The following is a 118,761-nucleotide window of genomic DNA, read 5'->3' on the forward strand; positions in this document are numbered from 1 at the left end:
TACAGTAGTAGTGATGAGCAGTGAGATACGGGTATAGTACAGTAGTAGTGATGAGAGTGAGATACGGGTACAGTACAGTAGTAGTGATGGAGTTGAGATACGGCAACAGTACAGTAGTTAGTGATGAGAGTGAGATACGGGTACTGTACAGTAGTAGCGATGAGAGTGAGATACGGGTACAGTACAGTAGTAGCGATGAGAGTGAGATACGGGTATAGTACAGTAGTAGTGATGAGAGTGAGATACGGGGTACAGTACAGTAGTAGTGATGAGAGTGAGATACGGAACAGTACAGTAGTAGTGATGAGAGTGAGATACGGGTACAGCTAGTAGTAGTGATGAGAGTTGAGATACGGGTATAGTACAGTAGTAGTGATGAGAGTGAGATACGGGTACAGTACAGTAGTAGTGATGAGAGTGAGATACGGGTACAGTACAGTAGTAGCGATGAGAGTGAGATACGGGTACTAGTACAGTAGTAGCGATGAGAGTGAGATACGGGTAAGTACAGTAGTAGATGAGAGTGAGATACGGGTACAGTACAGTAGTACGGATGAGAGTGAGATACGGGTACAGTACAGTAGTAGCGATGAGAGTGAGATACGGGTACAGTACAGTAGTAGTGATGAGAGTGAGATAGCGGTACAGTACAGTAGTAGTGATGAGAGTGAGATACGGGTACAGTACAGTAGTAGTGATGAGAGTGAGATACGGGTACAGTACAGTAGTAAGTGATGAGAGTGAGATACGGGTACTGTACAGTAGTAGCGATGAGAGTGAGATACGGGTACAGTACAGTAGTAGCGATGAGAGTGAGATACGGGTTACAGTACAGTAGTAGTGATGAGAGTGAGATACGGGTATAGTACAGTAGTAGTGATGAGAGTGAGATACGGGTACAGTACAGTAGTAGTGATGAGAGTGAGATACGGGCAACAGTACAGTAGTAGTGATGAGAGTGAGATACGGGTACTGTACAGTAGTAGCGATGAGAGTGAGATACGGGTACAGTACAGTAGTAGCGATGAGAGTGAGATACGGGTAAGTACAGTAGTAGTGATGAGAGTGAGATACGGGTACAGTACAGTAGTAGTGATGAGAGTGAGATACGGGAACAGTACAGTAGTAGTGATGAGAGTGAGATACGGGTACAGTACAAGTAGTAGTGATGAGAGTGAGATACGGGTATAGTACAGTAGTAGTGATGAGAGTGAGATACGGGTACAGTACAGTAGTAGTGATGAGAGTGAGATACGGGCAACAGTACAGTAGTAGTGATGAGAGTGAGATACGGGTACTGTACAGTAGTAGCGATGAGAGTGAGATACGGGTACAGTACAGTAGTAGCGATGAGAGTGAGATACGGTATAGTACAGTAGTAGTGATGAGAGTGAGATACGGGTACAGTACAGTAGTAGTGATGAGAGTGAGATACGGGAACAGTACAGTAGTAGTGATGAGAGTGAGATACGGGTACAGTACAGTAGTAGTGATGAGAGTGAGATACGGGTATAGTACAGTAGTAGTGATGAGAGTGAGATACGGGTACAGTACAGTAGTAGTGATGAGAGTGAGATACGGCAACAGTACAGTAGTAGTGATGAGAGTGAGATACGGGTACTGTACAGTAGTAGCGATGAGGAGTGAGATACGGGTACAGTACAGTAGTAGCTGATGAGAGTGAGATACGGGTATAGTACAGTAGTAGTGATGAGAGTGAGATACGGGTACAGTACAGTAGTAGTGATGAGAGTGAGATACGGGAACAGTACAGTAGTAGTGATGAGAGTGAGATACGGGTACAGTACAGTAGTAGTGATGAGAGTGAGATACGGGTATAGTACAGTAGTAGTGATGAGAGTGAGATACGGGTACAGTACAGTAGTAGTGATGAGAGTGAGATACGGGTACAGTACAGTAGTAGCGATGAGAGTGAGATACGGGTATAGTACAGTAGTAGCGATGAGAGTGAGATACGGGTATAGTACAGTAGTAGATGAGAGTGAGATACGGGTACAGTACAGTAGTAGCGATGAGAGTGAGATACGGGTACAGTACAGTAGTAGCGATGAGAGTGAGATACGGGTACAGTACAGTAGTAGTGATGAGAGTGAGATACGGGTACAGTACAGTAGTAGCTGATGAGAGTGAGATACGGGTACAGTACAGTAGTAGCGATGAGAGTGAGATACGGGTACAGTACAGTAGTAGCGATGAGAGTGAGATACGGGTATAGTACAGTAGTAGTGATGAGAGTGAGATACGGGTACAGTACAGTAGTAGTGATGAGAGTGAGATACGGGTACAGTACAGTAGTAGTGATGAGAGTGAGATACGGGTACAGTACAGTAGTAGTGATGAGAGTGAGATACGGGTACAGTACAGTAGTAGTGATGAGAGTGAGATACGGGTACAGTACAGTAGTAGTGATGAGAGTGAGATACGGGTATAGTACAGTTAGTAGTCGATGAGAGTGAGATACGGGTAATAGTACAGTAGTAGTCGATGAGAGTGAGATACGGGTACAGTACAGTAGTAGCGATGAGAGTGAGATACGGGTACAGTACAGTAGTAGCGATGAGAGTGAGATACGGGTACAGTACAGTAGTAGCTGATGAGAGTGAGATACGGGTACAGTACAGTAGTAGCGATGAGAGTGAGATACGGGTACAGTACAGTAGTAGTGATGAGAGTGAGATACGGGTACAGTACAGTAGTAGTGATGAGAGTTGAGATACGGGTATAGTACAGTAGTAGTGATGAGAGTGAGATACGGGTACAGTACAGTAGTAGTGATGAGAGTGAGATACGGGTACAGTACAGTAGTAGCGATGAGAGTGAGATACGGTATAGTACAGTAGTAGCGATGAGAGTGAGATACGGGTATAGTACAGTAGTAGTGATGAGAGTGAGATACGGGTATAGTAACAGTAGTAGTGATGAGAGTGAGATACGGGTACAGTACAGTAGTAGTGATGAGAGTGAGACTGGGTACAGTACAGTAGTAGCGATGAGAGTGAGATACGGGTATAGTACAGTAGTAGCTGATGAGAGTGAGATACGGGTATAGTACAGTAGTAGTGATGAGAGTGAGATACGGGTACAGTACAGTAGTAGTGATGAGAGTGAGATACGGGTACAGTACAGTAGTAGCGATGAGAGTGAGATACGGGTACAGTACAGTAGTAGTGATGAGAGTGAGATACGGGTACAGTACAGTAGTAGTGATGAGAGTGAGATACGGGTACAGTACAGTAGTAGCGATGAGAGTGAGCATACGGGTACAGTACAGTAGTAGTGATGAGAGTGAGATACGGGTACAGTACAGATAGTAGTGATGAGAGTGAGATACGGGTATAGTACAGTAGTAGTGATGAGAGTGAGATACGGGTACAGTACAGTAGTAGCGATGAGAGTGAGATACGGTACAGTACAGTAGTAGTGATGAGAGTGAGATACGGGTACAGTACAGTAGTAGCGATGAGAGTGACATACGGGTACAGTACAGTAGTAGTGATGAGAGTGAGATACGGGTACAGTACAATAGTAGTGATGAGAGTGAGATACGGGTATAGTACAGTAGTAGTTGATGAGAGTGAGATACGGGTACAGTACAGTAGTAGTGATGAGAGTGAGATACGGCAACAGTACAGTAGTAGTGATGAGAGTGAGATACGGGGTACAGTACAGTAGTAGTGATGAGAGTGAGATACGGTACAGTACAGTAGTAGTGATGAGAGTGAGATACGGGTACAGTACAGTAGTAGTGATGAGAGTGAGATACGGGTACAGTACAGTAGTAGCGATGAGAGTGACGATACGGGTACAGTACAGTAGTAGTGATGAGAGTGAGATACGGGTACAGTACAGATAGTAGTGATGAGAGTGAGATACGGGTATAGTACAGTAGTAGTGATGAGAGTGAGATACGGGTACAGTACAGTAGTAGTGATGAGAGTGAGATCGGGTACAGTACAGTAGTAGTGATGAGAGTGAGATACGGGTACAGTACAGTAGTAGTGATGAGAGTTGAGATACGGGTACAGTACAGTAGTAGTGATGAGAGTGAGATACGGCAACAGTACAGTAGTAGTGATGAGAGTGAGATAACGGGTATAGTACAGTAGTAGTGATGAGAGTGACATACGGGTACAGTACAGTAGTAGTGATGAGAGTGACATACGGGTACAGTACAGTAGTAGTGATGAGAGTGAGATACGGGTACAGTACAGTAGTAGTGATGAGAGTGAGATACGGGTACAGTACAGTAGTAGTGATGAGAGTGAGATACGGGTACAGTACAGTAGTAGTGATGAGAGTGAGATACGGGTATAGTACAGTAGTAGTGATGAGAGTGAGATACGGGTATAGTACAGTAGTAGTGATGAGAGTGAGATACGGGTACAGTAGTAGTGATGAGAGTGAGATACGGGTACAGTACAGTAGTAGTGATGAGAGTGAGATACGGGTACAGTAGTAGTGATGAGAGTGACATACGGGTACAGTACAGTAGTAGTGATGAGAGTGAGATACGGGTACAGTACAGTAGTAGTGATGAGAGTGAGATACGGGTACAGTACAGTAGTAGTGATGAGAGTGAGATACGGGTACAGTACAGTAGTAGTGATGAGAGTGAGATACGGGTATAGTACAGTAGTAGTGATGAGAGTGAGATACGGGTACAGTACAGTAGTAGTGATGAGAGTGAGATACGGGTACAGTAGTAGTGATGAGAGTGAGATACGGGTACAGTACAGTAGTAGTGATGAGAGTGAGATACGGGTACAGTAGTAGTGATGAGAGTGACATACGGGTACAGTACAGTAGTAGTGATGAGAGTGAGATACGGGTACAGTACAGTAGTAGTGATGAGAGTGAGATACGGGTACAGTACAGTAGTAGTGATGAGAGTGAGATACGGGTACAGTACAGTAGTAGTGATGAGAGTGAGATACGGGTACTGTACAGTAGTAGTGATGAGAGTGAGATACGGGTACAGTACAGTAGTAGTGATGAGAGTGAGATACGGGTACAGTACAGTAGTAGTGATGAGAGTGAGATACGGGTACAGTACAGTAGTAGTGATGAGAGTGAGATACGGGTACAGTAGTAGTGATGAGAGTGAGATACGGGTACAGTACAGTAGTAGTGATGAGAGTGAGATACGGGTACAGTAGTAGTGATGAGAGTGACATACGGGTACAGTACAGTAGTAGTGATGAGAGTGAGATACGGGTACAGTACAGTAGTAGTGATGAGAGTGAGATACGGGTACAGTACAGTAGTAGTGATGAGAGTGAGATACGGGTACAGTACAGTAGTAGTGATGAGAGTGAGATACGGCAACAGTACAGTAGTAGTGATGAGAGTGAGATACGGGTACTGTACAGTAGTAGCGATGAGAGTGAGATACGGGTACAGTACAGTAGTAGCGATGAGAGTGAGATACGGGTATAGTACAGTAGTAGTGATGAGAGTGAGATACGGGTACAGTACAGTAGTAGTGATGAGAGTGAGATACGGGAACAGTACAGTAGTAGTGATGAGAGTGAGATACGGGTACAGTACAGTAGTAGTGATGAGAGTGAGATACGGGTATAGTACAGTAGTAGTGATGAGAGTGAGATACGGGTACAGTACAGTAGTAGTGATGAGAGTGAGATACGGCAACAGTACAGTAGTAGTGATGAGAGTGAGATACGGGTACTGTACAGTAGTAGCGATGAGAGTGAGATACGGGTACAGTACAGTAGTAGCGATGAGAGTGAGATACGGGTATAGTACAGTAGTAGCGATGAGAGTGAGATACGGGTACAGTACAGTAGTAGTGATGAGAGTGAGATACGGGAACAGTACAGTAGTAGTGATGAGAGTGAGATACGGGTACAGTACAGTAGTAGTGATGAGAGTGAGATACGGGTACAGTACAGTAGTAGTGATGAGAGTGAGATACGGGTACAGTACAGTAGTAGTGATGAGAGTGAGATACGGCAACAGTACAGTAGTAGTGATGAGAGTGAGATACGGGTACTGTACAGTAGTAGCGATGAGAGTGAGATACGGGTACAGTACAGTAGTAGCGATGAGAGTGAGATACGGGTATAGTACAGTAGTAGTGATGAGAGTGAGATACGGGTACAGTACAGTAGTAGTGATGAGAGTGAGATACGGGAACAGTACAGTAGTAGTGATGAGAGTGAGATACGGGTACAGTACAGTAGTAGTGATGAGAGTGAGATACGGGTATAGTACAGTAGTAGTGATGAGAGTGAGATACGGGTACAGTACAGTAGTAGTGATGAGAGTGAGATACGGGTACAGTACAGTAGTAGCGATGAGAGTGAGATACGGGTATAGTACAGTAGTAGCGATGAGAGTGAGATACGGGTATAGTACAGTAGTAGTGATGAGAGTGAGATACGGGTACAGTACAGTAGTAGCGATGAGAGTGAGATACGGGTACAGTACAGTAGTAGCGATGAGAGTGAGATACGGGTACAGTACAGTAGTAGTGATGAGAGTGAGATACGGGTACAGTACAGTAGTAGCGATGAGAGTGAGATACGGGTACAGTACAGTAGTAGCGATGAGAGTGAGATACGGGTACAGTACAGTAGTAGCGATGAGAGTGAGATACGGGTATAGTACAGTAGTAGTGATGAGAGTGAGATACGGGTACAGTACAATAGTAGTGATGAGAGTGAGATACGGGTATAGTACAGTAGTAGTGATGAGAGTGAGATACGGGTACAGTACAGTAGTAGTGATGAGAGTGAGATACGGGTACAGTACAGTAGTAGTGATGAGAGTGAGATACGGGTACAGTACAGTAGTAGTGATGAGAGTGAGATACGGGTATAGTACAGTAGTAGCGATGAGAGTGAGATACGGGTATAGTACAGTAGTAGCGATGAGAGTGAGATACGGGTACAGTACAGTAGTAGCGATGAGAGTGAGATATGGGTACAGTACAGTAGTAGCGATGAGAGTGAGATACGGGTACAGTACAGTAGTAGCGATGAGAGTGAGATACGGGTACAGTACAGTAGTAGCGATGAGAGTGAGATACGGGTACAGTACAGTAGTAGTGATGAGAGTGAGATACGGGTACAGTACAGTAGTAGTGATGAGAGTGAGATACGGGTATAGTACAGTAGTAGTGATGAGAGTGAGATACGGGTACAGTACAGTAGTAGTGATGAGAGTGAGATACGGGTACAGTACAGTAGTAGCGATGAGAGTGAGATACGGGTATAGTACAGTAGTAGCGATGAGAGTGAGATACGGGTATAGTACAGTAGTAGTGATGAGAGTGAGATACGGGTATAGTACAGTAGTAGTGATGAGAGTGAGATACGGGTACAGTACAGTAGTAGTGATGAGAGTGAGATACGGGTACAGTACAGTAGTAGCGATGAGAGTGAGATACGGGTATAGTACAGTAGTAGCGATGAGAGTGAGATACGGGTATAGTACAGTAGTAGTGATGAGAGTGAGATACGGGTACAGTACAGTAGTAGTGATGAGAGTGAGATACGGGTACAGTACAGTAGTAGCGATGAGAGTGAGATACGGGTACAGTACAGTAGTAGTGATGAGAGTGAGATACGGGTACAGTACAGTAGTAGTGATGAGAGTGAGATACGGGTACAGTACAGTAGTAGCGATGAGAGTGACATACGGGTACAGTACAGTAGTAGTGATGAGAGTGAGATACGGGTACAGTACAATAGTAGTGATGAGAGTGAGATACGGGTATAGTACAGTAGTAGTGATGAGAGTGAGATACGGGTACAGTACAGTAGTAGCGATGAGAGTGAGATACGGGTACAGTACAGTAGTAGTGATGAGAGTGAGATACGGGTACAGTACAGTAGTAGCGATGAGAGTGACATACGGGTACAGTACAGTAGTAGTGATGAGAGTGAGATACGGGTACAGTACAATAGTAGTGATGAGAGTGAGATACGGGTATAGTACAGTAGTAGTGATGAGAGTGAGATACGGGTACAGTACAGTAGTAGTGATGAGAGTGAGATACGGCAACAGTACAGTAGTAGTGATGAGAGTGAGATACGGGTACAGTACAGTAGTAGTGATGAGAGTGAGATACGGGTACAGTACAGTAGTAGTGATGAGAGTGAGATACGGGTACAGTACAGTAGTAGTGATGAGAGTGAGATACGGGTACAGTACAGTAGTAGCGATGAGAGTGACATACGGGTACAGTACAGTAGTAGTGATGAGAGTGAGATACGGGTACAGTACAATAGTAGTGATGAGAGTGAGATACGGGTATAGTACAGTAGTAGTGATGAGAGTGAGATACGGGTACAGTACAGTAGTAGTGATGAGAGTGAGATACGGGTACAGTACAGTAGTAGTGATGAGAGTGAGATACGGGTACAGTACAGTAGTAGTGATGAGAGTGAGATACGGGTACAGTACAGTAGTAGTGATGAGAGTGAGATACGGCAACAGTACAGTAGTAGTGATGAGAGTGAGATACGGGTATAGTACAGTAGTAGTGATGAGAGTGAGATACGGGTACAGTAGTAGTGATGAGAGTGAGATACGGGTACAGTACAGTAGTAGTGATGAGAGTGAGATACGGGTACAGTAGTAGTGATGAGAGTGACATACGGGTACAGTACAGTAGTAGTGATGAGAGTGAGATACGGGTACAGTACAGTAGTAGTGATGAGAGTGAGATACGGGTACAGTACAGTAGTAGTGATGAGAGTGAGATACGGGTACAGTACAGTAGTAGTGATGAGAGTGAGATACGGGTATAGTACAGTAGTAGTGATGAGAGTGAGATACGGGTACAGTACAGTAGTAGTGATGAGAGTGAGATACGGGTACAGTAGTAGTGATGAGAGTGAGATACGGGTACAGTACAGTAGTAGTGATGAGAGTGAGATACGGGTACAGTAGTAGTGATGAGAGTGACATACGGGTACAGTACAGTAGTAGTGATGAGAGTGAGATACGGGTACAGTACAGTAGTAGTGATGAGAGTGAGATACGGGTACAGTACAGTAGTAGTGATGAGAGTGAGATACGGGTACAGTACAGTAGTAGTGATGAGAGTGAGATACGGGTACTGTACAGTAGTAGTGATGAGAGTGAGATACGGGTACAGTACAGTAGTAGTGATGAGAGTGAGATACGGGTACAGTACAGTAGTAGTGATGAGAGTGAGATACGGGTACAGTACAGTAGTAGTGATGAGAGTGAGATACGGGTACAGTAGTAGTGATGAGAGTGAGATACGGGTACAGTACAGTAGTAGTGATGAGAGTGAGATACGGGTACAGTAGTAGTGATGAGAGTGACATACGGGTACAGTACAGTAGTAGTGATGAGAGTGAGATACGGGTACAGTACAGTAGTAGTGATGAGAGTGAGATACGGGTACAGTACAGTAGTAGTGATGAGAGTGAGATACGGGTACAGTACAGTAGTAGTGATGAGAGTGAGATACGGGTACAGTACAGTAGTAGTGATGAGAGTGAGATACGGGTACAGTACAGTAGTAGCGATGAGAGTGAGATACAGGATTAGTACAGTTCAAATGTCAAAATCAGATAAAGGGAAGAACAGTGCTGGTAGATGTAAAGGCACAACTACAAGAGTATCTAATAAAATTAGTTTGGAACTGCTGAAGTTGCAGGACTTTAAATTTAGGATAAAGTATTCTTAAAGTTGTATAGGTGTTAAACAATGGTAGATACTACAGTGGTGTAGAGATAAATTGACAATGGTACAGGGATGATATAAACAGTGTAGAGTCGAAAAACATTCATACAAAAATTAAAGTGCAGCAGACTAAGGGCGGTATTCAATTAGTTTTGCACCCGCGGAACAGTTTTGGTCACTAAAACTTTTTGTGCGCGCCCCACTACTCACCGTATTGAATTCCAAAAGATGCGAAAACGCAACCTGGCGAATGTGAACTAGGCGAAAAGTGCTGTCAGAATTGGGTAAATCAGCCTGACACCCCCAAAACGATGCACTAACATTGGGAATAAATCTAGATGCCCCCGAATAGCCCTAATAAAGCATTTGGGGTACTTAAGTTGTGTCAATAGGTACTAATTAGCGTCTTTACACAAGTGGTGAAGAATGGCATTTGGCAGTATATTTTGGTGAAAATAAGTACTCCTGTCAAATTTGGGGTACATGAAAATGGGTGCTAGCATATTTTAAAGTCGCTACACTGAAGTTTTTAAAAACGCACCTGAAGCAAGCACCTGCAATCCTAAAAACACCTCCCCCATACTTGCAGACCCTCCAAAAGTCTTTAGCTAGTTTTTGTTTGTCCCCCCACTTTGTACTTTTTTGGCCTCAAAGTACTTTTTTGGGGTGTTCCTCACTTTTTTTTTTTTTTTTTTTAAGGATTTTTGCTTTTTTTTTCTCCACCTATTCAGAGGCGAATCTTTTTTGCGCATTGCATTGAGTTTCTGCGTACGCAAAAACTATTTGGAATTGAATACGGAGATACGTTTCCGACTGGCCGAAAGTCGCAAACTGCGATACTTTTCCGCTGATCTCGGCTTTTCGTGGCTATTTGAATACGGGCCTATTTGGTAGTTGCTTGCAATGCTTAAGCAGGGTGTTGACAATAGGTGTGTCCAGGTTATAATGACAGCAGGTGGCTGAGTTGCAGGGTGGCCAGGTTATAATGACAGCAGGTGGCTGAGTTGCAGGATGTCCAGGTTACAATGACAGCAGGTGGCTGAGTTGCAGGGTGTCCAGGTTATAATGACAGCAGGTGGCTGAGTTGCAGGGTGGCCAGGTTATAATGACAGCAGGTGGCTGAGTTGCAGGATGTCCAGGTTACAATGACAGCAGGTGGCTGAGTTGCAGGGTGTCCAGGTTACAATGACAGCAGGTGGCTGAGTTGCAGGGTGTCCAGGTTATAATGACAGCAGGTGGCTGAGTTGCAGGGTGGCCAGGTTATAATGACAGCAGGTGGCTGAGTTGCAGGATGTCCAGGTTACAATGACAGCAGGTGGCTGAGTTGCAGGGTGGCCAGGTTACAATGACAGCAGGTGGCTGAGTTGCAGGGTGGCCAGGTTATAATGACAGCAGGTGGCTGAGTTGCAGGGTGGCCAGGTTATAATGACAGCAGGTGGCTGAGTTGCAGGGTGGCCAGGTTACAATGACAGCAGGTGGCTGAGTTGCAGGGTGGCCAGGTTATAATGACAGCAGGTGGCTGAGTTGCAGGGTGGCCAGGTTATAATGACAGCAGGTGGCTGAGTTGCAGGGTGGCCAGGTTATAATGACAGCAGGTGGCTGAGTTGCAGGGTGGCCAGGTTATAATGACAGCAGGCGGCTGAGTTGCAGGGTGTCCAGGTTACAATGACAGAAGGTGGCTGAGTTGCAGGGTGGCCAGGTTACAATGACAGCAGGTGGCTGAGTTGCAGGGTGGCCAGGTTATAATGACAGCAGGTGGCTGAGTTGCAGGGTGGCCAGGTTACAATGACAGCAGGTGGCTGAGTTGCAGGGTGGCCAGGTTATAATGACAGCAGGTGGCTGAGTTGCAGGGTGGCCAGGTTACAATGACAGCAGGTGGCTGAGTTGCAGGGTGGCCAGGTTATAATGACAGCAGGTGGCTCAGTTGCAGGGTGGCCAGGTTATAATGACAGCAGGTGGCTGAGTTGCAGGGTGTCCAGGTTATAATGACAGCAGGTGGCTGAGTTGCAGGGTGGCCAGGTTATAATGACAGCAGGTGGCTGAGTTGCAGGGTGGCCAGGTTATAATGACAGCAGGCGGCTGAGTTGCAGGGTGGCCAGGTTACAATGACAGCAGGTGGCTGAGTTGCAGGGTGTCCAGGTTATAATGACAGCAGGTGGCTGAGTTGCAGGGTGGCCAGGTTACAATGACAGCAGGTGGCTGAGTTGCAGGGTGTCCAGGTTACAATGACAGCAGGTGCCTGAGTTGCAGGGTGGCCAGGTTATAATGACAGCAGGTGGCTGAGTTGCAGGGTGGCCAGGTTATAATGACAGCAGGTGGCTGAGTTGCAGGGTGGCCAGGTTATAATGACAGCAGGTGGCTGAGTTGCAGGGTGGCCAGGTTATAATGACAGCAGGTGGCTGAGTTGCAGGGTGGCCAGGTTACAATGACAGCAGGTGGCTGAGTTGCAGGGTGGCCAGGTTATAATGACAGCAGGTGGCTGAGTTGCAGGGTGGCCAGGTTACAATGACAGCAGGTGGCTGAGTTGCAGGGTGTCCAGGTTATAATGACAGCAGGTGGCTGAGTTGCAGGGTGGCCAGGTTATAATGACAGCAGGTGCCTGAGTTGCAGGGTGGCCAGGTTATAATGACAGCAGGTGGCTGAGTTGCAGGGCGGCCAGGTTATAATGACAGCAGGTGGCTGAGTTGCAGGGTGGCCAGGTTATAATGACAGCAGGTGGCTGAGTTGCAGGGTGGCCAGGTTATAATGACAGCAGGTGGCTGAGTTGCAGGGTGGCCAGGTTACAATGACAGCAGGTGGCTGAGTTGCAGGGTGGCCAGGTTATAATGACAGCAGGTGGCTGAGTTGCAGGGTGGCCAGGTTATAATGACAGCAGGTGGCTGAGTTGCAGGGTGGCCAGGTTATAATGACAGCAGGTGGCTGAGTTGCAGGGTGGCCAGGTTATAATGACAGCAGGCGGCTGAGTTGCAGGGTGTCCAGGTTACAATGACAGAAGGTGGCTGAGTTGCAGGGTGGCCAGGTTACAATGACAGCAGGTGGCTGAGTTGCAGGGTGGCCAGGTTATAATGACAGCAGGTGGCTGAGTTGCAGGGTGGCCAGGTTACAATGACAGCAGGTGGCTGAGTTGCAGGGTGGCCAGGTTATAATGACAGCAGGTGGCTGAGTTGCAGGGTGGCCAGGTTACAATGACAGCAGGTGGCTGAGTTGCAGGGTGGCCAGGTTATAATGACAGCAGGTGGCTCAGTTGCAGGGTGGCCAGGTTATAATGACAGCAGGTGGCTGAGTTGCAGGGTGTCCAGGTTATAATGACAGCAGGTGGCTGAGTTGCAGGGTGGCCAGGTTATAATGACAGCAGGTGGCTGAGTTGCAGGGTGGCCAGGTTATAATGACAGCAGGCGGCTGAGTTGCAGGGTGGCCAGGTTACAATGACAGCAAGTGGCTGAGTTGCAGGGTGGCCAGGTTATAATGACAGCAGGTGGCTGAGTTGCAGGATGTCCAGGTTACAATGACAGCAGGTGGCTGAGTTGCAGGGTGGCCAGGTTACAATGACAGCAGGTGGCTGAGTTGCAGGGTGTCCAGGTTACAATGACAGCAGGTGCCTGAGTTGCAGGGTGGCCAGGTTATAATGACAGCAGGTGGCTGAGTTGCAGGGTGGCCAGGTTATAATGACAGCAGGTGGCTGAGTTGCAGGGTGGCCAGGTTATAATGACAGCAGGTGGCTGAGTTGCAGGGTGGCCAGGTTATAATGACAGCAGGTGGCTGAGTTGCAGGGTGGCCAGGTTACAATGACAGCAGGTGGCTGAGTTGCAGGGTGGCCAGGTTATAATGACAGCAGGTGGCTGAGTTGCAGGGTGGCCAGGTTACAATGACAGCAGGTGGCTGAGTTGCAGGGTGTCCAGGTTATAATGACAGCAGGTGGCTGAGTTGCAGGGTGGCCAGGTTATAATGACAGCAGGTGCCTGAGTTGCAGGGTGGCCAGGTTATAATGACAGCAGGTGGCTGAGTTGCAGGGCGGCCAGGTTATAATGACAGCAGGTGGCTGAGTTGCAGGGTGGCCAGGTTATAATGACAGCAGGTGGCTGAGTTGCAGGGTGGCCAGGTTATAATGACAGCAGGTGGCTGAGTTGCAGGGTGGCCAGGTTACAATGACAGCAGGTGGCTGAGTTGCAGGGTGGCCAGGTTATAATGACAGCAGGTGGCTGAGTTGCAGGGTGGCCAGGTTATAATGACAGCAGGTGGCTGAGTTGCAGGGTGGCCAGGTTATAATGACAGCAGGTGGCTGAGTTGCAGGGTGGCCAGGTTATAATGACAGCAGGTGGCTGAGTTGCAGGGTGGCCAGGTTATAATGACAGCAGGTGGCTGAGTTGCAGGGTGGCCAGGTTATAATGACAGCAGGTGGCTGAGTTGCAGGGTGGCCAGGTTATAATGACAGCAGGTGGCTGAGTTGCAGGGTGGCCAGGTTATAATGACAGCAGGTGGCTGAGTTGCAGGGTGGCCAGGTTATAATGACAGCAGGTGGCTGAGTTGCAGGGTGGCCAGGTTACAATGACAGCAGGTGGCTGAGTTGCAGGGTGTCCAGGTTATAATGACAGCAGGTGGCTGAGTTGCAGGGTGGCCAGGTTATAATGACAGCAGGTGGCTGAGTTGCAGGGTGGCCAGGTTATAATGACAGCAGGTGGCTGAGTTGCAGGGTGGCCAGGTTATAATGACAGCAGGTGGCTGAGTTGCAGGGTGGCCAGGTTATAATGACAGCAGGTGGCTGAGTTGCAGGGTGGCCAGGTTATAATGACAGCAGGTGGCTGAGTTGCAGGGTGGCCAGGTTATAATGACAGCAGGTGTCCAGAAGCTCAGAAGATCCTTTTTCAATTGTTTCCAAGTTGTAAAGATTCTTTTTAACTGTTGTCCTCCTGTTTATCTCCTGTCTAACTCTTTAAATTATACTGTGCATGTATTACCACTTACAAAAAAAACCTATGCAGCCTGTACCCTACTAAATATATAGTGAAGCATACATGCGTAATAACTGATTGCACCCCACACCTAGTAACCTCCCCCACACCAAATGCAATTCATAAAATTCTAAAAACATACAGACCCTAAACAGCGTCCCATGTATCTGAGTTGATATACAGTTATATAACCAGACCTGTATGTAGTCAGGAAGCTGGTGGCCGACGGCCGGCTTACCGCCAGTGAAATCCCGGCATGGGACTAATGATAGGCGTCTGTATTTAGACACCTATCACCAGCCCCATACCGAAATCCCGACGCCTGGCATACCGATTGTGGGTAAGCCGGGCATTGGAAGCAGCGGGAGGGAGGTGAGAGGGTTGGGTTTAGGGTCTCCCGGGGGCACCCCCCCCCTCTCCCTCCCGGGAGGCTTAGGCTAGGGAAAGGGGGGGTTAGGGTTAGGCACCCCTAAGGGAGGGTTAGAGAGAGCCTTCATACTTACGCTGTCGGGATCTCCATCTGCCAGCCTTTCGGCGTCGGTATTTCATCCGCCGGGCTGACTTCCATCGGTATAACATACCGATTCCGCCAGACCTTAAATCACTCTGGTTTTTGCAGATATTAATTAGTGACAATATACCTAGAAAATCTGTATATTCAAACAGCGCTGGTATTTCTGTATCAGATGACTGGTGCCAATAGATTACCTGCAAAGTGAGGAAAATCAGTGAGATCATCATCCCTCACTGATCGCAGAGGATAAAGCTAGTTAGATCTCCTGTCTAACTCTGTAAGTAATGCTGTACATGTAATACCACATAGAAAAAAAATACTTTGAAATAAACACCTATGCAGCCTTGTAACAGGCCTGCAACCATATCACGCAACCATATTTATTAGCCTGTTATTGCATTAGTAAAATAAAAATCAATTGACTCTCCCAGTGGCCAATTACAGTCTGCAAACTAAGGGCAAAATTTACTAAGCGGCGGTTTGACGGCGGGTTCTATTCTTCTATTCTATTCTAAACCCCGGAGGTTTGGTGGCGGTTTTGCAGCGGTTTCTAAATGACAGCCCTGTTCTATTCTATTCTGTGTTTTGACTGTGGTTTGGCAGCGGCTTTGCCATCTACAGATTTCTTCTTCAGGGTCCTTAGGGATCCACAGGGATACCAGGATGCACCGGGCCGCCTCCTGTACCCCGCCCACACTAGACCACCAGGGATGCGGGGCTGGAGCGTTACGGAAGCGCTCTAGTATCCCAGGGGTTAACAGCCTGCCAGGGGAGGACACCTTCCCTGTTCAGCACAGGAGGCCCCTCCCCACGCTGCTCTCAGTGCCTTCCACTGAGGTTTTAGCGGGCTGAGGCAGCGATCCTCTCCAGGGCCCGCCTCCCTTGATTCCTCTGGCGGCCATCTTAGATGAGCAGACACTGGTGCAGGGTGCGGAGCCTGGGTGCCCCTTATATACCTCTCCTCCATAATACAAGGTCAGCGTATGTAGCACTATCACTAACGGGCTACTGCTCTGTGTAGGTGATGTAAAGCAGGCGTGGGGGAGGGGGCGATACTTCAGAATGGTGTATGTACGATATGCTTAGCCATTCCTGGTACCTGCTCTACCCAGCACCTCCCAGGAACCACCTTGGGCTTGTTTTGCAAGGGATGCAATCGAGAAGCCGGCTGACGTAAGCCCGGCTTCCCGACTGCTTTATCCCGGCGAGGGTTAAATGACAGGCATCTAAATCTAGACGCCTGTCATTTTTCCGAGACCGGCGCCCGGCATCATGATTGATGGGATGCCGGGCGCCGCGAGCGGACAGCCGCGGGGGGGAGGGTTAGGTTTAGAGCTCCCGGGGGGACTTAGGGTTAGGCACCCACGGGGGGAGGTTAGGGTTAGGCACCACCCCGGGGGACTTAAATTTAGGCAGCGGGGAAGGGGGGGCGTAGGTTTAGGCACAGGTGGGGAGGTTAGGGTTAGGCACCCCTAAGGAGGGTTAGGGGGGTTAGGTTAGTAAGTACTCTCACCTACGGACGATCGGGATTTCCAGCGCAGTCGGGCTGTCGGGATCTCTTCATTTGTCTGCCTGCCACTGCCGGGATTCGAACTACGTTTTGCACAGGCTTTGAATGTCCTTGTGAATAGGTTGACAGTCCTCCCTGCGGTAGTCCCTTCTCCTGTACTAGGGGTTCGGGACAGATGGTGATGGCGCAGTGCCCCCCTCAACAGGTTCTTACTCACGCATACCCTATTTGGGCTAATTCTGTGTCCGCTACGGTGCAGAATACTACAGAGCAGGATCCACCTACACCTGCTAAAAGACCATTATTGTCATATCCATCCACACAATGTGATGAGGATGATGGGTCGTCTGATGAGGGCGAGATTCTAGAATTGTCTGACACTGACACCCCTCAATTAGGGGCGGAGGTTAAATCTAGAATATATATTCCAGGTCTCGTACGGGCGGTCCGTGCGGCCATGGTGATTACGAACGACAACCTACCTGCAACACCTACCCATGCTTATTTTAAGGAGGTTAGTATTACTGCAGTAGTTTTTCCTCTATCTGGCAGTCTGCTGGGTGGCTCAGGCTATGGAAAGATGGGCAGATGCATTGGAAGCATCGTGTGCTTCGGAGGACAGGACCAGTGAACAGGTTGTGTTAGTGAGTAATCTCCGGGATTCCGCTACGTACATTAACGAAGCGGCCCTTCTTGCATCTAGGATTTCCGTGGCGGCCGTGGCCGCTCCTTGTGTTTACGTTCTTGGAGGGCGGACGCTGCATCCAAAAAGGGCTTGGAATGCTTACCTTATAATGGGCAGGTCCTGTTCGGGCCCGCCTTGGACAAGATAGTGGACACGCTGGTGGCTGCCAAATCTGCATGGCTACCTTCAGCTCCGACTCCGTCTGGGTCTAAAAACCCGTCCTTTTCGGCTCAGTCGCCCACAGGGCAAACCTAAGGTGCAGTCCTTTCCGAGACCTTCAAGTCCCAAAAAGACCACAAAGCCCAAGAAACAAGCTTGGAGTACCAGACGTCCGGCCGCCAAGCCGGACGATAAACCCTCAGCCTGACGGGCTGGACCTCCCCTTGGGGGACCCCAATGTGGGAGGCCGACTTCTGCGATATGCCCAGTGTTGGTACCAGACCACCACAGACACTTGGGTTAGGGAAGCGGTATCTCAGGGATATGCCCTCTCTTTCCGCAGAAGGCCTCCTCATCAGTTCTTTGCAGCAGGCCTTCCTTCAGATCCAATGAAAGCTCTAGCGATCCAGGAGGTGGTGCGCTCTATGCTCCAGATGGGAGTCATAGTGCCTGTTCCGTTACCCCTAAGGGGGACGGGATATTACTCCAACCTCTTTCTGGTCCAAAAAAACCAAATGGATCATTCAGACCTATCCTCAACCTCAAGTACCTGAACAAGTTTTTAAGGGTCCCTCGGTTCCGAATGGACACTCTGCATTGTTGCTCTAAGGGAGGTAATCCGCATTCTGACTTGGGCGGAAGGCAATCTCCCAGCCATTTCGGCTGTGTTCATTCCGGGAGTGCTCAACTGGGAAGCGGACTTCCTCAGCCTCCATGATGTACACCCAGGGGGAATGGTCTCTTCGCCAGGAGGTGTTTCAACTCCTGGTGGACAAGTGGGGCCTTCCCGAAATAGACCTAATGGCCTCCAGACACAACCGCAAGCTGTGGGCGTACGGATCCTGAACAAGAGACGCAGGGGCTCTCCTGGTGGACGCTCTGTCGGTACGGTGGAACTTCCAATTCGCGTACCTGTTTCCTCCGTTCTCCCTTCTGCCTCGAGTACTTCGAAAGATCAAACAGGAAGGAGGCAAGATCCTGCTGGTGGCTCCTGCGTGGCCCAGACGGAATTGGTACTCGGATCTTCAGTGTCTGTCCATCGACACTCCATTGCTGTTGCCTCTACCAGGACCTGAGTCGTCTGTCTTTGACGGCATGGCTCTTGAGACTTCCCTCTTGAGGTCTAAGGGTTTCTCCAGAGCGGTGGTGAATACCATGCTACGAGCTCGGAAACATGCTTCAGCTAGAATTTACCACAGGATGTGGCATACTTATTTTGAGTGGTGTCGCCCTAGAGGGTATGATCCTCCAGGAGTTTCGGATATCCAGAGTGCTGGCTTTCCTACAGGCTGGCTTGGATCTAGGTCTACGCCTCGTCTCACTGAAGGTGCATGTTTCTGCCCTGTTGGTTTGGTTTCAGCGTAGGATTGCTATGCTGTCTGATATCCGCACCTTAATGCAGGGTGTCCTTCGCATCCAGCCTCCCTTTGTCCCTCTGGTGGCTCCTTGGGATTTGGCTGTGGTCCTGAGGGCGCTACGAGGTCCTCCATTTGAACTTTTTGGGTTCCGTGGATTTGAAATGGCTTACGACAAAGACAGTGTTCCTTCTGGCTATTGCTTCGGCCAGAAGGGTGTCGGATTTGGGGGCTCTATCCTGTCGTCTCCCCTTTCTGATTTATCATTCGGACAGTGCTTCGTACCCGCCCTGATTTCCTTCCTAAGGTGGTGTGTAGTTTCCACATTTTAACGAAGAAATTGTGGTCCCAGCCTTTAATTCATTGGATCTCTCAGCTGGTGAGGCCTCTTTGGATGTGGTATGGGTTCTGCGGATTTATGTGGACTGTACCAGTTCTTTAAAAAAATCGGACTCTTTGTTTGTCCTGTATGGATTTCATAAGAGGGGTTGGCCTGCCAATAATCAGACTTTGGCACAGTAATTTGCATGGCGATCTCTGAGGCTTACGCTCATGAGGGTCTTCCAGTGCCACCCTCTGTGAAGGCTCATTCTACGAGGTCTGTGGGTCCTTCGTGAGCAGTTCGCCATGGCGACTCGGCTGTTCAGCTTTGCAAGGCGGCCACGTGGTCCTCTGTCCATACCTTTTGTCAGGCATTACGCATTTGACACTTTTGCTTCTCAGGATCTCCTTTCTGCACAGTAGCGTCCCCTCCCTTGAAGGATACTGCTTTGGGACATCCCCAAGGTATCCCTGTGGATCCTTAAGAACCCTGGAGTAGAAAACAAGAGATATGGTAAGAAATTACCTTTGTTATCTCTGTTTCTACGAAGTCCTTAGGGTCCACAGGTTGCCCGCCCTGACGCCCTGTGCTTCCGTAGGGTGTTCTGGTCACCAGTTTCTGTCTCCTTTTCTGTGAGAATAATGTGAATCTTGTGTGTTCCAGACTTTCTTCTTCCTTCTTTTTTCTCCTCCTCCTCTGGCCTATGGCTTGATCTAAGACTGAGGTGCCTGGGCGCGGCGTATAGGAGGAGGCCCGGTGCATCCTGGGATGACAGATTTAACTGTGTGGTGCCCATGGACGAAGCCTATACCCCAAGGTATCCCTGTGGACCCTAAGGACTACGTAGAAACAGAGATAACAAAGTTCAGTTCTTACCATATCTCTTGTTTTACTAAGGCCAAAACCGCTGCAAAACTGCCATCAAAACACATTTTAGAATAGAACAGAACAGGGCTGTCATTTAGAAACCGCTGCAAAACCGCCACCAAACCCCCAGGGTTTAGAATAGAATAGAACCCGCCGCCAAACCGCCGGGGTTTAGAATAGAATAGAACCCGCCGTCAAAACGCCGCTTAGTAAATTTGCCCTAAATCTACAAGGGGACAGGTGCTCCAGTCTTGCCTCAGTGATTAGATTGTGGCGGTCGGGGGGGGGCGCTCTCTGTGGCAGTCAGGGGGGGGGACTCTCTGTGGCAGGTTAGGAGGCTGTGGTAATGATCTCACCTGTAATCCTAATTGGATTTCCCTGATTGGTGTAGATAATGTTACTCCATTACATGTACATTCCTTGGAGGTTACCGGCAGCTTCATTAGATCCTCTATAGGTGCAGTAAGTGAGAGACAATAGAAATGCAGTGGTGTGCAGACTGACGCTACTTGACCGATCTATTGTATCCACTGACCTGTCACCGCGTCCCTTCCCAAAGACCACAAATTGCAAGATGTGCAGTCACCGTGGTCAGATGAACAGTCTGCATAGCCTGTTAGTCCCTCAGCACGCTCTCACCCCATTACCACGTGTCTGCATTGCCCATAGATGTGTGTGCTCGGCTACAGAGCTTACACCGTGCACAACTGCTCCAGATCCCTGCACAAACAGACTTGTGTACAACTACGCATGAGCCCCATGTTTACAGCATGTTGAGAGGTCGGTGACCTATGAGTAGTCTACATTATCCTAACATGGACAGGTGACGTGTAGTCATACACTGATAGGTGACGTCATACACAGACAGATGACAGGTGACCTATAGTAATACACAGTTTTATCTGCCATCTTAATCCTGTCTGTTCTTTCCCAACCCCATCAGGTTCTCCGAGCCCTAAAATGCTCCTTACAGCCCACCGTGAAGGACGTCTCTCTGACATGGACTCTGCCTTCCGGAGTGGAATCCGTTCTCCTGTCCCTAATCCCCACCGCCATCTTTCAGGGTCAGAGGTCTATTGTCTACGCCCAGCTGAAGGGAAAGGTGCGTTACGTCTGTATCCGTGAGTCTGTAACCTGTGTACTATGTATCACTGCTCCTTGTACAGAGGGAGGAGTGTTAGAGAAATGGCGCAATGCAACGCTAGGCGCTCAGACCATGATGACTATGGCGCCTATGGTATAAGCATCGGAACGTGATATTTATATTGTTCCTATTATATAGGAGGAGAATGAAGCGGAGGGAGAAGTCTGTCTGCAGTACAAGTTTAAAGATGACATTTTAAAGAACAATCTTCGTTTCCCGCTTACAGTGGAGAAAGCTGACAGGTACATAGATATTATTGTGCCCAGAAGATATAATATATGAGATCAGGGAAATACAATGGAGTAAAGGTCCCCAGTGATCACTCTGGTCACACATATAATACAAACTATTAGGACCATATTCATTATGTTAATTATCACGGTCCGGGCAGACCCTGATTAACATTCTAACTCGCGAAAAGCATCAGAGAAATTCATCATTGCTCCGGCGCGGGGACAGCTGATCCGAAAATCCGTTGTCTCTCCAAAGTGTTTCACTGGAGCAGTGATACTTAGCACTGCCGAGTCTGACTAGTATGCACGCAGGCACACACAGGGCCGGCCGAAGGAGCCGGACAGGGGCGGAGGGATCTGAAAGGCAATCCAAGGATCTTTCCCATAGGGGATGGGAAGGGAGCAAACGCTATCAGAAGATGGAGAATGCTCCCATAGTTAGTAAAGAAAATATTGTATTTTCGAAGCTTGATGAATTTAGGTCCTAATACTAGTGTATGAGGACATCGGCCATTCCGGGAGAGGAAGGTAAGCAGGAGATATATGTGATACTAGTGTATGGGGACAGCGGGCCATATCGGGAGAGAAAGGTAAGCAGGAGATATCTGTGATACTAGTGTATGGGGACAGCGAGCCATTCCGGGAGAGAAAGGTAAGTAGGAGATATCTGTGATACTAGTGTATGGGGACAGCGAGCCATTCCGGGAGAGAAAGGTAAGTAGGAGATATCTGTGATACTAGTGTATGAGGACAGCGGGACATTCCGGGAGAGGAAGGTAAGCAGGAGATATCTGTGATACTAGTGTATGGGGACAGCGGCCATTCCGGGAGAGGAAGGTAAGCAGGAGATATCTGTGATACTAGTGTATGGGGACAGCGGGCCATTCCGGGAGAGAAAAGTAAGCAGGAGATATCTGTGATATTAGTGTATGGGGATAGCGGGCCATTCCGGGAGAGGAAGGTAAGCAGGAGATATCTGTGATACAGTACTTGTGTATGGGGATAGCAGGCCATTCCGGGAGAGGAAGGTAAGCAGGAGATATCTGTGATATTTGTGTATGGGGACAGCAGGCCATTCCGGGAGAGGAAGGTAAGCAGGAGATACCTATGATACTAGTGTATGGGGACAGCGGGTCATTCCGGGAGAGGATGGTAAGTAGGAGATATCTATGATACTAGTGTATGGGGACAGCGGGTCATTCCGGGAGAGGAAGGTAAGCAGGAGATACCTATGATACTAGTGTATGGGGACAGCGGGTCATTCCGGGAGAGGATGGTAAGTAGGAGATATCTCTGATACTAGTGTATGGGGACAGCGGGCCATTCCGGGAGAGGAAGGTAAGCAGGAGATACCTGTGGTACTAGTGTATGGGACAGCGGGCCATTCCGGGAGAGAAAGGTAAGCAGGAGATATCTGTGATACTAGTGTATGGGGACAGCGGCCATTCCGGGAGAGGAAGGTAAGCAGGAGATATCTGTGATACTAGTGTATGGGGACAGCGGGCCATTCCGGGAGAGGAAGGTAAGTAGGAGATATCTGTGATACTAGTGTATGGGGACAGCGGGCCATTCTGGGAGATTATAATTATAAGGCGAAATATAATTGACAAAAATTACAAAAAGTGTACATAAATTATAATAAAGTGAATATCCTAATATATAAGTGAAATTAAATTCTGACTGTTTAATGTTTGTATTATTTTAATGAATTATTTGGTTATCTTCAATAAATAAACTCTTTAATGTTAATTAGTTTTCTTTCTGACCGCCTGGTTAGGTAGACGGCACTTTTTTTTTAAAATATATAAGGAAAATGTATTCAAATTTATTTACTATTATTCTCAGATATTTAAATTACAAATTTGTATCTATCTTGAGTCCATATATAGTATAATGACCTTAGGCTATTCCTCAATTCAGAGGGAGGAGTAAATGTATACTGACTATATAAATTGTATTCAACTCTACTGCATTATACCACCAACCTTTATATTATGCTGATTATAAATATATTATGGTTATATCTGTGGGAGTCAATATTACATATATCTCCTTATTATTCAGAATTAGGTAGGGGCAGCGCTGGAGAAACAACCTGTTTTTCCATGCGGTATCCTTTCTATTGAATAGCTGGAAGCAGAGAATTGCCCTGTTTACCGCAAATCAGGGCGTTTCTCTGCTTTATGAATAGACCTTTAAGAAGGAAAGTTGAAGGGGCCTCCTGTTCGGAGGGCAATGGCTCCTCTGCAGCATTACTAACTGGTCTTATTCTCTCAGACCCACCATCCACAGACTGGCAGCCAAAGCCCTGATTCTCCATGTAATAACTGGTCTTATTCTCTCAGACCCACCATCCACAGACTGGCAGCCAAAGCCCTGATTACCCCCATGTAATAACTGGTCTTATTCTCTCAGACGCACCATCCACAGACTGGCAGCCAAAGCCCTGATTCCCCCATGTAATAACTGGTCTTATTCTCTCAGACCCACCATCCACAGACTGGCAGCCAAAGCCCTGATTCCCCCATGTAATAGCTGGCATTATTCTCTCAGACCCACCATCCACAGACTGGCAGCCAAAGCCCTGATCCCACATGTAATAACTGGTCTTATTCTCTCAGTTCCACCATCCACAGACTGGCAGCCAAAGCCCTGATTCTCCATGTAATAACTGGTCTTATTCTCTCAGTCCCACCATCCACAGACTGGCAGCCAAAGCCCTGATTACCCCTATGTAATAACTGGTCTTATTCTCTCAGACCCACCATCCACAGACTGGCAGCCAAAGCCCTGATTCCCCCATGTAATAACTGGCATTATTCTCTCAGACCCACCATCCACAGACTGGCAGCCAAAGCCCTGATCCCACATGTAATAACTGGTCTTATTCTCTCAGTTCCACCATCCACAGACTGGCAGCCAAAGCCCTGATTCTCCATGTAATAACTGGTCTTATTCTCTCAGACCCACCATCCACAGACTGGCAGCCAAAGCCCTGATTCTCCATGTAATAACTGGCCTTATTCTCTCAGACCCACCATCCACAGACTGGCAGCCAAAGCCCTGATTCTCCATGTAATAACTGGTCTTATTCTCTCAGACCCACCATCCACAGACTGGCAGCCAAAGCCCTGATTCCCCCATGTAATAACTGGCATTATTCTCTCAGACCCACCATCCACAGACTGGCAGCCAAAGCCCTGATCCCACATGTAATAACTGGTCTTATTCTCTCAGTTCCACCATCCACAGACTGGCAGCCAAAGCCCTGATTCCCCCATGTAATAACTGGTCTTATTCTCTCAGTTCCACCATCCACAGACTGGCAGCCAAAGCCCTGATTCCCCCATGTAATAACTGGCCTTATTCTCTCAGACCCACCATCCACAGACTGGCAGCCAAAGCCCTGATTCTCCATGTAATAACTGGTCTTATTCTCTCAGACCCACCATCCACAGACTGGCAGCCAAAGCCCTGATTACCCCCATGTAATAGCTGGTCTTATTCTCTCAGACCCACCATCCACAGACTGGCAGCCAAAGCCCTGATTCCCCCATGTAATAACTGGCATTATTCTCTCAGACCCACCATCCACAGGCTGGCAGCCAAAGCTCTGATTCTCCATGTAATAACTGGTCTTATTCTCTCAGTCCCACCATCCACAGACTGGCAGCCAAAGCCCTGATTACCCCCATGTAATAACTGGTCTTATTCTCTCAGACCCACCATTCACAGACTGGCAGCCAAAGCTCTGATTACCCCCATGTAATAACTGGTCTTATTCTCTCAGACCCACCATCCACAGACTGGCAGCCAAAGCTCTGATCCCCCATGTAATAACTGGTCTTATTCTCTCAGACCCACCATACACAGACTGGCAGCCAAAGCCCTGATTGTCCATGTAATAACTGGTCTTATTCTCTCAGACCCACCATACACAGACTGGCAGCCAAAGCTCTGATCTCGCAGCTGCAGCACGGAACTGACTCTGACTCGGAGGAGGTAAAGAAGAGAATCTTGGAGACCAGTCTACAGTCCGGAGTCATCTCCTCTCTTACAGCCTTTGTAGCTGTCAACAAGGACTCTAAGACACTGGTGGAGGGTACTGCGGTGCGCAGGGACATCCCGGCTTCAGGTACGTAACCCCCATCCTACAGAGCATTGCGCTGTAATAGAACATAAAGGTACAATTATGCCCCATGTAGGGCACAGCAAGGGCAGGTTGATTCTTTCTGCCACACTCCGCGACACCCATCACTGTAACACAACTTTCTTCTTCAGGGTCCATAGGGATCCACAGGAATACCATGGGGACAATGTGGTTGGAGTGATCCAGCCACCAAACTGTTAAGCTTTCAGCTCCCAGGATGCCTCTGGTCCTCCTCCACGTATACACTGCCCCTGGCCACAGGTATTCAGTTATTCATTTGGTGCTGCAGGATTCAGATGCATCTTTGTAACAGGGGACTTCTCAGGCAGTCCTAAGCTTTTATTATGTTTTGTGTTAGCAGTTCTCAGTGTCTGAATTAAGACACCTGCACTGTAACTCGGTTTTGGCGGGTCACAGCAGACTCTTCTGCTGCCATGAGGCCAGTATACCCGGCTGGTTGACGCAACTTAGGGAAGGTAAGCGTAAGCGCTAACCCAGCAGCTTCTCCCCCCAACCCAGACGCGGATTTGTCAAAAGTTTTTGCGGGCCTGGGTCGCTCCTCCTACCATCCTTGTGTATATGAGACGCTCACAGTCCACTATTTGTGCACTGCTGAAGCGACTTGGGCTTAGGAGGATTTGAGTCAGACTCCCTGTATACCTCTCCCTCGGGTCCGGTATATGATGCTCTATATCCTACCAAGCCTCATATTTGAGTAGTTGATTCAGAGTCTATTGCAACTTAATTACATATGCATTGTATGTGACTGTTTGTTAGCTGCTGTATTAATACTGTGGCCCTGATTCAGAGCTGGACGCTCTGACAGAGCGCTCGCTCTGAATCAGGGCCGTCCTTCTGTTTTTTTAGAGCGGCCTCCTGGCCGCTCGCATAGCTGTGGGTGACCACCCACAGCTATAGCGAGCGGCCATGATGATGGTCGCGATGGCCAAGACCATCGCGACCATCGGGCTTGCGACGAGACCCTTGTGGTAGGGTCTCGTTGCCACAAGCCCTAGAGTGCTTTCGGCTCTACCATGCAGCCACGCCCCCGGCCCGCCCACCAAAGGGGGCGTGCTGTCACTCAACATCGACAGCACGCCTCCTTTGGTACGAGACCCGGAGCGACGGTTTGCCCGTCGCTATCCGGGTCTCGCGCATGTGCACGACGGTGCCGGCACACTTTGCCACCATCGACCCCCTTGCGGGCGCACAGCGCTCGCGAGCGGGTCTGAATCAAATAAAATCAAATGAAATAAAATCAAATGAAATAAAACCCAGTGTTTTATTTCTGACTGTCCGTTATAACCATCACTGTTTTTTCTGGGGGGGGGGGGGTTTCTCATTCCTCTGGGGCTGGATTTTTTTATTTATTTCTTTTGTCTGTGTACTTCATATTTACTTGTATTTATGAAGGCTGCCACACTGCGTTGCATTTGTTACCTTTTAATACTAAATATGTCAAAGGTAAGGGAAACAGAAGGCTGAGGCCCCTGTGCTGGTTTCATGTAAATCCTGTTTGACGGACTTGTCCCCTCAGAACTTTATACATGATGGTTGATGTGCTGTTATCAGTCTGCCCAGCTCAGCATGTAGATTCAGACTTCTCCAGGGTTTTAGCTCGGGAGAGGAGGACCTACTGTGCATGTCTTCTACTTGGAAGGCTAGACAAATCAATATACAGGATGATGAGCCGGCTCCTAGGAAGAAGGTTCCAGTATTTAAAAACTAGAAGGTGGTAAAAGCTGAGTTTCCTAAATTTGAGGGGGAGGGTCAGTTCTCTGAACGAATTGAAGAGGCATAGAGTAACCCGGATAAATGGAAGGATTAATATCTTTTTGTATCCTTTCCCAGCTACTGAATGTACTAAGTGGGAAGTCCCACCTACCATGGATTCTCAGGTACCAGGAACGCTACGTTGCTTATTCAGTCAGAATCGTCTTTTTAAAGATCCTACAGACAGCAAATTGTAAACATTTCTTGAAGCAGTAGTTTCATAATCTAGAGCTATTACTTGACCAGCTTTGGCTGGGGCCTGGGTATCCTAGGCTGTTGAAGAATGGGCGGGGGCATTGGAAAATGGTTTACCAAATGCTAACAGAGAACAGCTGACCTATATTTCCCAGATACGGTAATAGGCTCCTAGCTAGGAGAAGCTGCAATAGATGATGGGCTTCTAAAGCATTGGCAGGCTCGGTATTGGCTCGTATAGCCCTTTTTATTAAGGCTCTAGAATCCTTACTTTGGAAATTTACTTCTTGGAGCAGAAGTAAATAAGATATTGGCTACTCTGGCAGCTTCAGATTCTGCAGGTCTGCCATCAACAGCTACATTAAAGTCTTCGCACGACCACCAAGCGAGATAAGAGGTTCTGGTTGGTAAGATGTTCAGCTTCTAAGCCGAACAACATACCCTCTGCCTGATGGGGAAGGTCTCATCCTAGTGGAGCCCAGGGTGAAAGGCCAACTTCTTCAATTGCGGACTGCTGGCATCAAACAGACAGACGTCTGGGTCCGAGAAGTGTTTTTTTCAGGGGTATACTCTCACTTTCCGGAGACCTCCTCCCAAGAAGGCACTATATTTGTATAGGCGCAATATATTTTTTAAACGTCTATTACTCTGTTGTAGAATATCTGACTACACTCATTACTTGTCGCCCTTGACAAACTATGATGATCACGTTGATGTGTAATCTCTAGGGATAAATGTACATATGATTATGAAATGAATTATGAGAGCAATACCCTGGAGATTTGTGATGTCTATTTCTGATGATATGATATTTCTCTCTTGTGAGACATTTCGTGTGCTTTAAAAAATCCTTTTGAAAATATGTTTTTGTTTTTGGATACAATATAATAAAAAATTGTTTTTAACAGCTATAGTTAACTTTGTGCCCCCAGAAAAAGGAGTTTTCTGTTTTTCTTTTCTATTAAATTAGGTAAGTTAGAGGGACTTCCGGTGGGCGGGCCTTGTATATGGCCGCGTTTTAGAAGGGCTCCCGATTTACCTGGGTCTTCTACTGATTCTTACAGCAATAAATTGCTGCCCCAGGACTCTTTAACGGTGCTGGCCACTGTGGTAACCCTTCGGAGAACTGGTTGCGGGTATTTCTAGTTCTCCATACTATCCCCGGAGTCCTGCTCCAAATACTAGGAGATCTCCTGCCTCCCCCGCCATCTTGCTGACACATCTACAAAACTCAGCAAAGTGGGCTATTGCGGAGCACTCACTGCAGCCAACTTGTCGCTGCCTACCTGAAACAGGGGTCGCTTACCTGGAACCAGAGGCCCTCCAGAGAGCTGTTTCTGCCGGGTGTTGCTGGACGGAGAGTCTGCTGCCCGCGACGAGTCAAGCGGACCACGTGGTGCAGCCGCCGGAGGGTGAAGACACCTGCTTGTAAGCGGGAACTTTCCAGAGAGCTGTCTCTGCCGAACACTGCCGGAGGAGGTGTCTGCTGCAGGGGGACTGGAGTTGAGCGGTCCACGAAGCAATACCGCCTGAGCCGGAGGACACGGAGACCATCAGGGGAGCTGGAAGAGTCGGTCCCACCTGCGAGCCACGCGAGCAACTGTCCGCTCAACGCGACTCGCTGTGGAGGTTTGCCGGCGGACACATCATTCCCCGGGACTCGCTGGTGATTAACCGGAGAACAAGCGCAGCTGACGGCATCTGAACTGCACACAGAGAACTAGGGGGAGCTGTCTTTGCTGACGCTGCTGCGGGACGACTGGAGTCGGGAGGATTACATGGTGACGCCGGTGGTGCAATAATATATCTATATGGCCGTTCCTGCTGGCTGAAGTGGAGCTCTGCTGTTTGGTGTCAAGAACTTGCATCTTGCTGTGGCTGCCTGCGGCCTCCGTTGGAGCGGGTGACTGGTCTAATAGTGCCCTGGTCCTGGCTGTGGGTCGAGTGAAGTTGCTGGAAACTAGTAGGGGAGAGAAGATACCGGGGTGGTGAGAGGCGCTATCCCCTGCCAATTTACTTTTCTTTTTTCTTTTGTTTTCTTCTCTTATTATTTTATTATTTAAGCCCTGAGATCTGGACTATTTACCGAAGTGAAACAAGCTGAGTCACTAATTTCTATATATAACAGTGTGATGGTAATAACTATTATCCTAATTATATTATCTTTCACTGATTAAATGGCTATGTAATCAGTACTGGACATAATATTATAATCCAGGGCTATTTTTATTTAGCTGCTTTTTGGTGAAGAGTGACGCTGCCATCTAGTGGAGACGATATTACTTACTTAAAATATACATCAGAGAGTAGTGTTTCTCAATGTAGTATTGATTACTCTTTTAACTGATGCTGTCACTGATTTTGTTCTAATGTAAATTAGATTTCTATATATTGGTATCCCTCGAAGATCTGTTTACCAAATGTGATTTTACAGGTTATGCATAAATATTATACTATGACTAGAAAATCTACTAAGGCGAATTCCTCTCAACCAAAAACTACACACTCCATGTCTTCATCATCTCCTTCCTCCCCGAATTCACCAATGACCTCTCCAGATACACCTCCTTTAGTCCCTATAGGAGATACACAATCCTCTATTGTGTTAGCCGCTCCTTCAGCAACAGCGGCAGCTCAGGAGATGTTGTTAGTTATCAAACCCATAATGGAACAACAATTTAAAGATTTTCGTGATACTATTACTAATGTGGTTTCCCAATTGGACTCACATTCCAAACATCTGGATGCGGTGGAACAACGCACTAGTGACGTGGAAGATACTTTTAATATCCCTTCAATCTTCCTCTAAATCTCAAGGTGATACTGTCAGATCTCAGATCGATAAAATCGATGATCTAGAGATTAGGAATCGCCGTAATAATCTTAGATTTATAGGGATCCCGGAATCTGTTAAAGGACAACATTTATTAGAGTACTTGCAACATTCACTAACTGTGGCCCTTGGTATTACATCATCAACAATCCCTATGATAATTGAACGGGCACACAGATTGGGTCCTGAGAGATCAACTACAGGGTCACATCCACGTCCTGTAATTGCTAAATATTTAAATTATAGGGACAAAGAATTGATCCTCCGATCCTATCGTCGCCTGAATTCCCTGACCGTAGATGGTCATTCTATCCTGAACTTTCAAGATTTCTCTGCTAACGTCTCACAAAGACGTAAAGAATTTTCGCCTACTTGTAAAATATTACATAACCATGTTCAGTTTGCATTGCTATTTCCTGCAAAATTAAAAATCACAAATGAAGGCACTACTCATATTTCTACTTCAGGGTCCATAGGGTATCCACAGGATACCTTGGGTATAGGTGTGACGTCAGTCGCAGGGCACCAAAGAGTTAAGCTTTCAGCCTCCCAGGATGCACTAGGTCCCCCTCCTATACCCCGCCCCCAGGCCAAGGCACCTCAGTTTAGTTTGGTGCCCGGCCGGAGTCGGGTGCACCTGTTGGAGTGGGGGCTAGAAGAGCCCCTGAAGCTTTTTCTTCATGCAGCTGTGGCTGCACATCTGGATGAACAGCATGGACAGTCAGTCCTGACGTCCATGCTGTCTTCCCTACACCCCGCCGGTACCAGAACGCCGGTACTGATCCGGGGATGCTGGTGGGCGTCTGGGGTCACAGCTAGCGGTGACCCCAGATGCTCCGGACCATGGCCGGATTCAAGGGGGACAGAGGTAAGCAGCGGGGTCCCGCGGTGGGTCCCCGCTGATCACATGGTCCTAAGTCCCCAGGCAGGGGGCTCCCTGGGGACTGGCTGCAGCGTGGAGCCAGGCGACCAACCTGCGCTTCCACTACCCCCTGGGACAGCGGACCGCAGCAGAGCGGTAGCGCTGCGGCGTCCCAGGGGTTAAATGCATGCCAGGGGAGCGCGCCTTCCCTGTCTCACAGCCGGCGCCTCCCCCGCTGCACACAGCCCTCTCTGCACTGTGCTGACTGGTCCTGTGTCAGCGCTCCTCCCCCAGGCCAGCTTCTCTCTGCTCCTCGGCGGCCATCTTCTCTGCAACGCATGGTGAACGCTGCTGGAAGTCTGGAAGGAAGCATCGTGGTCTGGGTCCCCCCGCATACCTCTCCTCCGCTGTGGCTCAGGTCTGTGTATGCAGCGCTGTGTCCTACCAGGCCCTGTGTCTGTGTAGTTGAGTGATCAGCGCTGTTAGTGCAGGAATTGTTATTTCTCTGCATTGTATGTGACTGTGCTAGCGCTGCCTGTAACTATTCTTCACTAAACTGTCAGCTTTATTACTGTCCCTGTTCTTTCTGCTAAAGCCCTTGCGGTGCGGTGCTGCAGGGTGGTCTCTCGCCTATTTAATACTTAATTGGTGAGAGAGGTCACATACGTGGTGCCATCATGTCTGAAAGTGATTTTCCCCTCCGGCTACAGTGTACCACGTGCAAAGTACCGTTAGCGGAGGGGGAGGGTAGCGCGGAGGGCCTTTGCCGGCAGTGTTGTCCATGGCGCGGCCTATTACGGTTACAGCACCGGTACAGGAGCCGCCCTGGGCTTGTTTCGCTCAGGCATTAACAGCTTTAGTGGGCCAGTTAGCTCCGCAGCCCGCGTTTACTCCGATGGGTTTGTCCCAGCAGTCTGTGGTGTCGTCACCCATGCAGGGGTTCCCACGACAATTGGTGGTACCCCACAGTCTCCCTATTTCCCCGCTCCCGGGTTCTCAGGAGCCAGCGTGGGTTAACTCCCTGACGAGTTCTTTACAGCACTTGTCGGATGTATTGCAAGGGGAGTCTGTGATGCGGCCTCATAAAAGGCCGGTGGCGTCTCTGTCCGCTCCTTATGAGGATGACGAAGGGACGTCTGATGATGGGGAGATTCTGGATCCTAACGATCAGGAACCTTTCCATACTAAGGACGCTGATGCTAAGTCCAAAGTATATATTCCTGGACTTATTCGGGCGGTCCGCACAGCCTTGGTGATTGAGGACGAAGTTCCCCCAGCGGCTAAATCTAAGTATGCCTTTTTCAAAGATGTGAAGGGCGATGCCACAGTCTTTCCTCTTTCGGGTCAGTTGGTGGACCATTTAGAGGAGGCGTGGAAACAACCTGGCAAAAGATACCAGCCGCAGAGACGCCTGGCGGTGGCTTATCCGTTCGCGGATAATTATTTTGCTAAGTGTGAATCCCCTCCACAGGTGGATTCTCACGTGACCCGTCTTGTCCGTAGTGCCACATTGCCGATGCCATCCATGTCCTCCCTTAAGGATGCTACGGACCGCAAGGTAGAAATCTGCCTGAAGTCCGTTTATTCCCTTGCAGGGGGGGCAGCACGGCCGGCTATGGCCATTTGCTGGGTTGCCAGAGCGATGGAGCGCTGGGCGGATTCATTAGAGGCTTCTTTTGAATCCGACTGTCCGGCCGAACAAGCGGAGTTGATTGGCAATCTCCGTGATTCGGCCACCTACATCAACGAGGCGGCTCTAGACATTAGTACTCTGGTGTCTAGAATTTCTTCAGCAGCGGTAGCTGCTCGTCGCACCTTGTGGCTGCGATCCTGGAAGGCGGACGCAGATCCAAGAAAGGTCTGGAAGCGTTGCCGTTTACCGGAGAAGTTCTCTTCGGTCCGGATCTGGATAAGATTGTGGCCACGCTGGCGGCAGCCAAATCTGCTTGTCTCCCGTCGGCCGCTGCTCCTTCTGGTTCTGGACCATCGTCCTTTCGGTCATCTAGGGCCCAGGGCAGGCCCAAACCACAGTCGTTTCCTCGACAGGCTGGCCCTAAGAAATCGGGCAAGCCCCGGAAACAGGCATGGAGTACCAGACGTCCGGCCCCCAAGCCAGATGACAAGCCTGCGGCCTGACGGTCCGGGTCTCCCCTTGGGGGATCCCAGGGTGGGAGGCCGCCTGCTGCAGTTCTCCCGGTGTTGGTCGTTCACTACGACAGACACTTGGGTTCTGGAGGTGGTCTCTCACGGGTACGCCCTCTCCTTCCGGCACAGACCCCCGGCTCGATTCTTCACCACGGGTCTACCATCAGACCGGAACAAGGCTACGGAGCTGCGGAAGGTATTGCACACTATGCTCCAGGCTGGAGTTATAGTGCCTGTTCCATTCTCCCAGAGGGGCCAGGGTTTCTATTCAAATCTATTTTTGGTACAGAAACCCAATGGGTCATATCGTCCGATTCTCAACCTCAAAGCACTCAACAAGTCTTTGCGGGTCCCGAAGTTTCGGATGGAGACCCTACAGTTCATCATTCTGGCGCTGGAACCTGGGGACTACATGGTGTCATTGGACATACAGGACGCTATGGCGGCTTCTCTGCGGCTGCAAGGAGTCCGCATGTTGCCGTACTTGGACGACCTGTTATTGGTGGCAGGATCTCCAGAGCTCCTGTTACACCACTTGGACCTGACCATTGCACTGCTGCAACGGCACGGCTGGCTAATTAACTGGCAGAAGTCCACTCTAATCCTGTCTCGGAGGATTCTGCATCTTGGAGCCTTATTGGACTCGGGACAGCAAAGGATCTTCGTGACGGAGGACAAGATCTCTGCTTTACAGTCAAGGGTGCGCAGTTGTCTGCACAGCCGCCGGGTGTCCTTACACTCGGCGATGAGGTTACTGGGCTCCATGGTGTCGGTGTTCGACATGGTGGAATACGCCCAGTTTCACTCTAGACCTCTGCAGCACCTGATCCTGTCCAAGTGGAACGGGCTGCCTCAGTCTCTGAAGTTCCAGACGATTGTGCTCACCCCGGAGGTTCGCCTGTCCCTTGCGTGGTGGTTAAAGATGACCCACCTCAACAAGGGACGTCCGTTCTGGGTTCCAAATTGGGTCCTGTTGACAACGGACGCCAGTCTTCGGGGCTGGGGAGCAGTTTCGGGTCCACACTTGTTCCAGGGCAGGTGGACACCGACAGAAGCGGAGCTTCCAATAAATATCTTGGAACTCCGTGCGGTCTTCAATGCTCTCCTGCAGGCACAGCGGTTTCTCCAGGGTCACCCGGTGCAGGTCCAGTCGGACAATGCTACCACCGTGGCCTACATAAACAGGCAAGGAGGAACTCGCAGTCGGGCGGCTCTCGTAGAGGTCTCTCGGATCCTGGTTTGGGCGGAGCGCAATCTTCCGGCCATATCAGCGGTCTTCATCCCGGGAGTGCTAAATTGGGAGGCGGACTTTCTAAGTCGCCAGGACGTTCATCCAGGGGAATGGTCCCTGCACCCGGACGTTTTTCAACTACTGGTGGACAGGTGGGGTCTTCCAGAAATCGACCTCATGGCGTCCCGGCACAACAACAAGTTGCCGGTGTACGGGTCTTGCACAAGAGACGAAGGGGCGTCTCTGGTGGATGCTCTGTCCGTCCGGTGGACGTTCAGGTTCGCATACCTGTTCCCTCCGGTCTCCCTTCTTCCACGGGTAATCCGGAAATTCAAACAGGAAGGAGGGACGCTCCTGTTGATAGCTCCCGCGTGGCCCAGACGGCACTGGTTCTCAGACCTTCAGGGTCTGTCCGTGGACAGTCCTCTGCGGTTGCCGCTACGACCGGACCTTCTGTCTCAGGGTCCTTGTCTTCACCCGGACCTGACTCGGCTGTCTTTGGCGGCATGGCTGTTGAGACGGCCATGCTGAGGTCCTGGGGGTTTGCCAGCTCTGTGGTGTGTACCATGTTACGAGCTCGGAAACCGTCTTCCGCGAGGATATACCATCGCGTGTGGCATACGTTCTTCCAGTGGTGTCGACCGAGAGGTTATGCACCGCGGGAGTTTCGTCTGTCTCGGATTCTCGCCTTCCTGCAAGCGGGACTAGATCATGGGCTTCGCCTTGCTTCTTTGAAGGTACAGGTTTCGGCCCTATCTGTCTGGTTTCACCGTAGGATTGCTACAATCCCGGATGTGCGCACCTTTATGCAAGGTGTTCTCCGTATTCAGCCGCCCTTTGTTCCACCTGTGGCGCCTTGGGATTTGGCTGTGGTCCTGAGGACTCTCCAAGGACCGCCGTTTGAACCACTGGGCTCAGTGGATATTAAATGGCTAACAGCTAAGACTGTTTTCCTTCTGGCCGTTGTTTCAGCCAGACGTGTTTCTGAGTTAGGGGCTCTTTCTTGTAGACCCCCTTTCTTGGTTTTTTCATGGGAACAGGGCAGTGCTCCGCACTCGGCCCGAGTTTCTCCCCAAAGTTGTTTCCCAGTTTCAGGTTAACGAGGAAATAGTTGTTCCGGCCTTTAACTCACCGGGTCTTTCCGTGGGTGAGGCCTCTTTGGATGTTGTGCGGGCCTTAAGGACTTATGTGGACCGCACTTCTTTGTTTAGGAAGTCGGACGCTTTGTTGTCCTCTATGGCTTCTGTAAAAAGGGTTGGCCTGCTTCAAAGCAAACTTTGGCAGCCTGGATCCGTATGGCTATTTCTGAAGCTTATCTTCATGAAGGCCTACCGGTCCCTCCTTCTCTGAAGGCTCATTCCACTAGGTCTGTGGGTCCTTCGTGGGCAGCTTGACGTGGTGCCTCGGCAGTTCAGATCTGCAAGGCTGCTACGTGGTCTTCTGTCCATACCTTCGTGAGGTATTACAGGTTTGACACCTTCGCCTCTCAGGATGCTTCCTTCGGGCGGCGGATTCTCCTTTCTGCACAGGAGCGTCCCCACCCTTAAAGGATACTGCTTTGGGACATCCCCAAGGTATCCTGTGGATACCCTATGGACCCTGAAGTAGAAAATATGAGATATGGTAAGAACTTACCCTTGTTATCTCTATTTCTACGAAGTCCATAGGGTTCCACAGGACTCCCGCCCTGTCGCACCTGTGCTGCAGATGGGCTTTGCTCTGGTCACCGGTTTTCCGTCTCCCTCTGGTGAGAATGTGATTCTTGTATGTGTCCAGATCTTTGTTCTCTCTCTTCCTTCTCCTCCTCCGGCCTATGGCTTGGTAACTAACTGAGGTGCCTTGGCCTGGGGGCGGGGTATAGGAGGGGGACCTAGTGCATCCTGGGAGGCTGAAAGCTTAACTCTTTGGTGCCCTGCGACTGACGTCACACCTATACCCAAGGTATCCTGTGGAACCCTATGGACTTCGTAGAAATAGAGATAACAAGGGTAAGTTCTTACCATATCTCATATTATCTGATGATCCTAAACAAGCTCAAAACTATGGCCCTGATTCAGAGCCGCACGCTCTGAATCAGGGCCCACCTCCATAATTATGGAGCGTTCTCCTGGACGCTCGTATAGCTGTGGGTCACCACCCACAGTCTATACGAGCGTGCAGGCTGATGGTCGCGATGGTCTTGACCATCGCGACCATCGCCACTGCGAGCCGAAGCCTGCGGTTGAGTTTCTCAACCGCAAGGCCCGGAGTGATTTTGGCTCTATCAGAGCCAAAATCACTCCCACTGACATCACTAGTGATGTCAGTGGGGCCGGCTTCTGACGGTAGGCGTTCCCTTGGGAACGCCTCCGTCTGGGAGGCACGCCCCTGGCACGCCCACCAAAGGGGGCGTGCTGTCAATCAACATCGACAGCACGCCCCCTTTGATCAGACACAACGAGCGAAGGAAAGTCCTTCGCTCGTCGCGTCTTGCGCATGCGCACGACGGAGCTCCCTCCGTCGTGCGCATGCGCAGTGCACACCATCGACCCACTTGCGAGCGGACAGCCGCTCGCGAGTGGGTCTGAATCAGGCCCTATGTCCGCTCAATGTCTATTTTCACTGCTTCCGCTGCTGAGCATGTTACTTGATATATTATAAAGATATAAATTGTGCTTTGATATAGAGGGACCAAGCATTATATATTGTATGTTTGTTTCTTTATTTTTCTATTATTGGTTGATATGTCAGGAAAGAAGATGGCAAAATTTTTGGGCTCTATTCTCTCCTGTTTTTGTATTTTATATATCAATGTTCATTTTTGAAAATTTTGAGTTATGTTCTTTGATACATACTTCTTGTTCATTGTTTTTGGTGGAAAATGTTGGAAAAGGAAGTTTTTCGGAGCATATGATTAAAAATTTCACACTTATAGAATTGAAAAAACATATACTTCTTATATCTCTTTTTTTGTTATATGTGATTGCTGGGCGTGGTCTGTTGGGTCCTCTGGATTTATTTTTTCTTTTTCTTTCTTTCCCACTGGCTGGGATGGGAGGGGAGCGGGATACTAATTAGGTTTCTTATTATTAAAGCTCTTTTTTAAATTAAATGACGAATTTAAACGAGGAACAATCTGAACCTCTCTCTCAGATTCGAGACAATGTACGAATAGTTTCGTGGAATGTTCGAGGTTTAAACTGTCCTGTTAAAAGGAGACGGGTAGCGGCACATCTTAGACGCCTAAACTCTGATGTTACCTTTTTGCAAGAGACACACTGGGTAAATGCTGAAAGGGGGACCTTACGGGGATCTTGGATTGGAGACTGTATATCTTCTTCCTATATCTCTAAAAAACGAGTTGCTATTCTGTTTAATAAACATTTAGATTACTCTATTTTGAGCTCAGAAGAGGACCCTGAGGGTAGATATTTGCTCTTAGATGTTACGATAAGGGGAGCTCCTTACACCTTACTTAATATCTATGCTCCGAACTCCCCTAACATGGATTTTTTTTCGTAAAATATCGAAATTACTTCTGAGGAGACCTACCCCGAATCTGGTGGTGGGAGGAGATTTTAATAGTGTGGCAAATGAGTTGTTAGGTAGATCTGGAATTTCTTCTTCACCTTCTATACCTATATGTACTGGGGGGATTGGATTACTAACTTCGATTCATGGACTATGTGATGTATGGAGACTGTTTAATTCTACGGATAAAACTTATTCTTTTCATTCTCAAGTACATAGATCCTTTTCTAGGATCGATTATTTAATGGTGGCAGATCATCTGGTCCCTTCAATAGTATCTCCTGATATCCATAGTATTATGATATCGGACCATGCCCCTGTTTCTTTAGATATCAAAACTAGATCCCCAGGGTGGTCTTTTAAATTTTGGAAATTTCCGTCTTTTTTGATACAATCAGATGATTTCAAACATTTTCTTACAACTAAGTGGAACGAATTTGTAGATGATAACCTAGAACATTGGGAAGATTCACCCTTATTCTGGGAAACTTCTAAAGTAGTGCTGAGAGGCCATATAATAGCCTATATGGCTGGGAAAAAAACGGGAAAATCGTACAAAATACGATAATTTACATAAGGTAATGAATGAGGCATATGAGAGTTATGTGACAGACCCATCAGAGGCTAATTTCACACTTTATAATCACCACCGTCAGTTACTGGAGAGTTTCTTGTTGGCTAGTGCGCGAACCCAGCATAAATATACTAAGAATAAATTTTATAGATGGGGAAATAGATCGGGCCGTCTTTTGGCAAACATGGCTAAATTACAACACCCCAAACATTCTATAAAGGCGATACGGGACCCCTTTAAATTAGAGCCTTTGATACTTCTGAGATAGTGTCTGTATTCCAAAAATATTATGAACAGCTATATACCGCTATTCCTGAATTCCCTGAACTACATGATGATTTACTAGATGAAGCAAGGCTACCTGTGCTCTCTTCTTCCCAAAGAGAAGAACTAACCCAACAAATAACTGAGGAAGAGGTTTCAGCAGTTATCACTAATCTTAAAAATAAAACACCTGGCCCGGATGGGTTCTCAGGAGAATATTATAAAATGTTACGCCCACAACTAACTCCATTTCTGACACAACTTTTCCAAAAGATATTATCTGGCCATATCCAATATCCGAATTTTAATAAGGCACATACTATTGTTTTACCTAAACCCTCCCGTGATCCAGAATTGGTCACCTCCTATAGACCAATAACACTTCTCAATCAAGATTTTAAAATTTTGACGAAAATAATGGCAAATCGCCTTCAGCTTCTTTTACCTCAAATTCTCACTAATCATCAACTTGGATTTACTCGAGGTAGATTTTCTGTTAAGGGAATTAGAAGAGCTTTGGTGGCTATTGTCACACGCCGGCCTGGAGACCCCAGAATCAGACCCCGTCGCTTACCTGTGCGGGCGCTGACCCGCGCTGTCTTCCGGCTCCCGCGCTGTTGTCCTCTGGAGGGTCCCGCTGCTGTGCTGCTCCCACGCCGGCTCCTGCTCACCGCTGGTCCCCGCTGACTACCTCCAGGAAGCGCTGTCCTCCGGTCCATGGGCGCGGCCATCTTGGATTGCCCATGTGACCCCACTTCCACCAATGAGGAGCCTTCTCCTTCTCTCTCAGCCTGTCAGCTCCCAGTGTCCACTATAAAAGGATCCCCAATGCTCACACAAGTTGCCAGTGCAACTAGTTTCTTAGTTTAGCTAAGTAGCCTTCCCACTGCGCTCCAGCCGCTCCACGTAGCCACTCAGCTACCAACGTCTACACACGGCTATCCAGCCGCTCCACGTAGCCGCTCAGCTACCAACGTCTACCCACGGCTATCCAGCCGCTCCACGTAGCCACTCAGCTACCAACGTCTACCCACGGCTATCCAGCCGCTCCACGTAGCCACTCAGCTGCCAACGTCTACCCACGGCTATCCAGCCGCTCCACGTAGCCTCTCAGCTACCAACGTCTACCCACGGCTATCCAGCCGCTCCACGTAGCCACACATCTACCAACGTCTACCCACGGCTATCCAGCCGCTCCACGTAGCCACTCAGCTACCAACGTCTACCCACGGCTATCCAGCCGCTCCACGTAGCCACTCAGCTACCAACGTCTACCCTAGGCTATCCAGCCGCTCCACGTAGCTTCCTAGCTATCTCGTTACTGCCGCATTCCTCAAACTCCTGTCAGTTCGCTGCACCCTCTCATGCGGAGAAACTTCATTAAGCCAAGCCTCCTCCAGCGAGCGTCTGCGCCAAATAATACAGATCCAAGGCCCAGTCCGGGAACACAGCTCCTGAATTCCACGTTTGTGACAGCTATTATATCGCATTTTGATGTGGGAGATTCTCCCCCGAACATGCTATTAAGTTTGGACGTGGAGAAAGCGTTCGATTCTGTCTCCTGGACTCACCTGTTTAAAATATTTGAGAAAAGAAATTTTGGACTCTCGTTTTCCAATTTTGTTGGATTTTTATGAGTCTCCATCAACTACTCTTATTGTTAATGGAGTGAGTGGTTCCCCGATAACTATGACCAGAGGTACCAGACAAGGCTGCCCAATGTCACCGCTACTCTTTAATATAGCTTTAGATCCACTATTGCGATTATTACAATCTTGGACTGAGTTTCAAGGAATTAAGATAGGTACCCAAGAACTGAAACTCCAGGCATTTGCAGATGATCTACTCATATATATATATATATATATATATATATATATATATATATATATATATCTATCAAATCCAGAGATCACCTTGCCTAAAATTTTAGACAAAATGGCACTTTACGCTAAAATATCAGGTTTTAAAATTAACCCTGATAAATCAGAGGCATTATATTTGGGCCGCAAAGTGAAACCGGTTTGGGGAGACTCTTACCATATTATTTGGGCTAAAAGATCCCTAAAATACTTAGGAATTGAACTACCTAGATATATTGAAGATTTATATGACTTTAATATGAGACCCCTAATTGATAAAGTGATTGGAGAATTATCTAGATGGAAATATCTTTTACTATCCTACCTTGGTAGAATTCATCTGCTGAAGATGAATTCTTTCCCTAAATTATTATTTCCTCTACAAATGTTACCTATTTTATTGACTGTGACAGATGAGAAGCTAATATATAAAAGTTTCAGAACATTTATATGGAAGTCCAGTCGTCCCCGCATATGACTACTGAAGCTTCAACAGTCCCGAAATAATGGTGGAGTAAACTTACCCAACCTTAAACTCTATAGCCATGCTGGGATTTGGAGATATATCAGAGATTGGCTACATAAAACAGATCATTATACGGATTCGGCTTTAGATCAATCCTTTACTCCTCGTTGCCATTTAATATCGCTCCTACATCTTCATAAAGAGGAATTACCAGATGAGGTTATTCGTTATCCTCTTTTAATTTCAGCTTGGCGAGTATGGCAGTTTACACGAAAACAGAGAAATCTCAATAGTCACCATTCTTTATTTCTCCCGTTATTACTTAACCCCGAATTTCAAGATGGTGCTGCTGCGATGCCTTTTGTATCTTGGGAACGAGGGGGGATCCAATGGGTTTGTGCGCTGGTTGACACTGAGACTTGCAAGCTGTTGCGGATGGCTGACGTTTCCATTAAATATAACTTACTCCAATCTCATTCTTGGGCGATCCATCAAGCTCAATATTATGTAAATTCGGTAATTAGGGTGTTCTCACCTTTAGACTAGGGATGTGCAGGCTCGGATAGGTTCGAGTTTGCACGTGGAGTTCGGATTTTTCCCTCCAAAAAAACGGAACTCACAACGAGGCAAAACGTCATCTTACATGGACGAACATCATCATTCCTGGTCTTTTGTCCAGGAATGATGATGTTCGACCATGTAAGATGACGTTTTGCCTCGTTCTGAGTTCCGTTTTTTTGGAGGGAAAAATCCGAACTCCACGTGCAAACTCGAACCTATCCGAGCCTGCACATCCCTACTTTAGACTGGTCTAATTCGCTAGACCTTTTATTAGCCCGTCCTATGGGGGGAGGAGGGACGATATCCTTACATTATAAGATTCTTCATCCTCCAATGGACCATGAAAAAATAACCACAGGTCTTTCTTCTTGGTCAAAGTTATTTCCTCATTTATCTATGGCTAAAATATTGAATTCACTCTCCTATTCTCAATCTATACTCTCAGCAAGTATTTATAGGGAGATGTTTTATAATATTTACCACAATGGATATATTTCCCCTCATCGCAGGTTTGTGATGGGAGCATCTGACACTAGCAATTGCCCTAAATGTGGGGCTGAGGAGGCAAATTTTTTTCACTGTATGTGGGAATGTCCATTAATACAACAATTTTGGGCATCAATCAATAGATATGCCTCTTCTTGCCTGGTTAACTATTTACCCCTATCGGGGGAATGGGCAATACTGGGCATTTTACCATCTAATGTTTAAACTCCATCTGAAAGTAAGAAATTATTGATGATAATCTCTGCAGTGGCCCGTAAAAGTATTCTCCAGATGTGGATTAACCCATTACCTCCATCGATTTCACTATTTAGAGATAAATTATGTTTTTTGGATGGATTGGTTAGAATCCACCCTACAAAAAGAGGTCAAAACAACTTCTTTTTTCCAATTATGGGAAGGATTTATAGACTCGCTATCTACATCTATCAAACAGCAAATTTTTTATTGTTTCAGATATACCTCATGGTATGAGACTCGTATATTGCTTAACGACCCTCCGATTGTTTTCAACGCTCCGGGTTGATATCAGAAATTTGATTCTATTTGGATGGGAGTGGGGAGGGAGGGGCCCGACAGGTCACGCCCAGTGAAGTGAAAAAAAAATGTATGTATACAAACTATGTTACTGTATGCTTGAATGTATATTATATATACTTTCGGTTTAAATTGTGATATGTTGTTTTTCTATGCTCTGATGAATAAAGAAAGTTTGAAAAAAAATTAGGCAATTTGTCTACCCATAAACATTCTAGAGTTTCGAGCAGTATTCAAAGCACTTATCATGGTACAGGACCTACTCCAGGGCAGGCAGGTCCAGATCCAGTTCGACAACGCGACCACAGTGGCCTACCTCAATCATTAGGGAGGCTCGCAAAGTCAGGCAGCCATAAGGGAAGTGGCAAACATTCTGATTTGTGCAGAACGTCATATTCCGGTTATCTCCGCAATATTCATCCTGGGAGTCCTCAATTGGGAAGCGGACTCATCAGGACATACACGCAGGAGAGTAGGTTCTCCACCCGGGGGTTTTTCCACTCCTGGTAAACATATGGGACCTACCAGACATAGACCTCATGGCATCATGTTACAACCACAAGGTCCCCAGGTATGGGTCCAGGACCAGAGACCCCTCAGCCACCTTCATGGACGCACTGGCAGTAAGATGGGACTTCAGACTGGCATATCGCTTTCCTGAGATCTCCCCCCTCCCAAGGATCCTCAGGAAATTCAAGCAGGAAGGCGGAACAGTAATGCTAGTGGCCCCTGCTTGGCCTAAATGTCTTTGGTTCACCGTCATATGGAATCTATCCATAGATAGTCCATTTCTTTTTCCTTTATGGCCGGATCTGTTAGTGCAGTGTCCCTGGCTACATCCGGACTTACCTTGTCTGTCCTTGTGTCTCTTAAGGCCTCCATATTTAGACCTAAAGTTTCACCAACTCTGTGATTTACACAATGCTTAGGGCACGAAAGTCTTCCTCTGCCCGCATCGGTTACAGAGTTTGGCATTCTGTTGGGTGTTCCCACAAGAGAGTATGACCCTAAGGTTTTAGGGTTTCCTGGGTACTTTATTTTTTTGCTTGGCTAGGTTAGATTTTGGTGCACCTAGAGCCACTCTCGGAGTGCGGGTTTCTGTGTTGTTAGTCCGGTTCCAGAAGAGAAAAGCTTCTTTGCCGGATGTCAGAATTATTTTTTTTCAGGGGGTTCTCAGAGTTCAGTCACCTTTTGTAGCACCGTGGGATTTGTCTTTTGGTTCTCAAAGGGCTACAAGGTTCCACAAGGGTTGACAGAGAAGATACTTTTTCACCTCGCTATCTCTTCTGCACACAGAGTTTCTGTTTTGGCAGCGCTCTTGTCGCTCCCCATTTTTTTTTTTTTTCAGTAGGACAGAGCTGTCCTCTCTACAGGGTTACCTTTTTTTAAGGTAGATTTCCTTCTTCATCTGAATGAAGAAATTGTGGTTCCAGCTCTTCGGAATTCAGACCTTACTGTAGTGTTCTCTGTATCTACAGTATGTGGAGCGTACAAACTCTGTTAGAAAATCTGGTGCTCTTTTTGGGTTATATGGTCTTCACAAATGAGGTTGGCCAACAAACACACTTTGGTTCGATGGTCACGAATGACTATCTCCCAGGTTTATACGCAGGCTGATCTCAAACACGGCGACAGCACATGCTACTCGGTCTGTGGAACCATTGTGGGCATTCAGTCGTGGTGCCTCTGCTGAACAATGATGCAAGGCAGCCGCATGGTCTGCTGTCCACACTTTTCTTAGGTTCTACGCCTTTGATACTTTTGCCTCTCAGGATGCTTTCTTTGGGTGACAAGTTCTCCTTTCTGCTCAGGAGCATCCCCCACCCTAGGGGAGTTGCTTTAGGACATCCCCATGGTATCCCTGTGGATCTCTATGGAACCTGAAGAAGAAAATGAGAATTATGGTAGACTTACCATTGATATCACTTTTTCTTCGAGGTCCACAGGGCACCCACCCAATGCACCTGCCTGCATTGGGTGATTTTCTTTCGGTCATGGATTTCCTCATTTTCTGTGAGTGTTTCTGGTGTACGATTGCTCTTCCTTCTCAGCTTTCCTTCTCCTGCCTTAGGCTTGTTTACACAACTGAATGCCTGTTACTAGGGGCGGGGGTATATGAGGAGGAGGACCAGAGGCATCCTGGGAGCTGAAAGCTTAACTGTTTGGTGCCTAGATCACTCCAACCACATTATCTCTCATGGTATCCCTGTGGACCCTATGGACCTCGAAGAAAGAGTTATCAATGGTAAGTCTACCATAACTGTTATTTTATACACACAGATCATGCATATGTAACACAGCTTTATACACCCAGATCACATACATACAGGATGTAAAACTGTTTTTTACTAGAAAATCACTTATGAGCTGGTATTCCTCACACATCCCTCTCTCTGACACTGTGTATAGTGATATTAGTGAGCTGGTATTCCTCACACATCCCTCTCTCTGACACTGTGTATAGTGATATTAGTGAGCTGGTGTACCTCACACATCCCTCTCTCTGACACTGTGTATAGTGATATTAGTGAGCTGGTGTACCTCACACATCCCTCTCTCTGACACTGTGTATAGTGATATTAGGGAGCTGGTGTACCTCACACATCCCTCTCTCTGACACTGTGTATAGTGATATTAGTGAGCTGGTATACCTCACACATCCTTCTCTCTGACACTGTGTATAGTGATATTAGTGAGCTGGTATACCTCACACATCCCTCTCTCTGACACTGTGTATAGTGATATTAGTGAGCTGGTATACCTCACACATCTCACTCTCTGACACTGTGTATAGTGATATTAATGAGCTGGTGTACCTCACACATCCCTCTCTCTGACACTATGTATAGTGATATTAGTGAGCTGGTATACCTCACACATCCTTCTCTCTGACACTGTGTATAGTGATATTAGTGAGATGGTATACCTCACACATCCCTCTCTCTGACACTGTGTATAGTGATATTAGTGAGCTGGTGTACCTCACACATCCCTCTCTCTGACACTGTGTATAGTGATATTAGTGAGCTGGTGTACCTCACACATCCCTCTCTCTGACACTATGTATAGTGATATTAGTGAGCTGGTATACCTCACACATCCCTCTCTCTGACACTGTTTATAGCAGGGTTTCCCAACCATGGACCTAAAGGCACACTAACAGTCCAGGTTTTAAGGGTAGCTATACTTGAGCACAGGTGTCTAATGGTGCATACACACGGTCAGATCTCTCAGAGGAACAATAAACGACAAACGATTTGAACAATTTTACCAACGATTTCATGAACTACGAACAATTTTTGACAGTATTAAAATGAATGAAAATCAACCAAATCTGACTGCAAACAATCAGATGTCAGATATTGTTATCTGACAAATGGGAACGCGCATTGTTCATCGTTGCAGGGACACGTTAGATATTCTTTCAGATATGAACAATTTTTAAAATCGTTATTATATAAATCTGAGCTAAAATCTGACCGTGTGTATGCATGAGTGTGTGTGTATGTATATTAGTGAGCTGGTGTACCTCACACGTCCCTCTCTCTGATACTGTGTATAGTGATATTAGTGATCTGGTGTACCTCACACATCCCTCTCTCTGATACTGTGTATAGTGATATTAGTGAGCTGGTATACCTCACACATCCCTCTCTCTGATACTGTGTATAGTGATATTAGTGATCTGGTATACCTCACACATCCCTCTCTCTGATACTGTGTATAGTGATATTAGTGAGCTGGTGTACCTCACACATCCCTCTCTCTGATACTGTGTATAGTGATATTAGTGAGATGGTGTACCTCACACATCCCTCTCTGACACTGTGTATAGTGATATTAGTGAGCTGGTATACCTCACACATCCTTCTCTCTGATTCTGTGTATAGTGATATTAGTGAGCTGGTGTACCTCACACATCTCTCTCTGACACTGTGTATAGTGATATTAGTGAGCTGGTGTACCTCACACATCCCTCTCGCTGACTCTGTGTATAGTGATATTAGTGAGCTGGTGTACCTCACACATCCCTCTCGCTGATTCTGTGTATAGTGATATTAGTGAGCTGGTGTACCTCGCACATCTCTCTCTGACACTGTGTATAGTGATATTAGTGAGCTGGTGTACTTCACACATCCCTCTCTCTGACACTGTGTATAGTGATATTAGTGAGCTGGTGTACCTCACACATCTCTCTCTGACACTGTGTATAGTGATATTAGTGAGCTGGTGTACCTCGCACATCTCTCTCTGACACTGTGTATAGTGATATTAGTGAGCTGGTGTACTTCACACATCCCTCTCTCTGACACTGTGTATAGTGATATTAGTGAGCTGGTGTACCTCACACATCTCTCTCTGACACTGTGTATAGTGATATTAGTGAGCTGGTGTACCTCACACATCTCTCTCTCTTACACTGTGTATAGTGATATTAGTGAGCTGGTGTACCTCACACATCTCTCTCTGACACTGTGTATAGTGATATTAGTGAGCTGGTATACCTCGCACATCCCTCTCTGACACTGTGTATAGAGATATTAGTGAGCTGGTATACCTCACACATCCCTCTCTCTGACACTGTGTATAGTGATATTAGTGAGCTGGTATACCGCGCACATCCCTCTCTCTGACACTGTGTATAGTGATATTAGTGAGCTGGTGTACCTCACACATCCTTCTCTCTGACACTGTGTATAGTGATATTAGTGAGCTGGTGTACCTCACACATCCCTCTCTCTGACACTATGTATAGTGATATTAGTGAGCTGGTATACCTCACACATCCTTCTCTCTGACACTGTGTATAGTGATATTAGTGAGCTGGTGTACCTCACACATCCCTCTCTCTGACACTATGTATAGTGATATTAGTGAGCTGGTATACCTCACACATCCCTCTCTCTGACACTGTGTATTGTGATATTAGTGAGCTGGTGTACCTCACACATCCCTCTCTCTGACACTGTGTATAGTGATATTATTGAGCTGGTATACCTCACACATCCCTCTCTCTGACACTGTGTATAGTGATATTAGTGAGCTGGTATACCTCACACATCCCTCTCTCTCTGACTTTGGCACATAGACTATGAGACTTACACTTTATATTATTATTATTATTACCTTTTTTTTAGGATTGATGGCGTTCTCCATGCCACAGATGATGCCTAAACATTTCGGTGGTGGAGTACCAATGATGGCTGCCTGTTCAGCAGCACCACGCTCCGGGAGACGTGTAATGGCCTTTGCTCCTAGTAAGCTGTTTTCCCTCACAAATATTTAGGTTATATGAATGGCGTTCCTTTACATTACTTCACTATAAAGTTATATAATAAGTTTTTTTCCATTAATATCTTTGCGGGAAGTCCTACAGCAAAAAATTTCCTCGTATGTGTTTACAATTATATAACGGAATGGGATTGTATTCAAACCCTGACAAGGAGAGACCAACATGCTGAATTCCCGACAGGCTGAGGTAAGTACTTTGACCCTCCCCTCTCGTCCCCCCCCCGCCCTCAACCGTAACCCGCCTTTAGTGGTGCCTAACCCTAACTTCCCCCCTAGTAACTAACCCTTACCTCCCCTCGTTAGTGCCTAAACCTTACCCTCCCGGGGGGGAGGGGTGCCTGACTGCAAGTCCCCCCCCCCTCACCCAGGGTGCCCTAAACCCCCCCCAACACCCTCCAATGTAGTTGGAAAAGGGGATAAACTGGGAGGTGAACAGAGGGCATGAGATATGATGGTGAGGAGGGCTTTAATGAACGGGTGAATTACTAGGGCACATTTAAAACCCAGGAGGCTGGCAGAGGGTCTTATATGGCAGGGTAGTGAGTTCCACAAGAGGGGTCAGTGCGGGAAACGTCTTGGATGTGGGAGTGGGAAGAGGTAATCAGCATAGAGCCAGAGTGAAGAGGGTGAGGGCTGAGAATAGTTCTGGGGACTCCATGTTAGTGTAGTTAGGAGTCTGCTGATTCTACCTACAAAACAAAACTTTATAGGATTATTAATATGTTCAAGTACATGACAAGATACGGATGATTTAAGATTATCAGTATAGGAAATAAAGTGCATCATATTCAAGCGGTGGTAATAAAAAGGAAGGAAGAGGATACAGCACGAAAGGCTATTCCTTCCAGAAAGTATACAGAGGCCCTGATTCAGAGCCGGACGCTCTGACAGAGCGCTCGCTCTGAATCAGGGCCGTCCCTCCTTCATTTTCGCATAGCTATGGGTGACCACCAACAGCTATAGCGAGCGGCTAAAATGATGGTCGCGATGGTCAAGACCATCGGGCTTGCGACGAGACCCTTGCGGTAGGGTCTCTCTGCTGCAAGCCCTGGAGTGCTTTTGGCTCTATCAGAGCCAAAAGCACTCCCACTGACATCACTAGTGATGTCAGTGGGGCTGGCCCCAGACGGTAGGCGTTCCCATGGTAACACCTCCGTCTGGGCAGCCACGCCCCCGGCACGCCCACCAAAGGGGGCGTGCTGTCAATCACCATCGACAGCACGCCCCCCATTTGGTGCGAGACCCATAACGACTGCTTGGCCGTCGTTATTCAGGTTACTTGGGCAACATCGACCCGCTTGCGAGCAGGTCTGAATTAGGCCCAGAGTTCCCAGAATTGTCTTTTTATATTAATATTGCACCGTGTTGATGTAATTTTAATAAATTATAATTAGAAGTTCTATTTTAATAATATTTTTAGATGAGTGCACCAAAACACAATTCCTTTTGAGTATAATTGATTCTACCTAACCATCTATAATCTAATATATAATCCTATCAATAAAGGATGTTATTAGGAGAAATGGAATGGCATTATGCATACGTATAACCATACTGTGATACTAATGTTCAGCTCTCTTCTAAAGCTATGTGCACACTGACAGTTATATTGCCCCTTCCATTGAACGGGCGATACGTCTATAGTGCATCGGCAGGTGTGTACAGACAATATGTCTGTGAACGATGTTGGTCAGTCATATCACATCTACCACAACACAGCCAATGTGAACTTGCAGATATAGCTGCACGTCTAGCTGTGTGTACGGGTGACCCGCCGATCGCCCGTACACTGGCTGCAGGGTCCTGGCAGTGTGATGTCAGTGCAGACACATCTACTGTACAATTGGAATGTGTCCTATAGGGCGATGGGGCCTGGACAGCACACTAGAGCTATTTCTAATGGGATGTGCTACCTAGCTGAGATTTAGTACTGCAACACAGAAAAAAGGGGAGAGCAGATGCACCATACAACCATCCAATAATTATACATCAGGGGCCACAATAGGGAGAGATTAGAAAATGTGAGAGTTTAACAGTAACCTCTCGCACATTGGTCGAGTTTTATCTTCAAAATGGGAAAACGTCTGGATGAGAGTTTAAATCGTGAGAGTTTTTTAGTCTAAAAACATGAGTTTCCATGTTCTCAGACTCTATTACATTGGGTGAGTTTCCATGCTCTCAGACTCTATTACATTGGGTGAGTTTCCATGTTCTCAGACTCTATTACATTGGGTGAGTTTCCATGCTCTCAGACTCTATTACACTGGGCGAGTTTCCATGTTCTGAGACTCTATTACATTGGGCGAGTTTCCATGTTCTCAGACTCTATTACATTGGGTGAGTTTCCATGCTCTCTGACTCTATTACATTGGGTGAGTTTCCATGCTCTCAGACTCTATTACACTGGGCGAGTTTCCATGCTCTCAGACTCTATTACACTGGGCGAGTTTCCATGTTCTGAGACTCTATTACATTGGGCGAGTTTCCATGCTCTCAGACTCTATTACATTGGGTGAGTTTCCATGTTCTCAGACTCTATTACATTGGGTGAGTTTCCATGCTCTCTGACTCTATTACATTGGGTGAGTTTCCATGCTCTCAGACTCTATTACATTGGGTGAGTTTCCATGTTCTCAGACTCTATTACATTGGGTGAGTTTCCATGCTCTCTGACTCTATTACATTGGGTGAGTTTCCATGCTCCCAGACTCTATTACATTGGGTGAGTTTCCATGCTCTCTGACTCTATTACATTGGGTGAGTTTCCATGCTCCCAGACTCTATTACATTGGGTGAGTTTCCATATTCTCAGATTCTATTACATTGGGTGAGTTTCCATATTCTCAGATTCTATTACATTGGGCGAGTTTCCATGTTCTCTGACTCTATTACATTGGGCGAGTTTCCATGGTCTATGACTCTATTACATTGGGTGAGTTTAATAAGTGAGAGAGGTTGCTGCTAAACTGCCACATTTTCTAAACTCTCGCCCTATTACATTTGGCCCCATATACTGTACGTATTTCTTGGCATAAATTTGGCCAAAGTTATGAGTACCAAGTCTCCGCTAGATAACACTTCCCATTAGAAATAACTAGGGTGTGCAGTCCAGGCACGCTCCACCAAAAATATGCCCTATATTATGTTTATGTATAAACACCTGAAGGCTGAGACTCCTTTAACCTGGACCAGCAACTCGCCCACCTGATTTTTAAAATAGGGACCCAGCATTTGCTGACTGCACAGTCTGTATAGCAAGGTCACAGGTAAGACCTATATGCATTTATAACTATATAGCAAGTCAGTTGTGGGGCGAACTTTGGGGCGAGAGCAGAGCCAGCCCTAGCCAAATGAGTGCCCTAGGCAAGATTTTGAGTGGTGCCCCCCTTCCCAGTGGGATCCTGAAAAGGGGTGTGGCCTCACGGAAGGGGCCCTCACCCAGCACAGCACCCCTCTCCCAGCAATGAGCACCACAGCACCCCGGCCCTCTCCCAGTTCCAAACTTACTTTATTTGAGCGCAGCCTGCAGACTCGTCTGACTCAAGGTACAGCAAGACACTGGCGGCAGACACGCTTTTCCCGTCTCAGGTTGGCAGGCAGCAGCTGTGTGTGATGATTGCTGGAGGCAGAGCCATAACGTGTGACTCACTAGTCCGAGCTCCACAAAGGCCCATGGTGCAGCAGCCCTCCCGTGACTATTTACTGAAAGTCCAGAATGAGAGTCTGCCCATATGCAGAAGCTCATTCTGAGTGTGAGACCCCTCAGAGCCAGCCTGACACTAATCACTAGCCGCCGTACAGGTGATCCGCTGTTCTGCCGCTGCCAGTTCCGATCGGAGCTGACAGCTGAGCACTGATCGTGGACGCTGTGAAGTAGCAGCTGCCAGAGTCTCTGCCCAGCCAGCAGCAGGTATCCCGCCGTGGCTGCAACAAACCTCCACCGGCTCTAGGCGGGCTTGGATGCCCCTAGGCATTTGCTTAGCTTGTCTGTGCCTAGGGCGAGCTCTGGGCGTAGGGCCCCTTGAACTGCTCTGGCTGGACTTCTTTGGGTCATCACCACTTAACACTTATTTTAACACTTTATATCACTGTTTTTTATTTGTCACATTTTCACAAATTTATGTTTCACTTTTCTAACACTAGGCAGCCACGTTCACTTACTTATCTAACACTAGGCAGCCACGTTCACTTACTTATCTAACACTAGGCAGCCACGTTCACTTACTTATCTAACACTAGGCAGCCACGTTCACTTACTTACCTAACACTAGGCAGCTACGTTCACTCACTAGGCAGCTACGTTCACTTACTTATCTAACACTAGGCAGCCACGTTCACTTATCTAACACTAGGCAGCCACGTTCACTTACTTACCTAACACTAGGCAGCCACGTTCACTTACTTACCTAACACTAGGCAGCCACGTTCACTTACCTAACACTAGGCAGCCACGTTCACTTACCTAACACTTGGCAGCCACGTTCACTTACCTAACACTTGGCAGCCACGTTCACTTACTTACCTAACACTAGGCAGCCACGTTCACTTGCTTATCTAACACTAGGCAGCCACGTTCACTTACTTACCTAACACTAGGCAGCCACGTTCACTTACTTACCTAACACTAGGCAGCCACGTTCACTTACTTATCTAACACTAGGCAGCCACGTTCACTTACTTATCTAACACTAGGCAGCCACGTTCACTTACTTATCTAACACTAGGCAGCCACGTTCACTTACTTATCTAACACTAGGCAGCCACGTTCACTTACCTAACACTAGGCAGCCACGTTCACTTACTTACCTAACACTAGGCAGCCACGTTCACTTAACACTTCTGCTATTTGTCATTTTTTTGGTGCCCTAGGGTGGTTTGACTGGGCTGCTTTGGGGATTCCCCATGCCCCAGACATGAACCCCTGTAATGTTAGGGACTTACCCGAAGAGGTTACCTTGACGTTGGTGGGTAAGCTCATAACTTATTAATGGTTTTATAGTGCACCTCTACTCTCCTTTTTTCTCAATTGGAAAGTTTGTATGTACTTACCAATCAATAGATACAGATGTAGCCACACACATCTATCCCACCATCCTGAGGAAGCCTAATGACAGGCGAAACGCGTTGATGACAGTGGAGGGGGACCTGTGTGTATAACTGCAGTGTATCAGGTACCCATTAGTTTGCCAGCAAACTTTTCAGCTGATCGCCCCTTGCTTGGATTTCATTCTTTGGAATTGACATCACATATTTGAACTTTTTCATATTAAGGATAATTCCCCACCAAAGAAGACATTCTGGATAATATTGATCCCAAAAGGGGATCAGAGTAATACACATATATAATGTGTCTGAATCCCATATTTTTACTATATCTTTGTGTTTTATTTTGTTCTGTTATTCGTTACATGTTGTAAGTCAGTGAGCCTTTATATTAGCACTAGCTAGCTTTTATTCATCCAATTGATTGATTAAACCTATATTATTTATTATATTGTTTCACTATTTTTATTTGAACGTGTATAGTACCTATAGGAGGCGCCAGAGGATTTCTTTTATTTCTATAACTAATCAGGGAGAGTGAGCCCCTACTTTCTTTCCTCTAAAGGCGATAACCAATAGGATCTATAGATACTAGCGCTACCTTCATTCCCCTCTTTTTTTCACTCATATATCCCGCTAGTGTGCCCGCACGCCATAGACTTCAATAGGGAGAATGCCGTCCGCGCGTCGCAACCTGGCGAGAGCTGTGCTATTGCGCAATGCGTGTGCCCGTGCAAACTCATTGCAGCAACAATGTAGATGGCTACATCTGTAGGTCGGCCGAACGGTCGACACTTCGGCCAAGTGTGTACCCAGCTTTTGATTTAGTGTATGTGATTATCAAACCACAAACAGATACATAAATAATTTCAGTTACTTTCTCCACTATGGGATTGCTGGAAAGCTAAAGCATTATGAATATATCGGAATAGCATGTCAGGGATGGATTAAAGAAGAGGTAGATTAATAGATAGCTGGGCTTAAATCAATATTCTCTACCTGTGACAAAAACCAGCTGGGATGTATATTACCTGTATCATTACCTCAATGTAGCATTGACCCAACCAGTACACCTCAGAGTAGCTGTCATCTACAGTCCCCCCGGCCCTCCCTCCAAGTTCCTTGACAACTTTGCTTCCTGGCTCACTCACTTTCTCTCCTCAGACCTTCCCTCTATTATCCTAGGTGACTTCAATAGTCTTATTGATATCCGCACAGGATCCGCTACCTCCAAACTACTCACCCTCACTTCTTCATCTGGACTCTCCCAATGGACCTCCTCACCCTCCCATGCGAGTGGGCATTTGCTTGATCTGGTATTCACTCACCGTTGTGATATTTCTGCCTACTCCAATTCCCCATTCCCCCTCTCTGACCATCACCTTCTCTCTTTTAACCTATCCCTCTCACCTTCACCCTCCTCTACCTCCTAAAGCCATCATCACTAAGCGTAACATTGAAGCTATCGACACTGCTTTCTTTTCTTCCCTACTTGACTCACTTCTAGCCCCTATACTCTCTTTCTCCTGCGCTGAACAAGCTGATTCCCTATACAACGCCTCCCTCCCTTCTGCTCTGGACTCTGTTGCTCCGGCGATCACTACTCACCCCCGAATATCCACACCTCAACCCTGGCATTCCAAATGCACCAGATACCTGCAAAAATGTTCACGAACCGCCGAGCGACAGTGGAGAAGATCACGCTCTCAGGCAGATTTTCTCCATTTCAAATTCATGCTGTCATCCTACAGTGCTGCCCTTTCCCTCTCTAAACAGTCATATTTCAAGAATCTCTCATCTCCTCCCAGTCCTCACATCCCCAGCGCCTCTTTTCCACCTTCAACTCCCTCCTCTGCCCACCCCCTCCTCGTCTCCCCTCATTGCTCTCTGCCACTGACTTTGCTACCTACTTTACATCTAAAATTGATTCCATCATATCACTCACTCATTCTTCTCCCATTTACATCTCTGATCTCCTCTCCCTTCACTCTTCTGTCCGCCCTCTTCGTTCACTTAATACCTTAATCGCCTCTCATGCCAACTGATTACTTCCTCCCACTCCCGCATCCAAGACTTTGCCCGTGCTGCTCCCCACCTCTGGAACTCTCTCCCTCTCCCTGTCAGACTCTCCACCTCTCTACAATCTTTCAAACGAGCTCTTAAGACCCACTACTTCATCATAGCCTTCCAGCTCTCATCCTAACCTGCTGCTAAATCTTCCTTCCTCCCCGCCTACCCCATCTGTGTCACTCCTGTTTGTCTGCCCCTCCCTTAAAGAATGTAAGCTCTTTCGAGCAGGGCCCTCTACCCTCTTGTGCTTCTCCCTACTGTAATTTAATTTATCTCTTACTCCCCACTAGGGGAACTAACACTTGGCTGCTTATGTGGGCGTTAAGGTGGCTAATATAGCAATGTTTATCCATGTCCTGTATTGTATTGTAAGTCACTGGTTACTTATTTGTTTATGTACTATGTAAGGCGCTGCGGAACACTTGTGGCGCCATATAAATAAATGATCATAATAATCATTAACCAGAATCTGAACATACAGGTATATATACAGGTTGAGTCTCCCATATCCAAAATGCTTGGGACCAGGGGTATTTTGGATATCAGAATATTCCGTAGTTTGAAATATGTGCATACCATAATGAGATATCTTGGGAATATGACCCATATCTAAGCACGTAATGCATTTGTTTATACACACAGCCTGAAGGTAATTTTATACAATATTTAAAATTTTGTGCCTGTAAATAAAGTTTCACTATCTCAGTCATGCTAAAAATATTCCGTATTTCGCAATATTTGTATATGGGAGACTCCACCTGTAGTAACAAACTTCATCAGAATAAATTTATTCACTTTTTATTTCTAATTCAGTGACTCTTATTGTTATTTAGCTATAGTTACAGATGGGTCCACATACATCTCGCCTCTTTGCGCGTTAAACAGCCCTTCTAGTCGCGCCATGCTGTGTCGTGACCCTGTAACACGGAGCGTATTTTTGTGCGTCTTTTTACCGTGAAATGCGTCTTATTCGCACAAGGGTGCAAATGGCAAAAGCAGCTTATGTTGAGTAAAATGATATGCAGCATGCCTATGTTCTGTGTGCGGGTGTATCTGCATGGGGAATGCTACGTTAGTGTCAGCAGCTGTAATACTGTAACGTAGCATTTCACATGCAGATACATCGGCAGAGACACACAGAACATACTGTAGGCATGCTGCATATCATTTTACTTAGCATAATCTAGTCACATCGCTGTGTGGATAAGACTCATTTGACGGTAAACAGACGCATGAGAAGGGGCTCAGCGCTACCGAGCCACCCTGAGCTCCCGCGTTACGTGTGGCGTGACCTGTATCGCACGAAGGATAGACGTGTGTGGGCACATCTGTATTTGCAGATTGAGATTAATAATACTCTATATGCAGTAATAATTTGTGATCCACAATTTTAACTACTATGTTTTAGCATTTATTTAGGGTTTTGTAAATATACATTACAATCGTCGAAATATTTTAACCAATTTTTCGATTATTTTTTTTTTTAACTAAAAATGACTTTGCCTTAGAATAGCTGTATTTATCAGAGACCCCCGTTTTCTGTGTGAGGATTTGTCACTGACTCCTCCGCCGTCTGGCACCGTGTAATGTGGTTCTGTTCTCAGCCTCCTCGTGTGACCTTTAGATCACGTTAGAGAATGTGTGACACCTGTGAGTCCCATACTGATAGAGAGAAGAGGGCGTCTCACCGGGATTGTTTTTATATTATTACAGAAAAGATGGCAACGAGCACCCGCATGCATGACGCGCGTATGGAAGGTATGTGACCATTTCTTTTTATATTCTTTAACTCATTAGTGAACACTTCGGGCACTATGGGGGAGATGTATCAAGTGTTTTAAACAGTGGAGCAGTTGCCGTTGTAACCAATGAGCTTCTACCTATCATTTTATAGAATGTACTCGATAAATGCTAGCTTGTAACTGATTGGTTGCGGTCTTCAAGTTGTCCACTTAAATTTGGGGTTCTTTAAAGCTGCTCTTGTAAAGTCTTATATTGGTTCTCAAACAAACAGACAGGGATTAAATGTGACTGTTACACACAGGGCTCCAAGTGGGAAATTAGAAGGGATGGGATGGAAATCTGAAATTAATTAATCGTTACTGTCTGCTGATCACACTGAGCACCTTACATTAACCCCTCGAAGACAAACAATGTAGTCCAGGCATGGAGGAAGCCCTCCTCCAACCTGGCTACAAATAATAAAAGGGGACTTATTTTTGATGTTACCCCATGCTATGGAAAAAGTATGTATTCCCTATATATGGGGGGGGGGGGGGGGTTACATGTCCTTTCACTCCTTTATAATCACAGCTGTAAACAAGTGGGTATTAATATTTGGAAGTAGAGAGTCCCCTCAAAAGTATGTATTCCCTATATATGGGGGGGGGGGGGGGGGTACATGTCCTTTCACTCCTTTATAATCACAGCTGTAAACAAGTGGGTATTAATATTTGGAAGTAGAGAGTCCCCTCTTTCAAATTATGTGTCCCCTTAGCAGCTGATCATCAGACAATATCGCCCAGCGCTGGGGTAACAATTGTGTTCCGTAGATGGGGGGGTCCTGACTGGCTCACACACACATGGGGGCACCTGTCGAAGGGGGGGAGTTTCCTTATTCAAATTACGTGCCCCCTTAGTAGTTAATGTCTGGTGATCACCAGACAATAACTGAAACCGTACACAAAAATAAATTGTTCCACAGATGGGGGATCTAAAGCCCAAATCTCCCCCATATTGTACAGAGGTGTCTCCAATATGTCATATGGGCTCTTAAGACCCATTTCTTTACCAAAGCCTTTCAGCTCTCATCCTAACCCGCTGCTACCATAGGCAAACGCAGGGGGGGGTTCCGTCTGCCTGGAAACCCCCCTCCCCAGCACACATCATGACCACAATAGAAATAGTAATATAATACAATGTTACTAGTGCTGCATGTTCTTCTCAGTATCACAAATGAAATGATTAGCACCATCTGTGGATCTTTTAAAATGTATCAGCCAGTAATAAATATACCTCTGCGCCAACTAGGAGATGTGGAAAACATGCACTGTTAGGGGTGCACTGCTATAGACCATCAATAGGGTTAGTTATTATTACTGTATAATAATACACTATCCAGTACATAAGGAGACCAATATGTATATATATGACCAGGGCAGTGCTAGGTTCCTCTGCTGCTCCCCCAGACTCCCGGACTTGCTTTAATGCCCTGGAATGGTGCCTACATCTAACATAAATACATTCTGCTCAGACAGGATGCACCTACTGCCACATATAATGGCTTATTGTGATCACTGGTCCTGTATATGATGGAATTATGACACACACTACACTATGTATGACACATATAATGGGTTACTGTGATCACTGGTCCTGTATATGCTGGAATTATGACACACAATACACTATGTATGACACATATAATGGGTTACTGTGATCGCTGGTCCTGTATATGCTGGAATTATGACACACAATACACTATGTATGACACATATAATGGCTTACTGTGATCACTGGTCCTGTATATGCTGGAATTATGACACACAATACACTATGTATGACACATATAATGGCTTACTGTGATCACTGGTCCTGTATATGCTGGAATTATGACACACAATACACTATGTATGACACATATAATGGGTTACTGTGATCGCTGGTCCTGTATATGCTGGAATTATGACACACAATACACTATGTATGACACATATAATGGGTTACTGTGATCACTGGTCCTGTATATGATGGAATTATGACACATAATACACTATGTATGACACATATAATGGCTCACTGTGATCACTGGTCCTGTATATGCTGGAATTATGACACAATACACTATGTATGACACATATAATGGGTTACTGTGATCACTGGTCCTGTATATACTGGAATTATGACACACAATACACTATGTATGACACATATAATGGGTTACTGTGATCGCTGGTCCTGTATATGCTGGAATTATGACACACAATACACTATGTATGACACATATAATGGCTTACTGTGATCACTGGTCCTGTATATGCTGGAATTATGACACACAATACACTATGTATGACACATATAATGGGTTACTGTGATCGCTGGTCCTGTATATGCTGGAATTATGACACACAATACACTATGTATGACACATATAATGGGTTACTGTGATCACTGGTCCTGTATATGCTGGAATTATGACACACAATACACTATGTAGGACACATATAATGGGTTACTGTGATCACTGGTCCTGTATATACTGGAATTATGACACACAATACACTATGTATGACACATATAATGGGTTACTGTGATCACTGGTCCTGTATATACTGGAATTATGACACAATACACTATGTATGACACATATAATGGGTTACTGTGATCACTGGTCCTGTATATGCTGGAATTATGACACACAATACACTATGTATGACACATATAATGGTTACTGTGATCACTGGTCCTGTACATACTGGAATTATGACACACAATACACTATGTATGACACATATAATGGGTTACTGTGATCACTGGTCCTCTATATGCTGGAATTATGACACACAATACACTATGTATGACACATATAATGGGTTACTGTGATCACTGGTCCTGTATATACTGGAATTATGACACACAATACACTATGTATGACACATATAATGGGTTACTGTGATCACTGGTCCTGTATATACTGGAATTATGACACAATACACTATGTATGACACATATAATGGCTTACTGTGATCGCTGGTCCTGTATATGATGGAATTATGACACACAATACACTATATATGACACATATAATGGGTTACTGTGATCACTGGTCCTGTATATACTGGAATTATGACACACAATACACTATGTATGACACATATAATGGGTTACTGTGATCACTGGTCCTGTATATGCTGGATATATGACACACAATACACTATGTATGACACATATAATGGGTTACTGTGATCGCTGGTCCTGTATATGCTGGAATTATGACACACAATACACTATGTATGACACATATAATGGGTTACTGTGATCACTGGTCCTGTATATGCTGGAATTATGACACACAATACACTATGTATGACACATATAATGGGTTACTGTGATCACTGGTCCTGTATATGCTGGAATTATGACACACAATACACTATGTATGACACATATAATGGGTTACTGTGATCACTGGTCCTGTATATGCTGGAATTATGACACACAATACACTATGTATGACACATATAATGGGTTACTGTGATTGCTGGTCCTGTATATGCTGGAATTATGACACACAATACACTATGTATGACACATATAATGGGTTACTGTGATCGCTGGTCCTGTATATGCTGGAATTATGACACACAATACAATATGTATGACACATATAATGGGTTACTGTGATCACTGGTCCTGTATATGATGGAATTATGACACACAATACACTATGTATGACACATATAATGGGTTACTGTGATCACTGGTCCTGTATATGATGGAATTATGACACACAATACACTATGTATGACACATATAATGGGTTACTGTGATCACTGGTCCAGTATATGCTGGAATTATGACACACAATACACTATGTATGACACATATAATGGGTTACTGTGATCGCTGGTCCTGTATATGCTGGAATTATGACACACAATACACTATGTATGACACATATAATGGGTTACTGTGATCACTGGTCCTGTATATGCTGGAATTATGACACACAATACACTATGTATGACACATATAATGGGTTACTGTGATCGCTGGTCCTGTATATGCTGGAATTATGACACACAATACACTATGAGGGGTATTCAATATGAAACGTTAACTTCACTGCCGAAGTTAACGTTTCATATCGGAGTTTTTTTTCTGCGTTAAGTCTGGTGCGCGCTCCCGCTTATCCCCGTATTCAATATAAAATTATCGAAAACGGGAACCTCCGAAGTTGGATTTGCGTAAAGTTACGATTTTTTCCATAAAAAGTTTGTAAACCCCCCTAAAGTTGTAAAAACATGGGAGATCACTATGGGTACCCCTGTTGTAGCCTTTAAATGAAAGTCGGGGATTTAAATAGCCACAGCAGGTGTTTTTTTCCCGACATTGAAGAAGTGTTGCAGAAGAGCACTTAGGTTATTTTTTTCGTTTTTTTAAGTGGTCCCATCAAATTTGGGGTACATGAAAATGGGTACTAGCATATTTTGATGTCCCTAAAGTAAGTTTTAAAAAATTCTGCATTTGTGCACCTGCCGCTACTTTGCGCAATGAATAAAACACCTGCCCCATACTTGGGGACCCCACCAGAAATAATTTCGTTAGTTTGGTAATTTTTTTACATAATTTTTTTTTTTTTTAACCCCCCCAAATTTTTTTTTTTTTTTTTAATGGTGTCCCGATTTTTTTGTGGACATTTTTTTTGTAACATTTCCTTTTAAGGGGACATTCCCAAAACTTCAGGCTATTTTTGTAAGCCTACACCCCCAAACCCCTATTCTGCATTTTTTTTCACTTGCTATAGTGATTTGAAAAATTATCCCTGTTTTATTAAAAATGCCCCTTGACCTCATTTAAGGAAAAAAACGGGAATTTTCGGGAAATATACCTGGGACCCCCCTAATGATGTCCAGACATGGGGGATCACTATGGGTAACCCCGTTTTTGCCAGCAAAAGAAAATCGTGTTTTTAAATAGCTTTGCCAGGTGTTTTTTCCTGCCGCGGCTATTAGAAACCCCGACTTCCTTCAGTAGTTAAAAATGGGGGTACCCATAGTGATCCCCCATATCTAGACATCATTTGGGGGGTCCCTAGAATATTTCCCGAAAATTCCCACTTTTGTAACCTGTAAAAATTTAGAAAAAAAATTACATAAGGTCCCCCCCCAATAGCCAAACCAGCCCCAGGCTTGCCAGCCAGTGGTGGTTTCTAAAAATACGGGGAACAAAATGTGTAGGGTTCCACCGTATTTTAGAAACCAACACCAGGCTACAGGGACTAGTGCTGGTTTTAAATATAGGGGGCAAAAACGACGTGGGGTACCCCCTATATTTAAGACCAGCACCAGACCCAACCGACCGGGGTGCAATGCCACAGCCCGGAGACCCAATCACCGGGGCTCTAGGTCCAAAGCATTACACCCCAAGTCGGTCAGCACAAGCTGGTGATCTCGGGGGAGTCGGGGACCCCCCAAAAAAGGGTCCCCCCTCTCCCGAGCACCACAGGCTTACGCTGAAGCCTGGGGCTCATCCCCATACCCCTGGAGCGGTGGGTATGGGGGTAATAGGGGGGCCAAATAATGTAAGACTATTGTACTTTACAGTGGAACTACAAGTGCCAGCATGCCTGCCATTTTGCACTTGTGGAACTACAAGTGCCAGCAGACATGTGGCACCTGTAATTTCACTGTAAAATAAATAGTTAAAAAAAGACAAAACACACACACCGTGCCCGGTATAAGTTTATTACATACACCTACCCATTCACACATACTTACCTTTACCAGAAGTTTCTGTCCCCTTGTACAAGTAGAGATCCATGGTAGCTGGCCCTGCAAGAAAGATTTCATACTCACCTACATCCAGCGCTGGTCTCCGTAGTAGTCCATGGGATTTAAAAAAAAATAAACGCTTTTACCCGATCCACGCTGCTAGCTATGTGTATGTGTGTTGTCACACATACACATAGCTCCCGAATGGCCGCTGCCGGCACCTCACGGGGCATTGCAGTCCCGTCAGCCAATCAGCGGCAGCGCTGACTGTAGAGCGCCCGCTGATTGGCTCCGGCAACTGACAGTTCCCACGTGGTGTGACTCCCGTTTTAACAAAAACGTAAATTTTCGGGAAATATTCTAGGGACCCCCCTAATGATGTGTAGACATGGGGGATCACTATGGGTACCCTCATTTTTAACTCCTGAAGGAAGTCGAGGTTTCTAATAGCCGCGGCAAGTGCATAAATGCGACTTTGAAGAAAGTGGTGCAGAAGAGCATTTAGAATTTTTTTGGGGGGAAAATAACTATGCCCAGCAAATTTGGGGTACTTGAAAATGGGGGTCAGCATATTTTAAAGTTGCTAAACATACTTGAAAAAATCGTGAAAAACCCACTTGCGCAAGGAGCTGCAATGAAAAAAACACCTGGGGCATACTTGGGGACCCCCCCTGAGTCAAGTTCGCTATTTTTTAACTTTGTTCCCCAACATTTTTTTTTTTTTGGCCCCCAAATTCAAAGTTCTTTTTTTGGGGTGTCCCGATTTATTTTTATTTTTTTTGACACAGATCGTTTCAAGGGGTCATTCTGAAGGGTGCAGGCTATTTTTTTTTAAGCCTGCACCCCTAAACCCCAATTCTGCACTTTTTTTCGACACCTATTCAATGGTGAAAACTTATCCCCGTTTTTTAACTTTTCAAAAATGCGATAAGTCTTTGATATTGAATACGGTGTAAAAGTAAAATCAGTGATATTAACGCAAAAACGGTGAAAAGTGTGATATTAACGCAAAAAACACCCATATTGAATACCCCTATATGTATGACACATATAATGGGTTACTGTGATCACTGGTCCTGTATATGCTGGAATTATTACACACAATACACTATGTATGACACATATAATGGGTTACTGTGATCACTGGTCCTGTATATGCTGGAATTATGACACACAATACACTATGTATGACACATATAATGGGTTACTGTGATCGCTGGTCCTGTATATGATGGAATTATGACACACAATACACTATATATGACACATATAATGGGTTACTGTGATCACTGGTCCTGTATATGCTGGAATTATGACACACAATACACTATGTATGACACATATAATGGGTTACTGTGATCACTGGTGCTGTATATGCTGGAATTATGACACACAATACACTATGTATGACACATATAATGGGTTACTGTGATCACTGGTGCTGTATATGCTGGAATTATGACACACAATACACTATGTATGACATATAATGGTTACTGTGATCACTGGTGCTGTATATGCTGGAATTATGACACACAATACACTATGTATGACACATATAATGGGTTACTGTGATCACTGATCCTGTATATGATGGAATTATGACACACAATACACTATGTATGACACATATAATGGGTTACTGTGATCACTGGTCCTGTATATGCTGGAATTATGACACACAATACACTATGTATGACACATATAATGGTTACTGTGATCGCTGGTCCTGTATATGCTGGAATTATGACACACAATACACTATGTATGACACATATAATGGGTTACTGTGATCGCTGGTCCTGTATATGATGGAATTATGACACACAATACACTATGTATGACACATATAATGGGTTACTGTGATCACTGGTCCTGTATATGCTGGAATTATGACACACAATACACTATGTATGACACATATAATGGGTTACTGTGATCGCTGGTCCTGTATATGATGGAATTATGACACACAATACACTATGTATGACACATATAATGGGTTACTGTGATCACTGGTCCTGTATATGCTGGAATTATGACACACAATACACTATGTATGACACATATAATGGGTTACTGTGATCACTGGTCCTGTATATGCTGGAATTATGACACACAATACACTATGTATGACACATATAATGGGTTACTGTGATCGCTGGTCCTGTATATGATGGAATTATTACACACAATACACTATGTATGATGCATATTAAAGCTGGATAAGTGCTAATTATACCCTCTTCATGGACTGTCCACTCTCACTCTAAACTCAAGCATTTGGAAAACCCCCTCTAGAAATCCTGTGATTGCCACTGGCTACATGCTCCTCACTCACTGTCTCTCTACTCCGTGTCCTCCTGGTCTGGGCCCTCCCTTTCCTTTTAGACTGTAAATCTCTCCAATGGCACCGAACCTTTGGGTTCTGCCGCCCCCTGTTTATTTCAGCATTATGACAGCAGATGCAACAATGTTTATAGACCATATCTATGTTCTGTACTGTTACTTTCGTTCCTGTGTTTGTTCACACGGTTTCTGTACTTTGTAAGGCGCTGCAGGTCCCTTGAGGCGCAATATAAATAACGAATACTAATAATAAATACAAATGTGATCCCTTATTAATATGGTAGGCTGTCTAGTTTTTAAAATAGTAGGTTTTATTGGGCTCCCATATTCTCACTACACATAGGAAGCGATTAAATCAAAGCAGGGAAAATGTGAATAATATAAATAATATAAAGCCTTTTCATTGCAAGTGCAGATTTCTTTTGTCAAAACCTGCACCAAGGGGTAAATCCACTTTGGGTGCGAGTTTGTTTCGCTCGGATACTCGCTCTCGGGAAGCGCTCAATCCTATTACAAATGCCAACTCTCACTACTAGCAGGGACTGTGTGCGAATTGTCTATAGCATGCGACTTGGGAGAAGGGCATGAAAATGTGGGGAAGCCATCCTGGATCCGCAAAAAAGTTAGTGGGCATAAGGAAAGTACTGGAGGTTTTTTAATTGGTGTCAAATGGCTGATTTCTGCATTTTACTTATTTATTTTATTTTCAAATTATAGAAGGATAAAGCCAGCTTTTTTTCATTTAATCACAAATGAATTACCGTATATACTCGAGTATAAGTCGACTCGAATATAAGCCGAGGTACCTAATTTTACCACGAAAACTGGGAAAACTTATTGACTCGAGTATAAGCCTAGGGTGGGAAATGCAGCAGCTACTGGTAGTAATCCCCCCCTGGTAGTGCCCCCAGTAGTAATCCCCCCCCTGGTAGTGCCCCCAGTAGTAATCCCCCCCCTGGTAGTGCCCCCAGTAGTAATCCCCCCCCTGGTAGTGCCCCCAGTAGTAATCCCCCCCTGGTAGTGCCCCCAGTAGTAATATCCCCCCTGGTAGTGCCCCCAGTAGTAATCCCCCCCTGGTAGTGCCCCAGTAGCAATATCCCCCCCTGGTAGTGCCCCCAGTATTAACCCCCCCTGGTAGTGCCCCCAGTAGCAACATCCCCCCCTGGTAGTGCTCCCAGTATTAATCCCCCCCCCTGGTAGTGCCCCCAGTAGCAATATCCCCCCCCTGGTAGTGCCCCCAGTATTAACCCCCCCTGGTAGTGCCCCCAGTAGCAACATCCCCCCTGGTAGTGCCCCCAGTATTCCCCCCTCCCTGGTAGTGCCCCCAGTAGCAACATCCCCCCCTGGTAGTTCCCCCATTATTAATCCCCCCCCCTCTGGTAGTGCCCCCAGTAGCGATATCCCCCCCCTGGTAGTACCCCCCGGTCGTAGCCCCCCCAGTAGAAAGAAATGTAAAAAAAAAAAACACTTACCTGTAACCCCGCTCCTGGTTCCGACGCTGCTACAGGCTCCTCCGCCGCTTTGCATAATAGGAGAGACGTCGTCATGACGACGTCTCTCCCATTACCCACTGCGGGAGCCGGAAGATAGCTCCCGCAGTGGGAGCAGCAGTAGCCGCTGAGAGTCTGACAGACTCTCAGCGGCTGCTGATTATACCAAACACATAGCTGCCGGCTCCGGCGGCTGTGTGTTTAGCAGTGTGTAGTGCTGACCGAACTCCGTCCGGTCAGCGCTACACACGCGGTGCAGGCTGTGTCACAGTGACACAGTCTGCACCGCGGCCCGCATGGTACGCTACTCAGCAGCGTACCATGCGGGCATGACTCGAGTATAAGCCGAGGGGGTGCTTTTTCAGCACAAAAAATGTGCTGAAAAACTCGGCTTATACTCAAGTATATACGGTAAAAGAAAAAAAAAAATGGTAGAAAAAAAGTTATGTTGTGTTAATTTGAGGCCACTTTTTAAAAAAAAAATAAAAAAAAATGATGAATAGCAATTGTTGTTCATTTCAAAAGTACTGTAATTACATATGGGCCTAAACGAATGAAAAAGTTGATTTGGGGGAAATTTTTTTGTTTTTTTAACACGTACAGATGTATCCTCATACATCTAGCCTCCTTGCGTGTTAAACAGCCCTTCTAGTCCTGCCATGGCGTGACTCAGTAGTGCTGATCGTTTTTTGTTTTTTTTTGAGCGACTTTTTCTCTTCAAATGTGTCATAGTGCCAAGTATTTTTTTTGTGCGACTTTTCCCATTGAAATGCATCTTATTTGCACAGTAATGCGGATAGGATGCACAAGCAGCTTCTACTAATTAAAATGAGGCATGCCTATATTCTGTGTGTGATTGCGGCTGTATATGCATGCAAAACGCTACATTACATTGTCACAGCCACTAACACTGTCACGTAGTGTTTTTTGTGCAGATACACTCTGTCGCACACAGAATATAGGCATTTTAATCAACAGAAGCAGCTTGTGCGTCCTATTCACATCGCAGGGCAAATTAGACACATTTGAAGGGAAAAAGTTGTACAAAAAGATGCTCCGCTCTATCGAGTCACATGGCGCTCACGCGTTGTGAAATGCGACTTGTAGCGCATGCAGGATAGATGTATGTGGACACATTTGGAATTATTAGGCCAATTAATCTAAATTAAAGTTTCTAGATGCCTAATTAGTCATTATAGGGGCTGTCCAAGGGGTTCTACACTGTGACACAACATTTTTACCTTTAAAATAAAGATTTACCCTAGCTTCTCACACCCTTAGGGGGTGCGCTCAAAAAAAACATCTGCTGCCCTGGCCGGCGGCTCCCTCCTCTGCCAGCCTGCCATAGTGCTTGGGGCATGTGCCCTGCTCTAGATACGCCATTGGCCTGTGGTGCCTGTAGCAGCACCAGTCAGCGGAGGCTCTATACTAATTATACCAGTGTCTGTCAGTGAGTAAATTCTATGCACGGCGCACACACAGCTACTGACGGAGAACTGGGAAGGTACACTACTAAAAAGGGCCGGCATAATTGGTAGCAGACAGTGAGTGCAGCAGTGAGATAAATATATATTGCACTCCCATTCATTTCCAGTCTGAGAGATGAGCTTGGGGAGTACATACTGTAAATGTAGTTATCCAGAGACTGAATCCAGGTATTTCCTCCTGTACTAAGATTTAGGTAAATATCTAGACATAGCCTAACACACCAGCGGTTGCAGAGCTTCACAGGAGCTACTCCTGCCCCTTAAGGTAAACCTCTCCCTGCCTCTAAAGAAATACATCAAAGCACTCAAAGGAGGTAACTGAGTCTTCTATCAATCCAGCAGACCTATACTATTAAATGACTGCTGTACAAGTCAACATGAGACATTGGGGGTCATTCAGACCCGGTCACAAGCGTTGATAGCTCGCAACCGGGTCGATGTTCCCCCACTGGGCATGCGCACGTCGGAGCCGACTCCGACGTGCGCATGCGCGGGACCCGGCTAGCAACGGGCGCTCCATCGCTAGGGGGCGAGCTGTCGATGGTGAGTGACAGCTCGCCCCGTTTGGGAGGCGGGCAGAGGGCGGGGCCGGCCAAACGGAGGTGTTCCCGAAGGAACGCCTGCCGTTTGTGGGACGGCCTAACTGACATCAGCAATGATGGGGAACTTCCTGCTCGATCAGAGCAGGAAGCTCCCTGGGGCTTGCGAGTGCCGAGACCCAACCTTAGGGTCTCGTCGCAAGCCGTGATGGTCGCGATGGTCTTGACCATCGCGACCATCACCCTTGTCGGTCGCTAGAGCTGTGGGTGGTAACCCACAGCTTAGCGATCAAACCAAGAGGCGGCACTACAAGATGCAAGCGGCCGCCCTCATTCAGAGCGATCGCTTGCATCTAACGACCGCCTCTGAATGAGGTCCATTGTTTCTTATTAGCTGCCTGAAATTGAGACATTTTGTATCTTTCATTAATTCTTATATCATTCAGTAGGATAAGGGCTACAGAGTAACATTTGCAGCTGCAGGCGGGGAATACAATGTACTGGTCGCTGTATGGCTTTTACCTTTGCTACTCTTCATAGTTCTCTCTGTCTCTAAATTTTATAGTAAGCACCCTGGTTTAGGGTCTGCCTGTTTGTCAGGCTAATCTCTTGAATCACTGGACAGATTTTGATGGTGCTTTCACCAATCTATATAGCAATGGTCGAGGGAGGTTTAGGTTTGTGAACCATTCATATGTGACACAAGGGAGCCGGGCAGTGATGATTTTAGTGAAGCAAATTCACAGAACAGAACTGTGCACCAAGCTGCTGTATAGGAGCTGGCCAGGGTGCTGAAACAGCAAGACCGCATCTGACACTGAGGCTTGATATGAAGCAAGTTCAAAAACTGTTGTGGTGTGGGAGTGACTGACCGCTGCTGCTGCAGGGTCCAGGGCTGCACACTGATTGGATCAGTGAGAGCCAATAAAAGATAGCAATGTTCCCTGTTGCTTAGCAGCAGCCTAGAGAGGTGATGGGAGACCTGGACTGAGTAAGGTCACATCTGAGGCATACGGAGAGTGAGAGACAGCTTCCAACAAACCCATGATGATGCCCTTATGCAGACACAGCAGCCAGGAAGGAGCCTGTGGGGGCATAGCTATCGGGAATTAAAAGAAAAAAACACATTGACAAACACTTTAAATGATTTCCATTCGATAGTGGAAAACATCGGACTGCCACCATCAAATGGTAAAAACACTACCATCGGAACAAAAGCATCGATAATTAGTAACCATCTACTCCAGACACCACTTCTCCACCATGAAATTTTCCCTCTCCAGCATGATCCCGCTCTGCCACACACCCTCTGTGAACAGTAGGCACCTCCCATGGAAATCAGCGCTGTTCTCAGACAAGGGCACCACGTTGAGGAAGCTCAACAGGAAGCCTAGGGAATACAGAGTACATTGTGGAAAGAGGACATTGCTCAGCGCAGCTGGGGAGGGGTGCACATGGAGGCTGTGGAAATATGCACAGTGTCCCGGGGACATGCTAGTGCTTATGGTAGTTGCAATTCAAATCTCCGATCCATGATCCTCCTGCCCTTCCCATCACATCCCAGTGACCGGGCCCCAGCAGGGCAGCAGCAGTGGGGGTTGTGGTGACTCTGGTGAGAAGCAGGAGGCTGTGGTGACATGGGGAAGGTTATGAGATGCAGGGGGCTGTGGTGACATGGTGTAGGATGTTATGAGATGTAGGAGGCAGTGGCGACATGGTGTAGGTTGTTATGAGATGCAGGGGGCTGTGGTGACATGGTGTAGGTTGTTATGAGATGCAGGGGACTGTGGTGACATGGTGTAGGTTGTTATGAGATGCAGGGGACTGTGGTGACATGGCTTAGGTTGTTAGGTGCAGGGGACTGTGGTGACATGGTGTAGGATGTTATGAGATGCAGGGGGCTGTGGTGACGTGGTAGGTTATGAGATGCAGGGGCCTGTGGTGACATGGTGTAGGATGGTATGAGATGCAGGAGGCTGTGGTGACATGGTGTAGGATGGTATGAGATGCAGGAGGCTGTGGTGACATGGTGTAGGATGGTATGAGATGCAGGAGGCTGTGGTGACATGGTGTAGGATGGTATGAGATGCAGGAGGCTGTGGTGACATGGTGTAGGATGCTATGAGATGCAGGGGGCTGTGGTGACATGGTGTAGGATGTTATGAGATGCAGGGGGCTGTGGTGACGTGGTAGGTTATGAGATGCAGGGGCCTGTGGTGACATGGTGTAGGATGGTATGAGATGCAGGAGGCTGTGGTGACATGGTGTAGGATGCTATGAGATGCAGGGGGCTGTGGTGACATGGTGTAGGATGTTATGAGATGCAGGGGGCTGTGGTGACGTGGTAGGTTATGAGATGCAGGGGGCTGTAGTGACATGGTGTAGGATGGTATGAGATGCAGGAGGCTGTGGTGACATGGTGTAGGATGCTATGAGATGCAGGGGGCTGTGGTGACATGGTGTAGGATGTTATGAGATGCAGGGGGCTGTGGTGACGTGGTAGGTTATGAGATGCAGGGGGCTGTGGTGACATGGTGTAGGATGTTATGAGATGCAGGGGGCTGTGGTGACGTGGTAGGTTATGAGATGAAGGGGGCTGTGGTGACATGGTGTAGGATGTTATGAGATGCAGGGGGATGTGGTGACGTGGTAGGTTATGAGATGCAGGGGGCTGTGGTGACATGGTGTAGGATGTTATGAGATGCAGGAGGCTGTGGTGACGTGGTAGGTTATGAGATGAAGGGGACTGTGGTGACATGGTGTAGGATGTTATGAGATGCAGGAGGCTGTGGTGACGTGGTAGGTTATGAGATGCAGGGGACTGTGGTGACATGGTGTAGGATGGTATGAGATGCAGGGGGCTGTAGTGACATGGTGTAGGATGGTATGAGATGCAGGGGGCTGTGGTGACATGGTGTAGGATGGTATGAGATGCAGGGGGCTGTGGTGACATGGTGTAGGATGGTATGAGATGCAGGGGGCTGTGGTGACATGGTGTAGGATGGTATGAGATGCAGGGGGCTGTGGTGACATGGTGTAGGATGGTATGAGATGCAGCGAGCTGTGGTGACATGGTGTAGGTTGGTAAGAGATGCAGGGGGCTGTGGTGACATGGTGTAGGATGGTATGAGATGCAGGGGGCTGTGGTGACATGGTGTAGGATGGTATGAGATGCAGGAGGCTGTGGTGACATGGTGTAGGATGCTATGAGATGCAGGGGGCTGTGGTGACATGGTGTAGGATGTTATGAGATGCAGGGGGCTGTGGTGACGTGGTAGGTTATGAGATGCAGGGGGCTGTGGTGACATGGTGTAGGATGTTATGAGATGCAGGGGGCTGTGGTGACGTGGTAGGTTATGAGATGAAGGGGGCTGTGGTGACATGGTGTAGGATGTTATGAGATGCAGGGGGCTGTGGTGACGTGGTAGGTTATGAGATGCAGGGGGCTGTGGTGACATGGTGTAGGATGTTATGAGATGCAGGGGGCTGTGGTGACGTGGTAGGTTATGAGATGCAGGGGGCTGTGGTGACATGGTGTAGGATGTTATGAGATGCAGGGGCTGTGGTGACGTGGTAGGTTATGAGATGAAGGGGGCTGTGGTGACATGGTGTAGGATGTTATGAGATGCAGGAGGCTGTGGTGACGTGGTAGGTTATGAGATGAAGGGGACTGTGGTGACATGGTGTAGGATGTTATGAGATGCAGGAGGCTGTGGTGACGTGGTAGGTTATGAGATGCAGGGGACTGTGGTGACATGGTGTAGGATGGTATGAGATGCAGCGAGCTGTGGTGACATGGTGTAGGATGGTATGAGATGCAGGGGGCTGTGGTGACATGGTGTAGGATGGTATGAGATGCAGGGGGCTGTGGTGACATGGTGTAGGTTGTTATGAGATGCAGGAGGCTGTGGTGACATGGTGTAGGATGGTATGAGATGCAGGGGACTGTGGTGACATGGTGTAGGATGGTATGAGATGCAGGGGGCTGTAGTGACATGGTGTAGGATGGTATGAGATGCAGGGGGCTGTGGTGACATGGTGTAGGATGGTATGAGATGCAGGGGGCTGTGGTGACATGGTGTAGGATGGTATGAGATGCAGGGGGCTGTGGTGACATGGTGTAGGATGGTATGAGATGCAGGGAGCTGTGGTGACATGGTGTAGGATGGTATGAGATGCAGCGAGCTGTGGTGACATGGTGTAGGATGGTATGAGATGCAGGGGGCTGTGGTGACATGGTGTAGGATGGTATGAGATGCTGGGGGCTGTGGTGACATGGTGTAGGATGGTATGAGATGCTGGGGGCTGTGGTGACATGGTGTAGGATGGTATGAGATGCTGGGGGCTGTGGTGACATGGTGTAGGATGGTATGAGATGCAGCGAGCTGTGGTGACATGGTGTAGGATGGTATGAGATGCAGGGAGCTGTGGTGACATGGTGTAGGATGGTATGAGATGCTGGGGGCTGTGGTGACATGGTGTAGGATGGTATGAGATGCAGGGGACTGTGGTGACATGGTGTAGGATGGTATGAGATGCTGGGGGCTGTGGTGACATGGTGTAGGTTGGTAAGAGATGCAGGGGGCTGTGGTGACATGGGGTAGGATGGTATGTGATGCAGGGGACTGTGGTGACATGGTGTAGGATGGTATGAGATGCAGGGGGCTGTGGTGACATGGTGTAGGATGGTATGAGATGCTGGGGGCTGTGGTGACATGGTGTAGGATGGTATGAGATGCAGCGAGCTGTGGTGACATGGTGTAGGATGGTATGAGATGCAGCGAGCTGTGGTGACATGGTGTAGGATGGTATGAGATGCAGGGAGCTGTGGTGACATGGTGTAGGATGGTATGAGATGCTGGGGGCTGTGGTGACATGGTGTAGGATGGTATGAGATGCAGGGGACTGTGGTGACATGGTGTAGGATGGTATGAGATGCTGGGGGCTGTGGTGACATGGTGTAGGATGGTATGAGATGCAGGGAGCTGTGGTGACATGGTGTAGGATGGTATGAGATGCTGGGGGCTGTGGTGACATGGTGTAGGATGGTATGAGATGCAGGGGACTGTGGTGACATGGTGTAGGATGGTATGAGATGCTGGGGGCTGTGGTGACATGGTGTAGGATGGTATGAGATGCTGGGGGCTGTGGTGACATGGTGTAGGATGGTATGAGATGCAGCGAGCTGTGGTGACATGGTGTAGGATGGTATGAGATGCAGGGAGCTGTGGTGACATGGTGTAGGATGGTATGAGATGCAGGGGACTGTGGTGACATGGTGTAGGATGGTATGAGATGCTGGGGGCTGTGGTGACATGGTGTAGGTTGGTAAGAGATGCAGGGGGCTGTGGTGACATGGGGTAGGATGGTATGTGATGCAGGGGACTGTGGTGACATGGTGTAGGATGGTATGAGATGCAGGGGGCTGTGGTGACATGGTGTAGGATGGTATGAGATGCTGGGGGCTGTGGTGACATGGTGTAGGATGGTATGAGATGCAGCGAGCTGTGGTGACATGGTGTAGGATGGTATGAGATGCAGCGAGCTGTGGTGACATGGTGTAGGATGGTATGAGATGCAGGGAGCTGTGGTGACATGGTGTAGGATGGTATGAGATGCTGGGGGCTGTGGTGACATGGTGTAGGATGGTATGAGATGCAGGGGACTGTGGTGACATGGTGTAGGATGGTATGAGATGCTGGGGGCTGTGGTGACATGGTGTAGGATGGTATGAGATGCAGGGAGCTGTGGTGACATGGTGTAGGATGGTATGAGATGCTGGGGGCTGTGGTGACATGGTGTAGGATGGTATGAGATGCAGGGGACTGTGGTGACATGGTGTAGGATGGTATGAGATGCTGGGGGCTGTGGTGACATGGTGTAGGTTGGTAAGAGATGTAGGGTGAAAGGGGAAGATTTGCTAACCCCACACGAATATTATGAGGAAACTAACTGCGCTAGTATATTCCAAATACAGCCAATATATGGATAAAATATACTATTTATTGTTATAATGTTAATATCTTGTTAGTTATCACATGTACTGTAAAAGATACTAATTAAAACACTTCAGCACATGTCATAATAGTAACAATACAAAAACATAATTATATATTTGTTGCATTGCGGCTCTTATGGATGTATCCTAAAGTCAAGATCTTCTATACAATGTATCAATTGTTAGATCAGTGGGCCTCATTCACTACCGTACGCAACTGCTTATGCAATAGCAATTACGCACGCAGTTCAACTGCAATAGTATGCTAATACATTGTGATCGCAATTCCCTCGCAGCACTACACAAGGACGCCCACATTACTCAGCATACATCGGTAACGTTTAGCAAGACTGCGAAACCATCGGTACAATAGAGTACCATCGCAGCCCTGACCTTACTCAGAAATTGGTAACAACCACGCACGGTATGAGACCTCAGACTGCATACGGCATCGTAGTGGATAATTTATGCACGCCCTGCAATGGCGTTGATACGCACTGGCACATCTGCGTTTGCCTGACCGCCCCCCTGTTACCACCCACAAACGGCACTTCATGTCACCCACTCTGCTTTGGGTCTGAATAGACTCTGCGATCGCAGTAGCTAGCTCGCGCAATGCGTACGCATGCGCAGAGTGCAACAATTGGCCGATATCGTGCGTAATCGCAGTTGCTTACGGTAGGGGATCAGACCGTGTCCCATATCCAAAATCCACAATCTTTATATTGAATTGCATTTGTTACTTTATATTGATCATTTTTGTCTGTATTTCTTACAAGTGGAGTCGTCACAACCTGTTCCTGTGGAGACCCCACCACTATTGAAGCTGATTTCCCTGCAGAATGCTGACGGCTCCTGGAACGTGAGCCCCAAATTATCCACAATCCTGGGAATATCTGAGAAAGACCTAAAAGACAAGAACCCAGAAAAGGTTATTATCACATTACTGATCATGTCCCACGTCTGGACAGTGATGGGGATCTTACGTGATCTTTTATGGAATTTATTTCCCTTAGTTGTCTCTTGCTGAGAAGTGGGCAAATACATAAAGGACGTGTAGTGTAAGTCAATTAGTACAAACCAGCGTGACACATAAAAAGCAGGGACTGTGCAGAGATTCAAGATAGGGGAGATCTGAGGGCAGAAGTCACGATTTTAAAATCACATAATCATTGAATTAATGGAAATTTATAGTTTACAAACTGTTCCACGATTGTGAGTTTGGTCTTCATCGGGTGTTTAATAGGATCATACGTAATAAATGGGATTAGGGGCCACCCACAGGATACAGTGCTGTAGGGACAAACACCTAAATATTCATAAAAAGGAAAAATGAACAATCACAAATATACATACATTTACAGATTTTAACGGTGGGTTTTGTTCTGATCGAAATGAATAGTTACACACGTGACCACTTGAGTGAGTACAAATGAACACACTTTATTTACAAGAAATGAACAAACAATTAACATACAAAGTATACAGTATACTCAACTTTTGTCTATATATTCAGATGACACCGGTAATTCATCATCTTCACCATAAGATGTACTTCATCTTCATCTGCGGAGCCCTCGTTTCACAACACCCAGGTAGTTCAATATACATTGCAGGCACCATGTACTGCAGTCTCAGGTCCATGCACGAGCCGAAGAGCCTTTGTCTAGGTCCTGATTTATATAACATAATCTATGTGTTGGCTTTCCGGATATTAAACCCATTTTCGTTACATACTGGGTACCAAGCACTGATTGGTACAACATACCATGGGCCATTCTTACCTCTTGCACATGCTCTGTAAGCACTAAGATATACTACCAGACAAAGAAATACAGTTATGACGTCCTAGAATGTCTGGAGTTTCAAAGCCCCTTTGTGTAGAATATGGCCATCACTATCCGTAACCCATAATGCTTAGCATCTCTACACATCTTACAATGGGAATGTGGCTCACTGTCTACTGATAACATCATATAAGGTACGAAGGGCTCATTAATACATCTACTGCTAATGACAGACACAAGTTGGCCCCTCAGTTTGTCTTGTCTGACCCCAAAGGTGATCTGACCAATCTATACATAAACTAGAACTACATGAATACAATACGCTTTCTTTCTAAACTCAATGGGGCCCAGCCAGGTTGTGTGTTACAACTTCTATGTCTATGTAGAAATTAATTATTTAACCCACTGGTTACGATGAAAATACAAAAATGAATGATGAGGTGAAATTCAACAGCTGAATGAGGGGAAGGAACCTTTATAGTGGTGATAAGTCGGTGGTCATTATATACTGTGATTTATCACATGGAAATAGAAAGCAAAGATTTGTCTTCTGTATGGCGCACAAATGTTTTTATTATATTTAGATAAAAGATTATGATCTTTATTAGATATGCATTAAAAGTGTTCCAACTGGAGCGATGTTCAGCGTAATGAAGGTTAAAAGTAGATTGAAGAGTAATTGTGTAACTAATTCCTAGAGAAAAGTGAAATTAAATCACAATGAGTCTCTGCCGTGCCTCTTCCATGTTTATTACTATTAAAGATACTTCATGTAATCTCGTAATAAATTGGTTCTTACGGAGCTCTGGAAAAAGGGTACAAGAAAAGGGGGTAAAAAATGGTTCCCCTCCAATTCCACATATGATATATATTCATCAGGGAGACACTCGTAATATTCCATAAGACATAGGGGCACCTCCCTATCTAATGAAATCCCGTGTGTCACTAAGGCATATAAGAGGTACCGATATGAATATTAGACCCTGAATAACCCCTCTCTTGGTATTTAGATGCTGTTAATTATTATTATATCTTCTTGTTACACTTCTGATTTGCTGCATCTTTAATTCAACACTGTGCTTATTATCCATGATCAAGTCAGCACCCAGTCATCTATTACGTCATATAGGTTATATAGATCTATTGGAGTTTGCCTTGAGAAAGCTAACGGTGAAACGCAGGGTCTCTGATGCCGCTATACCCAGATATGTAACATTCCCCTTCCCGTGTCTTCTCCTGCTCTGCAGAACGTGGACCCAGCAGTCTGGGCGACCATCCTGGCTGTGATCTGGCTTCATGTCACCTGTCTGGAGCAGCGGGATGAGTGGGAGTTACTGGAGGGGAAGGCCGTCTCCTGGATTAAGTCCAGGGCAGGTAAATGTAATAACACCCATCAGTGTTATCATGTGCAGCGCTGGCTTAGATGTAGATAAATCTATTTTATCAAAGTTTATTTTTTGTAGGATAGATTTAGTTTATAGTAATTAGTGATCGGAGTGAGCTAGAGTCGGCGCGGTACAGAGGAAGCCGCGGCATCGGGGGGTCTCTGGCGGAGATGGAGGGGGCAGGAATGCTGGGAAATTGGGCCACGTTTGGTGTCTCCTCTGCCACTATTACCTATGAGGAAGATACAGCAACATAAGCTGTACAATAAGAGAAGGGTCCTGTATGACTGTGACAGCTGTTACTAATGTACTTATAGACACAAATCTGTATTGTATTAGAAATTATCTCTCCGTCCTGCCCAGGGAAACGGAGATCCTCCCTGTAAGGTGGGTTACAGTATATAGCTGCTAGTAATACACCCCCCTATATGCCGGAGTACAAGAGAGCCTATCACCCAGTGGCTAGATTGTCTTCTCACTGTAATGTGGGTTACAGTATATAGCAGCTAGCAATACACCCCCCTATATGCCGGAGTACAAGAGAGCCTATCACCCAGTGGCTAGATTGTCTTCTCACTGTAATGTGGGTTACAGTATATAGCAGCTAGCAATACACCCCCCTATATGCCGGAGTACAAGAGAGCCTATCACCCAGTGGCTAGATTGTCTTCTCACTGTAACCTTAGTGTCAGTATTAATGTTTCCATAAGGATTGGACGGCCCTATAGCTGCCACACACCGGCCCATCCTACCTGCAGGATGACCATTCTATGTAGCTGTATCCATGGGTGGCCATATTGGATGAGATACAGCCAACCAGACCCTAATAACACAATATAGATGGCAATATTTCTGTGTAAGTGGGCACGTTATTTGCTGCCAGAAGCCGTCACCCTACCACAGTTCAACACCGTCATCCCCCTGACGTTACTACAGGATGCAGTGCTGGGATTGTCATTTATAGTGGTAGTGGCAGAGGATGCAGCAACATTGGGTGCCCACGTAAATGTACATGCCACCCTCCTCCCTGGGGAAACTCCTGCACCGTAGTGTAGCCGGCTGTATTCAGAAGTCGAAAAATGTTAAAGATGAGCAGTGTGCAAGAGCACAGCCGCCACATCAGAGGCCCCGTCCAGCCACATTATTTCTACGCCTGTCATGTAATAAAACATTTCAGTTCTCCTCCTAAAATATCATCGGCTTATTGAGACACTTTTTTTTACCACAAGTGGAACTTTTGTGTTGGGTCCTTAAATGGTTTATTTATTTATTTTTAACCTTATTGCTTTTGAGTTTACCTAGAACGTTACAGCTGAGCTCTTGTGTAAGGTATTTCCATGTCTCCTTAACATCCAAACATGAGCATCCGGCTATTATTATTTACAGTCACTCTGTAATATCCTCACAGGCTCCTCCCTGAGCAAGTACATCCAGGCCGGGAACGAGTTGCTGAAATCCTCTGTGGATCCCAAGGTGTTCGGCCTGTGAGAAGAGGCGCTGCGTAGAGGAAACAAGATGGCGGAAGGCTTTTCCTCCTGACCCCGGGGATTCTCCTGCAGATCAGGATGTTGCTGCTCTTTTCTTAGCTTCAGTTTGCAGATAAATATGTATTTGTGCCTTGTTACGCTGGTTCTCTGTATGACCCAAACCAAAGTCACATGTGCTCAGTTATTAGTGAGGGAGAGAGGAATATTATATACGTGCACTGTATAACCCAGTAATGTGCTATGATGCTTAGTGCAGCCTAGTACCAACGTCTATCTGCACATTACAGGGTGGATCTTGTGTATAATAGACTCGCCCAGATCACTGACCCACTATCTCCAGATCCAGACCCATCAATGTGGTGTTGTTTCAGTAAGACACCAAGAAAGAGAATACTTCGGAGAAGGTGCTCTCCCAGCATGCTGGGTCATGTAGTTCTACAAGGGCTGGAGAGCCCCATGTTGGCTACTTCTGCTCTAGAGGGTATAATACTATACAATCCTTGTAGCCTTACACACCACTTATTATTGTGCCTTATATAATCAGAAAGTGTCCGGTCATCCTGTATCCTCGCAGCCCTCTCTGTGTGTTACCCATTATCTGTCCTAAAGACGTATCTAACCTGCTGTCATGGTGGCCAGCAGTACGTTACTTACCGCACTTACCAGTTATCTGTACTAAAGCCGCATCTAACCAGCTGTCATGGCGCCCAGCAGTACGTTACTTACCGCACTTATCATTACTATTATAGAATCTCCAGCTGCCGTCTGTCTGTGTGAGGGATCTCTGTGCTGTGTGTACGCCCGGAATAGGTGATGTCTCAGTTATATATTATACTGCTCACCCTAGGTACAGGGAGCTGATCAGTGAGGAGGGTAAGATGTAGATGTGATGTATCACTGCAGCTCCTGTACATACTCCTCACTGATCAGCACCTGGAGTGATCGCTATATTGTTTTTATAGTGACCGATGTCTGACCCGGACAGAATGCATAACTGTTATATATACATTTGTCTTTCCTTTTGTCTATACAGTGACCTTTATATCTGCGCTCTGTAATGTATGTTGTGGGTGTTATTTGTTTGCTGTTTTTCTTGTTTACAGAAGCAAAATAATTCAAAACTTTCTATAAATAAAAAAACAATTTCAGTAATTTCAGCTGTAGATCACTGACCATGTACACGGCTTGTTGGGATCAGAGTCACGCGTTACAGAGAGCGTTACTAATACAATAAGGTAACATGAAATGCTTCTCTGCAGATGTATAGATCACTGACCATGTACACGGCTTGTTGGGATCAGAGTCACGTGTTACAGAGGACGTTACTAATACAATAAGACAACATGAAATGCTTCTCTGCAGATGTATATATCACTGACCATGTACACGGCTTGTTGGGATCAGAGTCACGCGTTACAGAGAGCGTTACTAATACAATAAGGTAACATGAAATGCTTCTCTGCAGATGTATATATCACTGACCATGTACACGGCTTGTTGGGATCAGAGTCACGTGTTACAGAGGACGTTACTAATACAATAAGACAACATGAAATGCTTCTCTGCAGATGTATAGATCACTGACCATGTACACTACTTGTTGGGATCAGAGTCACGCGTTACAGAGAGCGTTACTAATACAATAAGACAACATGAAATGCTTCTCTGCAGATGTATAGATCACTGACCATGTACACTACTTGTTGGGATCAGAGTCACGTGTTACAGAGGACGTTACTAATACAATAAGGCAACATGAATTGCTTATCTGCAGATGTATATATCACCGACCATGTACACGGCTTGTTGGGATCAGAGTCGCGTGTTACAAAGAGCGTTACTAATACAGTAAGACAACATGAAATGCTTCTCTGCAGATGTATAGATCACTGACCATGTACACGGCTTGTTGGGATCAGAGTCACGCGTTACAGAGAGCGTTACTAATACAATAAGACAACATGAAATGCTTCTCTGCAGATGTATAGATCACTGACCATGTACACTACTTGTTGGGATCAGAGTCACGTGTTACAGAGGACGTTACTAATACAATAAGGCAACATGAATTGCTTATCTGCAGATGTATATATCACCGACCATGTACACGGTTTGTTGGGATCAGAGTCACGCGTTACAGAGAGCGTTATTAATACAATAAGACAACATGAAATGCTTCTCATATGTATAGATCACTGACCATGTACACGGCTTGTTGGGATCAGAGTCGCGTGTTACAAAGAGCGTTACTAATACAGTAAGACAACATGAAATGCTTCTCTGCAGATGTATATATCACTGACCATGTACACGGCTTGTTGGGATCAGAGTCACGTGTTACAGACAGCGTTATTAATACAACATGAAATGCTTCTCTGCAGATGTATAGATCACTGACCATGTACACGGCTTGTTGGGATCAGAGTCACGCGTTACAGAGAGCGTTACTAATACAATAAGACAACATGAAATGCTTCTCTGCAGATGTATAGATCACTGACCATGTACACGGCTTGTTGGGATCAGAGTCACGCGTTACAGAGAGCGTTACTAATACAATAAGACAACATGAAATGCTTCTCTGCAGATGTATAGATCACTGACCATGTACACTACTTGTTGGGATCAGAGTCACGTGTTACAGAGGACGTTACTAATACAATAAGGCAACATGAATTGCTTATCTGCAGATGTATATATCACTGACCATGTACACGGTTTGTTGGGATCAGAGTCACGCGTTACAGAGAGCGTTATTAATACAATAAGACAACATGAAATGCTTCTCATATGTATAGATCACTGACCATGTACACGGCTTGTTGGGATCAGAGTCGCGTGTTACAAAGAGCGTTACTAATACAGTAAGACAACATGAAATGCTTCTCTGCAGATGTATATATCACTGACCATGTACACGGCTTGTTGGGATCAGAGTCATGTGTTACAGACAGCGTTATTAATACAACATGAAATGCTTCTCTGCAGATGTATAGATCACTGACCATGTACACGGCTTGTTGGGATCAGAGTCACGTGTTACAAAGAGCGTTACTAATACAATAAGGCAACATGAATTGCTTATCTGCAGATGTATATATCACTGACCATGTACACGGTTTGTTGGGATCAGAGTCACGCGTTACAGAGAGCGTTATTAATACAATAAGACAACATGAAATGCTTCTCATATGTATAGATCACTGACCATGTACACGGCTTGTTGGGATCAGAGTCGCGTGTTACAAAGAGCGTTACTAATACAGTAAGACAACATGAAATGCTTCTCTGCAGATGTATATATCACTGACCATGTACACGGCTTGTTGGGATCAGAGTCACGTGTTACAGACAGCGTTATTAATACAACATGAAATGCTTCTCTGCAGATGTATAGATCACTGACCATGTACACGGCTTGTTGGGATCAGAGTCACGCGTTACAGAGAGCGTTACTAATACAATAAGACAACATGAAATGCTTCTCTGCAGATGTATAGATCACTGACCATGTACACGGCTTGTTGGGATCAGAGTCACGCGTTACAGAGAGCGTTACTAATACAATAAGACAACATGAAATGCTTCTCTGCAGATGTATAGATCACTGACCATGTACACTACTTGTTGGGATCAGAGTCACGTGTTACAGAGGACGTTACTAATACAATAAGGCAACATGAATTGCTTATCTGCAGATGTATATATCACTGACCATGTACACGGTTTGTTGGGATCAGAGTCACGCGTTACAGAGAGCGTTATTAATACAATAAGACAACATGAAATGCTTCTCATATGTATAGATCACTGACCATGTACACGGCTTGTTGGGATCAGAGTCGCGTGTTACAAAGAGCGTTACTAATACAGTAAGACAACATGAAATGCTTCTCTGCAGATGTATATATCACTGACCATGTACACGGCTTGTTGGGATCAGAGTCACGTGTTACAGACAGCGTTATTAATACAACATGAAATGCTTCTCTGCAGATGTATAGATCACTGACCATGTACACGGCTTGTTGGGATCAGAGTCACGTGTTACAAAGAGCGTTACTAATACAATATAGCAACATGAAATGCTTCTCTGCAGATGTATAGATCACTGACCATGTACACGGCTTGTTGGGATCAGAGTCACGCGTTACAGAGAGCGTTATTAATACAATAAGACAACATGAAATGCTTCTCTGCAGATGTATAGATCACTGACCATGTACACGGCTTGTTGGGATCAGAGTCACGTGTTACAGAGGACGTTATTAATACAATAAGACAACATGAAATGCTTCTCTGCAGATGTATAGATCACTGACCATGTACACGGCTTGTTGGGATCAGAGTCACGTGTTACAGAGAGCGTTAGTAATACAATAAGACAACATGAAATGCTTCTCTGCAGATGTATATATCACTAACCATGTACACGGCTTGTTGGGATCAGAGTCGCGTGTTACAGACAGCGTTACTAATACAGTAAGACAGCAAGAAATGCTTCTCTGCAGATGTATAGATCATTGACCATGTACATGGCTTGTTGGGATCAGAGTCGCGTGTTACAGAGAGCGTTACTAATACAATAAGACAACATGAAATGCTTCTCATATGTATAGATCACTGACCATGTACATGGCTTGTTGGGATCAGAGTCGCGTGTTACAGAGAGCGTTACTAATACAATATGACAACATGAAATGCTACTCTCCAGATGTATAGATCACTGACCATGTACACGGCTTGTTGGGATCAGAGTCGAGCGTTACTAATACAATAAGACAACATGAAATGCTTCTCTGCAGATGTATAGATCACTGACCATGTACACGGCTTGTTGGGATCAGAGTCATGTGTTACAGAGAACGTTACTAATACAAGACGACAACATGAAATGCTTCTCATATGTACAGATCTCTGCTTTGGCTGCAATAGTGCCAACAAGTCATCATCAGCAGCAGCCTGGCTCCACCATCGCTCTCACCCTGTGCAAGGACAGCATCCAATGAAAGGCGGCCTCCCAGGTCTGAATGTGGACATGGTCTGAATGCCGACAGTGAAAATGTCAACATTCACTAGGTCGACATGGACATAATGTTGACTGTCCATATTAGCGTTTTTATCTTATTTCAGGCTTAACCCTATGTCAACATGCCCTCATTCTAATGTCACACATTTCGTACCACGACTGCTCTGTCTGGGACACCCTACTACCCCACCAGTAATGTGGCCCTTGGGGATGCAGTTGGCATCCTGGCAGTCGGGATGCCGGCGCTCATAATGCCAACGCCAAAATCTGACACCAGTCTGAATCCCTGCACCAGCACCCTGACCACTGACATCCCGATGGTAAGTGTTAGGGGAAGGGTTAGGATTAGAGTTAAGCACTAAGGAAAGGGTTAGTATTAGGATATTTACCTCCTGGTATCGGCATTCCCGCCTTGTCAGGATTTTGAGCGGTGGAAACCTGTACCCAACCCTTGCACCACCCAGGTTATCCACAGCCATACCTTCACAATAATAGGGCCCTGTCACATTCAGGCCTCATCACCTTATTAACCATGTTCTTGGCCAGCAAGGTCACAACCACACTCACACAGGCCACTGCAGGATCTAAGCCCATACATCTCCTGGCCTCTAAGCCCATACCCTTACTTTGCCTAGGCCACCTCACCAGGTCTCTGCAGGATCTAAGCCCATACATCTCCTGGCCTCTGAGCCATACTGACCCTTACTTTGCCTAGGCCACCTCACCAGGTCTCTGCAGGATCTAAGCCCATACATCTCCTGGCCTCTGAGCCATACTGACCCTTACTTTTGCCTAGGCAGCCTCACCAGGTCTCTGCAGGATCTAAGCCCATACATCTCCTGGCCTCTGAGCCATACTGACCCTTACTTTGCCTAGGCAGCCTCACCAGGTCTCTGCAGGTTCTAAGCCCATACATCTCCTGGCCTCTGAGCCATACTGACCTTTCCTTTGCCTAGGCCACCTCACCAGGCCTCTGCAGGATCTAAGCCCATACATCTCCTGGTCTCTGATCCATGCTGACCCTTACTTTGCCTAGGCCACCTCACCAGGTCTCTGTTTCTACCGTTATGGCTCTTTCTCCCATCTTGGCCTCCACGCCAGAGTCTCTCAGACCCAGCACTGTCCAGGCTTCACCTGTCCCCATTATGTCTATTGAATTTGTTACTTATTGTCCCCTCCCTTCTGAATGTAGTCTCCCATGGGCCTCTGGCTACTGTCCCCCATCTATCCACTCTGTCTTCCTCAGTGTCCCTGCATGTCTTATTCTGGATTAGGTATTTTTTTACGATTGCTGCGGCTACATCCTTTTATCATATTTTATGTAGCAGACAGACTGGATAGGGTTTGCTCAGGCAGTTTCGTGGCATAGAGTCTAACACACCCTGTGGTCTTCACAAGTCAATGTGGCAAGGTTGCATAAGCTACAGTGCTCGCAAAACCCTTAACTCCTAATGTGACTAGCTGGGAGGACAGCTGGTAACATGGTAAAGTAGAAAATAATCTACTACAGAACGGTCAAGCAAAGGACAAGATCACCAGTACAGATTTGTAACCGGGGAACAGGCAGAGGTCAGGGTCACAGGCTCATATCCTTACACCATTAAGCAAGTGGGTCTTGTACAGTACACAGAGTAGCTAGGAGGAAATTTAGTAAAGCTGGAAGAAGATAGGGACCTTATACTCTGACACTGAACAGTGAACAGAGTAAATTTAATTGGTGCCAAATTAAATTAAGAAACCTAAGTGCCATCAGTGATCAACTAAGCATCACTGTAGTCTGTAAATTACCAGAGTGCCATAGGCAGCGGATTCTGAAATATGTCAACAAGAGGAACACAAGTCTAATTAATGAGGAAATCACTTCCACACAGAAAGGGGTGAACATCAGACAGGTCCGAGAGACACTTAAGTTGTCTGCAAGGGGTTGGGTATGGATGAAATACCGATGACGGAAGACGGAACAGTCAGAATCCCGACGGACAAGGTAAGTACCTTATCCCTACCCCTCTCCCACCCTAACCCTCAATTAGGGGTGCCTAGCCCTAACACTTGCGCGGTGGTGCCTAACCCTAAATCCCCCAGGGGGTGCCTAACCCCCTCCTGCCCGCACCCTAAACCTAACCTTCCCGGGGGGTTGCCTAACCCTAAACTCCCACCGGGGGTGCCTAACCCCCCCTCCCCATAGCCTAACCCTCCCAGGGGGGGTGCCTAAACCTAATCCCCCCCGCACTTAACGCTAACCCTGTCCCTGCTTACCTTCGTTCGGGAAGCCATCTGTCAGGATTCCGTCATAGGGCTAAAGAAATGCATCGGGTTTTGACACCTATCCTATGTCAGGATTTCGACGCCCTGACACCCGGGCTTCCCGGGTGTCTGCATTATAACTACATCCCATCTGCAAGACAGAAATCCAGAATCTGTTTTCAACAGCGATAGGCTCAGGTGGCGAACTCTGAAAAGAATTGTTATCGGAAACCAAAGTCTTCAGAAGAAGAGTCATTGAATGAAGGAGCCACTTTCAACTGCCCTCCCTAGGATAAAGCAGAGGACTCTAGTGAGCATCAGAAATTCTTTGTAGATGTAAATGTGTCTCAGAGTCGGTCTGCAGCAGAAACTGTAGAGGAGAAAGTGAAAATCCAGACTTGTTGGAAGAAGAATACAAAAGATTTTAATGACTACTTCTGCCCAAGGAAGTTCTATCACATTGTCCTGCTGAAAGTAACATTTGATGTATACTTCCATTGACCTTTGTGATGAATATGATGAATGTAAATTAGAGATGACCGAGTTCTCAGAGAACCGAACCCACCCGAATTTGCAGGTCCGAGGCGAGATCCAAGTCCGGCTTGGGTTTTCCTGCCTGACTCGGATCTCAAAGCAAGGCAAAACGTCATCATCCTGCTCACCACCATTTTAATTCCGGCTGTGGAGAGTGAAGAGGAAGCAAGGGAGGGGCTGTGCCCTTGTTGTCCATAGCGGCTGTGCTGTTGCTGTGCATAGGGGCTGGCTGTTGTCCATAGGGGCTAGCTGGCTGTTGTCCATAAGGGCCGGCTGGCTGTTGTCCATAAGGGCCGGCTGGCTGTTGTCCATAGGGGCTGGCTGGGCTGTGCTGTGCTATGCTGTTGTCCATAAGGGAGGGCTGCCATCAGAAATTCTGGGGCCCAGTACTAACCAAATAGGCAGCCCCCCCCGGCAGAGTTGGGCAGAGTGGTGGATAATGTGGGTGGAGCTATAGCAGGGGTGTTGCCTCAATTGGTGCAAAAACCAGGGATGGCTAGGCATGGGGGAGGGGGTGGGGGATGGCACAGGGCAGGGAACACTGGACAAGGGGGGGCACTGGGCTGAGAAAGGTGGACTGGGGTGGCAAAGGGCCGGGAAGGCTGGTTGGTCTAGGGGGGCAAACGGCAGTAGGGGAGGGGCAGAGAAGATAGGCAGGCTGGCTGGACATGGGGAGGGGGCACAGGGAAGACAGGCTGACTGGCTGGACTAGGAGGGGGGGTGCAGGAAAAACTGGCTGGACTGGGAGAGGGGAGGGGCAAGACAGGCTAGCTGGCTGAACTGGGGCATGGCGCAGGAAAGGCTGCGTGAACATGGGGAGGGGGTGCAGGGAAGACAGGCTGGTTGGCTGGGCGAGGAGGGGGTGCAGGGAAGACTAGCTGGACTGGGGAAGGGACAAGGCAGGGAAGGTTGGCTGGCTGAATGGGGGGCTGGGTGCAGAAAAGACTGGACTGGACAGGGGGAACAGCGCTGGCTGGACAAGAGAAGGGGGGGGCACAGGGCAGGAGCAACATACCTGCATTCTCCTGTCCTGAGAGAGATTGGGCCCAGCTAGCTGCAGCGAGAAATGCATCGGGCAGCAGGCAGGGAAAAAGAAAGAGCATCAGCGCTGTGGAATTCAACTATGGAGTCAGACTGGAGCCGTTCGCCAGCATCCGCGCTGCTGCAGCATTTGAACTACGCACCTGGCCGCGAGCCAATCACAGCTCACGGAACGGCAGCCAATCAGGAGCGGCCGCTCCTGATTGGTTGATAAGGAGCTGCTGCTCCTGACTGGCTGCCGTTCCGTGAGCCAATCACAGCTCACGGCCGGCTCCAGTACGCCCAGTGCATTCTTCGCCGCTGTCAGCCGGGCCCCCTCTGTCTCCAAGCCCGGTACTAGAGTCCCGGCAGTCCCCCCCTGATGGCGGCCCTGCCATAAGGGCTGTGTTGTTGTCTATACTCTATAGGACCTGTGCTGCAGACAGATGAGGGGGGCTTCAGTTGCTCCTGTGTCACTGCAGTTCATAAAGGGTGCTGCTGTTTTTGTGAAAAAAATAAAAATAAAAAAGTGAGTTTCTTTCTGTGTGTGTGCACATTAGCCGCACTTACCAACAACGTAGCTGCACAGGGGTGCTGCCTGTATCGTTTATCAAGGTGCTGCTGCCTCTTTCAGGGGTTCTCTCCCCCTCACTGTAAAAAAAAAATAAAATTAATAGAAGTGTTTTTTTTTTCTGTGTGTGCGTTAGTTGCACTTATCAACAATGTAGCTGCACAGGGGTGCTGCCTGTGTTGTTAATCAAGGGGCTGCTGCCTCGATCAGGGGTGCTCTTCCCTAGTTTTAAAAATATATTTTGTTTTTTGTATGGTTGTGTGCCTTAGCCACAACTTAGCTGCACTATAATTGCTTGGTGACACTGCTGCAAGACCGAAGTGTGCATGGAGGACAGTCACATGACAGGAGAGCAGGAACCACATACCAGTCTTGTAGCAGTCATGATAACGATGCAAGGCCGTCAACGTCATCTATGAAGGCTGATGCCCCAGGGCCAGTCAGGCCATGTAAAATCAACTTTTACCCTGTTAAAGAAAAAAAAAATCTAAAGCTAAGTTAGCTTTTGAGCAACAAAAAATTGGCAATATGCCATTCACTACACGGCTTTTATTTATGACTGGTGGCTCTAGTTGTGATGATTTAAGCCCTTCTGCTTGTAGGAGAGGTATTAAAAAAATTTAAGTTGTTAAGACGAGTAAGACACCGGAACCAACTGTGTGGTCCGAAAAGTCACAGATCCCCGAGGAGAGTCCAAGTGTGTCCGCGGTTGCCATGTGTGAGCCTGACCTTTCTAATACTGTACTTGAAGAGGATCCTCCTTCCACTATTTGTGTGCCGTCTGCAAATGTGGGGATAAGCAGCACAAGTCAACATGCTGACGTAGAAATCGAGGATGCTTCTGTGGAATTGCACCAGGAGGAAGAGGAGGATATTTATGTAGTTGGAGATAACAACAAGGATGATGAGGATGTTGATGCGGAGGATGTTTGTGTAAAAACTGTAAAACAGACAACAGTTGTTGCCCATTTTGGGAAAAATCCCATTGTTGTCATGCCTGGTAAAGGACCAAAAAATCCTCTTCTCATGTGTGGAATTATTTCCACCCAACCTTTGCCAAGCCATTTGTAACCTTTGCCAAGCAACAGTGAGTAGAGGTAATGATCTTAACCATCTAGGAACCTCCTCCCTGTTATGCCACTTGCAGTGCATTCATCAAATATAAAAGGGTTTTTCAAATTCAGAAACTTTGGCTAAAAAAAATGTAACAATCAGTCCAAGGTCACCTAGCTGCTCCCTTCTATCTGAATCCAAGCACCTGCAATCTCCACCACCAACACCTGCATCATCATCAACATCCTCAATCGTGATCGGAAGTAGTCCTGTATCCAATTTCATAAGAATGACTGACTCCTCTCCTATCCGTGGATCCTCAGAAGGATCCTTGAGTGCTACACCTGTTGCTGCTGCTGCTGCTGTGATTGGATCTTCATCCCAGAAGGGGACCAGGACGAAGACTACGTTTAGTAGTTTAACCAAACAATCCTTTGCATTGGGGAGCAAGTATGACAGCAGACACCCAGTTGCACAGCGGATTACTGACGTCATAACAGCTATGCTGGTATTAGATGTACGTCCAGTATCGGCCATTAATGCAGTGGGTTTTAGACAATTAATTGAGGTCCTGTGTGCCCACTACCATGTCCCTTCTAGATTCCACTTCTCTAGAATAGCAAATCCCAATCTGTAAAAGGACATTAAAAAAAACCTTATTAATGTCCTCCGAAATGCCGTTGTGCCCACTGTTCACTTAACCACAGATATGTGGATAAGTGGGACAGGGCAAACTAAAGATTACATGACTGTGACAGCCCACTGGGTAGGTGTATTGCCTCCAACAGTGCAAACAGTAGCAGCAGCATCTAACAAATGCCAGCTCATTCAGAGGCAGGCTACTCTGTGCATCACCAGTTTCACTAAGAGGCATACCGCTGAGAACCTCTTAGAAAAACTCACGGAAATCATTGTAAAATGGCTTATCCCACTTGGACTCTCCTCAGGATTTGTAAATTCTGACAATGCCAGCAACATAGTGCGAGCATTACATGTGGGTGAATTCGAACACATCCCATGTTTTGCTCACACAATTAATTTGGTTGTGCAACATTTTTTTTTAAAATGACAGGGGCATGCAGGAGATGCTCTCGGCGGCCCGGAAGATTTTGGGACATTTTCGACATTCAGCAACTGCATGTCGAAGATTGCAGCACCAGCAAGTACTGTTGAATTTGCCCTGCCATCAGCTGAAGCAAGAGGTAGTAACTAGGTGGAATTCTATCCTCTGTATGCTTCAGCGGATGGAGGAGCAGAAAAAGGCTATCCAAGGCTACACTACGGCCTATGACATAGGGAAAGGAGCGGGAATGCACCTTAGTCAAGTACAGTGAAGAATAAATTCTGTGTTGTGCAAGGTTCTCAAACCCTTTGAGCTTGCCACATGTGAAGTTAGTTCAGACACTGCCTGCTTGAGTCAGGTCATTCCCCTAATCAGACTTTTGCAAAAGCAGCTGAAGAAACTGAAGGAGGAGCTGAAACTGAGTGATTCCGCTATGTATGTCGGACTTGTAGATCAAGCCCTTCATTCACTTTGCCAGGATTCAAGGGTCGTCAATCTCTTGAAATCCGATAACTATATTTTGGCAACCATACTTTATCCTAAGTTTAAGTCATACCTTGTGTCTTTCTTTCCGATGGATATAAATCTGAAAAGATGCAAAGAGCTGGTGGTGAAAAATTGTCAGCTCAAGCAGCATGTGACACGGCAGCATCTCCTTCAGTTTCTGCGGCTGCCAGGAAAAATTAAATTTTTACAATTGGCGAGAGACCGCAGGAGTGCAGACTAGAACAAGACAGGACAGTGATGTGGCAGTCCTTCCACAACTGGCTAACTGGAGTGAGGCTGCAGGTAATAGTATGGAAACAGGCGTAATGGACAGGATACATCAGCAGTGACAGATATTGGGTCTCAGGAATGTACAAGGACAGTGGTGCAGCTGGATAGCTGTATGAAGAATGGTGGTAGCATGGGAGCTACTTGGTGCGGCTGGGAAGCATTATGGAGAATGGTGGTAGCACGGGAGCTACTTGGTGCTGCTGGGAAGCCATATGGAGAATGGTGGTAGCACGGGAGCTACTTGGTGCGGCTATGACAGCCGAGATGAGATGCAGGCTATGATGCGGCCTTGCGGGTCATGGTGCAGCTATGACAGCCAAGGTGAGATGCAGGCTATGATGTGTCTGGAGCAATATGGCAGAAAGGTGAACTCTGGCATGACAGGAACACAGGCAGGAAGCAGACTGCAACGGCTAGGCTAATCTCTGGCATGAAAGTGCCCCAGGCAGCAGCAGGGTAAATATCATAGTCTAATACTAAAAAGACAGATAACTGCAGGATACTGGAACAGTGGAACTAGGAGAGAACGGCAAAAGTTCAGACTTCAGAGAGGCATGCATACACTGGTTGTCAGACAGTATAACCGGCAATGAGAGCAGGGCTGGCTGCATACTTATGAGATGCAGGATCCAATCAGAGACCATTCCTGGAGAGTAATTCCTAATCAAAGGCATGTGTGTACCTGCTCTGCAGAGAGACAGCTAGTAATTAGTGGAGCACATGATACAAAACACCCAGACAGACATGAATGACAGGCTATGATCTAAACACAGACAAGACAGGATTTCCAGCTACCTGCAAAAAGCCAGAACAAAGACAGGACATGATGCAGTATCCCAGTAACAAATATGACTGGGAACTACCACCAAGATGATTTGCTAACCGCAAATCCTAACAATAAGTTTATTAACTGCCATCCTGTCTACCACTGCAATGCCACTCTGTGCCATGTTTGAAGATGAACTGCCACATGTTAGTGCCGCCCACTGCTGTCGCTTAGCTTAGTCAGCCAGTGCCGCAGCCGTGTCCTGTCGGATGGCGGTTCTCGCAGATCGGTTGCTGGGAAACAGAGACGCCACGCTGTAAGCTTGTGAATCCTCCCATCTGGCTGACATCACCTCTGCTGGAACAGGATTGGTGCATCCTCCTTTTTCTACCTTGCTGATGCATTTCTCAGGTGCCGGTGATATCTTTCACATGTGTTTCCGGTTCTGCTGTGAGTCTCCTGTTCAAGCGAGTTTCCAGTTCCCCAGTCTGCGTTGTTTTGCTCCTGCCGTTTGTGTTACCCAGGCACCTCGGCACCCAGTGTTTGCAATCCAGTGTGCTGCTGCTTGTATCAACCCGGCAGTACAAGCCGCACATTAGCGTCAAGTGTATGCAATCCAGTGTACTGCTGCTCATGTCAACACAGCGGCACAAGTCGCACATCAGCGTCAATTGTATGCAATCATGTGGACTGCTGCTTTGTCAACCCAGCGGCACAAGTCGCACAACAGTGAAGGGCCAAGGGTTCTCAGCCCTCAAGGCTGCTACACAGCCCAAAGGCCGCATCCTGCTGCACTGCCCAAAAGCCACATCCTACTTCATGTGCCAAAGGCCACAACTCGCCAAGGTTTTCCAGCCCTCAAAGCTGCAATACAGGCCAAAGGATGCATCCTGTTTCATGGCTCAAAGGCCACCTGTCATCACTCCTCACTAGCCCTCAAGGCTGTAAAAGCCGCAACTTGCCAAGAGTTCCAGCCCTCAAGGCTGTTGTAGGACTGGTTCCTAATCGTAGCTACCGTATGTGTTCCATTACTACTCAGCCCGGAGGTTGCATCAACAATTAACTATAAACTATCAATTCTTAATTCAGCCAGTGGCTGCACCAATTATCAACTATCAATTCCTCCTTCAGTCAGTGACTATCAATTATCAACTATCAATTCTTCAATCCTCAAGGGGTACCCCAACCATCATCTTTGCACAGTCCTCAACTCTATTTATCACTCAGTTTTGATTCCTCCTAGGAATCGTGACAGACAGCTAGCTGGATGCAACCTTTTGGCCTTTAACTAGATGAAAAAATCAATATTGTGAGCTGTGAGGTGGTCACAATTGACTGGAAACGAGTGGAAATAAATGTTATTGAGGTTAATAATACTGTAGGAACAAAAACAGGCCCATTTTATGTGATTTTAGTTGTTTTTATGATTTTTTTAAAAAAAATCCAGATCCAAAACCAAAAAACAAAACACGGAAGGGAGGTTTTGACAAAACCAAATACAGATCCAAAACCAGGGGAGATCCAGATCCAAAACCAAAATACAGGGGTCAGCGCACATCGCTAATGTAAATGCCATGGGGCTGCATTAAAGGGGTATGACTGGTAGTGTTACCTTTTGCAGTATTGAAGGGTAACTCAGACACAGGGGTGCTGCAAGGGGGAGAGTGGGTACTAATTACCCGGCCTTGCTGGAGGTGCCCAGCAGGGGGCTGTGTCCAAGGCCGGCCCCCCCCTTCCCTCTTACCTCACAGGCAGTCCAGTACACAGCAGCAGTCTCCTCTGCCTGTGGGGTAGGGGGAGCTATCACACTGGCTTAGCTCCGGGATGAGAGGCTCACAGCGCCCCCCTCCCCAGCTAACAAAAAAAAAGATTTTTCCCCTAAGGGGGTGTGGTCACTCCTCCCATGATTAGGCCACTCCCCCAGGCCCAGCCCGGCTCTCTACGCCCCAGCTCTCTACGCCCCGGCTCTCTACGCCCCGGCTCTCTACGCCTCTGCTCAGACAAAGAATACTTGTTTTAGAAAAGTCGTGAAAGAGGCCAACAGAAGTACTCAGCATTTGGAGCAGTAAGGTACTTGTGGCACCGAATCAACACCGCTGCCATTCATCAGCCATGACTGGACCGGCCCACCTTGTGAGCATGACTGGGTGCAAGGGGGAGCAGTTGGCCAAAGAGGCAGCTCGGGCACCATAGCAGCTGCACCCATTGCACCCGCGATAGTTACACCACTGTCTGCGATGCTTTTTAGCAAACAGTGGGGTCCTTTTTAGGATCAAAAGAATGGGGTTATAGATGAGGACATTGTAAACAAATGAGGGCTGCGAGTGTAGTTCAGGGACCAGTCTTCAACCCGGGCAACACGAGTATCCCAGCTAGTATTAAAGATAACATGAAATAATGAAATTTGCAAAATTGTGAAATAAACAGATTTTAATTTCTGGTGTCGTCTCGCTTTCAATTTTATATACTAGAATATTGTAGGTAAATATTGTCTTGTACAGGGTGTTTCACTATTGGCCCCAAAGTGTCACAGACATATCTTGGTCTATGAGAAATATAAGGAAGTCATAGCAAGTGCTGAAAGTGTTCTCCGTTAGCATCCACCCTAGTTAGCAGCACAGTCCAGAATTCAAATAGGAGAGAAACACCAACTGCCAGTGAGGATATAACTAGTGAGGGTGGCAGTTGGTGTGATGCCAGTGAGGGTGGCAGTTGGTGTGATGCCAGTGAGGGTGGCAGTTGGTGTGATGCCAGTGAGGGCGGCAGTTGGTGTGATGCCTGTGAGGGTGGCAGTTGGTGTGATGCCAGTGAGGATGGCAGTTGGTGTGATGCCAGTGAGGGTGGCAGTTGGTGGGGTTCCCCTAATTGAATTTTGGATTGCGCTGCAGCCCCACCTCTGGAGCCGCCACTGCTAGTCTGTAGGTATTCCTGCCTCTGACAGTGGTATTGTGTACTACCGTATGTTGTCCACATTCATCGTGTTTGTGTGTTATGTGCCAATATGAACCAGTGCACAGCTAAACAATGCGTATTTATTGTCCAGATGTACTAGAAAACGATAAAGGCACGGCAGCATGGCATCGCTAACGACATCCCCAGATTTAGCTGCAAATCCAGACGACTGGGGATGTCGTTAGCGACTCGCGGGAGCACGCATCGCGGGCGATATAGTGCGTACACATTGTACGATAAAATTATTTTGTCATGAAACGATGTGTCGTTATCAGTAAAATCATTTAAAACATCGTCTAGTGCGTACGCACTTTTTGTCACATTTCACTAAATTACGTCAATTACTTTTACAGCAATAAGAGAAACTTTGGGACCCATAGCGAGAGAAACACCCTGTATTATGGGATGAGGGTGCTCCCTCTTGTTAATGAATGCACTTTCACGCAGTTAAAGGAGGATGTATCAATTCATTGTTATCACAATTCTATCTCAATTCAGTAACCACTTATATTATTAGCAGTATGCTAAAAACTAATTATCAGGTTACCAACATATGAATATAATAGTGAGAATAAAGTAACTGACCCTATTTATTATGGACCAAGGCAATTGTCACTAATTCATATCATGTAGATTATTCTGGTTTATCATACAACCTTATTTTTAAATGATGCTCCTTTAGATATTACGATTGTAATCATCTGTCTATTAGCAGTATTACCTGCCTAATACAGCTGTGCAGAGATTGGGATTATCCTTTGTAACCTAAGCAATAGGTTAGGTACTGTACAAATTCTGTACTTAGCGGAGCCATCTGCATAATTAGAATCACGGATATTTTTATTTTGTAAGCATTATATTAAATTAAATATAGTAATCCATAATTAGCGTAATGATCTGCATAATAAATATTATGGATATTTTATTTGTTGTAGAGACCATATAATTTCAAAAGGGTATTTCTCAGTATGTTCATACGATTATATCTATCCCTCAGTCCATAGGAGGATCATTTTTAAAGTTGTATTATTAGCAGAAAATCTGCAAGATCACATAATCTGGGAGCTAGATATTATAATAAGTATACATATGACATGCGGACATTAGGTACTTATATCTGCGTAATACTACTGTGTTTTTCCAAAGCCTCAAAGGTCTGAGGAAAATTAGCAGAAAATCTACACTATACTACAGTAAGTGAGCTGGGAGTTATAATCAGTACAGATATATTATGCGGACGTTGAATGCACATGTCCGCTCAGTACTAAAGTATTTCCCATGTGTGGTGTTGCCCGGCCCCCGGAAAGGCAGGAAAGCCGGAAGGAGGGAGCTAAATGTCGGCAAGTATGGGGTGTAGAATAGGAATTGTTGAAATTGAAACTAATATCACTTAGGCTCTGAGAACTGGTGACATATGCAGCCAGTACCTGCTGATTAGAATTTGGTGGAACAATTATTAGCCTACGGCTTATGAAATAATATCCAATATAGCTGTATGAAAGTGCATATTCCTAGTAACTGCACCCTGCAGCAACATTTTCATGTACATCCACATTATACTGATTGTGTTGGTGTGCGAGGGGCGGGCTAGGCCAGGGGGGCAGGGTGCCAGTTGCCCCCTGGGCCGGTCCCATTTTCAGTGCCTTGGGCCAGGTCGATGCTGGAACACTGCACAGAAATGCTGTGTCTATCAGGAGCTGCTGGGGTGGATGAAAACTGAGCAGTGTAATCTGATCTCTACCTATCTGCGAGCACACAGTCACACTGAGAGCAAAGGGACAGTCTGCAAACTATTTGCCACTTTACAAGTGTATTCAAACAGTGTTGAAAACACTTGTATAGTGGCAAGTAGCTTGCAGACTGTCCCTTTCTCCAACCATGAGTTAAGGTGCATACACACAGAACGATATATTGTTACGATATGAACCATAATGATATTGTTCAATGATATATCGTTCATATCATATCGCTGAACAGATCGCCCCCTGTGTACCCAGCATTAGACCTTACAGACAGGTAGAATGCAGCTAGCATGGTAAGTGTTATGGGTGTAAAGGGGGGCGGGTAGCTGGACTTTGTGATACAGGGTATCGATGGCCATCTGTGGGGTGTACATTGATGGTTACTATCAATGGCACAACAACCATCTATGGTGAACCATAATGGTTTGCACCTGCGAGCCAATGAAAAATGGGGATGGGGCTTAGCGGCTGTCGGAGGTGGAGCCAAGCTCCGTCCTGCCACACAAAAAAACAACATTGGCTCTCCCATGGTTATCTGCCATCAATGGGACAACTAGTTAACTTTGACCAGGAACATCAATGTTTTGAAACCATCGATGGTCGATGGCCATCCCTAATACAGGGGGAAGATGGAGTTACACATGGGAGGCCTTAGTGACATTGGGGAACTAAAGTGGCACAGGGTGGAGCTGGAGTGACACATATTGGGCTGTAATTACATTGAGGAACTAGAGTGGCACAGGAGAGAGTTGGAGTGACATTGGGGAACTAGAGTGGCACAGGAGAGAGTTGGAGTGACATTGGGGAACTAGAGTGGCACAGGAGAGAGTTGGAGTGACATTGGGGAACTAGAGTGGCACAGGAGAGAGTTGGAGTAACATTGGGGAACTAGAGTGGTACAGGGGAGAGCTGGAGTGACATTGGGGAGCTAAAGTGGCACAGGGTGGAGCTGGAGTAACAATGGGCTGTAATTACATGGGGCAGCTAGAGTGGCACAGGGGAGAGCTGGAGTGACATTGGGGAACTAGAGTGGCACAGGGGAGAGCTGGAGTGACATTATGTAACTGTAGTGGCACAGGTGGGAGTTCGAGTGACACTGGGGAACTAGAGTAGCACAGGTGGGAGCTGGAGTGACATTGGGGAACTGGAGTGGCACTTTGCTTTATATGGGGGTCACCACAATGTTCTCTGCATTATATGAAGGTAACTGTGATTCTCTCTGTATTATATGAACAGCACTGATGGTCCCTGCATTATATGGTGGGCACTGATGGTATCTTCATCATTATATGGCAGTCACTCATACTTACCGTCATTTAAGGTCAGCTTCCCGAAGGAAGTTTACAGTGATGGGGCGGGGCCAGACTAGTGTAATAGGCCCTGCCCCCTCACAATGAAATCCAGGGAATCACAAGTATTTGAATAGGGGAGGGGCCAAATTATGTGATTAGCATAGAATCGCATAATTAAGCCCAGCAAATCGCGGAACAATGGTCAGATTCTCATTATTCTGCCCACTTCACCAGGAAGTGAGCAGGATGTGGGAGAAGTGCCTACTCTTCCGGGGGTGTGGGGAGCTACTCGAAAAATCGGGAGACTCCCGCAGGTTCTGGGAGAGACGGCAAGTTTGCAGTCACTGCGATGCTCTGCATTATATGGCAGTCACTGCGACACTCTTTGTATTATCTTGCAGTCACTACAATTCTCTCTGTATTATATGGCAGTCATTGAGACACTCTATTATATGGCAGGCACTGTGACACTCTATTATATGGCAGTCATTGAGACACTATCTGCATTATATGGCAGTCATTGAGACACTTTCTGCATTATACGGCTGGCAATGCGACACGATCTGCATTATATGGCAGGCACTGTGACACTCTCTGCATTGCATGGTGGTAACTGATGGTCTCTGTATTATATGGCGATTACTGGGCTACTTTCTGTACAGTATGATGGTCACTGTAATGCTGTGTGATGGGTCAGATACAAGCAGCGATCTTTAGCCATTGACAGTGGAGCCTGCATGCATCATTGGAAAGTGTAGAAACCCCAGAACCATAGGAAAATGCAGCAGTCCCTGGCATTTTAATGTAACAGGACTAAAAATGGGTTTCTCCCTGACTCTACATACATTTCAGTCTTTACAATGTTGACAGCTGTATCCAATCTAGCCAAGGGTAACTACGATCTACAAGGGAGTGACGCACCAAGGCGAGTCTTTGCCCTGGATGACAGAAAGCCTCGCTTCACCCCTGCCTGGACCTCGGTATCCAGTCCGATCCCACGCTATCTGCTATGGTAAGACGGCTCCTGCCATGGATTAGAAATTAATTACACTACTTCTTGGCTGTCGGAGTTGGGTGACTTCCGCTTAGTCCTTGTATACTTTTGAACCTGGGGTGGATGCAGGAGAAGAAACAGGAACGGGTTTGTAGTATTGGAATGCAACAGGTTTAATAGGAGTATTATTATTATTCATGAAATGGTAATAGATATATAAACTGGCAGAAAATAAACAAGTCCAAGTGATGTGAGGCTGAAAACAAAAGTCCAATAATGAGGCTGGGAAGAGGTGTCTGGCAGAGAAACAAAAAGTCCAATGGAGGTGTGACTGGGGAACAGAGGTCTGTAGTACTGGAGTGGGCTCTGAGTCCGGAGAGCTGGCAGAGTCACAAACAGTGGGGTGAGTAATGAGGTATAGCAGGGTAGATGCTGGAATCCGGGAACAGCCTGAGGTGGTGATAGAGCAAGAAACGGAGCACTGCTGGGACTGCAATAAATACACCAAGCTAAGGAGCACCATGCTGTGTACACATTGCACTGGCAACTAGAGGGCATGCTGAACACCCTTAAGTACCATGGAAAAGTACGTGATAGATTGCTGAGAGTTCACACAAGATGCTTTAACCTGATTGGCCCATTCAGATCACATGCCCAAACCCAAGATGGTGGTACCCAGCTGTCCCCAGAGCAGCAGTGCTGCCAGTCTCACCTGTCACCACATGGCCTGTACTCTTAGGACATCCACGTACACCTAGCGCCAACCTCCAGGCACCAGCACCCCCAGCGGTAGGACCACGCCAAAGCACCCGCAAGGCAGAGACCGTGACTCACCTGGTATAACAGCTCTGGTCATGACAGCACCCCCTCCTTTACGAGTGGGCCACCGGACACTTCCCAGGCTTCTCAGAGTTAGAGGCATGGAACTTGCGAATGAGGCCAGGAGCATGAACATCGTCTGCTTTAATCCAGCAACATTCTTCTGGGCCGTAACCCTTCCAGTCCAGCAGGTACTGTAAATGTCCATATCAAAAAATGAGAGTCCAGGATTTTTTTCACTTCGAATTCTACCGCTTTCTCAGTGAGAACTTTAGGAGGTGATGGTAGGACTTTGAGGAATGAGAGGTTTTAGTAGGGAAATATGAAACAAATTAGGAATCTGAGGTAAGAAGGGAGTTTTAGTTGGTAAGCCACAGGGTTAATGACCTCAATGATGAAGAAAGGACAGATGAATCGGGTGCAAATTTCATGGACGGAACCCTGAGGGTTAGGTTGCAGGTGGAAAGCCAGACCTGATCCCCCATTTGCATCTGGCGAACAGTTCTACATCTCTTATCTGCCTCTTTTTTAGAATGCTGAGAGGTCTTGAGTAGCATGAACTTGTGTCCAAATCTCAGCAAATTTCCATAGAGTAGAATCAACTGCAGGAACATCATAGGTTGGAGGTCTTTTGAACTCAGGAACTCTAGGATGGAGACCATAAACCACATAGAATGGTGACTGACCGGATGAGGAATGGTAAGAAGAATTATGTGCGAATTCTGCCAAAGGAAGATAGTCAGACTGGTTATCTTGGGAGGATGACATATAGATCCCTAAAAAGGTCTCCAGGTCCTGGTTCACCCTCTCTGTAGATCTGTTACTTTGAAGGTGATAGGCTGTAGAGAAATTTAATTTAACTTGCAGAGTAGTACAGAGAGCTCTCCAAAACTTGGCCACAAACTGTACTCCACGGTCTGATACAATTTCAGTTGGGAGTCTGTGCAGGCGAAATATATGATGTACGAACAACTGAGCCAGTTTGGCAGCAAAGGGTAGTTTTTTGAGTGGGACATAATGGACCATCTTAGAGAAGCGGTCGACCACCACCCAGATGGTGGTGTAGCCATTGGAAACCAGCAAGTCACAAAATCCATGGACAGATGAATACCTGTGTGGCAAGCAAAGCGGGATGAATGAGCCCAAGACAGTAGTTGCTTCTGTAACCCCGGAGCCATGAAGGTTTTCCCAAGAGGAGGTTGTACGGGAATGGTTGCAAAGACCCTAGAGTTGAGGACCGGGGTCTCTTTGAGGACTTCCATATTGCTATCTGAAGAGAAGGAGAATGACAGAGCATCAGCTTTCTGATTGAGAGAACCAGGACGATAGGTCAGAGCAAAACTAAAACGTGAAAAGAATATGGCCCAGCGGGCCAACCTAGAACATTGGATTGGATATTTTTGGATATTTTTTTGAAACAGCAGGTTTCGATGGTCAGTGTATACCGTAAAAGGAAACACGGCACCTTCAAGAAGATAACGCCACTCCTCCAAGGCTAACTTGACCGCCAGCAATTCTTGTTCTTCTATGGCATAACTCCTCTCTGCCAGATAGATTTTTTTTTAGAAAAGAACCCACATGGATGGATCTTATTGTGCTTGAATTTCTGCGAGAGAACAGCTCCCACTGCCTCAGAAGAAGCAAGATAAAAGGCCTGTTGGTGTCTGGTTGTCTCACAACTGGGGCCGATATAAAGGCCTGCTTCAACATCTGAATTGCCATCTCTGCCTTGGGAGGCCACTGGGAGGGAATGACTCCTTTATGGGTTAAGGCAGTGATGGGCGACACAAGAGACGAAAATCCTTTAATAGACCTCCTATAATAATTAGAAAATCTTTGTACTGCATTTAGAGAAGTGGGAGGAGACCAGTCCAGAATCGCTTGAACCTTTTTGGGATCCATCTCCAATCCAGAGCCAGAGATAATATACCCTAAGAATGGAATGGAAGGGACTTTGAAGACACACTTTTCAAGTTTTCAGTACAGATTATTTCTTCTCAGGCGAGTCAGGACTTCTTTAACATGATATTGATGTTGTTTGAGGTCAGAAGAAAAAAATGAAGATATCGTCCAGATACACAACTACATAAACATAAAGTAAGTCTCATTTACAAAATTCTAGAAGACTGCAGGGGCAGTGCTGCCAGTCTCACCTGTCACCACATGGCCTGTACCTTTAGGAAATCCACGCACACCTTGCACCAACCTCCAGACACCAGCACCCCCACCGGTAGGACCGTGCCAGAGCACTCGCACAGGCAGAGACCGCGACTCGCCAGGTATAACAGCTCTGGTCGTGACATATACTGATAATAGAATGGTCCCTGTATTATATACCAGTCACTAGAATAGTCCCTGTATTATATACCCATTACTAGAATTGTGCCTGTTTTATATATTGGTCACTAAAATGGTCCCTGCATTTTTTACCGGTCATTAGAATGCCCCCTATATTGCATATTGAATGGTCCCTGTCATGTATAATGGTCACTGGAATGGTCCCTGGGTATTGTATATTGGTCACCAGAATGGTTACCAAATTGTATATCTTCACTAGAGTGCTGTGTGCATGTTGCAGACCCTCCAACTTGACCCCTTCCATCCGCTACAAAAAGCTCTGCTTCTGGACTTCCCTCATTTAATTGATGATTGCAGACACCTGTGCTGAAACACCTGTCTTATCTATTAACTAGTTCAACACAGGTGACTGCAATCATACATTAGGTGGGAAGCCCAGGAGCAGAGCGTTGTGTACCGAATGGAAAGGGTCATGTTGGAGGGTAGGATGTTGTAGTCACTATAATTGTCTCTTTTATCAGATGGGGCTTGTCGGTGTATTTGTTTTTAGCTCTTATATATTTCATTAGCTATTTAAAGCACACCCACAGTATACAAACTACACCTATAGAGGTTATTATCACGTGCCTTTCCCTTATTGCAATGCACTGATACAAAATCTGGGCCTATTAATTGTGTCTGTCCCCTGGAATAAATATTTCCAGCCAGCTCCTGGTGCTGGGTAATTGAGAACACAAGCTAATCAGTTATGATTGCATAATCCACTCTCCTGATACAGGACACGTGGTATGTTTGTACCTAACTACTACATGCTGTTTGTAGTGTGGAGACTTTGGGAATTCAAGCTAAGTAACTACAAACATACATTGCGGCTCTGTGATAGTTGATGCCTGCAATGTGTTTCTATTTAAAAAAAAACAACTGCTGCAGGGAAATTTCCAAACTAACTTAGTACATCAACCACAATGTTATTTTACTATAAATAATTGTAAATATATGATATCTTTACAGCTACCCAATACCACATATTGAAAATACTTTAGTACCGAGCGGACATGTGCATTCAACGTAAAATATCTGTAGTAATTATAACTCCCAGCTCACTTACTGTAGGATAGTGTAGATTTTCTGCTAATTTTCCTCAGATCTTTGAGGCTTTGGAAAAACACAGTAGTATTACGCAGATATAAGTACCTAATGTCCCTATGTCATATGTATACTTATTATAATATCTAGCTCCCAGATTATGTGATCTTGAAGATTTTCTGCAAATTATGGAACTTTAAAAATGATTCTAGTGATATATATATATATATAATAGTATGAACATACTGAGAAATACCCTTTTGAAATTATATGGTCTCTACAACAAATAAAATATCCATAATATTTATTATGCAGATCATTCTGCTAATTATGGATTGCTATATTTAAGTTATGGACTCTCAGGGGCCTATTCATTAAACGTAAAAATTCAATGGAGATAATTAGCTTTAGAACTCTCATGGGGCTCTATTTACTACAATCCGCATATTGAATGCGGATTGTAGTGTGATATTACCGAGTGAATTCGCATTGCGAATTCAGGCAATATCACAGGGATTTACTATAATTCCCTTGCAGGGACAGAGCTTGCGATAAAGCTCTGTCCCTGCGGATCCCATCCGCACTCTAGTCGCGGTATTTTCGGAAAAAATACCGCGACTAAGAGCCCACGCATGCGCCGACCGACCACCGCTATTGCCCCCCCACCGGCGCTAAGCCCCACCCCCGGTGCTAAGCCCCGCCCCCCACGATCGCTGACCCCCCGCGACCCCCCCTCCCTTCATTACACTTACCTGCATCCTCCTGGCCTCCGGTGATCTTCTCCGGGCTTCCCGATCAGGTGATCTCCCATACTGCACTGGGACCCGATCACCTGATGACCGGGCCCCAGTGCACTGTGGGAGACCAGCTGACCGGAGAGGAGCCATCACCGGAGGCCCGATCACCGGTCCCTGGATTCAGGTAAGGAAAAAAAAAAAAGTTTCATTTTTTTTTCTTTTTTTTACAGTAATCAGCTTGCGGTCTACTTAGACCACATAGCTGATTACTGGTACCGGCTCCCGCCTCTGCTCTCCCCGTTAGAGCAGAGTGGGAGCCCGGTAACCAGGGGAGACCCTGGATAATGCCACCTCCAGGTGGCGTTATTATCTCAGGGCTTCCCCCGGTATTTTTTTACAATTTATTTTTAGTAACTTGCACACAGATCACATTTCCCATTACAATTATGGGAAATGCGATCTGCTTTACTAAAAATAAATGATACTGGGGGTTGGAGTAGAATTTTACTAATTCTACTCCAATTGCCCTGTAATAACTACAGGTGAAACTAAAATAATGTGAAAAGGGTGTGAAAACACAAAACAGCCTTTATCACTTTATTTTAGTAAAAATAATGTTAATAAATAGAGCCTCATGGAGTTCTAGCTAATTATAGGTGGAATTCATCATTCCACCTCTCCATAAGTATCTATTCCGAAAAGCTGTCATTTTTGCGATGACAGCTTTTCGGGAAATAGATACTTTTCCTGCCTACACTACCTTATCGCATCTGGAAACAGTGCTGCGCATGCGCTGTTACATCTGTAAAACCAGCGCATGCGCAGCACTGCCTACAGATGCGTTAAGTTTGTGTACCCCCCGTCCCCCTCCGCTCACCTCCCCCTCCCGACTTACCTGTCCGCGCAGCAGCCTCCGGCTCCGTCCTGCTGGTCTGTCATGTGGTTTCCCAGCAGACCACATGACAGATTAGAAAAAAAAGAAAAAATGTTTTTTTCTTTTTCTAAACTTTCTTGTGCTCTGCTGGGGAGCACACATGTCCGACCAGCCTCCGGAGCCTGAGGACGGAGCAGAGCGCCGGAGGGACTCGTCGGGGGACCTGCACACGCGGATACAGGTAAGTGGATTCTGCTATTCGCCACCTCACAGTGGCGAATAGTAACTGCATCAAATTCTGAAAATTGATAATTTTCGGAATTTGATGAATACCACAATTTCCACATCCCCATACTAATGTATGGGGAGTGTGGAAATTAACGCAGGGGAACTTAGCAAGGAGATATCTGTGATATCTCCTGTGTTAAGTCTGTTCATGAATACCAAAATAACGTTATTTAAGGAAAATGTCCTTAAAAACGTTATTTTAGTGTTGATGAATAGGCCCCTCATTGTTCTTTAATCTGTTGTTGATAAACCTACTACAATAGTGTGAACACATTGGGCGGAATTCAATTGATTTCGCAGCCCGCATCTCCCGTCTAAAGTGACAGTGACGCTATTCAATTGTGCCAGCTGTTCATGCTGATCGCGCCCTTAGAGGTCAGGTTTAGCCGCGTAAAGCAGCTAAACCCGACCAAAGTGCTGGGCGCGATCGCGAAAAGTGATGTTTGGGCGCCCAAACATGTCACTTTTCGCACATTTCAGCTCTCATCCCCCAGGGGCTGCGAGCTGAAATGTAGCGCTTGGCAGCTGATCGCGCCCGACAGGAGCAAGAATAGAATAGCTCCGTCGGGCGCGATAGGGGCTGGAAAGAATTGAATTCCGCCCATTGTACATTACCCTTTTGTACTTATATAATCCTTACAAAATAAAAATATCCGTGATTCTGATTATGCAGATGGCTCCGCTAAGTACAGAATTTTGTACCTACAGTAATTTATTGCTTAGATTACAAAGGATAATACCCATCTCTGCACAGCTGTGTAAGGCAGGTAATACTGTTAATAGACAGATGATTGGAATCTTAATATCGAAAGGAACATTATGAATAAGGTTGTATGATAAACCAGAATAATCTAAATAATATGAATGAGTGCCAATTGCCTTGGTCTATAATATATATTCAGTTATTTCATTCCCACTATCATATTCATATGTTGGAAACCTGATCATTTGTTTTTCGTGTACATACTGCTAATAATATAAGTGGTTACTGAATTGAGATAGAATTGTGGTAACAATTAATTGATACATCCTCCTTTAACTGTGTGAAAGTGCATTCATCAACAAGAGGGAGCACCCTCATCCCTTAACACAAGGCAATATTTACCTACATTATTATCTTATAAATAAAATGAATTGCTCTGTCTGTCTGTCCGGTTATGCATTCGGACACCTCTGCACCAATTGGGATGAGACCAACGCGAGGTGGTCCAATTGGATCCTGGCCAGGTTTTAAGAGGGTTAGGGTCCTGGTCGGACCTTCCTTTGGTGTTTACTGAACTTTGACCCAGGGAGTCTGTTCTGGGCCTTCCTCTGGATGGATTTGGACGACATCACATAATAAAATGTAATAACTTGAAGATTTATACCAGCAACACCAGTCAGTTTCTTTATTACAATACGGTATAATATCTACTTCCCATTGAGTCATTGGCTTCTGTTTCCAGGGGCACCCGGTTGTCTAGAAAGCACGCTAAAGCCTTCAATGATGATGATCTCTGATTTTAATCTCACATTTATTGGTCTATTTACTAAGCAGTGTTAGGAGACAGAGTGAAAAGTGATAAGGTGCCAGCCAATCAGCTCCCACCTGTCATTTTTCAGCCTGTGAGATGACAGTTAGGAGCTGATTGGCTGCACCACTCTGTCTCCTAATACTGCTTAGTAAATAGACCCCGAAGTCTTGTTATTCCTTCCCAATCTTCCTGAACCCACCTCATCTTAGTGGTATGCCTCTTAGCGCCTTGTTCAGTTGCGGAATGTTCACACTGCTGGGCAGTCTGTGAGCCTCTTACGTTGAGTAAGTCCAGTGGGACACCAGCTTCTCTTCCAACCATGAGACAAGATGGAGGATACCTTGTGGCCTCACTCATCACCCAGTTTTATGCAGAAACCAACTGGTTGTCAAGTTTGCTCCACTGTTCTGTCTTTATTGGGTCCAGAGTGCTTGGTATAATGAGAAGGGTACAACTGGATGTTTCTGGCTGTGGGTCACCTAGACGATGGTTTGTAGTGTGTCTTAAATTGTGGATCCCACACACTTTGCATAACTCCCAAATCAATCTGGTCTGGATGGAAGCTGAAGATGCATTATGGGAGTGATTCAGTAGCGGACGGAATTGCAAAGCTGCACGCAATTAGCTTTGCAATTCCATCCTTGCAATGCAGCAGGAGGCATCATGCATTCATGATCCGACCTGCGTCCATGGACGCAGCAACGGCTCATCTGCTTGATCCTTGGCCGGCTGACTGACAATGGGGTCACGCAGGCCAACCATCGCAGATGAGGGAAAGAGGCCAGGAAATCTTCGTCAGCTGATGGAGCTCCTAGCCTCTTCCCTCCCCCCAATGGCGGTGACACGCTTCTGTTTTGTAATACGGAGGCTGACACCGCACCCTCCCCCCAAACGCCAGCAGACTGTCAATCACTGATGCTCTGCAGGCGAACACGAAGGACCCAATCTGCACATGCGCAGTATGTGACCATCAGTGAATCTGCGTTGATTAGTGTACTAGCGTTCTCTGCTGAATTAGGCCCAATGTACAAAGAACTGCTCCAACAAAACTTTAGCAACTGTAATAGTGTAATAGTATGTTGATTCTTTTTTATACAGTAGCATAAGATTGTTTATATCGGGTAAAGCGGTCACTCACCACCAATACACTAGTGATCACTTAACCTTGTTCAATGGACATGAAATGCGTGCACACCATTTGGAGAGGCAGGCGCTAGATATCAGACATAGGGCCGTATTCAATTAGTTTCGCGGCCGCGATACAGTTTAGCCTGTTGCACTTTTCGCCGACATTGCGTGTTTTGGCTGCGAAAACTTTTCGTGCGCGCCCCCGCTATTCGACGTATTCAATTCCAAAGGACGCGAAAACGCGTCCTGGTGAATGTCAAACAGGCGAAAAGTGCTGTTAGAGTTGGGGAAATTATCCTGACACCCCCCAAGAGATGCACTAACATTGGGGATCACTATAGATGTCCCCAAATAGCCCTGAAAAAGCTATTTGGGGTACTTAAGTTGTGTCAATAGCTTCTAATTAGCGTCTTTACACAAGTGGTGATGAATAGCATTTAGCAGGTTTTTTTGGTGAAAATAAGTAGTCCTGCCAAATTTGGGGTACATGAAAATGGTGCTAGCATGGTCTAAAGTCGCTAAAGTGAGATTTTAAAAAACGTTAAAAACGCACCTGAAGCAAACATCAGCAATCAAAAAAACACCTCCCCCATACATGCAGACCCCCAAAGAGTCTATTTCGCTAGTTTTATATGTTGTACGTTTTCGCCCCCATTTTCAAAGTACTTTTTTGGGGTGTTCCCCACTTTTTTGGGATTTTTGATGCAGTCATCCTCTGCACCCCTGCTATTCAGAGGCGAATCTTTTTTGCCTATTACATTTTCGCGCATGCAAAAATCATTTGGAATTGAATACGGAGATAAGTTTCCGACTGGCGTAAAGTCGCAATACTTTTTTGCGGATCTCAGCTTTGCGCGGCTAATTGAATACGGGCCATAGGTGCAGATAGAGCTGATACACCTATTTCATACTTGCCGATTTTGATCGGCCGGCAAAAAAATAGCCGTTTTTTGCCGGGGTGTGAAATGTAGTGGATGCAGGCAGGGCTGGATTTACCGCCAGGCAACCAAGGCGGCCGCCTAGGGCCCTGCGGGTCCCCAGGGGGCCCCCCCGGTAATCCGACCCTGGAGAGAACCTGCAGTGCTGCTCTGAGCTTTGAGCGCAACAGCCGGGGCCCGGGGAGGAAGCAGTCTGATCAATCCCGGATTAAAGGTGGGGGGGGTCATTGGAGGCAAGCCCTCCCGGGCCCCCCCGCCGCAGATCGGATCCGATCCCGCGATCCGCAGCCACTGAAGTAGCATTCACAGAGTCCCCGCCGGCGCCGCAGAGCAGTGCTAAATTGCCGGGCCGGCGGTGGACCAATCAGATGCCGAGTAGCAGCCTGCGGCTCCCAGTGACTGGTTGGCACGCAGGCTGCAGAGAAGAGAGGGTATGACGTGGAAAGGAGGGGCGGGCGCTGGGCACACAGCCACAGAAGAGAAGGTGGAAGCTGGAACATGCCGCGATGCAGCTGAGGGCGGCTGTGACTGAGCCAGTGTGTCACACAGTCTGTCAGCATCATCATAAAAGTAAGACAGACAGTGTTGAAAAGCTTTTTTTTGGTCACCAAATGAAATGTAATTACTGTAATTGAAGGCACTGGGTCCTATAGCATTGTATGTGTGTATATATAAATATATATATGTATATATATATATATACATAATATATATGTATATATATATACACACACACGTGTGTGTATGTGTGTATATATATATATATATATATGTATGTACATATAATATATATATTGGTATGTACATGTGTATGTATATAATATATATACAGTATGTATGTACATAATATATATGTGTGTGTATATCATACTTGCCTACTTTTGAAAAAGCATTTCAGGGAGATTGTGAAAGCAGCACCTATGAGCGTGCGGGAAAGTGAGCGTGTACTGCTACATCTGAGGGGCGTGTCATACATGTGATGGGCGTGTACTGCTACATCTGAGGGGCGTGTCATACATGTGATGGGCGTGTACTGCTACATCTGAGGGGCGTGTCATACATGTGATGGGCGTGTACTGCTACATCTGAGGGGCGTGTCATACATGTGATGGGCGTGTACTGCTACATCTGAGGGGCGTGTCATACATGTGATGGGCGTGTACTGCTACATCTGAGGGGCGTGTCATACATGTGATGGGCGTGTACTGCTACATCTGAGGGGCGTGTCATACATGTGATGGGCGTGTACTGCTACATCTGAGGGGCGTGTCATACATGTGATGGGTGTGTACTGCTACATCTGAGGGGCGTGTCATACATGTGATGGGCGTGTACTGCTACATCTGAGGGGCGTGTCATACATGTGATGGGTGTGTACTGCTACATCTGAGGGGCGTGTCATACATGTGATGGGCGTGTACTGCTACATCTGAGGGGCGTGTCATACATGTGATGGGCGTGTACTGCTACATCTGAGGGGCGTGTCATACATGTGATGGGCGTGTACTGCTACATCTGAGGGGCGTGTCATACATGTGATGGGTGTGTACTGCTACATCTGAGGGGCGTGTCATACATGTGATGGGTGTGTACTGCTACATCTGAGGGGCGTGTCATACATGTGATGGGTGTGTACTGCTACATCTGAGAGGCGTGTCATAAAATTGATTTACATCCACATGTAAATGAGCCCCAAGTCAGTTAGTAAGATCTACTTGTTGATGAAAACACACTGATACGTCTCAGAAAATACATGTAACCATAGGGATCGTTGTGTCTTATAACCAATGCAGAGAAATTATACTAATTATCCTATTTGAATGTATATATCTCTATTTTTTCTGTTATATAACAGTGTCATAATGGGGGTAAGGGGAAATGAGGGAGATTACTTGACTTTTCAGGGAGACAGGGAGATTGCGGCTATTTCAGGGAGTCTCCCTGACAATGAGGGAGAGTTGGCAAGTATGGTGTATATATATATGTGTATATATTAGGGGTGTGCACCGGCCACTTTTCGTGTTTTGTGTTTTGGTTTTGGATCTGGATCTTTCTTCGTGTTTTGGATCTGGATTGGTTTTGCCAAAACTACCCTTCCGTGTTTTGGGTTCTGGGTTTTGTTTTTTGGATCTGTATTTTTTTTAAAAAAAGCATAAAAACAGCTAAAATCACAGAATTTGTAGGTTTTTCTGCTCCTATGCTATTATTAACCTCAATAACCTTAATTTCCACTCATTTCCAGTCTATTCTGAACACCTCACACCTCACAATAGTGTTTTTATGTCCAAAAGGTTGCACCGAGGTAGCTGGATGACTATGCTAAGCGACACGAGTGGGCGGCACAAACACGTGACCCATCTAGGCGTGAAACTGCAGTGGCAGACAGGATGGCAGTTTGAAAAACTAGGCCCCAAACTGTACATAATGCAAAGAAAAAAAAGAGGTGCAAGATGGAATTGTCCTTGGGCCCTCCCACCCACCCTTATGTTGTATAAACAGGACATGCACACTTTAACAAACCAATCATTTCAGCACCAGGGTCTGCCACACAACTGTGGCTGAAATGATTGGTTCGTTTGGGCCCCCACAAAACAAGCTGGCAATTAATGTGTCCCTGCACAAACTGGCTCTACGAGGCAAGATGTCATCCTCATCCACCGATTCCTCACCCTCTTCAGTGTGTACATCCTCTGCCTCACAAAGTATTAACTCGTCCCCACTTGAATCCACCACCACAGGTCCCTCTGTACCTTCTGGAGGCTGGTCTCCCTGGAAGAGCTGATAATTCATTTTGATGAACATCATCTTTTCCACATTCTGTGGAAGCAACCTCCTACGCCTTTCGCTGACAAGGTTCCCGGCTGCACTAAACACTCTTTCGGAGTACACACTGGAGGGGGGGCAACTCAGGTAAAATAGAGCCAGTTTGTACAGGGGCCTCCAAATTGCTTCTTTTTCCTGCCAGTACAGGTATGGACTGTCTGACATGCCTACTTGGATGCTGTCACCGATGTAATCCTCCACCATTCTGTCAATGGTGACAGTATCATATGCAGTGACAGTAGACATGTCAGAAATTGTTGCCAGGTCCTTCAGTCCGGACCAGATGTCCAAACTTGGTCCTGCCTGCCCTGCATCACCGCCAGCGGGTTGCTTAGGATACCTAAGTTTTTTCCTGGCAGCCCCAGTTGCGGGAGAAAATGAAGGAGCCGTTGACGTGTCACGTTCCGCTTCAGCTGACAGTGTGTTCACCAGCAGGTCTTTGCACCTCTGCAGGCTTGTGTCGGCCGGAAAGAGAGACACCACATAGGCTTTAAACCTAGGATCGAGCACAGTGGCCAAAATGTAGTGGTCTGATTTCAACAGATTGACCACCCTGGAATCCTGGCAAAGCGAATGAAGGGCTTCATCCACAAGTCCCACATGCCGAGCGGAATCGCTCCATCTTAGCTCCTCCTTCACTTTCTCCAGCTGCTTCTGCAAAAGTCTGATGAGGGGAATGACCTGACTCAAGCTGGCAGTGTCTGAACTGACTTCACGTGTGGCAAGTTCGAAGGGCTGGAGAACCTTGCACAACACGGAAATCATTCTCCACTGCGCTTGAGTCAGGTGCATACCCCCTCCTTTGCCTATGTCATAGGTGGATGTATAGGCTTGTATGGCCTTTTGCTGCTCCTCCATCCTCTGAAGCATATAGAGGGTTGAGTTCCACCGCGTCACAACCTCTTGCTTCAGGTGATGGTGGGGCAGGTTCAAGAGTGTTTGCTGGTGCTCCAGTCTTCGGCACGCAGTCGCTGAATGGCGAAAGTGGCCAGAAATTTTTCGGGCCACCCAAAGCGTCTCCTGCATGCCCCTGTCGCTTTTCAGAAAATTCTGCACCACCAAGTTTATTGTGTGAGCAAAACATGGGACGTGCTGGAATTTGCCCAGATGTAATGCCCGCACAATATTGGTGGCGTTGTCAGATATCACAAATCCCCAGGAGAGTCTAAGTGGGGTAAGCCACTGGGCGATGATTTCCCTCAGTTTCTCTAAGAGGTTGTCGGCGGTGTGCCTCTTACTGAAACCGGTGATACACAGCGTAGCCTGCCTTGTAACAAGCTGGCGTTTCTGAGATGCTGCTACTGGTGACGCTGCTGCTGTTGCTGCGTAAGGTGATACATCTACCCAGTGGGCTGTCACAGTCATATAGTCCTTAGTCTGCCCTGTTCCACTTGTCCACATGTCCGTGGTTAAGTGGACATTGTGTACAACGGCATTTTTCAGGACACTGAGGACACTTTTTCTGACGTTTCTGTACAGTCTCGGTATCGCCTGCCTAGTGAAGTGGAATCTAGACGGGATTTGGAACCGGGGACACACTACCTCCATCAATTGTCTAAATCCCACTGCACTAATGGCGGATACCGGACGCACGTCTAACACCAACATAGCAGTCAAGGCCTCAGTTATACGTTTTGCTTCAGGATGACTGCTGTCGTACTTCATCCTCCTCGCTAAGGACTGTTGGAGGGTCAATTGTTTAGTAAAAGTAGTGGTGTTCCTACTTCCTCTCTGGGATGATGAACGACTCCCAGCAGTAGCAACAGCAGCAGCGGCAGCAGTAGGCGTAGCAATGCAGGATCCTCCGGAGGAATCCCGGATAGGAGAGTCAGTCATGCCAGTGACATGGCCTGCAGGACTACTTCCGATCCTGACTAAGGAGGAAATTGACGAGGAGGGAGTTGACGGTGTGGTTTGCAGGCGCTTGGATACAACAGGACAACGGGATTTAGGTGTCCCTGGACTGCTTACGGTCTTAGCCAAAGTTTCTGAACTTGACAGTAACTTTTTATGAAAGGGAGGATGTTCCTAGGTGGTTAACGTCCCTACCCCTACTTATTTCACCTTTACATATGGTACATATGGCAAGACAGTTGTTGTCCGGATTTGGATAGAAATATTGCCAGACCAAAGAGGTGGAATGTTTGGTCTTCTGCCCAGGCATGACCGTGATGGGCTTTTTCATCCCACGGACAACAACTGTCTCCCCCGGAGCCTGATTTAAACAAACCACATCACCATCAGAATCCTCCTCGCCAACTTCCTCCTCAGCGCCAGCTACACCAGTATCCTCATCCTGTTGTACTTCAACAGTGACATCTTCAATTTGCATATCAGCAAGTGGACTGTGGGTGCTCCTTTCAGCACTTGCAGGGGGCGTGCAAATGGTGGAAAGAGCCACCTCTTCCCATCCAGTGCTGGGAAGGTCAGGCATCGCAACCACCACCACACTTGGACTCTCCTTGGGGATTTGTGATATCTTCTTAGAAAGCACAGTTCTTCGCTGTGCTTTTGCCAGCTTAACTCTTTTGATTTTTTTAGTGGGAGGAGGGCTTCCATCGTCATGTGAAGCTGAACCACTAGTCATGAACATACTAGGGATCGACCTTAGCTGTTCCTTGCCACTCCGTGTCGTAAATGGCATATTGGCAAGTTTACGTTTCTCTTCAGTTGATTTAAATGTTTTTTTCAAGGTCATTTTCCTGAACTTTGTCATTTGGGATTGTATGTGCCCTCTACTATGACATTGGGCATCGGCCTTGGCAGACGACGTTGATGGCATGTTATCGTCTATGTCATGACTAGTGGCAGCAGCTTCAGCACTAGGAGGAAGTGGTTCTTGATCTTTCTCTATTTTATTTTTATCGGAGAAAATTTGGTCCTCCATTTATGTTATATCGATTTGATATATACGTGCGGCTAAACACAGAAAATATTTTTTTATTTTTGCTGGAGAGTAGTGCACTTTGTGGGTTACACCAGCCTTTAAGAAATGAGCCAGCCGGCTCTTTACTTATAGGACACAGGCGCACGCTTGGCGCTGCTCCTTTGTTGATGCACGTGCGGCTACTATGCACACAATTCACAAACACAGAAAAAAATTTTTTTTTGGGTTTGGAGTGTACTTTGGGGGTTACAGCATCCTTTAACGGTCAAGCCAGCCGGCCCTTTACTTATGACACAGGCGCACGCTTGGCACTACTTTGTTGATGCACGTGCGGCTACTGCGCACACAATTCACAAACACAGAAAATAATATTTTTTTTGGTTTGGACTGGAGTGTACTTTCGGGGGTTACAGCACCCTTAACGGTCAAGCCAGCCGGCCCTTTACTTATGACACAGGCGCACGCTTGGCACTACTTTGTTGATGCACGTGCGGCTACTGCGCACACAATTCACAAACACAGAAAATAATTTTTTTTCTGGTTTGGACTGGAGTGTACTTTGGGGGTTACAGCACCCTTTAACGGTCAAGCCAGCCGGCCCTTTAATTATGACACAGGCGCACGCTTGGCACTACTTTGTTGAAGCACGTGCGGCTACTGCGCACACAATTCACAAACACAGAAAATAATTTTTTTTTTGGTTTGGACTGGAGTGTACTTTCGGGGGTTACAGCACCCTTAACGGTCAAGCCAGCCGGCCCTTTACTTATGACACAGGCGCACGCTTGGCACTACTTTGTTGATGCACGTGCGGCTACTGCGCACACAATTCACAAACACAGAAAATATTTTTTTTTTGGTTTGGACTGGAGTGTACTTTCGGGGGTTACAGCACCCTTTAATGGTCAAGCCAGCCGGCCCTTTACTTATGACACAGGCGCACGCTTGGCACTACTTTGTTGATGCACGTGCGGCTACTGCGCACACAATTCACAAACACAGAAAATAATATTTTTTTGGGTTTGGACTGGAGTGTACTTTGGGGGTTACAGCACCCTTTAACGGTCAAGCCAGCCGGCCCTATACTTATGACACAGGCGCACGCTTGGCACTACTTTGTTGATGCACGTGCGGCTACTGCGCACACAATTCACAAACACAGAAAATATATTATTTTTTAGCACTTGAGGGGAGCACCCCTGATGGACAGAGCACCCCCTGGACAACACTACAGCACCCCTTTAGGACTGGGACACTGCACAGGACTTTGGAGTGGACACAGCCCCTATGGAGAACTGACTGCACAACATAGTCCAGCCAGCCCCTATGGACTTTGAAGTAGTGGACACAGCCCCTATTAACAACAGCAGCACAGCACAACACAGCCAGCCCCTATGGACTTTGAAGTAGTGGACAACAGCAGCACTACACTACACTACACTACACAGCCCTAACTCCCACCCTCCCTCTTCACTGTCCACAGCCGAGTGAGAAAATGGCGCCGACGCAGGTACCTTATATAGGATCCAAAACCCGCGAGACTCGAAAGGCGGGATGATGACGTTTTGCCTCGATTTCAGATCCGAGTCAGGCGGGAAAAGTCGAGCCTGACTCGGATCGGGGGGGTTCGGATTTCAGAAATCCAAACCCGCTCACCCCTAGTATATATATATATATATATATACATACATACACACACACACACACACACACACACACACACACATGTACGTGTGTGTATATATAAATATATATATATAGCCAACGTTTCAGGACACTCGTCCTTTTGTCAAGGCAACATATACACATATATATATATATATATATATGTATGTGTGTAAGGTGCGGCACTCGTCCCAAAATAATCATCCGCGTCAGGTATTCAGGGGTGAAGTGTTTATAAGGTAAGATGGCTTGTTATTTCTTTTGTATCCTGAAGATAATGTATTAAAAACACTGAAATGTCGATAACTTTATACCTGACTCGGATGATTCTTTTGGGACGAGTGCCGCATCTTACATATGTATACTGGACTCTTTGTGGGGGCACCACCTGCAGATACTCCTGTTGTTTTTCGGCGTGCCGGTCTGTACATTGTTTTTTATATAACCCCACCAGACTTGATAAAAATGTCCTTTAATTAATCCATAGAATACATGGGAACAGCATAATGTCAACGTTTCGGTCCTATAGCATGGACCTTTGTCAAGATGGAGCCAAGTAGAGAGGGGTGCTGTGAAGGGAGAGGGGTGCTGAGAGGGGTTTGTGCGTGAGGGGAGAGGGTCTGTGCTGAGTGGGTTCTGTGCTCTGAGGTGACAGGGCTTTTGTGCTGTGAGGGGAGAGGGGTTCTGTGCTGTGAGACAGGAAGTGAATGGGGTAGTATGTAGTTCTGTGAGGGGGCAATACGTGGTTCTGTAAGGGGGCAGTGAAGGGGGTAGTATGTGGTGCTGTGAAGTGGGCAGTAACTGGGTCAATGTGTGCATTGGGGGGTCGATGTACCAGGGTTGCCTACCTTTAATATTCTCTTCCCGGGAGAAGCCCGGGTAAGAGAAGCAGCAGGGGGGCGACGGGGGCGGGGTTTGACGATTCGTGCCATTAAGCCCCGCCCCCTCACGGTAAAATTGCCGCGATTGGGCACAATTTACATAGGGAGCGGGGCCAAATGCTGTGATTCATGCAGAATCACAGCTTAAGCCCCGCCCCCTTTACGGAGACCCGCGATTGCCACGGGTATTCTCCTAATTCTGCCCACTTCACTAGGAAGTGGGCAGAATGTGGGAGAAATGCCTACCCTTCCGGGGGTGCGGGGGGTTACCCGAAAAATCGGGAGCCTCCCGCGAAAACCTGGGAGGGTAGGCATGTATGCGATGTACTATGGGGGGGAAACAAGTGAGTTGGGATGAAGGTCAGTGTGCATAGTGAGTGATTGCTGTGAGAGGGCAGTGAGTCAGTGTGATATGGACTGGCAGTGAGAGCTATAGAGGGGGCAATCAGTGGGGCCAAACTCTGAAAAGCTTAGCAAAAATCAAGTGTATTTATACATACATAGCCGACGTTTCAAGGCCGTGGCGTATCAGGGTGCTGTACAGCAGCATGAATTAGGAATGAAAGTATAGTGCTATGGATTGCTTGGGGGAGGGGGGCCCCAAAACCGGTATCTTGCCTAGGGCCCCATGAGGTCTAAATCCGGCTCTGGATGCAGGGAAGCGGGTGGGTCCTTTCACATGGCCCAGGCACGGCATGGTTGCTGTGTTACAGCCGGAAATATCCACCGAGAATGACGGCTGCCGTGCCGTACCTGCACGCCAGTGTATAGGAAACAATGTTCCTTTCACACACACCGGCCGGCATGTGCAGAGGATGCTGCTTAGCATGCCCAATAAATATATAATAACACCGAGTACCTGAAAAAACGACCAGCTTCTGCCTGGGTTTTTGCCGGCCGGTCAGGTGTGAAACAGGCCGTAGAGAGTTTCTCAGTTTCCACAGAGGAAAGAAAAGAGGAAAAAGATTGTCTCTTTGTTTGACGCATTATAAAAATTGTCATGTAAAGTATCATCTTTATTTCATTAATTGACATTGTGTACCGTAACTAGGGGTGTGCACCGGCCACTTTTCGTGTTTTGTGTTTTGGTTTTGGATCTGGATCTTTCTTCGTGTTTTGGATCTGGATTGGTTTTGCCAAAACCACCCTTCCGTGTTTTGGGTTCTGGGTTTTGTGTTTTGGATCTGTATTTTTTTTTAAAAAAGCATAAAAACAGCTAAAATCACAGAATTTGTGGGTTTTTCTGCTCCTATGCTATTATTAACCTCAATAACATTAATTTCCACTAATTTCCAGTCTATTCTGAACACCTCACACCTCACAATAGTGTTTTTATGTCCAAAAGGTTGCACCGAGGTAGCTGGATGACTATGCTAAGCGACACGAGTGGGCGGCACAAACACGTGACCCATCTAGGCGTGAAACTGCAGTGGCAGACAGGATGGCAGTTTGAAAAACT

General features: G+C 46.5%; 1 protein-coding gene across 1 annotated transcript; it reads left to right on the forward strand.

Annotated features, from left to right (window-relative positions):
* Window positions 1–21,006: 21,006 nt before the first annotated feature.
* Window positions 21,007–80,479, forward strand: LOC148481353 (von Willebrand factor A domain-containing protein 5A-like; the record flags this gene model as incomplete). The annotated part of the gene is made up of 8 exons (XM_088453629.1): window positions 21,007–21,165; window positions 21,346–21,449; window positions 25,367–25,575; window positions 48,046–48,165; window positions 57,026–57,070; window positions 75,448–75,599; window positions 77,703–77,829; window positions 79,249–80,479. Coding segments are annotated over 8 exons (996 nt in total), but the record flags the coding sequence as incomplete, so codon positions are not given.
* Between the last annotated feature and the right edge of the window lie 38,282 nt (window positions 80,480–118,761).

The sequence above is a fragment of the Taudactylus pleione genome, unplaced genomic scaffold (genome assembly GCF_031769625.1).
Source record: "Taudactylus pleione unplaced genomic scaffold, aTauple2 ptg000584l, whole genome shotgun sequence".
Lineage (NCBI taxonomy): Eukaryota > Metazoa > Chordata > Amphibia > Anura > Myobatrachidae > Taudactylus > Taudactylus pleione.